Raw genomic sequence first — 111,755 nt, 5'->3', positions numbered from 1 at the left:
AAGAGTGAGATTCTCAAGGAACCAGACAACTGCAATGCTGACCCAAACCAAACTGGTGCTGGTGCCCAACAATCGAACATACTGATTCTGACGTCCTGAGTACCCATCTTGACATATGGGGCCCAAGTCATAGCCTTTTGTGAATATCTGAAGGAGTAGAGGAAGCTCATGGAATGGAAAAGTAATTATCTATCATTTAAAGGACAGGGGATAGCAGTTAATGAGAATGTATAAATCTGTATGTTGGGTATAAAGATGGTTTAAGTCTGTAGTTTCAGTTGTAAGTGTTGGTAAGAAGGAATGTCAGTAATGAGAATGAAATACAGTGGAATGGTTAGAAGATATATATATGTATATATGTATTAAATTATGTGGGACCTGAGCATGACGCAAATGGTATGGAATAAGGGGTGGAGATTGTATTGGGTCTGGCTGGGTTGGAATTAATTTTTCCCATAGCAGCCCTCATAGTGCTGTGCTTTGTATTGATAGCTAGAAAGGCGGTGATAACACACCAGTGTTTTGACTACTGCTAAGCAGTGCTCTCACAGCATCAAGGCTGCCTCTCCAATATACTCCCCCTCACCAGTAGGCTGGGGGTGGGCAAGATCTTGGGAGGGGACATAGCCAGGACAGCTGACCCAAAGTGACCAACAGGATATTCCGTACCATATAACATCTGCTCAGCAATAAAGCTAAGAGAAAGGAAGAGGAAGGGCGAGGCATATGTTATTTATGTCATTTGTCTTCCAGAGCAACTGCTACACATACTGAAGTCCTGCTTCCCAGGAAGTGGCTGAACATCGCCTGCTGATGGGAAGTAAGGAATAACATATTTTGTTTTCCTTTGCTTCCCACACGCAACCTTTACAATTAGTTTATTAAACTTCCTTTATCTTGAGCCACAATTTTTTTTTCCATCTTATTTTCTCCCCCTGCATCCTGCTGAGGAGGGGAGTGATAGAGCAGCTTGGTATTCTTTCTTAAAAAATAAAAAGAGAATGTACAGTTCAACAATGTTGCTGTCAAAAGAGCTACCACAAGCACTTTTCATCAGATTTTGGTATTGACACTCCAAGTTTTGGGTACAAAATAGTAGTAGGAAGCTGTGGAGAAATCATCTTGATGGGGAATTAGAGAAAAATTGGGTCCTAATAGAAGCATAGTGTTACAGAAAGTTTTTTACTGTAAAATACAGCTATCACTTTCAGGATGGTTGGCATGCATGAAATCTACATCACCACAGTTCCCTAAGCCACACAACCTGCTATCCTAGAGGAGCAGTGGAGGGTGGACTGGAGTGGAGACACCATGGCCAGGCTCTGCTGTACTCCCTGCAGGATTGGGAACGCGATAGTACCATACAGCTGATAAGCTGCATGGCAGCTGTAAAATATATGAGATGTCCGTTGCTGGGCCAAAAACTCTGGCGAAGACCAAGCAAGAGCCTCATTATCTGTGAGAGAAGGTTGGGAACTAGACCTGCTCAGCACTTCAAAGCCTTCTGATGAGGACATGCTAACTTCTAAAAGAAAACAAACTGCTTAAGAGATAAAACTCAAGGATGCTAGGGTAAAATAATTGTGGTAGTGGGAGATAGTGATGTCCTACTCAAATAGCCCCCCCCCTTGAAGAGAGTGAATCCCCTGCTCTGGGAGCATGCACAGTGCATTTAAAATTAACTGTATCTTTAAATGAAAGCGAGAGAACTTTAGACCAATCATAATAAAGGAATGTATGACTACAGTCACTCAAGCTCCACCTGAGAGTAAAGAGAAGTATAAGAGGTGAATGAATGAGGGGACAAGTGGCAAAGACACCACCGAGAACAAGTTAAGGGAAGGCGCCACCGAGACTGACTCCTGAGATCGACCGATGGGCTGAGCCTTTCTTCTCTCCGCCTTGGGACGCCTTGGGTGAGACTTAAACTAAGTGCTTCTTTGCGAGACTTAGAAATATCTCTAGAGAGTTACTCTTTAATATTTGTAGCCAGGCTGTGTTGTTTGTAACCTTTTCGCACATTTCATACTTTATAACATTTTATTTGCATGTGCCTTTTGCAGACAGTCACTATCACCGGCAATCCGAAGAACCTGTATATCTGTTGCACAAATAAAACCGCACTGTTAAAGTAGCTGGTCGTCGCATTTTCTCATTGAATATGACCATACCCTAGAGTGTGGCCGTGCTAGTTCATGAGTACGACTGGACTGGTGGTGCAGACTGCTATTAGTGTATCCAGACCTGTGGTAGTTTAATATACATATTAAACGTGACTGGACTGAGAGTGGGAAATTGGACATCAGCTAGAATTTAAACCTAGCTGCACCTAACCTCCCACGTTGGTGAGGAGAGTTGGAAGGCAAGGCAGTGTGTGTGTGTGTGTATTTCCTGCTAAATTACTCCATCCCCTTTAATGCAACAGAAGCAGATGGCTATTCAGATTTCCAGATGTTAAGACTTTTCAAGTCTTGAGAAAAAAAAGACAATCTTCTGACCTGGGTACTCTTGCAGAACACCAGAATTTCTGGGCACTGGCATGACCTTACTGCTGTTATATATTTACATTTCTTTGAGACTGATTTGTCTTCGTGCCCTCAAATTGCTTCTGTGGGGATTTTTAAATTTTTTGTTTGTTTGTTTTTAACCAATATCCTTACTACTCTTTTGTAACCCATTCCCTGTTATTGGCATACTTTAGACTTTTTTTCTGCTTGTCTTCGCCTTTGTCTTCATTGGTTATAGCACCATGAGGGAATGGTTCATGACCATTAATGTAAGCTTTCTGTAATCCTGTAAATTTTTAACTTCTTTGACTGGAATGAGGAGTGAGGTGTTGAGTAGCAAAAACATTATTTTGGATCAGTTGATGGGAAATGGTATTCATGTAGACTTTTATGTGTTTGACACTACTTAAAGAAAATATTAATGACAAGTGCATGCAAGTCTGAAAGAAAGTAGGTCATCAACTGTGAAGCAGGAGCTCTTTTCGGTGTAAGGCTTGCAAGTAGCATCCCTGTTTAAAAAAAATTTCTTAGAACTTTACATGGAATTATTTCTTCAATCCACAGCACTAATCTCTTGCCAGTAATTCAAGGAACAGTCAAATAATGCAAATCTGAAAGAAGGAAGGCAGAAGTATAACATGTTAATTCATCCCATGTACTTCATGTAGAGTCTAGTATAGTCACAATCAGTGAGGTTGCATAAATATTTCAGCAGGAAATTTTCATGTACTTTTTAAAAATGGCTGGTTAGGCCCAAATAGTTGCATGTTGCAAATTGCCTCTGAAATGTTTGCACCTCTTGTAAATGAAAGCACTTACAGCATTTTACATTTCATTAACTTCTTGCAAGTGAAAAGTGAATTGCAATAACTGATTTTTTTAGCTTTTTCCCTTCATTTACAGTATAACCTTGTATTTTTCCAGTACCTGTGTTTGCATGAGTGTCTACTGCAAAAATTCATATATTGTGCCCACAGTGCACTGGGAGATAAGAGAGATATTGTTCCCATTTGAATTGAGGGGGAACTGAGATTTTAAAAGTAATTTTTTATAGTATTTTTAAAGCCAGGGTCCCAAAAGAGTTTGGGTGGGTTTTTCATACCTCCTCCCAAGGCAGTCAAGCTGTCTAATGGAATCCTCAGACCTGGATTTGGTACCCAAAGCCTCTCCTAAATAACAGGGAGAAATAACTCATTCAACAAATATTTTTGTATTGAATCAGCTTGTTCTGGTGAGGAGGTAGGAAGTATAGTGTTAGAAGGAAAATGCCTAAATATACAAACTTGAGTAGGTAAATTGGGGGAGGGGGGAAGGATGTAGGCATTTGGCAATGAGTACTCTCTGGGCTCATCACCCCACTCCTTCTCTTGGAGTTAAGCTCTTTCTTGTTTCATTTGACTGTCCCTTAAATCACAGTAAAATACTCCTTGTCTCCTAGTTCATCACTAATAAGACAACAGCTGCTCAAAACCTTTTATGAGACATTAGCATTAAAATGGTACTTAATGCTCTTAAACTCTGATCATTTAGTTGTTATAACTGTTGTCATTTTAATTTCTAAGCATTTTTAACCTTTATCATATTAAGCTTTCCTATAACCATCACTCAAATTGCATTCAGTCTAGCTTTTATCAGCTTGCTAGTTTTTGTACGTGGCAGTCAAGCCACAACCAACTTTATTATTGTCTTCGTTTGCTTATTGCAATGTTAAACATAACATGCAATAAAAATATAAACACATTCTTTACTATTAAAGGCAGCATTTATTAGTAGAGTGTTAAGTATCCTCTCTGTGACCTTTTAAGATAACTTGTTTTCCTAAAGCAACAAAATGTACAGTAAGGCATAGAGGAGCCCATGCTGGAGCAGGTTTTGGCAGGACTGTGACCACATGAGGGACCCATGGTGGAGCAGTCCATTCATGAAGGACTGCACCTCGTGGAAGGGATCCATGCTGGAGCATTTCATGAAGAACTGCAGCCTGTGGGAAGGACTCCCGTTGGAGAAGTTCATGGAGGACTGTATCCAGCAGGTGGGACCTCACGCTGGAGCAGGGGAAGAGAGTCAGGAGTCCTCCCCCTGAGGAGGAAGGAGCAGCAGAGACGTGTGATGAACTGACTGTAACCCCCATTCCCTGTTCCCCTGCGCTGCTCGGGGTGAGAAGTTAGAGAAAATTGGGAGTGATGTTGAGCCCAAGAATAAGGGAGGGATGGGGGGAAGGTGTTTTAAGATTTGTTTATATTTCTCATTATCATACTCTGACCTTTGATTGGCAATAAATTAATTTCCCTGAGTTGAGTCTGTTTTACCTATGAAAGTAATTGCTAAGTGATCTCCCTGTCCTTATCTTGACTCACAAGCCTTTCATCATATTTTTCTCCCTCTGTCCACTTGAGGAGGGGGAGTGATAGAGTGGCTTGGTGGGCACCTGGCAGCTAGCCAGGGTCAACTCACCACAGCATTGCTGGCACTTGTATCATTGAACTACTCTGTGTCCAGTTCACTTCCAAATCCCACCAGAAACTACTTTATTCTTTTCAATATTACACTTGCAGAGTGTTGCCCAATGTAAAAGTTTAGACAATCTTTGACTCCTTAAAGAGGAAGTAGTAAAGTACCAACTTGCCAGGGCTTCCTCCTATCCAGTAAAGCAAGAGAGACACTGTTGGGAAATATATACCTGATACTTATTATCTGTGGTGATTTTAGCCCAGCCTTCCTGCTCTCTAGGGAAGAGCTTCATGCCACAGGTAGAATGAAGTTGACTGATGTGCAGCCATTATAGCATGCTCCTGGAAAGGAGCTGAAGAAATCTGCATGTCGGTTCTTGCTATAGTAAGTATCTTAATATTCTGGTCTTCTGAACACGTATAGAAAATGAGACAGCTAAACCAAAACCTCTTGCTGAAATGAAAAATCTTCTTTTCCTATGAGTGCCCTTATTACCCAGCTTTTGGGTTATTTCAGCTGTTTTTTCCTCAAACAATCATAGGAAACTTCAGGGGGGTTGGATCTAGATGATCTTTAAAGCCCCTTCCAACCCAAACCATTCTATGATTCTATGGTTCTATGGTTCTATGTTTCTTGGGCAGAACAACTGAACTCCAAGTATATTAGCAAGTATGGGTTATGTACATCCACCCCTGAGGGGATAGAAATCTAATATGAGGGAAAAGAGTAGTGTTTCCTATAGAGTAGTTTGGATAGATGAACCTATTGTTCTCTTTGACTCTCCTTTCTTGGGTGAGTTATCTACCATAAATGGTAGATTGCCAAGGCATGCAACTGAAATATGAATTTACTTGCCATCAAGATTTTTGACGACCATCTTGCAAGTTGGAACAGTAATACATGTGCAGCTTCATGGAAACTTCTGTCTCTGCTTAAATGATTTAGTGAGCAGTGGGAAATTGCTTCCTGATTCTTTAAAAAGCCAAAATAACTACCTCCCCTGCTAGACTCCTTTATGCAGTTGCCTTGTACCTAGCCTTGGTGTTCTTTTCCAGAAGTCTATTTTCTAAATATATCATCAACCCACTTTTCACTTCCCCACATGCTTCTGACATGGCTGCCACTATATTCCTAGAGTATGATGGTATTTAATTCTATCATTCTATGAAATAATTGAGATATCTTGCACAAGCAACGCATCCTCTTTTGGCAGTAAAAGGAATAAAGGTCAGGCATCAGATAACTTTCCTTAATCTTTGAGGTGAGTTTTATTATTTACTGCGCAAAGCCAAGCTGTGGAGCAAGTATAAACTGAGGTAGCCCTGTGTAGCATTTTGTCCTAGAAATGATTTTTAGAGCTTTTCTGCTTGCTGTTCCCTTCTTGCTCTGGGATGGAAGCAGAGGGGGGAAAAAACCAAACCAGTTGCAATGGTCAAATCTCTTAGAACCAACTATTAGCCTTGCTCAGCTCATGTATCATGTACTCAGTCAAACTGCACCATAAATGTTCAAAAAAGTATCAAACAATGTGTGAAGCAATGCAAGGTTCTTTAGCTTCTTGCAGGGTAAATAGCGCAAGTCAATAAAGCTAGAACTTCATAACCTGAATCATGCATTCATATGCCACCATTTCATACACAAATAACAGGTGTTTTTTCTACTAACCTAGAAGGTTACAAAAGGCCTTTGCATCTGACAATGTCTTTCTTGCATCCACTGAGCAAAAATCAAGGGGGCTGGACATCTGCCTGAGTGGGAAGTAGTGAATGTATTCCTCTTTTGGCTTTGCTTGTGCATGTAGATTTTGCTTTCCCTCTCACACTATTATTATCTCAATCCATGTGTCTTTTTGCCTTCCTTCTACTTTTTTCCCAATCCCCCAGAAGAGGAGAGTGAGCAAGAGACAGGGTGGTGGTTTGGCTGCTGGCCTGGGTCAGCCCACCACACCCTGTATGCCACAAGTGTTTGAAACTGCAGGTTAAATTTAGGGGTGATACTTAAGATTTCTTTTTCTTATACACACATGTGAAGTTCATGTCCTGACCATGTTTCCATAGACCTTTCTAACTTCTCATAAAGGAATCTGGATTCTCACTCTGTAGTGTTAGAGTACTGCCACACTTCATTTTGGGCAGATTTTGCTACTCAGAACATCATAAAGGTTTTTTAAAAGACATTTTCAAGAGTCCAAAACTGCTACTGAGGTAGGGGTTTTTTAAATTTTTTGGTTTTAGAGCGCTTGAAACCTCATCTCTTGCAATTTTTCCACAGGCTAGATGCCTGGCAAGATTGGCCTTTGAGATGTTAATCTACCACAAGCTCTTTCATATTTTCTTCTTCTTTTTATTATAGATTTTGAGCTCTTTTTTAAAAAAATAATTCATTTTGGTGTGATGAGCAGCCCTCACACTTTCATAATAGTTTGGAAACTTTCTCTGTATGAGGTGATGGATACTATTAAACACAAACAGTGCATCCCTATTGCCTTAAGCCCTGATTGACCAATGTAGGTTAATTTTATTATTATGCATACATAGAGTTCAACATACATAAATGGTTAGCTCTGAATGTGTATAAGCTCCACCTCAGGACTATACTAATATGGCAGTGCTTTCCCTGGTCTACATCTAGCATGTATCTAGGTAGTCAGGACTGTTGGTGGAAGAAATTTGTTACCGTTTCTACCTGAGCATGTAGATATGCTCCTAGGGACTAGGTTTTAAAAAGTGAGACACTGCAGTATTAGCTTTTTCCTCCATTTCCCTCTTTAAGTGGTGAGAAATATCGAAATAATAATGATTTTGAGAAGGGTGGAGTAGAAAGGCCAAAGGAGGTGCTTGTGCTTTTTTTATTATTGTGACTTTAAAAAAAAAAAGAACAATAAGAGCAACAACAACTTTAATAAATGGAGACAAAAAACTTACTAACTAGAAAATATTATTTCTGAAGATAAAACTTATTGAGAATTTTTCATAACTCAATGAGGGGAAAAGAGCTTTCAGGCAATTGCATTTGTAGAACTGATATGGGTAATAGGTTTTATTCTAGATATTAGACACTCATATTTAAACCATTTATTCTTTTCTGTTTAAGTATTGTTTTAGTATCTAATGCATCCCTTTGAATGTCCATGTATGATCTGACATGGAAAGAGTCTTAAAAACTGAACAACAGTAAAACAATATGCCTATCCCCTATCTTTGACCTTTAATGATGACAGTGATTCAGAGCACCCAGTCTAGGTAGCCAAAAGAACTAAAATAGCTCATGAGAAAATGTATGGGCTTCCAGAAGATGTTCAGAGCTCCTAAGCTGGATCTTTAACTTTTATCTAATGAAGCTCCTTCTGCATCAATGCCAACTTTATGGAGCTGTGGGGGGTAAAGAAAAGCCTAGTTGCCCAGGTCTATCTGGGAAGATCTACAGACTTACAATAGATACTGATTTGCAAAATAAAGATCTGCAGAGCATTTTGCAAGCATATTATGCTGTGAACATATTATTCTGATCCTGCAAAGACTTAAATATAACTTAAAAATACTATTTAATGTACTTAGTTTTAAGCATGGTGAATGGGCCTGTTTGTGATATTATGTTTAAGTCTTTACAGGCATGATACCTTTGCTAAGAGTCATTAAAAATACAGGGATAAGTAACAAGAGTCCAAAGTAACTGATAAAAGGAATCAGTATCTGGAATGCAGTGAAAAGGAGTTCACGAGCAAGTAAAAGCTGAATTTTCCAGTGAGACTAAACTGATATATGCATGAGGCTTTTCAATTTGTAATACAGTAAATATGCCATGTGCTTCTTGTGAGAGATACCTTGTTATTTGTAAACAATCATTCAAAGAAAAATCTATAATCAGTACAGAAGCAGTTTTGGAGATCTGCCATAATGCTACTTTCTCCTTTTGGTGACCTAATATACTGACACCGTGAAGAAGCTTATGTTTTGGAAATAAAAATTCAGTAAAGGATTTTGTGGTACAAGATACAAACAAGGAAAGATGAAAAGAAATTTTGTGTCAGGAATAAGAAAATTAAACCCGTAGTACTTTGTGCTTTCCTCAATAGAAGTTTATATCCATCTTTACTTGGACTGGATTCACATGTAGAAGTACTTTTCAAAACTAGGTATTAGAAGGAAAGAATTATCACAATTATGCAGATAAAATATCTGTAGTGAACTTTAGAGTAAATTAAGAAATTGAACCAGAGTATTCAATGGTGTCATCAGTTGTTGTTTGCATTAGAAAAAAAAAGGAATACAAATATGGCAGACCATTATAAAATCCTGTTGATGTGAATAGTCCCATTACATCTAACACCCCTGCTTGCATAAAGCTATGGAAAAAAATTTATTATGTTCAGGCTCCTGGGTCCTACTGTGTAACAGAGAACTGAGAGGTGAAAGATGCTCTTTCACAGCAGGATAAGCCAGCTCAGTACTTGTAGTCAGATCTTAACTCAGAGTTAATTGTCACAGACTGGCAAGAATTTTCAATATGTTACCATAGTTCTTTAAAAAAAGCTATACAATCTAGAGGAGGAAAAATAAAAAAAACCCAAAATTTACAAATCTAAAAAAGATTATGCTTTCATAAGTGAGAAAAGAGCTATTTCATGCTGGCAAGACAAAAATCAATGCATTTAAGGTAAAGAAAGGGTATTTCACATTCAGTAACAGGAAAAATATTTGAAATTATACATGAAAATTGGGATAATGTAAAAATTAAGATCTTCAAGAAAAAAATCCTGATACTTAACTATTAAATCCCATATTATTAATCAATGCATCTAATCCTGTCCTGCCAATAGTGTAAATGAGATGGTTTCATGGCCTTTCAAAAATCTCATCTGGCTGAGGACTTGTTGCAGAATGGCTGTGTGATCACGGCCATGACTCCCTTAAAGATCTTTGTGAAACAAAGTTAGTGTAAGTTAGCTGAAGCAGGCCTTGCAGCTATGCTGAGGCATGCTGAGAAGGAAGCTGAGAAAAACACACTGACCTTGTGCCTAATGTTGTAAATAACTTTGAGGAATTCGCGTAGACAAGAGAGAAAAAAAAATATGTAGCTAGCTAACCGAAACCGCAAGTAGGAGGACGTATGAAAATGTAACCCTTTAGAGCTTAACCAATCAGCAGATGACTAGTAGGCATAATTAACTGGAACTGTATATAAGACATAATTGCCCCGTAATAAATCAAAGCTTGCTCTATCACTCATATTGAGTTTGCCCGCTTGACTTCCCTCGCCGTCAACAAGTGGCGCCTGAACAGGGACTGACGCCTTCATTATGTTCCCATGAAGAGAGGACCCCCACTCCTCCTTTGGTGGACAGCGTGCTCGTTGAGGCCCCGGTTGCAGCGTCCGGGAAGCGGGGGACTGGCTCCGAAGATATTGTTCGCCGTCTCCCCACTTGGACCTTCGGCAATAAGGCGGGGTCTGCCAGCCGAGAAGGAGGATACCTAGCGAAATCGCTGCTCCAGACCAGACAACAGGGAGGTCGCGGAAATCCAACCTCGCCTGACAAGAAGGGGGGCGAGACTACAGAGTGCGCGCATCATGGAAAGAGAGGTAGCCGGTAGCCTTTGAATTATTAAGATGCTTTTTAGAAAAGCGGGGAGTAGGCCCTTTAAAAGATCTGGACAGGTTAATTACTATGGGAAAAGTGAAAGGGTTTTTTACAGACCCCGAAAAAATGTTTGAAGTAGAGGAGTGGCGTGCGTTTGGAGACTGCTTGTGGGACTTAGTTATAGATGACGATAAGGCAGAAAAAAAAAAATTAAAAAAAAATTAATAAAATCATGGCATGAAGTAACTAATTGTATAAAAAGATATCAAGCAGAAAAACGCCTTGCTGCGGCAGCAACAAGCTGACTTGCAAGTGCAGATCCTAATGCAAAAAAATTATGCCATGTGAAAATCACATTCCAATACCCCCTTTATCACAAACAGTGCCCTCTGTACCACCTATAGAGCCCACTGCACCACCTCCAGACCCTTCGTGTCCTCCGCCCCCCCCCCCTCCGGCGCAGTAGCCTCGGGGGGGCCCCCCTCCCCCGGCGCAGTAGCCTTGAGGGGGCCAGAGGGCAGAGACACATCAGACGAAAGTGCTGCTGAGGAAGAAAATAGCAGTGGGCAGTCAATACAAAATTCTAATAAATAAATTAATTAATTAATTAATTAATTAATTAATTAATTAATTAAAAAAATACAGTAAACAAACTGTTGTGTTCTACGCGCATTAATTGGCAAAAAATAGCACAAGAAGCGGCTGCTCAGGGAATATTTGATATTGCTGAGCAAGTCAACCCCCCACAAGCTTTCCCTGTAACGTATCGGATGAATGCCGCTAACCAAAGACAAGGAACCTGGGAGGCCTTTGATTGGAAAATATTAAGTCAGTTACGTAGTACAGTGAATGAGTCAGGCCTCCACAGTGAGCCCACCAGCTATACCTAACTTTATGAAAGGGCCGTTATTGCGCCAATGTATTCTGGAGAATAGTAACAGTTACACCAAAGGAATTTTAGTAACCCTGCCCTTAGATTCTTCTGTAGAAACAATGCTAGAGCGAATGAGTTGGGTGCCAGTAGGTCAGCAAGCCTTGCTAGTGGAAGCAATCCAAGCAGTAGGGAGAGATTTAGTGCAAGCCCAAAGTCAGGCTTTTGCAGCGCTTGCGCCTCTGCGCCCCCCTGGGGCTACCGCGCCCCGGAAGCCAGCGACCACCAAGCGCCGAGACTTCCTCTGCTATCGATGCGGGAAGCCAGGACATACCCGTGACCGATGTCGATAACGTCAAGTGTGGTGCCAAAATAGTCAGCGAGGGACCCACAGCACCAACGTCTGTCGGCAGACGGGAAACGAGAAACCGAGCGCGAGGAGCCGCAGCGCGTCGACCCCAATCGCGACACCTGTCACCTTCACGACACCCCCTCCAGGAGACATGACCAACTCTTATCGGCAGATACCATGTTACAACCCGCCACCCGAGGGAGCCTCGGCCTGGACCTGGCAACAGCAGTAGATACAACATTAATTGACAACCGACCACAAAACATCGCAACTCGTGTCCGAGGACCTCTGATAATTAATGGACAAAGTTATGGTGCTCTATTATTAGGGCGGTCTTCTGGTATTTTGAAAGGGCTGTTTGAAAGTGTGTTGCTTATAGTAATAATTGTTATCATTGCACTCGTATGTTTAAGCTGTGCTCTCTCTTGTATTCAAAAATTACTCGAGCGTGTAACTGCACAAGTTTTGCTTGCGCAAAGAGAAAAAGGGGGAAATGTTGCAGAATGGCTATGTGATCACGGCCATTACTCCCTTGAAGATCTTTGTGAAACAAAGTTAGCGTAAGTTAGCTGAAGCAGGCCTTGCAGCTATGCTGAGGCATGCTGATAAGGAAGCTGAGAAAAACACACTGACCTTGTGCCTAATGTTGTAAATAACTTTGAGGAATTTGCGTAGACAAGAGAGAAAAAAAAATATGTAGCTAGCTATCCGCAGAAACCGCAAGTAGGAGGACGTATGAAAATGTAACCCTTTAGAGCTTAACCAATCAGCAGATGACTAGTAGGCATAATTAACTGGAACTGTATATAAGACATAATTGCCCCGTAATAAATCAAAGCTTGCTCTATCACTCATATTGAGTTTGCCCGCTTGACTTCCCTCGCCGTCAACAAGGACTGACCTAGCACATCAGTAGTACTTTATCCATCTTTTCCTTTGGTAACTCAAAAAAGATGAACTTCATAAAAACAAAATCACAACTGCAAATACTGTGCATAGGGCTTATTATTTCCAGTCAGAAAATACCACCACCTATTAAAAACACTCCCAATGCATGCGACCATGTTGCTCATTTAGGGGAGGGAAATACTCTGGAGTCTTTATCTTTCCCAAGGACAGAAAAGGTATTGGAGAAACTCTCAAGCTTTTTATAACCAAGCAATGCCTATGGATATAACTTATGTTCATCAGTTAGCTTATGTTCATCAGTTATATACTTTATACCAAAAAGGCAAACCCTTTATTATAAATAGGCCTAAAATGTTTGCCAATTTTCAGATTATGAAAGGTAATGTATTTTATTTGTGGAATTTTTTGTGTTTGGAAGAACAGCTCTTCTGTCTTGCCTAGTACATCTCTGCTCTGACTTTCTACATTACTGTCTTTCTGATCTCTAGGGTAACTTATATTTTCAATTAATCATTTCAGAAATTGAAGCTGTCAGTGACCTTTTAAAATGATTATACATGCACAGCACAGTGTTAGATGAGCATTGATTTTTTTATTTTTGTTTTGATTTTTATTTTTTCCCCAGCCAGTGCAAAGTTTAGAGAATGAGCTTTCATACTGGGAGGATAATTACACTTGAATTTTGTTTCTTAAGGTTTTAGAACTAAGTCTTTTGATCATGGGCTTTTTTTTAACTGTTAAAGTCCAAGTAAGCAAGCAAATATGTGCAGAAATTCACCTTTTTATTACTATTATATACTGTAGTAATAAAGTTTGTTTGAAGTGCATGAATAAAGAGTTAGTGGAATTACAGGAGGAACAATCTAATGTAGCAATAATAAGTGCATTCACTGTGCATCTGAGGGGGGGAAACAATAGTTTTCACTCATTTTGGCCTTAAATGTTGTGCCCAGGTTTCCAGGATTCCAACACCAGAATCCAGATAACACTGGTTAGAACCATAGGCTTTACAATAAAAGCTAAAATATTAACCATATGATAGCAAAAAGTGGTATGTTTTTTTGTAATTAACTTATTCTCTTCTAGCTACTCTCTGACGAAGTTGGTGGTGCTGTGGAGGAGGATCTCCTTCTTCTTGACAAAGACCATGATCGTTCAGCACTGTAGGCAACATGTTTATAATTTTGTATCTGAGCCTCAAGGAGTTCCCTCTGTTGTTGGCAGATTGTCTGGCTAATCAGTCCAGGGAGAGCTTGAATGCTACCAATTAAATTTTCCAGTTTAGTTTCCAGAGTAACAATTCTCTTCTCAAAATCTTCAATTCTTTCATTTAAGTCAGAAATCATATCATACATCATGTTTTGAGTCTGAAAGTAGAAGGATGTAAAAAAGATTTAGAGAGATCTTACAGATATCATAACATGCAGTGCAATTTTAAAAGGATTATGAAATGCTTTTGCATTTCACAAATAGAAGATATGAGTATTCTAACAAGATCTAGTCTTGTGAAATAATTTTACTTGCAGATGCATGACAGACTCCTTACTGGTGCTAAATTTATTGAGCAGAAATGTAACATTGATATTTTGAGTACCATTTAAAATGTCAAGCTCTAATTGAATTTCACAAAATGCCAGACCTTTTTAGAAGTTTAGATGCTTAAAAATGCACCATCCTAAGATTTGTGAACAGAATTAGTTGTGTAAGTCACAAGGAGACCAAAGGTTCAAAAGCACAGTGATGCTCACTTCACTTTTCTCTATTTCCTCTGATTTTTAAACACTTTCATACTTTTAAAAAGAAAACAGCTTGCTTGTTTTCTACTTAAACTGTGCTTCAACCTGTTGTAATAAGAGTAGTTGGGTGGATTGTTTTTGAAATGCAGAGCAAGGAGTAAAAACTCAAATGTACACTCCTCTACTTCTACCTTCCCCTATCTATCTGTCCTCTACAAAATGGTGTTTGGTATCAGAAAGTCTATGGAGTAAACTTTAAAATGTCATAATGCTTAGTACAAATGGAATCTGAAGGATGTTAATTCATTAAATCTGTCACTTTCTATTTGACTTCCATTTGTTTCTTTTGCAATTAATGCAGGGAAATTACTAAAATTAATGACTAAATTTCTCCCTCTTGTAGACTGAGACTTCAGATTAGACATAACCTAAATTTAAAATAACTGGTCGTAATTCAGTACATAAACTGAACAAAGTTTATAACCCATTATAAAGGAATGAAAACTTAATTGAATGACTACCTGAAGTGCAAAGCACAGAAGTATCAGACAAGTGTCTATAATGTATTTTGTCTGCCCTGTTTCAAGATGCTAGCATAATTGCTGAAAAAAACCTAATCTACATTAAATAATATTTGAAAAGTCCTTATCGGTTGCTAGAAGCAGAGTGAAATTTATTTTCAGTAACTGAAGTCGTCAGGTGGTTCTCTACTGCAAAAGAGGAACAAACACTGAAAGTTTGCCTTGATGTTGCACTTGAAATTGATCTGAGTCTTGAGGTACATGAAGACATTTGTATGAGAAACCCTTGGGAAAAGTGTATAAACACCTCTAATGAAGCTTCAAATGAAGTTCATATAAAATAACTGTTAGATATTGCAGTCTAACGTGAAAAATTGAATGCTCTCAGCTCAACGCTATGTCTCATTATTGGTTTATGTTTTTTTTAAAAAGCAACACTTAACAACAGGCAAGTAGTGTGTGATAGGTTATGTGATAAAATCTAATCTGCACATGCACAAACAAGCATAAACAGAAAATGACAGGTGGGGGAACTGAATAATACCATGCCATGGCTACTCCCAGGCCCATAAAAGGAGCCAGCAGCCCATAACCAGTGCATCTCCACAAGCCCAGAGGAGAAAAGGGCCACAACTGAATCAAATCAAACTGAATAGTTAATTTGGAAAGATCCTATAAAAATCATCTAGTCCAACTGCCTGACCACATCAGGGCTGACTAAAAGTTACAGCATGTTATTAAGGGCATCGTCCAAATGCCAGTGACAGGCATGGGGCATCAACCACCTCTCTAGGAAGCCTGTTCCAGTGTTTGACCACCCTCTCGGTAAAGAAATGTTTCCTAATGTCAAGTCTGAACTTCCCCTGATGCAGTTTTGAACCATTCCCAAACATCCTGTCACTGGATACCAGGGAGAAGAGATGAGCTCCTCCCTCTCCACTTCCCCTCCCCAGGAAGCTGTAGAGAGCAATGAGGTCACCCCTCAGCCTCCTTTTTTCCAAACTAGACAAACCCAGAGCTCTTAGCCACTCTGCACAGGACATGCCTTCCAGCCCTTTCACCAGCTTTGCTGCCTTCCTCTGGACACATTCAAGTACCCTAACATCCTTTTTAAATGGAGAGTCCCAGAACTGCACACAGTACTCAAGGTGAGGCTTCATCATTGCTAAATACAGTGGGATAATTGCCTCTTTTGACCGGCTGGTTATGCTGTGTTTAATGCATGCCATGATATGGTTTCCCCTCTTGGCTGCCAGGGCACACTGCTGAGTCATATTGAGCCTCCTGTCAACCAGCACCTCCGCATCCCTTTCTGCAGGGTCACTCTCCAGCCATTCCTCTCCCAACTTGTACTTGTGCCCAGCATTACTCTGTCCCAAGTGCAGAATCAGGCATTTGTTCTTGTTAAATTTCACTCCATTAATCATAGCCCAATGCTCCGATCTATCTACATCCCTCTGCAAGGCCTCTTGTCCCTCAAGAGAATCAACAGCATCCCCCAGTTCAGTATCATCAGCAAACTTGCTAATGCTGCATTCAACTCCTGCATCCAGATAGTTGATAAAGATATTAAACATAACTGGCCCTAGAATTAAGCCTTGAGGAACACCGCTGGTGACCAGTCACCAGCCAGATGTAGCCCCATTCACTACAACCCTTTGAGCCCTGCTGTTCAGCCAGTTCTTCACCCAGCACATGCTCATCCCACAGTTGGAAAACTCGTCCAGAAGGATGCTGTGAAGGGCAGTATCAAAAGCCTCACTGAAATCCAGAAGAACTACATCCACTGCCTTTCCTTCATCCACTAAGCAGGTGACCTTAAAGTACAAGGTGTCCTGGGTTTAGCTGGGATAGAGTTAATTTTCTTCTTAGTGGCTGGTTCAGTGCTGTATTTTGGATTTGATGTGAAAACAATGTTGATAGCACACTGATATTTTTAGTTGTTGCTGGGTAATGTTTACACTAAGTCAAGGACTTTTCGGTTTCTTGGGCCCTGCCAGCAAGAGGGCTGGAGGGGCACAGGAAATTGGGAGGGGACACAGACAGGACAGGTGACTCAAGCTAGCCAAAGAGGTATTCCATACCATATGACATCATGCTGAGTATATAAGCTGGGGGAAGAAGAAGGAAGGGTGGGAAATTTGGCATTATGGCGTTTGTCTTCCCAAGTAACCGTTATGCGTGATGGAGCTCTGCTTTTCTGGAGATGGCTGAACACCTGCCTGCCGATGGAAAGTAGTGAATGAATTCCTTGTTTTGCTTTGCTTGCATGCATGCCTTTAGCTTTACCTATTAAATTGTTCTTATCTCAACCCTTGAGTTTTACATTCCTTTCCGATCCTCCTCCCCATCCCTCTGGGTGAGGGGGAGTGAGCAAGCAGCTGCGTGGTGCTTGGTTCCTGGCTGGGGTTAAACCACAACAGAAGGCTATCAAAGTAGTTTAACAGGACTTTCCCTTTGTGAATCCATGTTGACTGTGCCTGATGATTGCATTGTTCTTTAAATGCCTTTCAATAGCACCCAGTATAATTTTCTGCATAATTTTTCCAGGAACTGAGGTTAGACCAACAGGCCTGCAGTTTCCTGGGTCTTCCCTCACACTTTTCTTGTAAACTGGAATAACATTTGCTAGCTTCCAGCCAGCAGGGACCTCTCCAGACTTCCAAGACCTTTGATAGATGATCAAGAGGAGTCCTTCTGTAACATCTGCTATCTCCTTCAGTACTCTAGGATCCATCCTATTAGGCCCCATGGACTTATGAACATTCAGCTGATACAACTTGTCCCTTACATTTTCACTGTCCACAAATGGAAAGTCACAAGTATTGTTATCTTGGGTTTGTCTGTTTCTTCCAAAGTGTCTCCCCATTACTAGGAGAATCAAGGAAAACGCTACTTGTGCTCCTGAATCTTTTAGCATTCTTCCCAGAACCCTGAAATCTCTTTTCATCGACCTTGGGCATTTTGTTGAAACATTATTGGTTCCTACGTGAAAAAGCCAGAGTGGGTAATAGTCTGAAGGCTGTACTAAGTTCTTCAGTTGTCTGGTGACATCCCTGATTCAGGTCCCAGGGAGGCAGCAAACTTCCCTGAAAAGAGGGTCCAGTCTGAAAATTGGTGCTTCCATTCGCTTGTTTCTTCTCAGCTCTGGTCTTAATGCAGGTCTTGTTGTGAGGAGTTGGTTGATCTGACCTTGGCAAGAGTGCTTGCATAGGTTCCTCCTCTCTCATTATGTGCTTTGTCTACCATACCCAGGGCCTCATACCTATTCTGTAAAGATAGCTGAGAGGGTAAGGAGGGGTTCCTCTTACAGCTCCGTGCAGTAACCTGCTTCCACCACACCCTATCCCTTAAAATTCTGCCTTCCTCCTGGTACAGAACAGATCCTGAATCTACCTCCATAGTGGCCATGCTGAGTTGGTTTCTGTGTACCAGAGATGGCAGAGCACAGCTCCATTGGTCAATCTCCTTCTCAGACTCCTCAGTCAGCCCACCTTCTCCTGAAACTGGGCCACCAGCAATTCATCTACCTGGTCACACCTCCCACAGGTGTGCTCACTATCACCCTCCATCTCCAGGAATATCCTCACACACATCCCACAGTCTGAAGCCTGTGTGGTTGCATGCTTTGACAGGAGCTCTGTCTGTGTGGCTGCATTGGTTGCACTTCTACCAGGTGCTAGAAGCTCAGGAGAAGCAGAGGACATGGCTTTTTGCCACGTGGTCACCATGCTGCTCAACACCTGCCCTCTGGGTAATATATATGTGCATCCTTTACAATCAGCTGGGCTGCTTGCAATGGCAGGCAGGAACCCAAATTAAGGACTCAGAGGAAGGGACACCCTGACAGGCCCCTCCAAGAGTTGTCAGAGGAAAACCTCAGCCCCAGTGTCCAGGTGTGAAACCCATCAACCTGAGTCAATGCTGGAACATGTTTTGGACCGAGGGGTGTTGCTGCCTTGTGGTATGGGACACATTATAGGATGCAGGGGAAGAATATTTTGGGGTTGCACAGGACTCATTATGGGATGTTTAGGGAAGGAACCAAAGGCTGGGAAAAGGAGGGATCTAGGTGATTTGGGGAGGAACAAGTGTGGGAAAATGGAGGGGTAAGGGGATAATAAGGGTTGGTTGTGTGCAAATAGTTTGCTGGTTAGTAAACTTATCTGGCTATGCCCTGCACCTGATCACCACAGTTTGTCCTATCTTATTAAATTCCTTTCTAACTCTTTTCCTGGGTGAGCAAATCTCTGTTTGATGTACATGTGTATGGGAGTGTGAGTGCCAGCAACTGGAGTCAAACCATGGCTCAGAGGGCTTCTTTGTGTGTGTGTGTTGCCAGCAACTGGAGAGACCAAGTCCCACTGGAGTGGGACCATGAGCCAGAGGTCATGGTGCCAGTAACTGGAACAACTGTGGTGTGGGAGTGAGTGTGTGAATATTAGCAAAGATCAAGCTGGACTAGCCTGTGAGTAGGTGAAGTGGCCTGAGAGTCAGGCAGGGGGGGTATGTCTAAAGGTAAGACCATGGGAGGAGCTGGCTATTAGAAGGACCAGGGGAGTTCCAGCCAGATGCTGGGGTGATGGGAGAGGGGGTGGGGTGGTGTTGTGTGTCTCTATGGATGAAACCTGCTGGGGGGATGTGTGTCTCTAAGGGTGAGACCATAAGGGAGGTTGACTACCAGGGAATCAGGGGAGCTCCAGCCAGGTCTGTGTGTGCATGCATGCATGCATATGTGCGCAAGATGGTCTGTACCAACAACTGGAGTAGGACTGTGGCCTCAGGGACTCATATATCCAGGTGGCAGTAACTGGGGACAATGGGTTCCAGGGGGAGCTACTGGGCATACTGAGTGTCTGAATCCAGCTGCTGGAAGGATCGTGTATTGGGTGTAAAGTGGCAAGGTTTTGGTAGCCAGGGCAGGCTACAGGGGTGGCTTCTGTGAGAAGCGATAAGAGGCTGCACTGTGCTGGACACAGATGGTTCCAGCCAGCTCTGCAACTTACCCGCTGCTGACCAAAGCTGAGCCACTTAGAGAGGCTGGTGGTGCCTCTGTGAAAGCATATTTAAGAAAGGGCAAGAATGCTGGACAGGCAGTGAGGCGTGAGGAAAAAAACAACTCTGTAAACACCAGGGTCATAGAAAAAGTAGCAGTAGTAAGTACCCCGGGCACTGAAGCAGATATTCCCTTGCAGACCATGGAAGATCATGCCAGAGCAGATATTCACACTGCAGTTCATGGATGACCCCACACTGGAGTAAATTATTATTTCCTGAAGGAACTGTGGCCCATGCAGAATGTACACTGGAGCAGATTTTTTCTTGAAGGACTGCAGCCTGTGGAGAGGACCTATGCTGGAGCAGGGGAAAAGTGTAAGGAGGAAGGAGCAGCAGAGAGGAACTGTTATGAACTGACACTAACCCCATTACTTTTGCACTGCTTGGGAGGCAGAGAGGGGAGATAGAAGAATCAGGAATGAAGGAGTGAAGTTGAGCCTACAAAAAAAGGTGGGGTCAGGTGAAGGTGTTTTAGTTTTTGTCTTTGTTACTCACCATCCTACTCTATTCTTAATTGGAAAAAAATTAATCTTCCTCAAGTTGAATCTGTTTTGCCTGTGACAGTAATTGGCAAGTGATCACTCTGACTTTATCTCGACTCACAAGCATTTTCATCATATTTTCTCCCCCTGTCTTGTTTGAGGAGGAAGAGTAAGAGAGTGACTGGGTGGGGGTCTGAGAGTCACCCAAGGTCAACACACCACAGTTCCACATTGTGCATATGTGTGTATATATATATAAATATTTTCTCACTAATAGAACTCCATCCTGAAGAAGTTACAGGAGGAAGTCAACAGGCTGCACAGCATCAGCGAGGATGACGGAGAGATAGACAGTATCTTCTCAGAGATGCAACAGCTTCAAGAGCCCCAGACCTCAGGTGTGATGGAGACACAAGCAATCTGTCCCTAGCAGAATGGTAAGTGCAACCTCTGGGGAAGGTGAAGAATGGAAGCTGGTGACTTCCAGTAGAAGGCTCCTGCTCCACCTAAGGTCTTAAAACTACAAAATAGGTTCACTGTCCTCAAAGCTGAGGAGGAGCTGGATGTGCTTTCAAGCAAAGTATCTAGACCAACTGACCCTAAACCATGCAAGACCACCAGGAGAAAATGGTGAGTGACAGTAATGAGCAACTCCCTGCTGTAGGAGATGGAGGCACTGATATGATGACCTGACCTATTGTCTAAGAGAAGTTTGTTGCTTGTTGGGGGTCTGGATTCAGGATGTTGTGGAGAGAATGCTGAAGCTTGTCCAACCCTCTGACTGTTACCCCCTGCTCTTCTTATGTGTGGGCACCAATGACAGTGCCAGGGGCAACTAGGACAGTATCAAAAGTGACTATTGAGCTTTGGGGGTGATAGTCAGGGGCATGGAATCCCAGGTGGTATTCTCCTCAATCCTGTCTGTAAGGGGAAAGGCTGTAAGGAGGAGGGCATTGATACAGAATGTCAACAATTGGTTGTGGAGCTTGTGTAAGCAACAGACTTTTGGTTTCTATGACCATGGGATCCTGTTTGAGGATGAACATGTGCTTGGGAGATATGGGCTCTACCTCATCAAGTGGGGAAAAGGTATCTTTTCCAGTAGGATGGCTGACCTGATAAGGAGAGCTTTAAACTAGGAACAACAGGTGAGGGAGTTACCAGCAGCCCTGTAAGGGAGTGATAGACAGGACTGATGAGCAAAATGCCTGGAGTGATATGACTGAAAAGGAATGGAAAATCAACAAAATAGAGCTTAAACAGGGTCACCTCCAACATTTGCATGTAAGCAAGGAAGTGCCTACAAGGCACCATTATGGCAAAAAAACCCCAGCAGATTCTTTCTGGGAAATTAGCATGCTGGGATGCCTCTCTGAAGTACATGTACACTAATGCACATAGCATAGGGAATAAACATGAGGAATTAGAGCTCTATATGCAGGTGCAGGGTATGATCTTGTTGGGATCACAGAGACGTGGTGGGATAGCTCCCATGACTGGAGTGTTGCAATGGATGGATACAGTATTTTTAGGAAAGACAGAACAGGAAGATGATGATGATGAGTTGCTCTTTATATGAGAAAGCAACTGGAATGCATGGATCTCTGCCTGGGGATGGATAAGAAGACAGCTGAGAGATTATGGGTAAGGATGAAAGACAAGATGGGTAAGGGTGGCATTGTAGCGGTTGCTGATCAGGAAGAACAAGCAAATGAGGCCCTCTACAGACAACTAGGAGCTTCTAGGAGCTGCCTCATGTTTGCAGGCCCTGGTCTTCATGGGAGACTCCAACCACTTCAGTATCTTCTGGAGGGACAACACAACAGGGCATAAGCAAGCCACAAGATACCTGAAGAACATTGATGACAACTTCCTGATCCAAGTGACAAAGGAACGATCAAGAAGAGGTGCTCTGCTGGACCTCATACTCAAACAAGGAAGGGCTTGTTGGAGATGTGAAGGTCAAAGGCAGCCTTGGCAGTGATCATGAGATGGTAGAGTTCAGGATCCTGAGGGGAGGGAGCTGGGCAAAAAGCCAGATCACAACCCTGGATGTCAGGAGAGCAGACTTTGGCCTCTTCAGGTACTGGCTTGGTAGAGTCCCATGCAATAAGGCCCCAGAGGGAATAGGGGCCCAAGAAAACTGATTAATGTTCAAGGATCACCTCCTCCAAGCTCAAGAGCAGTCCATCCCAACAAGCAAGAAGTCAGGCAAAAATTGACTGAAGGAGTTAGGTCTTTTCTCACTGGAGAAGGGTAGGCTCAGGGGGGACCTCATCACAGTATTTCAGTACTTAAAGGACAGCTACAAAGAGGTCGGAAGGTCTCTCTTGACAAGGAAACACATGGAGAAGACAAGGGGCAACAGGCACAAGTTATACCAGGAGAGGTTTCATCTCGATATAAGAAAGAAATTTTTACAGTGAGAACAATCAATTACTGGAAAAAGCTCCCCAGGGATGTGGTAAAGTCCCCATCACTGGAGGTTTTCAAGACACAATTGGATAGGATGCTAGATAATCTCATCTATGCTCCCTTTCCCACGATCTGTTGGACCAGATAATCTTTCAAGGCTACTTCCAACCTGAGCTATTCTATGATTCCATGATTGAAAAATGATGGGAGGCCTGTGTGGATGAACAAGGAGTTCCATGCAGAACTCACAAATAAAAAATAAAGTATACAGAGGGTAGAGGCATTGACAGGTAACCTGGAAGGGATACAGAGATATTTTCCAGGCATGCAGAGATACAGTGAGGAAAGCCAAAGCCTACCTGGAATTTAATCTGGCAAGGGATGTCAAAAACAACAAGAATAGCTTCTGTAAGTACATAGGTGACAAAAGAAAGGCTAGGTAAAATATGGGCCCATTGCTGAATGGGGCAGAAACCTTGGCAACACAGGACATGGAAAAGGCTGAGGTACTGAATGCTGCCTTTGCCTCAGTCTTTACTAGCAAGACCAGCCTTCAGGAAACCCAGGTTTCAGAGAGCAGGAGGAAAGTCTGGAGCAAGGAAGACTTACCCTTGGTGGAAGAGGATCAGGTCAGGGAATATTTAAGCATACATAAGTCCATGGGCCCTGATGAGATGCACCCTTGAGTACTCAAGGAGTTGGCTGATGTCATTGCAAGGCCACTGTCAGTAATCTTTGAACAATGACAGCAATTGGGAGAGGTGCCCGAGGACTGGAGGAAAGCAAATGTCCCTCCTGTCTTCAAGAAGGGCAAGAAGGACCAGGGAACTACAGGCTGATCGGCACCACCTCTGTCCCTGGGAAGGTGATGGATCAGCTAATCCTGGGAGCCATCTCTAGGCACATGAAGGACATCAGAATTTGTCAGCAAGGGTTCACCAAGGGGAGGTCAGTCATGCTTGACCAACTTGATAACCTTCTATGAATAAATGACTGGTCTGGTAGATGAGGGGAGAGCAGTGGCTATTGTCTACCTTGACTCCACTTCGACACTGTCTTCCAGAAGATCCTCTTAGAGAAGCTGTCAAAGTTTGGGCTGGATGTGCAGACAGCTGGCTGAACAGCTGGGCCCAGAGGGTGGTGATCAGTGGCATGAAGTCTAGTTGGAGGCCAGTAACTAGCAGTATACCCCAGGGATCAATATTGGGTCCGATCCTGTTCAACACCTTCATTAATGACCTGGATGATGGGGCAGTGTGTACCCTCAGAAAGTTCACAGATGATGGTGGCTAATGCACCAGAGGGTTGTGTTGCCATCCAGAGGGACCTTGACGGGCTGGAAAAGTGGGCTGACAAGAACCTCATGCAGTTCAACTAGAGGAAGTGTTAAGTCCTGCACCTGGGGAAGAACAATCAGTATATGCTGGGGGCTGCCCAGCTGGAAAGCAATTCTACACAAAAAGCCCTGGTGTTTCTGGTGGACACCAAGTTGAACATGAGCCAGCAGTGTGAGCTCATGGCAAAGGTGGCTAATGGTATCCTGGACTGCATCAGACAAAGTATTGCCGGTAGGTTGAGGGAGGTGATCCTTCCCCTCTACTCAGCACTGATGAGGCCACACCTGGAGTCCTGTGTCCAGTTCTGGGCTCAGGCCTGTGTTATGCTGTGCCATGCTGCACTATGGTGCACATACATCGTAGTCTTCTGGCCTGTTATGTTGCACAAATCTGTTGGCCGCAAGATAAACTCAGCCAGCTCATTGTAACATATGATCCTGCAAGCAGCTCCCAGTTGGTACCGGTGATTATGCCACTTGCGTGGCTTTGCCTGTATCTACAAGCACAGCAAGAAGTTCCTATGTGAACATCCTTTCTCTTTGACAGTAGAAATTATAAATAGAGTTGTTTCCTTGTAAGAAAATCCTATAATGGCTTGAAAGAACAAAAGGGGATAATCTCGGCTATGGACAGGGTCTGCATTGCATGCTGCATGTGGGTTGGAGTCCTGTTCAACGCTACACCACTCAGGATTCCCAGCATCTAAAGGAATGGTATTCTCTCCTTATAGTGTTAGATAAATAGCATTCTAAATGATACCTTACAGAGCCTAAGTGCCTTTCTTACTGGGATCATAACAAACCAGAACCTCTCAGTGCAAAACAGAGCCACAAAGATGATTAAGGGACTGGAGCATCTCTCCTATGAGGAAAGGCTGAGAGAGCTGGGACTGTTTAGCCCAGAGAAGAGAAGGCTCAGGGGGGTTCTCATCAATGCAGAGACTGTTTTGACTGTCTAGAGCTTGACAATGATGGTGAAAGGGTTCAGTGTTTATGGGTAAGAATCAGGGGAAAGACCAACAAGGAAGATATCATGGTCTTTTAAAGACCACCCAACCAGGATAAAGAGGCAGATGAAATATTCTATAAGCAGCTGGGAGAAGTCTCATGATTTCTAACCCTTGTTCTTGTGGGGGACTTCAACTTACCAGTTGTCTGCTGGAAATACAATACAGTGGAGAGGAAGCAGTCTAGGAGGTTCCTGGAGTGTGTGGAAGTATCTTCCGGACACAGCTGGTGAGTGAGCCAAATAGGGAAGGTGCCCTGCTAGACCTGTTGTTTGTGAACAGAGAAGGACTTGTGGGTGATGTGTTGGTTGGAGGCTGTCTTGGGCATAGCGATCACAAAATGACAGAGTTTTCGATTCTTGGAGAAGTAAGGAGGGGGGTCAGATGAACTTCCACCTTGGACTTCCGGAGGGCCAACTTTAGCCTGTTTAGAGGTCTGGTTGACAGAGTCCCTTGGGTCAAAGTCCTGAAGGACAAAGGAGTCCAGGAAGGCCCAGCATTCTTCAAGAAGGAAATCTTAAAGGTGCAGGAGCAGGCTGTGCCCATGTGCCAAAAGACGAGCTGGCAGGGAAGTAGACTGGCCTGGCTGAATAGAGAACTTTGGCTGGAACTCAGGAAAAAAAAAGAGAGTCTATGACCATTGGAAGAATGGGCAGGCAACGCAGGAGGACTACAAACATGTTGTGAGGTTATGCAGGGGAAAAAATTAGAAGGGTCAAAGTCCAACTAGAACTTCAACTGGCTACTAATGTAAAAGACATTTTAAAATGTTTAGAAATACAGTAGGAACAAAAGGAGGGCTAAGGAGAATCTCCATCCTTCATTGGATGCAGGGGCGAAACATAGTGACAAAGGATGAGGAAAAGGCTGAGGTACTTAATGCTTTCTTTGCCTCAGTCTTTAATACTAAGACCAGTTCTTCTTGGGGCACCCAGCCTCCTGAGCTGGAAAACAGAGATGAGGAGTAGAATGAAGACCCCATAACCAAAAGGGAAATGGTTAGCGACTTGCTACACCACTTCTTAGGCACAGGCAAGTCTGTTATGGGGCCAGATGGGATCCACCTGAGGGTACTGAGGGAGCTGGCAGAATTACTCACCAAGCCAATTTCAATCATTTATTAGCAGTCCTGGCTAACCGGGGAGGTCAAGAAGACTGAAGGTTACCCAGTGTGATGCCCATCTACAAGAAGGGCTGGAAGGAGGATTTGGGAAACTACAGGCTTATCACCTTGGTGCTGGGGAAAGTTATGAAACAGATCATCTTGAACGGCATCATGTGGCATGTGCAGGACAACCAGGGGATCAGGCCCAGCCAGCATGGGTTTATGAAAGGCCTGTTCTGCTTGACGACTTGATCTCCTTCTATGACAAGGTGACTTGCCTAGTGGATGAGGGAAAGGCTGTGGATGTTTTCTACCTAGACTTTAGTAAAGCCTTTGACACATTTTCCCACAGCATTCTTCTGGAGAAATTGGCTGCTCGTGGCTTGGAGGGGTGTACTCTTCACTGGGTAAAAAGCTGTCTGGATGGCCAGGCCCAAAGAGTGGTGGTGAATGGAGTTACGTCCAGCTGGTGGCTGGTCACAAGTGGTGTTCCACAGGGCTCAGTATTGGGGACAGTCCTTTTAAATATCTTTATCATTGATCTGGATGAGGGGATCAAGTGCACCCTCAGTAAGTTTGCAGATGACACCAAGTTGGGGGGGAGTGTTGATCTGCTTGAGGGTAGGGATCTGGACAGGCTGAATCGATGGGCTGAGGCCAATTGTATGAGGTTCAACAAGGAGAAGTGCCAGGTCCTGCACTTGGGTTACAACAACCCCATGCAACACTGCAGGCTTGGGAAAGAGTGGTTGAAAGCTGCCTGGAAGAAAAGAACCTGGGGGTGCTGGTTGACAGCTGGATAAATATGATCCAGCAGTGCACCCAGGTGGCCAATAGCATCCTGGCTTGTATCTGAAACAGTGTGGCCAGCAGGACTAGGGAAGTGATTGTCTGTCCCCCTGTATTCAGCACTGCTGAGGCTGCACCTTGAATACTGGGTTCAGTTTTGGGCCCCTCACTACAAGACAGACATTGAGGTGCTGGAGCGTATCCAGAGAAGGGCAATGAAACTGGTGAAGGGTCTAGAGAACAAGTCTTATGAGGAGTGGCTGAGGGAACTGGGGTTGTTTAGTCTGGAAAGGAGGACACTCAGGAGGGACCTTATCACTCTCTAGAACTACCTGAAAGGAGGTTGTAGGCAGGTGGGGGTAGGTCTTTTCTCCCAGATAACAAGCAATCAGACAAGCAGAAACAGTGTCAAGTAGCACCAGGGGAGGTTTAGATTGGATATTAGGAAAAATGTCTTCACTGAAAGGGTGGTCAAGCATTGGAACAGGCTGCCCAGGGAGGTGGTGGAATCACCATCCCTGGAGGTGTTTAAAAAACTTGTAGATGCAGTGGTTAGGGACATGGTTTAGTGGTGGACTTGGTAGTCCTGGGTTAATGGTTGGTCTTGATGCTCTCAGAGGTCTTTTCCAACCTAAATGGTTCTATGATTCTAATGTATATGAATACCTGAAGGGAGGGTGCAAAGAGGATGGAGTCAGGCGTTTTTCAGTTTTGCCCAGTAACAGGACAAGAGGCAATGGGCACAAACAGAAACACAGGAGGTGCCATCTGAACATCAGGAAACAGTTTTTTACTGTGAGGGTGACCGAGCACTGGAACAGGTTGCCCAGGGAAGTTGTAAAGTCTCCCTCCTTGGAGATATTAAAAAATCATCTGTACATGGTCCTGGACAACTGGCTCTATGTGGCCCTGCTTGAGCTGGGAGGTTGGACAAGATGACCACCAAAGGTCTCTTCCAACCTCAGCCATTCTGTGATCCTGTTCATCCAGAGAGGAGAGCAGCAGAAGGCCATTGGTGCTCTTTGTGTTCATGTGAGTGCTATGTGTGTGTTTGTCTGTGATCTGTGTTGCCAGCCATGTATATATGTTATTTATATGTCATCTGTGTGTGTGTGTGACTACCGGGAATATATCTTCAGCTTTGCTAATGGTTGGACCTAGGGGGCATGGAGCTGCAGTAGCCTCACCTCTGTCAGACTGCTGGACCTGGCTTGATATTTCTCCACTAACAGTTTGCAATTGAATAGTCTCTTTTAGTTGATCTCAAATGGCTTTAAAAAGAATAACAAATCCTTATAATATATCAGCAAAGTGTGAAGTTATTATTCATTACAAAAATTTGTAACAAATACAGATCTAAAGTTATTTGTCTAAAGTCACTGCTTCATAAGAGAACAGGAATGGAAAACCAAAACCCCGAAGTTCAGCCTATGTGAGGGCCTGTGAACTACAGTCCCTCACAGCATAGTCTGTCTCCATACAAGAAGCCTTTTTATTATACAAGACTACACAAACATTGCCTAGTCAAAGTTCATCCTAAGAATTTGCAATGATCACTGGAGTCTGTTTCAGCAGCTCTCAGGATCAGCCCTTTAGTTATGAAATCTTTTCCAAATGTTCAAAAAATTAAAGGTACATTCAGACCTTGGTCAGAGCCATAAACAAGATGTTTCACTTAATAAATGTTAACCCCCAAAAAGATGTTTTCATTTTCTAGAATTAACAAATTTGTTAATGATATTTGCATATATAGTTCATAACTTTTTCACTTATGACCTCTTCATTTGGAAAGGATGAATGTTGACACAAAACAACAATAATTGCCTACTAACCTTTGCCAGGTCCACCAAAGTGTTGGCTTGATCATTCAGTTTCCTTTGTTCCATTTTTACACTTCTTAATCTAAAAAGTGGAATTTTAAGTCAGATTTTTGTGTGTGCATGTGTGTACCTGTGCGGTCATCTTAAAACTTCTAAAAAAGCATGCATAAAACTTACAAGAACAGATAACTGCATGGACAATGCCTCAAGAGCTTTGTATAAAGTCAGAATTGGTCATGTGTCTGTCTGGTACAATAAGAAGCATGCCTCTTCAACATTGCAAAAGAAAAAGAGCAAGGAAATATCATGTCCTTAAGAGTACTGTTTGCCATGGGTAAAATTGCAGGAGATAACAGGGAGATAAAAATTTATCCAGACTATATGAAAGAAAGCCAAAACATTTCTCAAAAGCCTTAGTATCATTACAAGTAGATATAGGAAGAAACAGAACAAATGCTTTTTTGTCATTAATGTTGTAGCAATCAAGAATCTTCCCATGCCTACATGACTAGATACAGGTATTAGCCCTGTTCTGTCAGAAATGGATTGGATTAGCAGGTGTTTTAACTTGATGGAATTACAGTGATAAGTGAGTTTCTTATTACTTTAAACAGAACTTCCATCTGACCAGCAGCTAAATAACCAACATACTTGCCAATACATTTAATTTTCTTACTGCTCTGAATATTTGTGAATTTAGGCATACCTTTCCCAATGCACTTTTTAAACTAGACTGCTGTAAAAATTATGAAAGAATCAAGGGTATATTTTCTCTTTAATGCTTAGCTAACTGCATTATTATTAAGTAGTGATGCACATACTCTGAAAGATATGTAATTGAACTTTCCTATGTGTTCCCTGAATCAAACTCCATGTTTTTCAGATTAACTACTAAAGGAGTGGTTTTTAGATGTGATTTTAAAAAATAAGCAATTTATCTCTTAAGTATAAGTGGTTTTTAAAAATGCTTCCTAAGGTAGAATTATTTGGACTTTCAATGATTTTTCTGGTGGATATTCTAAGTAAGAAATAGCATTTTTCAAAACCAACAAATCAAATCATAAAAACATGTCATAGATGCCATGCAGTCTACTAGTAGCTCAACAGGCAATCAAGCCATCCGTTTGGTTAACTCTCAAATGAAAATAAGGTTGGTAGCATTTTGTGGCACATAGGTTGCTAACACATACTCTGCCTAGTTCTCATTTATCATCTTAGCTATATATATAACTTATAAAGAAAACATGACTGCACAAAAGCATATAAAATTGTTCTTGTAAAGCAAAAACTAAAACTCTTGCAATGGCACAAAAGAACTCCATGCCACTGCCAGCCTATATAGTACATTCACAGTAGTTGCAAAGGAGATATTCTTTTTCAGTTCAAGGCTTTGTATGCGTCAAAGTGCTCCAATCAAACCCTAATGTGAAAAATTGTTTTGCCTTCTCTAAATTTTTTGTCCTGGTTTCAGCTGGGATAGAGTTAATTTTCTTCTTAGTAGCTGGTGCAGTGATGTGTTTTGGATTTAGTATGAGAATGTTGATAACACACTGATGTTTTTAGTTGCTAAGTAATGTTTATACTAAGTCAAGGACTTTTCAGTTTCTTGGGCCCTACAAGCAAGAAGGCTGAAGGGGCACAAGAAACTGGGAGGGGACGCAGACAGGACAACAAAGCTAGGGCAATAAAGCCGGTCTGGAGCATGAGTCATATGAGGAGTGGCTGAAGGAATGGGGGTTATTTAGTTTGGAGAAAAGAAGTCTCATTAAGAACTTTGTTTCTCTCTACAAGTACCTGAAAGGAGGCTGTAAGGCAGATGGGGGTAGGTCTCTTCTCCCAGATAACAAGCAATCAGTCAAGTGGAAACAGTGTCAAGTAGCACCAGGGGAGGTTTAGATTGGATATTAGGCAAAATGTCTTCACTGAAAGGGTGGTCAAGCATTGGAACAGGCTGCCCAGGGAGGTGGTGGAATCACCATCCCTGGAGGTGTTTAAAAAACTTGTAGATGCAGTGGTTAGGGACATGGTTTAGTGGTGGACTTGTCAGTGTTAGGTTAACTGTTGGACTTGATCTTAAAGGTCTTTTCCAATCTAAATGATTCTACGATTCGATGACAGCTGACCTGAACTAACCAAAGGGATATTCCATATCATAGAATATCATGCTCAGTATATAAACTGGGGGGAGTTGGCCAGGGCCTGCTGATCACTTCTTGGGGACTGGCTGGGCATTGGTCAGCAGGTGGTGAGCAATTGTACTGTGCATCACTTGGGTTTTTTTCCCCTTCCCTTTGGATTTTATCCCTCTCCCCTTCCCTATTATTATTGTTGTTGTTATTATTGTTGTTGTTGTTGTTGTTATTATTATTATTATTATTATTATTATATTGTTCTTATCTGAACCCTTGAGTTTTACCTTTTTCCTGATTCTCCTCCCCATCCCTCGGGGGGGGGGGGGGGTGGCGGCGGGAGTGTGCGGGCAGCTGTGTGGTACTTAGTTGCTGGCTGGGGTTTAAACCACGACAGTCCTTTTTGTTGCCCAGTGTGGGGCCTGAAGGGTTGAGATAAAGACAGCTCTCACTAGAGTGTGTTAGAACAAAATTGATATAAATATTCATTATATTGGTTTAATAATCGCTGGCCACAATGTTGTTTTCTTTGCTGTCAAAGTTGCTGCCCATGATGTCAGGGTTGCGTTACGTACTTTACTTGCAGTATGTGTTCCCTGTGGTGCTGTTTATGGTCCGTGGGGCCAGGGTTAAAGTTATCATTGTGTTGTACTTTATAGTGCTTGCTTATGATATGACAGACTCGCTGGTTGTAAAACTAATCTGGTCTGTGTACTCAGCATTGCCATTGCCCCTGTTCTTCGAACGCCCTCTGGCAGGGATTACAGATAATTGTGCTTCTGGTTTTTCCTTTTTGGAGAGTCAGTCATGCAGTCTATCTCATTACACCTTCTCCTTCTCCTCTAGGCCAATTACAGAAGCATTTAAGGCTTTTGAAAAATTTTGAGTATCCTTGGGATGCTGAGACCAGCATATTAGTGGCCCTGGTTCTATTGCTGGGAATGCTGAATGTGGTTCAAACCTTGTTGAGGATTAAGCGACTAGCTGCAGCTATTCCAATGGCCATGACAAACACTGCAGCTACTCAAACCCCAGCAATAGGCATTGCGGCTATTCCAACCACTGTGACAAGCACTGTAGCTACTCAAACCCCAATGACAGGTACTGCAGCTACTCCAACCACTGCAACAAGCATCGTGGCTACTCAAACCATTGCAACAGGCACTGCCGCTACTCAGACTTTGGTGATAAGTACTGCGGGTACCCAAACTCCAGTGACAAGCGCTGTAGCTATTCAAATCTTGGTGACTGTGGCTACTCAAAATCTGACAAGTGGCACTACAACTACTCCAACCCCTGTGATGAGTGATGCAGAGGACTAACCCATGCCAGTATCAGTCACTCCTATACAGAAGAAGAAACGGACACGGAAAACAGCTCGTTTAGTAAAGAAGGTTGAAGCAGGGCCATAACAGGAACAGGAGGAAGAGGCTGAGTAAGAGGTAATGACTTGATCCCTATTCCTGAATGAGCTGTGGGATATGCAAAAAGATTTTAGCCGTCATCCTGGTGAGTACATTATCACCTGGTTGCTTTGATGTTGGGATAATGGGGGTGATAGCTTGGAATTAGAGGGTAGGGAAGCCAAGCAGCTGTGATTGATTTCTAGAGAAGGGGACATTGACAAGGCAATTGGAAGAGATGCAACATATAGATGGGTTCGTGATCGAGGGGTGGACTTGACCATGGAAACTATTGCACAGGTCATCCATTAATGTGAAACATGCACTGCAATTAAGCAAGCCAAATGGTTAAAGCCTCTGTGGTATGGAGGACAATGGCTGAAATATAAATATGGTGAGGCTTGGCAGATTGACTGTATCACACTCCCACAGACTTGCCAAGGCAAGTGCCATGTGCTTACAATGGTGGAAGCAACCACTGGATGGCTGGAAACATATCCTGTGCCACTGCCTGGTACACTCTCCTGGGCCTTGAAAAACAAGTTTTATGGTGATGTGGCACTGCAGAAAAAATTGAATCAGACAACAGGACTCATTTCTGAAACAATTTCATAGACACTTGGGCCAAAGACCATGGCATTGAGTGGGTATATCACATCCCCTGTCATGCACCAGCCTCTAGGAAAATCGAATGATACAATGGACTGTTAAAGACTACACTGAAAGCAATGGGTGGTGGGACCTTCAAATACTGGGATACACACTTAGCAAAAGCCATCTGGTTAGTCAACACTAGAGGATCTGACATCTGAGCTGGTCCTACCCAATCAAAGCTTTTATGTATTGTAGAAGGGGATAAAGTTCCTGTAATGCACATAAAAAATATGTTAGGGAAAATGGTCTGCGTCATTCCTGCCTCAGGCAAAGGCAAACCCATCCATGGGATTGCTTTTGCTGAAGGGCCTGGGTGCACTTGGTGGGTAATGAGGGAGGATGGGGAAGTTCAAATCCCTCAAGGGAATTTGATTCTGGGCAAAAATAGCCAATTAATTAAATTGTGTGATGTTAATTGCTATACAACACTGTATATTATCACTTCTGTATGCCCTTCATTGCACTGGGCACCTTGCAGCACCAGTCTGCCATTCTGGATTTGGAGTTCTGAACCTGACTTCCGATCACCACATTAATGAAGAATGAACTTTAATGAAACTGAATCAGTGCGGCAGTGATAGAATCAGAACTGGCTTCAACATGGACCAATCCAACACCTCGCACCATCTTTCCTGACTTGAAAGACTTATGATGGATGGAGCCCGACATCATGGACTAAATGAACTCAATGGATTTTTAGAGGGATGGTCCATAGACTAAGGGAATGATATCTGTGTGTTTATAGTAAAAGACAAGAAAGGTGACTGTGTATTGGAAAATGTGGCCTGATGTGAATGGTATGGAATAAGGGGTGAATACTGTCCTGGGTTCAGCTGGGATAGAGTTAATTTTCTTCTCTAGTAGCTGGTGCAGTGCTGTGGTTTTTATTTGGTGTGAGAACAACATTGATAACACACTGATGTTTTTAGGTGTTGCTAGGTAATGTTTATACTAAGTCAAGGACTTTTCAGTTTCTTGGGCCCTGCCAGCAAGAATGCTGGAGGGGCACAAGAAATTGGGAGGGGACACAGCTAGGATAGCTGGCCTGAACTAGCCAAAGGGATATTCCATATCATAGAATATCATGCTCAGTATGTAAACTGGGGGGAGTTGGCTGGGGCCTGTCAATTGTTGTTTGGGACTGGCTGGGCATCGTTCAGCGGGTGGTGAGCAATTGTATTGTGCATTTTTTGGGTGTTTTTCCCTTCCCTTTGGATTTTATTCCTCTCCCCTTCCCTATTATTATTATTATTATTGTTGTTGTTGTCGTTGTTATTGTAGTTATTAGTAGTAGTAGAAGTATTGATATAATTTTATTTTATTTGAATTATTAAATTTTTCTTATCTCAACCCTTGAGTTTTACCTTTTTCCTGATTCTCCTCTCCATCGCATCCGGGTGGGGCGGGGAGTGAGTGAGCAGCTGCATGGCACTTGGTTGCTAGCTGGGGTTTAAACCATGACAGTTTTGAATATGGGGGATGAAATTCTGACCCTATTTAAATTAATGACAAAACTTCCAATGCCTTTAGTTGGATTGTTACAGATTTGCTAATAAGTTAAGATTGATTGACTTTATTGGATTGATTATTTGATTTTATAAAATCATTTTATAAAATAGAAATATAGAAGGATAAGAAATATATTTTAATGAAACTTATAGTTATATAGTAAAAGCTGCTATGAGATCCTCTGTACATCCCGTACCAAGGCCAGAAGAATGGGCTAGAATCATTGTTAAAACTTAGGTAATAAATTTAGGGTTTGAAAGGTTTCTTTGTATTTGACTAGTCTTCTGTATGTAGAAAGTGTATTGAAATGTCAGAATATAAGATTAATGGAAACTGGGGAGAGTCGACTGGAACAGCTTGTGGTTACCTGCCAAGAAACCCTGAACTTTAGTAAAAGGCAATTCTGGCAGGGGGAGATCGCGACCACCGACTCATATACCACCTACCCAAATTGTACCCCAGACCCATTTCTAGACCTTTCTAAGCTCTACTGCGCAGAATCGGATATAGGAGGAGAATATGTTAATGATTTACGGGAAATATCATGGTTATGCATGAATACTTAATGAATATGTATGAATAAGTTCTATATATGGTGTCTGATTTTGAAACTTGGTGTGCGTTGATCGTGAGAAGACTCACTCGCACCCGGCCGTTAATAAAGAAGTGTCTGCTTATCTACATCACGTTGGTGTCAATAAGTTCTTCATTCCGAGATTTCGGTAACAGGATCAGGATTATTCCCTTAAACTCCTGGAAGCCAACCAATCTGTTCATCTCAAATATCTTGATGTTTTCAAAACTGGTATAAATTATTTTAACCTGGATGCAGAATTGCTGGGAAAGAGTCCTGTTCAGGGATATTTATTTTTCCAAACTAAACTGGGGGAAATGGATACAAATTACCACTTAAATTCTGAGCAGATGAAGACTGTTAAGTTCAACAATGTATCAATTTGGGGTTTTTTTTACAATTTTTTTAAATAAAAGCCTTTGGGGAGATACTCCAAAATCAGAAGTTTGTGTCAGATATTTAGTTACCATACATTTGCCTTTCACATCTAGGCTAACCTCCATGAAAAAGAATGCTGTGAAGTAATTTTCTTAATATGTGGGAATAACTCTGTTAAGGTAGAAATGAATTGTTCATATAAAATTGAAATTCCAGCAGCTTGTTACTGGAATGTCATACATTCTTCTTCCCCTGGAGGCTTACTTCAGAGCACAATGTAAATGCAGTTTATAGAAATAATGCTTTCAGAGGCTGCAAGCGGCAGGTATTCTAAAGCAAATATTATGGAGGAGCCTCCAAAGTAATGAGTTTTATCATTTCTGTCCCAGAACAAAATATTTACTCAGATATAAGCATGTAATGATTTGACTAGAGAATGATAATCCTAGTGTTTTGGTGAGTACTCTCTCAAACAATTTGTAGAATATGTAGAATTTTTCTGCTTTTCTTAATATTTTTTCTGAAACATCTATTTTCCAGTTAGTATGCCAAATTTTAAAATTTTGAGCAATCCATTTTTATTGTAGAAATAAAAAAAAGTACCAGCTGACATCAATGTGATAATACCTAATGGTAACCAATCCAAAACCTGGCACAGACTGGAAAACATATATCTCTAGGTAATGGTAAATTTTTAGCTGCAGCAGCCAGATTAAAATAAAAATGGCAGACTTTTGTTCTTAAATACATTACAAAGAAATATGAAACATTTGATTTTATGAACTTCACTTATCATGGCACAAGATCATGATTCTGGATTGTGTTTCCATGGCAGCAATCAGACCATTGAAGTTAACAACGACTATTTTTTGCATGCAGACAGAGGTAAATTTGGCAAATTTAGGAAGGAACAGCTCATACAACTTACTTCCGAGCTCTATTTTCATTTTGTTGAAAGAAAAAGACAAAACAGAAGAAGACAAACTGTAAAATATACTAAAACAACTGAATGAGCACAGTGGGCTCTGTTCAGCAGGTGAAAAGTTCTATGGAGTTGCTATTGCTTCCAGTCAGTAGCGACCACATTTAGAATCTAATTCTCTCATGTTCATGATGAGGGAAATCATGGTACCTTCAAACCTTCCCATTAATTTTCCCCTTCAGATTTTCTTCTTTATACAATATATAAAATGTCTTCTAATATTATTGTTTAGAGTACTGATTTCACCTTCGTCTTATTAAATATGCATGAAGAAGAAAGAAAAGACTGAGACCAGCTGAAGGTAGCAGTCACAGACTATTTTTTAGACCTTTTAGGGATGTGATTGTGTCTTTGAGACATTACTCTGATTTCTTGTATAAAATTGGCCTTGAAACTTCACACCTTTTATTCCTGTCTCCAGCCCAATGACTGGGAAGGTGAGGGAGGGGAACCAACAAAAAAACTTAAGAATTCAGAAAGATGGAAGAGAGCCATTTGCTACTATGAAGTCCCTTGTTCCCTTGAGAAAAGTTCAAAGATACAAGGGGAGAGAAAACAAATTGTACACAATACTCTTCTGAAGCTGGAAGAAAGAAGACTGTTAGAGCAATGTTTCTATCCATGGCCCATTCCTCAGCATACTGAGAAAATTATCCAATTTTCTTGATTAAATACAACAAGTTTTGGAATGGGAAGCAAAGTGCTAAAGGACAGAGGGAAATGTATTATTAACATAGATGTTTAAAGTTTGGCTGGTACAGCTAGGAAAATATGACTGGTGCCACCTTCTCCACCCCCACCCCCCCCACCCCCACCCCCCAATTAATAAATATTTAAGGTAGATGCAGACTATCACTTTACATCTTGTGAAGCTCTTTGGGGGTGAATATCTAAAGCTGCAGATCAAACCTCCTATACTTTTTAATTTAGATCCCTCTTTTCATGCACAAGTGTATGTACATGCACACACACACACACATAAAATAAATAGCAAGGTTAAAATGCTATGGAGTAACCTTTGCAATCAGGGATTCAAGTCCAGCAAAGGACATACAGAACATGCCATCTTCTACCCCACAACCCCTACCACTCTTCTCACCCTCCCAATCCTTTAAGCTAAGCAGGATGACAGAACTGATAAAAAAACCTTTTTATCTACCCAAAAATACCTCAGCTTTTGTGGACTCTACTGTATCAAGTTTTTCTAAAAGAGCACAATAACATTTAACCCTGAAAGTTTGCTAAATATGATAAAGAAATTAAGGTTTGTAGAATGTTTCATGTCTTCAAAGCTTAGCTACTGAGTCCTTACAACATTGCTATGAGACAGAGAACCAATGATATCTTCAATTTACTAACAGGAAATTTGATAACCTAGCCTTCCCTTCCTCTCTTTTATGCAAGATGACACATAGGAATCATTTTCAGGAATGTAGGTGGGTCAGCTGGATGCTGCCCCCAGCTCTCCTCACAGCCTGGGTCACACACATATCCATACTTCAAAATTATCAAAACACCAGTTCAAAATGAACCTTAATCAGTCTACATCTCCCCAGTATGTCACGGAAAACCCATTTCACAGGTCATAGAAAAGGTTGCCATAGGCTGGATAGGCATCTCATATAGAACAGACAAATATCAGCGTGGATCCTGGATATTCCTTATGACGAGTCTGTGGCTGCTAGAGACAAAAGTATTTTTATTTCTCCCAGTGTAGTCCAAGGAAGACTAACTGAATCACTGTACAATTTTATCTGGTTGTGACTTAGAAAACTCCTACAAACACTCTCAACAATTCTGCATTACCCTGTGCTGCACATAACCAGAGTATTTTCTTTTCTAAATAGATACTACAGTAAAACCTTATCTTTGTCTTACTCTGAAAGAAAAAGAAAACTCAAACTCAAGAGCACAATTCTAGGAAGGGAGGAGGTGCATGTGTGAGGGAAGGAGAGTGTGTGCAAGAGAGGAAGAGCATGCAAAGAGGAGGAAGAGCATGTGCAAGAGAAAGAAAAGAAGAGAGGGAAAATGTGTGTGTGTGTGAGAGAGAGAGAGAGAGAGAGCACAAGAGAGCAAGAAAGCAAAAGAGAAAAGACAGAGACAGCGAGACCAATAAAGAATGAGTGATGATGAGGGAAGGGGGAGAGAAGTGGGCAAGAGAGGAAGAAAAAGAGACAGAAAAGAGGGGAGAAGGAGGAACAAAGAGGAAGAGGGAGAGAGAGAACAAGAAATTGAGAGAAGCCAAGAAACAGAACACGAGACAATGTGAAGGAGAGAGCTGTGGGAGGGAAGAGCACGGGGTTTTGTCAGAAAGAAACATAGAGCCAGGGGGAGGGGGAGAGAGAGAGAGAGGGAATTAAACAGAGATAATTAAATGGAGAAAGGGGGGGAGAGAGAGCAAGATGGGGAAGGGGGAGAGAGAATGAAGGGGGGCACATGAGAGATGGAGACAGATAAAAAGGGAGAGAGGGGAAGAAAGAGAGAAAGAAAAAGGAGCAAAAATACAGAACAATAAAGAATGAGAGAGAATGAGAAAGAGAAAAAAAGAGATATTTAGACAGAAAAAACAGAGATGGATAGAGGGGGGGAGAGAGCAAGAGAGAACAAGAAAATAAAAAAGAGAATGAGAATGAGTGAAAGAGCAAAAGGGGAAATGAGAGAGAAATAGGAAGAGATACAGCAAGGGAATGAGAGAGAACAAGAGGCAGAATGAGAACAAGAAAGAGAGAATAAGAAAAGATAACGAGAGGGGAGGAGAGAGAGAGTGATTGGACAGGGAGAATGAAGTAAAATTGTACTTACTGATGAATAGCTTGCAAGAATTTTCGTTGATGCTTCCTTACTTTCGCATGGTCTATCTTTTTAACCAGCTTTGTACTTTTATAAATTAACCATGTTTCCCTGAGTACATTGGCTGCTGCATTTTTCACCTGTTTTGTAAAAGAAAAACACCAGGCTGACAAAAATAGTAATATGTTCTTTTTTATCTTTTCTAATTTAACGTCTTTCTAAAGCACTTAAGACTGCCTAACTGTGGTAAGTGGGTACATGAAGAAGCTGCAGCAGTGAGGTCAGAAAGCTGTTATCAGACCAAAGGGATTGCTGAGCAATTTCCATGTTGTTTATAAAAGTGATATTGGGACAAGCTCTCTTTGCATCTGGAAATTACTTCTCCCTTTTGAAAAGAGTTAGGACCACTTGTTGTTTATGACAATATAAATTACAGTGAAGGATTATTAATTTCTTATCTGTATGGCAATTATCTAGATGCATTTTATAGGACCGTAACATTTCTCTTTCCTGTTGTATCATTATTACCTTTGTTTCTCTTAGCTATTTAACAGTTTTATAAATTTTCAGAGCTCTTAGGTTTTTTGTTTGTTTTGGTTTTTATATTTTTCCTTATTCTGGTTTCTTTCTTATCATTCTTAGAGGAGATGAAAAACCAACTTGTCAATAAATGTACCCAGTATTCTATTTTATGAGTGCTTTGATTTTTTTTAAAATGAGGCTTTCTATAAAATGTTTAACATAAGAATACCTAAAGTTCCTTCCTAGGCCCTCCAATATTCCCAAGAATACTTGAAAGCAATAGACAAGGAATTTCAATGCAATGTTGATTAATGACAGAATTACTAGGCTACTTGCACAGGCAAACAGTTCTTGTTATTGATCTGTATTTTCTCTCCCATCTGGCTATCATGCCAGTCACTGCAGTGTCAGAGGTAACCCAATATATAGGTAAAGACATTTTAGGAATGCTATGCAGTGGCTCTTCCCAGCAGGAGCTCCCAGCCTTGAAACCATAAAAGCAGTGGAGAACTTTGGTCCTGACTTCAGTGGAAGCAGAATCAGTTTTTAGAGACTTCTTTAAGATCTCTAGTCCTTGCATTTCCACAAGATGTGGCTATCTTCAGGCTGTGAGGAAACTTCTCTACTGTGTGTGTAATGGATTTGTGATCTGAAATACATCTCAATATTTGGTTGCTTGTTTTGTTTGCTTTTCATTTCTGTTGAGTTTCATGAGTCTGAAATACCAAAACACCATTTGGATACACTATTGAACTGATATTTAGATTTATATGAAGGAAGGATAGCTGAATAGAATAAACCTTAAAATTATATATATTCTTCTCATATGCTGCATGAAAATTTGTCAGTTTAACATATTAGTCTAGTTTCACAGCTTTTAACTGTTGGTTACATCAATTATCTTCCAGCTGCAAGGGCTCTCTAAAGAATATTCAAATCCTCAAAATCTTCTCAGAACCTGCTGTTACCCTCAACTTCGAAGAGAAGCTCTGGGCATTCAGTTCCTCCACATAGTGCCTTGCAAAAACACACCCATGAAAAAGTTCAATAAGAGAATGAAGTATGACACCATTTAAAACAAATGCAGAAATAAATTTAACATACGTTTTCTTTTCAGTTGTGAATATAAAGTGTGACTTACTCTTTTAGTTAGCTGGGTGTCCATCATGAAATTATGCACATGTTTTTCAGCTTTGGTAAGTTCTAACTTCCTTGCAACCACAGCTACCACTAGTGCAGTGCACCCAGCACCCTGAAAACAATAAAACAAACCCCCAAGATGTTACTATTGCATTTTGTAGGGTTTTTAATAGAAGTTTCTCTTTTGCTGTAGAACTATGGCAGGCATCAGGTGATTGTTCCCTGATAAACATGCTACAGCTATTTCAATTCAGAATAAAATAAGTCAGCAATTGCAGGCTAGTAAACTGCCAAGGCATCAAAATAATTGGTGAGCTGCATTATTTAAAAGTTCAGCTTTTTTTCCTTTGGGGGTTGAAAATCCAAACACATTCCATTTCTAGTGCATAAACAAAGGGGGTGATCAGAACAATTTTAAAACCCAGAATATTAGTAAATAAATACAGAATACCCTGTTCTTAACAATTGTCTAGAGTGTACAGAAATTGCTAAAGAAGAAATAAGAGTACATTAGTGTTTATCACCGAAAAAAGAAAGAATTCTTAGAATGTTCTTTAAGGTCTAAAGATAAAGTTATCATAAATTTAGTATTTAATCACTTTAGTATATGTACAGTACACCAATGGATGGTTGTAGTACAGTTATTGGTTATTATCTATGAAGATAAGACTGCCAATCCCCTGAGAACAGAATGGGGAAGAGAGAGGTATGCTCTACATAATACTGAGTATGGTACATATATTGAATGTATTCCCTGAGCTAATATAGTATATGGGGTAAATAAATTAATGTAAAATTATGCATAGAATGTTGGGGGGTGGGGAATGTGCTTTATGGGTTCCTGTGGTTGAGACAACAGTTTTTCAGGCCATAGACCTTGAAGAAAAGCCAAGCAGGAACTACTATGACTTATTTTGTGCTTTTTTTAGCATTGTGTTTTGTTTTAGGAGGCCTGGCAGTAGCGTCTAATCTGTCTCTGTATTATGGAGTGGTGGGTTTGGTACCAGCGTCTGTTATGGAGTGTGAATGGTTGTTGAGTTTAGGGATTTCTTTTGTATCTTTCATGTTGTTTACGGTTTATTTAGGTGGGATGTTAGTGGTCTTTGTTTATTCTGTGTCTCTGGAAGTTTAGCCTTATCTTGAGGCTTGAGGGGATTGACATGTTATGGGATATGGTGTAGGGTTTGTCTTGGTGCTTTTTGTAGGGATGGCTGTTGGGTGTTTTCAAAGTTTGGGGTGGTTACTGTAGATAGCAGGGGAATGTTTTCTGTTCAGTTGGATTTTAGTAGAGTTCCATTTTTAATTTTTATGGGGCAGGAATATTTTTGATGGCAGGATGGGGGTTGTTACTTTTCTGTGTAAGAACTTATATGTGTGTTGTGTCGTGGAGCAATTCGGGCAGTTGTTTTCTGAGGTTTACAATGACCTTTTCCTATAGTATTTCTGTTTCTCATTAAAAACAGCACACATACACAGCACCATTTCTTCAAAACTTAGATGGAGAAAGTTGCAAGTTTCTGGTTTATGCTATGTATGTATGTGTGTATACTCATGTACATGCACAGACATGCATGTTCATAACAGGCCAAAGCAAGCAGGTGCTAGTTCCTTTGAAATGACAGCATCACATATTTAATTTTTTTTAAGGAAAAGGAGAAGAAGCTAAAATTAATCAGGTAACCAGAAACAGCATATATTGCACACAGCTCCAGCTATCATTTAGTATGACACCATTACTAAAATTCTGCTGCTTTAGTATTTTTTTTAAACCAAGTGTATTGGGTCTGGATGAGCCCCATAGCAGCCCTCATAGTGCTGTGCTTGTATTGGTAGCTAGAAAAGTGGTGATAACACATCAGTGCTTTGGCTACTGCTGAGCAGTGCTCACACAGCATCAAGGCTGTCTCTCCAACATTCCCCCGCCCTCTCACTAGTAAGCTTGGGTGTGGGCAAGAGGTCAGGAGGGGACATAAACAGAACAGCTGACCCAAACTGACCAACGGGATATACCATACCATATGATGCCTGCTCAGATATAAAAGCTAAGAGAAAGGAGGAGGAAGGGGGGACATTCATTATTTATGATATTTGTCTTCCAGAGCAACTGCTATGTGTACTGATGTCCTGCTTCCTGGGGAGTGGCTGAACATTGCCTGCTGATGAGAAGTAGGGAATAATATCTTTTGTTTTTCTTTGCTTCCGTGTGCACAATTTTTGCTATTGCTTCATTAAACTGCTTTTATCTTGACTGACAAGTTTTTTTCCATCTTATTTTCCCCCCTACCTGTTCTGCTGAGGAGTGATAGAGTGGCTTGGTGGGCACCTGGCATCCAGCCAAGATCAATCCACCACACCAAGTTTCACAGGTTCTTTAAAAAAATAAATAAATTAAAAGTACATTAAGTATATTGAGACTGTGTTTAACTCTCAGGTTCACCCACATTTAGCTGTTAGTGTGTAAAGCAGTCTTGTTCAAAGTTGAAGGTTACTAGATTTTTAGTCACACACCTTTCTTCCATTTCTCTCCATTCCTTCTCTATACCCAATTTACTATCTCCAGAAAATCCAGAACATCTATGAATCTAGCTTTCCAAATTCAAATTCCACTACTAAACAGAAAAATAAACTCACTAGAAATCCTTATTCACATATTGTCTGCAAAAAAAAAGTATCTGCACTTTCTACTTACTTATTGATGAACCAAATGAATTTTGCAAGTTTCCAATTAATTAGTCTCCAATTTCACTCCACTGATAGATTGTTTCAATAAATTAATGTTACCTCACTAAGACTCAGTCCAATTAGTTCTGAGCTATCAAAGTTTCTGTGCCCAACAGCCTTCAAGAATCTCTCAAAAAATTCCCTTGTAGTTTTGCTGCATTTCCACATCCCATTTCTCTCCTGTCCTCCATACCAAGATTTCTAGCTTTGTTGTTCCTTCTTCCCCACATTCTCCATCCCCACTTTGAGTGAAGTTCATGGAAAAAATAGTCAGTCTCACTCTCTAATGAGGTGAGCGAAAAAATGGGATAATAACAATTTCTTTGCTTCCTCACATGCCATGAAGAGCAAAAGAGGAGGAAGATGGCAAATGCAGCTTAAGGTTGAGCACTTCAGAAATGCACCCAGACTTTTGACAAGAGGACTAGGCAGGAGCTGCCCTATCCTATGTGATACAACAGAAAGAATCTCCCCAGAAAACAGACAACTCTTCTTTCATCTGCTTCTTGTGAAGGAGGGCAGGAAAGAACAAGTAATATGCAGGAGGTTTCTGTCAGAGGAAAATAAAATTACTCCATACAATAGTGTATTGGGTATATATGGCAAGAACAGGAAGAGAAAAAAAGTCCTTTGGCCCAGTAAGTCAGGATAACACTCTGGGACAAATGTGGATTTAATGGCATAACTGAATTGCACCTGCTCACAGCAAGGATGCCAACATGGTATGAGAATAATATAGAGTGCCTTCCTCACTATTTGCAAAGTGGCACAAAAGCCAAAGAAAAGAAATATTAGAAAAAAAACATCTTCCCCACCCCCCACCCCACTCCCCCCAAAAAAAAAGGCTAGAGGAAGAGCAACAGACAAAAGAAATTCAGTTTGATTTTAAATTGTTCCAGGCCTTTAGGATCAACTTTCATGCTTATTTAAAGTGTCACAGCAGTTATAATGACCAAAAGCTGTTAAAGACAGTAGCTTTATGTCTCATATGAAAGACATTGCCTGCAGCAGTAGAACATAGTCACTGATAGGCTATGGAAACCACCTCTATGGTTTATTATACCTATCTGCTATCTTCCTTATCACCAGAACACTTTACTGCAACTGCAAGGTATTCTAGATTCAGGCTACCCCTCTGGCTTTGTGAGATATGACAAGATCTCAGGATTTAAAAATGGGCTGTTTTAGCATTTCAACAAAATATACATTTACTATCTTAGTGCTTATTTTTTGCAGTGCATTGAAGGAAAACAAATTATGCTCATTCTTTAAATGACTAACAGCTTACAGAAATAACACATTGAAATCCTACTTAAAGGGCTGTGGTGGGTTGACCTTGGCTGGCCAACAGGTGCCCACCAAGCTGCTCTATTACTTCCCTCCTCAGCAGGACGGAGGGGAGAAAATAAGATCAATAAAAACTCATGGGTCAATTTAAAGGCAGTTTAATACAAAAAAAGTGAAGGCTGTGCACCAAAACAAAGGAAAAAAAACCCAACATTTATTCTCTACTTCCCATCAGCAGGCTATGTCCAGCCACCTAGCACTTGCTCTGGAAGACAAACACCTTAATAACCAGTTCCCCGCTTCCCTCCTCCTTTCTCTTAGCTTTCATTGCTGAGCATTTCATATCCTATGGAATATCTCTTTGGTCATTTTGGGTCAGTTGTTATGGCTATGTCTCCTCCCAACCTACTGACCTTGGGGGGGAGGGGTGGTGGTGGTTGGATAGACAGCCTTGATGCTGTGTGAGCACTGCTCAGCAGTAGGCAAAACACTGCTGTGTTATCACCACCTTTCTAGCTACTAATACAAAGCACAGCATTATGAGGGCTGCTATGGGAAAAATTAACTCCATCCCAGCCAGACCCAATACAAGTACATATTCAATTAATATTTTATGTTACAGTGCTCTGCACTTCTATATGGTTCCTCTGACGATCTCAGCATCCTTAAAAATACTTATAAAGTGTGAATTATCCCAAATCTTGGCACCCAAATACTGTTATTTTTAAATGGTATCATACTCACTATGTTTTTTAATATCCCTATTCATGTGAAAATCAGTCACATGATTTCAATTAATTCATGCTCATATACCCAGTTTTTTTCTTATATCACTACTACATACTGCAGAAGCCCTTTTTTCACCTAAATAACTTAGGCTAAATAAAATTACCATATTATTTCAACTGCAACAAAGTATCTTCTGAGAATAGAATTCTAAAAAAGTCTTTTTGTACATTACTAGATTTTATAATTTCCAATACCATTCCATTTATCCTGTTTTAAAGTAAATTTTTGTGCTGGTTTAAAGTAAATAATTGTGCTGGTTTGGGCTAGGATAGAGTTAATTTTCTTCATAGTAGCTAGTATGGAGTTGTTCTGGATTTATGCTGGAAACAGTATTGATAAGCAGGGATATTTTTGTTATTTTTTGTTATTTTTGTTATTGCTGAGCTTACACTGTGTTAAGGCCGTTTCTGCTTCTCTACACCATCCCACCAGCGAGTAGGCTGGGGGTACACAAGAAGTTGAGAGGGGACACAGTTGGGACAGCTGACCCCAATGACTGAAGAGATAGACCATACTGTATGACATCATGCTCAGCAATAAAAAGCTGTGGGAAGAAGGAGGAAGGGGGGGACATTTGGAATGATGGCATTTGTCCTCCTGAGTAACCATTACATATGATGGAGCCCTGCTTTCCTGGAGATGGCTGAATATATGTCAATGGGAAGTAGTGAATGAATTCCTTATTTTGCTTTGCTTTTGCATGCGGCTTTTGCTTTACCTATTAAACTGTTATCTCAACCCATGAGTTTTCTCACTTTTACTCTTCCACTTCTCTCCCCCATCCCCATGTAGGGGGAGTGAGTGAGCAGCTGTGTGGGGCTTAGTTGCCAACTGGGGTTAAACCATGACAAAGGTTCAGACTCAAACTTCAATAGTCAAGCATTTGGGACTAGCATTTCATTAAGGGCCCACTTTTAGTGATAAGCAAAGAGAAGTGCTTGCAAATCTTTAACTAAAAGGTTAAGTTTGGGGAGTGGTTTTGTTGTCTTTTAAAATCTAAGACAAAGAATCATTAGCACTGCCAGAGAAGCCACACTGAAAACAGCATTTGATCATCACTAAAAATGTGGGACTCAGAGAAAACCTGTACTCCTCAAAGTAAATGCCTCTTGCATTTCCACTTGGTTTTTTGGTAAAGTTCCAAACACAGTAGCTGCTGTGTGCTGAGAGGAGCTCGAGGTTTTGTAATGTCCCCCGGGGTTATCTGAGGGAGTTTTCGGGGGCTCCGGCACCCTTGGGCTGTGTGTGTGTGTATAGGGACTGGCTGGCAGGCAACAGGTCTTGCAAGAGGGGCGGGCGGGAGTTGGGCTCCCAGTGACTGGTTCAAACCATGGGATGTGGGATATCACATATAACCGTCCCCTACAGAGCGCCTGTGACTAGGGTGTGCAAACAGGGAGTGGTGTTAGCAGTTTGTGTGGGAAGGGCTGCACACTTTGCCTGTTAGTGGGCTGCTGCATGCTCTACTCACCATCAGGCTTAGGCTGCAACCTCAACAGTCATCCCAACTAACTGGTGGCTGTGCAAGCCTATACAGAAGTTTGAGTTCTCCAGAGAATTAGAAGGATTGCATCTTTCAAAAGAACTAACATTTTATGGGGCTATTTTTCTGAGAACTATAAAAAGACTGTGACCTGCTGAAAGAAAATGGTGTCCATACGCCACAACTGCAAGGCTGAGGCTGAAACCCAAAAAAAACGCACTAGAGCTTACCTATGCTTATGTCTCTACTCAAACAGACCTCCTGAGGACTGAAATAGCTGTCTGGACCTTAGGTTGCATGGAGTGTCAGCACCTGGAAATCCCCCTGACACCTGAAGGCAGTGGTGGATATCATAGCTGCAAGTGTGCTCAGCTGAAAGAACTCCTTTCTGGTGAAGGGAAAAAGGGAAACATTGCATCTGTTTTTAAAAAGGGTAGAAAAGAGGACCCTGGGAACCACTGACCTGTAAGCCTCACCTCTGTGCTTGGGAAGACTGTGGAATACATCCTCCTAAAAGCTGTGCTAAGGCACATGGAGGACAGGGAGGTGAGTTAAGACAGCCGGCATGGCTTCACCAAGGGCAAGTCTTGCCTGACCTTCTGACATAGTGGCCTTCTATGATGGAGTGACTATATAAGCGGACAAGGGAAGAGCTATGGATGTCATCTATATGGACTTCTGTAAGGCCTTTGACACGGTCCCCCACAACATCCTTCTCTTTAAATTGGAGAGAGATGGATTTGATGAATGGACTATTTGATGGATAAGGAATTTGGCTGGATGGTCACATCCAAAGGGTAATGGTGAACAGCTCAATGTCTGGATGGAGATCAGTGATGAGTGATGTCCCTCAGGGGTTTCTACTGGGACCAGTACTGTTTAATATCTTCACCAATGACATAGTGGAATCGAGTGCACCCTCAGAAAATCTGCAGATGACACCAAGCTGAGTGGTGTGGTTGACACACCTGAGGGATGGAACGCCATCCAGAGGGACCTAACAAGCTCAAGAAGTTAGCCCACATGAACATCATGAAGTTCAACAAGGCAAAGTCCTGCAACTAGGTTGGGGCAATCCCCATTATCAATGCAGGCTGGGGTGTAGAGGAATGAAGGCAGTGGGTTGATTAGCATTGATAACATGCAGCTGTGGCCTTGCCTCAGCGGCAGTGGGTTGATTGACATGGATGATGTGCAGGTGTAGTTTGTTCTGCTAAGTGGTTAAATAGCCCTGAGGCTTGTGGGAGTGGGTGTCGTGTCGTGTCGTGTCGTGTCGTGTCGTGTCGTGTCGTGTCGTGTCGTGTCGTGTCGTGTCGTGTCGTGTCGTGTCGTGTCGTGTCGTGTCGTGTCGTGTCGTGTCGTGTCTGGAGAAAGGTGATACGGCACAGACAGTAGAATCTGACCAGTGGTAAAGCCTTGTTGCAGTCTACTAGTTTGTGCTGCAACGATTGGTACCCTGTGTGAGGCTGACTGAGTTGGATTCCAACTACAACACTGGGGGATGAAGGGATTAAGAGTAGCCCTGCAGAGAAGGACTTGGGGGTGCTGGTGGGTGAAAAAGTAGACAGGAGCTGGTAACGTGCACTTGCAGCCCAGAAGGCCAGCCATATCCTAGGCTGCATCAAAAGAGGTGTGGCCAGCAGGTCAAAGGAGGTGATTCTCCCCTTCTACTTCACTCTGGTGAGGCCCCACCTGGAGTACTGTGTCCAGCTCTGGAGTCTTCATTACAAGAAAGATATGAATATGTTGGAGTGTGTCCAGAGGAGGGCCACAAAAATGATCAGAGGGATCCAATGCATCTTCTATGAAGAAAGGCTGAGAGAGTTGGGGTCATTCATCCTGGGGAAGAGAAGACTCCAGAGAGATCTTATTGCAGCCCTTCATTACTTAAAGGGGACTTATAAGGAAAGTTGAGGACACATGTTTACCAAGACCTATAGTGACAGGACAAGGGGTAATGGTTTTAAACTGAGAGAGAGTAGCTTCAGTCTAGATATAAGGAAGAATTATTTTTTTTTTTTTATGATGAGGGTGGTAAGACACTGGAAGAGGTTGCCCAGAGAAGTTGTAGATGCTCCATCATTGGAATTGTTCAAGGTCAGGTTGGATGGGGCTCTGAGCCACCTGATCTAATTGAAGATGTTCCTGCCCATTGCAGAGGGGTTGGACTAGATGACCTTTTAAGGTCCCCTCCAACCCAAATCATTCTATGATTCTCTAAAAAGGTGAAAAGGTCAATAGCACAGCTGAAGTGCCTCTATGCTAATGCACGCAGCATGGGTAACAAACAGGAGTTGGAAGCCTCTGTGCAGGATCGAAAGCTATGATCTAATCACTATCAATGAAATGTGGTGGGATGAATCATATGACTGGAGTGCTGCAATTGATGGCTATAACCTGGATGGACAGGCAAGGAAGGAGGGGCAGGGTGGGTCCCTCTATGTAAGAGAAAAAAAATATTGATTTCACAGAGCTGTCTTTAAAAAACAGTGATGAACAGTTTGAGAGCTTGTTGGCTTAGTCTTTAATTTTCACCTATAAAGGAAACCTTGTGGTTGGCATTTACTACAGGCCACCCAATCAAGGGGAGGATGTTGATGAAGTGTTCTTATTTAAACTACAGGAAGCATCACAGTTGCAGGCCCTGATCCCCCTGGGGGACTTCAACCAACCTGACATCTGCTGTAAAAGCAGCACAGCAAGCTGTAAGCAGTCCAGGAGACTCTTGGAATGCATTGAGGATAAATTCTTAATCCAGGTAATAGACAGCTGTCCTGGTTTCAGCTGGGACAGAGTTAATTTTCTTCCTAGTAGCTGGTACAGGGCTGTTTTGGATTTAGTATGAGAATAATGTTGATAACACACTGATGTTTTAGTTGTTGCTAAGTAGTGCTTTAAATCACGGACTGTTCAAGTTTCCTATGCTCTTCCAGTGAGTAGGTGCACAAGGAGCTGGGAGGGAGCATAGCCAGGACAGCTCACCCGAACTAGCCAAAGGGATATTCCATACCACAGAATGTCATGCTGAGTATATAAACTGGGGGGAGTTGTCCAGGGGCTGCAAATTGCTGTTTGGGGACTGGCTGGACATCAGTTAGTGGATGGTGAGCAATTGTATTGTGTATCACTTGTTGGGGTTTTTTTCCCTCTTAGGTTTTATTCCCCTCTCTTTCTCTCTCCTTTTTATTACAGTTGTTGTTATTATTAAACTTTATTTCAGTTATTTAATTGTTCTTATTTCAACCCATGAGTTTTACATTTTTCCAGTTCTCCTCTTCATCCCACCGGGAGTGGGGGTGGGGGGGAGTGAGCAAGCAGCTGTGTGGTACTTAGTTGTCAGCTGGGGTTTAAGCCACAATAACAGCCCAATCAGAGGAGAAGTATTACTGGACCTGTTGTTTACAAACACAGATGAACTAATTAGAGAGGTCAAGACTGGTGGCAGCCTGGACTGCAGTGATCATGCCCTAATGGAATTCACAGTCTTGAGGGATGTGGGCCAGGCAATAAGTAAAATCAAAATCCTGAATTTTAGGAGAGTGAACTTTCAGTTGTTTAAGGAATTAGTGAATGGGGACCCCCTGGGAAGCTGCCCTCAGGGATAAAGGAACTGAACAGACTTGGCAGCTCTTTAAGGACATTTTTCTTAGAATCTAAGAGCTCTCAACTCCCACATAAATGAAATTGGGCAAGGAAGGCAGGATACCAGCAAGGCTAAGGACCTCCTGGTCAAACTGCAGTGTAAGAAGGAAATGCACAGGCAGTGGACACAGGGACATGTATCCTGGGAAGAATATAGGGACGCTGCCCGGATGTGTAGGGATGGGATTAGGAAAGATAAGGCATAGTTGGAGCTGAATTTGGCAAGGGATGTGAAGATCAAGAAGGGCTTCTACTGGTATGTTGGTCAGAAAGGAAGATTAAAGAAAACTTACCCCCCCTTGCTAAATATGACAGAACTGTTGACAATCAGCATGGAGAAGGATGAAGTACTTAACAATCTTTTTACATCAGTTTTCAGTGGTAATCTCTCTTCCCCCATCTCTCAAATCCCTGAACCTCAAGGCAGGGACTGGGGGAATGAAGTCCCTCCCATCACAGAATATCAAGTTTAAGACCACCTGAGGAACCTGAACATACACAAGTCCATGGGACCAATGAGATACATCCCAGGGTCCTGAGGGAATTCACTGATGTAGTTGCAAGCCACTCTCCTTATCTGTCAATAGAGACTGAAGGATGAATGGATTTAGAGCAGACTTGGAGAGAAGGGCTTGGGGGTACTGGTGGATGAAAAATTAGACGTGAGCTGGCAATGTGCACTTGCAGCCCAGAAAGCCAGCCATATCCTGGGCTGCATCAAAAGAAGCGTGGCCAGCAGGTGAAGGGAGGTGATTATTGTCCACTACTTTACTCTGGCAAGATCCCACGTGGAGTACTGTGTCCAGCTCTGGAGTCCCCAGTAAAAGACATGGACCTATTAGAGCAGGTCCAGAGGAGGGCAACGAAAATGACCGCAGGTCTGGAACACCTTTCCTATGGAGAAAGGCTGAGAGAGTTGGGGTTGTTCAGCTTGGGGAAAAGAAGGCTCCAGGGAGACCTTAGAGCAGCCTTCTAATACCTAAAGAGAGCTTGTAAGAAAGATGGGGACAGACTGTTTACAAGGGCTTGTAGTGACAGGAAAAGGAGTAATGGTTTTAAACTGAAAGAGGGTAGATTCAGTATAGATATAAGGAAGATTTTTTTTCTTTATGATGAAGGTGGTAAGACACTGGAACAGGTTGCTCACAGAAGTTGTGGATGCTCCATCATTGGATTTGTTCAAGGTCAGGTTGGATGGGGCCACCTGAACTAGTTGAAGATGTCCCTTCCCAGTGCAGGGGAGTTGGACTTGACGATCATTGAAGAAACTTTCCACCTCAAATTTAGTGGGTTTGCGTGGTAAGATTTTGGTGGCAGGAGGGCTACAGGGGTGGCTTCTGTGGGAAGATGCCAGAAGCTTCCCCCGTGTCCAATGGAGCTAAAGCCAGCTGGCTCCAAGAAAGACCCACCGCTGGCCAAGGCTGAACTAATCATCAAAGGTGGTAGCACCTCTGTGATAGCATATTAAGCATGGGGGAAAAAACAAAGAAAAATCTGTGCCAGCAGAAGAGAGGAGTGAGACTATGTGAGTGCAACAACTTGGCAGACACCAAAGTTGCTGAAGGAGGGGGAGGAGGTGCTCCAGGTGCCAGAGCAGAGATTCCCCTGCAGCCCATGGTGAAGACCTTGGTGAAGCAGGCTGTCCCCCTGCAGCCCATGGAAGTCCATGGTGGAGCATATATCCACCTGCGCCCATGGAGGACTCCACACTCCCAAAGGAGGCTGTGACCCATGGGAAGCTCGCACTGAAGCAGGTTTGCTGGCAGGACCTGTGACCCTGTGGGGGACCCACGCTGGAGCAGTCTGTTCCTGAAGGACTGTACCCCATGGAAGGGACCCATGCTGGAGCAGTGTGTGAAGAACTGCAGCCCGTGGGAAAGATTCATGTTGGAGGTGTTCATGGAGGACTGTCTCCCGTGGGAGGGACCCCATGCTGGAACAGGGAAAGAGTTTGAGGAGGAAGGAGCAGCAGAAACAGTGTGTGATGAACTGACTGTAACCCCCAGTCCCCATTTCCCCTGTGCCACTCAGGGGGAGGAGGTAGAAAAGTAGGGAATTAAGTTAAGCCCAGGAAGAAGGGAGGGTTGGGGGGAAGGTGGGTTTTTTTCTGATTTGAATGGTAATAAATTAAACTATTTTTCCCCAAGTCGAGTCTGTTTTGCCTGTGTTGGTAATTGCTGAATAATCTCCCTGTCCTTATCTCAACCCACGAGCCTTTCATTATATTTTCTCTCCCCTGTCTGGTTGAGGAGGGGAGTGATAGAGCAGCTTTGGTGGGTACCTGGCATTCAGCCAGGGCCAAACCATTCTATGAAAGTCGTTCAATTCATTTTTGCATTTTCTGCAACCACATTGTCTGCCTAAAACTGATATATATGCCTAGAGGGTGCTATCGGTAAGAAAGGAATATGGTGTATCAGTGGCTAGCTGAAAGTTTTCTGGCAGCTTTGGTTTAGCTGGACTGGAAGTGAATCTCAGTGTTTAGTGTTGTAGTTGTCACAAAAAATGTACTGCTATACGTGTCTGTAGCTGAAAGGATGCAGCTGTCACATTTCTTTCTCATTTCCCTTGGGATCCATGTGTCTGCTTTGCAGACATATGACTGGTGGGAAACTGTCCTGGTTTCAGCTGGGATAGAGTTAATTTTCTTCTTAGTAGTTAGTACAGTGCTGTGTTTTGGCTATAATGTGAACTGTACATTCTCTTTTTATTTTTTAAGAAAGAATAATGTGGTGGTTTGACCTTGGTTGGATGCCATGTGTCCATCAAGATGCTCTATCACTCCCCTCCTCAGCAGGATGCAGGGGGAGAAAATAAGATGGAAAAAAAAATTGTGGCTCAAGATAAAGGAAGTTTAATAAACTAATTGTAAAGGTTGCGTGTGGGAAGCAAAGGAAAACAAAATATGTTATTCCTTACTTCCCATCAGCAGGCGATGTTCAGCCACTTCCTGGGAAGCAGGACTTCAGTATGTGTAGCAGTTGCTCTGGAAGACAAATGACATAAATAACATATGCCTCGCCCTTCCTCTTCCTTTCTCTTAGCTTTATTGCTGAGCAGATGTTATATGGTACGGAATATCCTGTTGGTCACTTTGGGTCAGCTGTCCTGGCTATGTCCCCTCCCAAGATCTTGCCCACCCCCAGCCTACTGGTGAGGGGGAGTATATTGGAGAGGCAGCCTTGATGCTGTGAGAGCACTGCTTAGCAGTAGTCAAAACACTGGTGTGTTATCACCGCCTTTCTAGCTATCAATACAAAGCACAGCACTATGAGGGCTGCTATGGGAAAAATTAATTCCAACCCAGCCAGACCCAATACAATCTCCACCCCTTATTCCATACCATTTGCGTCATGCTCAGGTCCCACATAATTTAATACATATATACATATATATATCTTCTAACCATTCCACTGTATTTCATTCTCATTACTGACATTCCTTCTTACCAACACTTACAACTGAAACTACAGACTTAAACCATCTTTATACCCAACATACAGATTTATACATTCTCATTAACTGCTATCCCCTGTCCTTTAAATGATAGATAATTACTTTTCCATTCCATGAGCTTCCTCTACTCCTTCAGATATTCACAAAAGGCTATGACTTGGGCCCCATATGTCAAGATGGGTACTCAGGACATCAGAATCAGTATGTTCGATTGTTGGGCACCAGCACCAGTTTGGTTTGGGTCAGCATTGCAGTTGTCTGGTTCCTTGAGAATCTCACTCTTAATCGGTTCAGGTCACTCCTGCTACATTACTTCCTACAATGTACAGCTCGCATCACAGCTTATTTTTCCCCCCAAGGTTAAATTTCCTTGAGGCACGCACCGGGTATCCCCATCCTTCTGCATTACCCACTAAGTACACCCAGGTCCTTGAGTGAAGACAATCCCACAAATTGGTTTTCCTTTTCCCATGGGAGGAGCAATTCACACCACCTTCCTCAGCCACTTCCCTATGTGCACTACAGGGACCTGTATGTGCACATACAGGGTATGTTTCTAGCCACCCAGTAGTTGTTTCCACCATGGTGAGTATATAGTGCTTGCCTTGGCATGTTCGTGGCGATGGTCCAATACAGTCAATTTGCCAGGTGTCGCCATATCAAAAACCCAGCCACCTGGCATGCAAAAACTTTTTTTCTGAGCAAGGAGGTGAAATTTGATTTCCCTCAATCAGCAGGCAGAACAGCCTATAATGCTGATGATAAACATTAGTTTAATATTTCAGGATGTCTACCAAGGATGCTCTTGTCCAACATCTGTCATGAAAAATCATGCAACCCAGAGTATAAATACAAAAGTTTCATGAAAATACATGTAAAGGTATATGAAAACTTGTTGCATTAAAATTCAAACTTATTGCAGATGGAACCAAACCAAGCTACATGTTTTCAAAACAAAAGTTTTTCTGTACCTCAGTCATCCCCAGTAATATTTATGTAGAAAAAAGATATCTTGGGAGAATTGCCGTTTATTCCAGTCAGTAATTGACTGCCTTTGAACTTGATGAAATGCAGCTGTAATTTCTAATTAGATCTAAATTGGAAACAGCTTTTTCCTGTCCTCTCACATTTAAAAATCTTCCTTATTCTATTGGGATGAAATGAAGAGCTTCTGAGGGTGTTTGTGTTTTTCTAAAATATAGTTACATCTTCTAGAAGACTTTGTTTACTCAAATAGCAGAGGCTTTCTTTTACCTCTGTTCTCTCGCATTCCAGATCACTGCACTAACCACTACTGCCTCAGGGACCGATTGCTCAATCTTTCTGTAGCTACTCAACTTCATTTTAATCGTTATATGTTCTCATTTCTTTACACCAATTAGAAATTTTATCCCAGGAAGCCACAGCCATAAAATAATACAGAAGTAAGTGTTCCTGAGAAAAGTTTTCACTTTGGCAAATTGATATGCTGTAACAACAATAATAAAGGAGCTGAAGAAATTCTGACCAGTCCAACTTTTAATAGTTTCAACCCTAATAATTCAAGCATCCTTAACTGTCTTCTCCATTTTATGTTTCTGCTTGACAGATTTTCCAGTTAGATTGTATTGTGTTAGAAGGATTAAATACAAACTGTTCTGAATCCTGAGGTCACTGATATTTATTATTGAATTCACAGAGTCAAATTAATTATAGTCAACCATATATCTGAGAGGTGGACCTGAAATGCTACCAATCTGCATGAAAAGCTTTTCATATTTTCCTATATTCTCAGGAAGTAAAAACTGAACTGTGTTCTAGATTTTTGAGATTCTTATCGACAAAACTATTTACCACATTGCTTTGACCTTTTGCCACCAGACGCTAGAAATGCTAAAAATATTATAGGTTCTTGATAAATGTGCAAAATGTTCTAAGTAAACTTTTAAATGGCAATACAATCTATTATTCTCTTACTGTTATCACAGAAAATTGTTGCTTCTATCAGTTTAGTCATACATATCTACCCACAAGGCAGTATATTAATCATACCTTTTCAGCACTTTGAGCATAATTCCAAACACATTTTTGTGTTTAATAAACAATTCTGTGTTTCTGCAAATAATTACAATATTAAACAGTGTAAAAACATTTTTCCTAAAAATCACACAATGTTCTAGGCATTACAATGCAAAATAATTTATGACCTTTATGTACATTATCTATATGTTCTATAAAATAATTTTCACATTTCACTGTTCTATTCTGATGTTTACCTTCTTTTTCTTTTGTTTAGGAATCTTCCCATAAGATCTTCAGCCAATGTTAGCTCTGAAGTTAGAATCTACTTTTTTCTGTTTTTCTTAAAATCTAGTAACTATTAAATTTCAAAGATGTTACAGATCAGATTTTGCTACCAACATAAATCAGATGTTTCAAAATTATGCTATCCTAGTTACCATGTTCCTCATGCAGATGGCATGTTTCTTTATATTTGTTGATAAGACCAGGGTGGTCTGAGATGAAACCCCATGAGCAAATACAATTTAACCTTATATGAAGAGTTCCCCTTGTCATACAGCATAAACACCTCATTCTGGTGGCTTTTTTAGCATGTGTAGGAAAGGATCTGCAATCCTTTTAAATCAAATGCAGACTTCCACATGGACTTTAAAAATTGCTATAAGAGAAGTTTTACAATTGTATCTGAGTAAATTTTAATTCAGTACTTGGAATTAAAAAGCTAGTATTCTGGAGGCTAGATTATACACACTGCGTTGTTACTGCTCTGATAAGAATTATTCACCTACATGGGTGGGGTTCAGATCCAATAGTTAAAAGATGCTACTTTAAAATTTTCCAAAAGAAACATCTAATCTCCTTGCCTACCTGTATGATTCACCTTTAAGAAAATCCTTATAATTTTTTTGCTTCTTTGATAGGCTTAATGATCTCTTTGGAATTAATTTAAATAAGAAGCATTTAAATTGCAATTTCAGCAACAGCAAGGCCAACATGAAAATCCTACAGCAGGGGTCCTCAAACTTTTTAAACAGGGGGCCGGCGTGCGGATGAAGTGGCAGGAGGTCATCTGTGGCTGCTTGGTTTCCCCCCCCCCCAACCCCCGGCGGGGGGGGGGGGGGGCGGGGGGGTTCTGTAAATACAGGGGGACGGATTGAGGACCCTGGGGGGTCGTATCTGGCCTGTGGGCCATAGTTTGAGGACCCCTGTCCTACAGGATATCTATTTCATTGAAAGCAATCTTCATTCAAGCTATGGCCACCTACTCTGTGCATCCTGTGATAAAACAGTTAATTGTAACTCATCCATGTTATCTTACTTCTACTTATTTGTTCCAAATGTAATGAATTTTAATATAGACAAATAAACTCCCTATTCTCATACTAGACCAGGAGCTATTCAATATCCTCCATATTCTTCATATATTTTTAATACTTCATTCATTCATTCCAATTCTTCCCATCCCACACTCAATAATTATGCATATTTCTATAGCTTCTCATGATTGCCTCTCCTTTTATGTCTACCAATTTCTACTTCCTTTCTTTACAATTTTGTTATCTTCATTATATACTCCTCATAAAACAAGGAAAATTAGAAAAACACTCCAAGGCCCCAACTCTATAAAATAGTTAATCAGATGAAAATACTATCCATGTATAAACAGTGCCACTGAAGTTAACGGCACAAATAAAGTGCTCCACCTGTAGCTGAGCTCAGGCTGTTGACCAGGAACTGTGAGATCTGGCAGGTATGCATTGATAACCACCGCATATTCAGTGGGTAGCCAAAACTCAGACAAGTTGCATGGCCTGGTAAAAATGGTGCAGGTCTCCCCATCTATTCTATATCCTGTTCTGATACAGAAGATGGCACTCATATTTCTATTCATCAATCACTCTCTGCAGGCCTAATTAATGTATAGAGAAGGTAGAGAACATATTTACTATCCAATTTCTCATCTACCTGGTCCATAGTCTGCTAGTCTGCATGGACTGCATGGTCTGAATAGACTGCTTCCTAGTGAAATCTCATTACAAAACCAGATAGGTGATTTAGAGAGGTACCCAGTTCAGTTTCTCTTGCCAGTATATAAACAGCCTCTGCATTTACCAATGCCACCAACTCTGTACTGCAGTTTCAATATTTTCATTAGATTCACACATTTAAGTGTTTTTCAAGATCCAAAATAAATTGTTCAATATGACAGAACACATTCTTTAAATATTTACCTTATTTTTTCAAGAATACAAATGATTCACAGGGGTTTTTTTGCTTATTTTACTTTTTCTAATACATAAATTAGACTACTGTCTCACTTAATGATTCTCAACTGCTTATTTTCCTTTAGTATCATCAGAATAATATGTAAAGATTTTCCTGTTTTCCAGGAGAATTTAAAACATATCACTTGAACCAGTACCTCTAGGTAGCAATAACTTCAGTTTTAATAGCCAGCACAACTTGGTGCCATCAGCAGACTGCATAAAGTCTATTTCCCTGGTAGAAGCACAATGCAGGTTTTAGCCTGAGTAGTCCAATTTCCATCCCACAGAAACCAATTCCTGAGGCAAAAGCTGGAGGACAGCCAGGGCATACATGGGCTCTCTCTGGTCTGTAGGATCAAGACACAAAAGGAGTCCTCCTTGGGCCATCAATTCTGCAAAGTCAACATTAACTCTTCAGTGGTCTCTGTAACCACTCTTGTAACCAGTCATTTACAGATGTTTCCCTGAATTAAACATGTATTCATAAGTATTTCTATTTATTTTCCCTTCTATACATTTTAACAGGGGCCTTATCCAAAAGCAAAAATTCAGTGGTATTGGGTATTGATCATAGTAATCTACTTGCTACTTTAGATGCTAGGGAATCAAATTTTTCTTCTTGAAATCACATCTTTTCCACAATAAACATTAATTAGTTACTATACAAGTTTTGGAAGAGTAGCTGTTTTTAAAGAATTATATTTAAGAGCTATGAACTTTTTGATCTTGGAGTTTAGTCCGGAGGATATGTTCATTAATATGTTCACTGTTTCACACTTCATATCTTTCAGATCCTTTAGCAAAAAAAACCCCAGTAATTTCAACAGCAATATTTCTCACATTGCTTCATAATTTTCTTCTCAAAGATGACAGCTTGCCAAAGCCATATTGCTGATAGCCTTTAAAATTTAATTAAGGGTCAGATTTTCATTACTGTTTTAACTACCATCACACACTACCTGCCTGACCTCTTTTTTGTTAAGAATGCTTTCTGTCTCTGGAGGTATTTATCTCAAACTCACCACGTGATCCTGACTATGTAAGTACTACTGAGTCCTTGGAGCCTTACTGCTTCATATGTAGCTGCAGAGTTTTTAATCATTGTATAAGTTTTTCACACTGGCTGAATGCCAGGTACCCACCAAAGCTGCTCTATCACTCCCCTCCTCAACCAGACAGGGGGGAGAAAATATAATGAAAGGCTCGTGGGTTGAGATAAGGACAGGGAGATTATTCAGCAATTACCAACACAGGCAAAACAGACTCGACTTGGGGAAAAATAGTTTAATTTATTACCATTCAAATCAGAAAAAAACCCACCTTCCCCCCAACCCTCCCTTCTTCCTGGGCTTAACTTAATTCCCTACTTTTCTACCTCCTCCCCCTGAGTGGCACAGGGGAAATGGGGACTGGGGGTTACAGTCAGTTCATCACACACTGTTTCTGCTGCTCCTTCCTCCTCAAACTCTTTCCCTGTTCCAGCATGGGGTCCCTCCCACGGGAGACAGTCCTCCATGAACACCTCCAACATGAATCTTTCCCACGGGCTGCAGTTCTTCACACACTGCTCCAGCATGGGTCCCTTCCATGGGGTACAGTCCTTCAGGAACAGACTGCTCCAGCGTGGGTCCCCCACAGGGTCACAGGTCCTGCCAGCAAACCTGCTTCAGTGCGAGCTTCCCATGGGTCACAGCCTCCTTTGGGAGTGTGGAGTCCTCCATGGGCGCAGGTGGATATATGCTCCACCATGGACTTCCATGGGCTGCAGGGGGACAGCCTGCTTCACCACGGTCTTCACCATGGGCTGCAGGGGAATCTCTGCTCTGGCACCTGGAGCACCTCCTCCCCCTCCTTCAGCAACCTTGGTGTCTGCCAAGTTGTTGCACTCACATAGTCTCACTCCTCTCTTCTGCTGGCACAGATTTTTCTTTGTTTTTTCCCCCATGCTTAATATGCTATCACAGAGGTGCTACCACCTTTGATGATTAGTTCAGCCTTGGCCAGCGGTGGGTCTTTCTTGGAGCCAGCTGGCTTTAGCTCCATTGGACATGGGGGAACAGAAGCCCCCCTGTAGCCCCTCCTCCCCCCCCCAAAAAAAAAACAACCTTGCCATGCAAATCTACTACAATCATAAAAAGCAACCAAAGACATGCAGGTGAATATCATCTGTACCTTTTACAACCCTAGTTTTCAAAGTGGTCTTGTTTCAGTTCTGAAAAATAAATGCTATGTGTGTAATCAGTATATATTAACCAGTACTGTAGCTTTTCACTAAAGCAATGGATACAGCTGCTGTAAATAATTCTATACCTGATTCCAAATAGTGCTTTCATAAGCAAAATGACAAATACAGCATATAATTTCAGCTTCTGGTGCGGTTCATTCATGAGCACATAGAATAAACTTGCAAGGACCTGGAGACTGTTTCTGTTATTTTATTTTTACCTTGTTTTCATCATAATAAAATCATACGGCCTACCCATAACCATTAAAATTTTCAGATCAGTCCAGATTCTGCTGTTATTTTCATCAATATAAACCCAATAACAGTGTGAAACACATGGATGATTAGTATCAATATGTCCTGGTTTCAGCTGGGATAGAGTTAATTTTCTTCTTAGTAGCTAGTACAGTGCTGTGTTTTGGCTATGATGTGAGAACAATGTTGATAACCCCACTGATATTTTTAGTTGTTGCTGGGTGATGTTTATACTAAATCAAGGACTTTTTGTTTCCTTGGGCCCTGCCAGCCAGAGGGCTGGAGGGGCACAGGAAATTGGGAGGGGACACAGCCAGGACAGGTGACCCAAATTAGCCAAAGAGGTATTCCATACCATATGATGTCATGCTGAGTATATAAACAGGGGGAAGAGGAAGGAAGGTGGGGATGTTTGGTATTATGGTGTTTGTCTTCCCAAGTAACTGTTATGTGTGATGGAACCCTGCTTTCCTGGGAATGGCTGAACATCTGCCTGCCCATGGGAAGTGGTGAATGAATTTTTTGCTTTGCTTTGCCTGTGTGTGTGGCTTTTGCTTTACCAATTAAATTGTTCATATCTCAACCTGTAGAGGAATGAATCTGGGTTAATTATCATTGATAATATACAGCTGTGGGCTGGCTTCAGGGGCAGTGAGTTGGCTGATGTAGATAAGGTGCAGCTGTGGCTGGTTAAGACGTTGGGCAGCTAGTGAAGAGAGAGCAGCTAAGGAGGAGAGAGGAGGAAGAAGCAGAGGAAAGATGAGAAGTGTTGCCTGGATGAGGTGAGGAGAAGGCAGCAGAGGGACTGTATGAAGAGTATATTGGTATAGAGATGGTAAAAGATCTTGTTGCAGCTTGATAGTTTGGAGAGTGCTGTGACGTTGATCCTTGAGTTTCACATTCCTTTCTGATCCTCCTTCCCATTCCTCTAGGTGGGGGGGAGTGAGTAAGCAGCACCATGGTGCTTAGTTGCAAGCTGGGGTTAAACCATGACACAATACTAACATTTTCATTACACTTCTGCAGGGCTTGGAAACCAGGAAAGATTTGTTACAGTAATTTTTTTTTCATTCTGAAAACGCTAAGAATGCTGGACAATTTGTTTTGAGTAAATGTTAAAGGCAAGTTAACCTAGAATTTAGCTGTTGTCAAGGATGTAGTCAGAGATGATAATGAGGAGGGCTAATGATCTAATAACTGCTTCTTGAAGCATTTGCTTCTTATTTCTAAACAGTGTCTGGGAAGAAGGAAAGCATTATAGCAGAGTTCTGCACATCCCTGTGGCGATATATGCTGCATATTCTCTTTTCCTAATGAATTTATGGCCGCTTTTTACTCTATCTGTCATAAAAATCCAGCTTGGAATGAAGAACAAAGGCAAATACCCCAGAAGACAGCAGATACAGGTCTAGTTGGTTGACAGACAGCTAAATGTGAGCCAGCAGTGTGCCCAGGCGGCCAATAGCATCCTGGCTTGTATCCAAAACAGTGTGGCCAGCAGGACAAAGGAAGTGACTGTCCCCCTGTACTCCACACTGGTGAGGCTGCACCTTGAATACTGTGTTCCATTTTGGGCCCCTCACTACAAGACAGACATTGAGGTATTGGAGTGTGTCCAGAGAAGGGCAATAAAGCTGGTGAAGGGTCTAGAGAACAAGTCTTATGAGAAGTGGCTGAGGGAACTGGGTTTGTTTAGTCTGGAGGAGAGGACATTCAGGGGGGGATCATATTGCTCTCTACCACTACCTGAAAGGAGGTTGTAGGCAGGTGGGGGTAGGTCTCTTCTCCTAGATAACAAGCAACAGAACAAGAGGTAAATGGCCTCAAGTTTTGCCAGGGGAGGTTTAGATTGGATATTAGGAAAAATGTCTTCACTGAAAGGGTGGTCAAGCATTGGAACAGGCTGCCCAGGGAGGTGGTGGAATCACCATCCCTGGAGGTGTTTAAAAAACATGTAGATGCAGTGGTTATGGACATGGTTTAGCGATGGACTTGGTAGTCCTGGGTTAACAGTTGGACTCGATGATCTCAAAGATCTTTTCCAGCCTAAATGATTCTGCGATTCATTCCTGTGCTTTCCACCTGTGTTTTCACTAGATTGCAAACTCTGTACTTAGAGATATGTATTTGACTACAAAAAATTTACTGGAAGTCTTTCTTAATAAATGTTAAGGACCTGATAACTGTCAGATGTTAAAAAATAAAAAAGAAGTATTTGGAAAAAAAGCTTTCAACACTACAAAAATGCATTGTTCTGTTTTATGCTCTGAACATAAAATACATACTTTTATAAAGAACAGATTTACTAAAACACATGGTCAGAAAGGGAAACTTTTTGCCACCCTTTGTTTTCATCTATAATCCCAATATACCTGTTTTAATAGAAGGTAGATATTGAAGCTGCATTACTTTTAATGATCAATGGATCTTACTGTCATATATATTATATATGATGCCCATCCTGAACTCACTCACAGGGACATGTACACAGGAGCTTGATACAAATAAAAGCGTCAGGGTCAGGAGTTTTTTTACTTCTAATTTACTGTAAATATGGAGAAATTTCTATTATAATTTATTGCCTTACTCTCTATCTAACTTGGCCAAAAGCTACAATAAAAAAAAAATTGAAATTAGATATTAAGTACAGCTAATAAATATGTACTGAATGTGTATGATCTAGCAATTAAATCAATGGTAACAAAACTCTTATAATGAAAACTGCACTACGTAAATCCACTTAAAGCAATGGAAAACTATGGACCATATAAATATTTGGTCCATAAATATGGCCCAAATATTTCTGTTATGACTACCATGATTTTGGGGTTTAATTCCAACAAACTTAATCTGATATCCAGTTAATAAATTCTGAAACACTCACCATGATTCCAGTGAGTAAGCAGACTCCTTTCCCACAGTATGTATTAGGTACCATGTCACCATATCCAATAGATAGAAATGTTATTGAAATCAACCACATTGCTCCAAGGAAGTTGCTTGTAACATCCTGTTGATCATGGTACCTGAAAAGAAAACAATTTCTTTATAATGAAAAAAGTTCTGTTAAATTTTTTGTGCTGTCAGAAAGAAATCTTTCTAACTGGTGTGTGGTGGATCAACCTTGGCTAACAGCCAAATGCCCACCTCTCTGCTCAGAAAGATGGGGGGGACAAAATAGGTTTGTGTAATGAGAAACAAAAATAAAAACTAGAAAACCACCTCCCCCCAACCCCTCATTTCCTAGGCTCAACTTCACTCCTGACTCTTCTGCCTTTTCTCCCAAGCATCGCAAAGGGGATGGGGGTTATGGTCAGTATATATATACTAGGCCTGGCTAGGTTAAGAGTTAGTTTTCTTCAAAGCACCTCATATAGTGCTGTGTTTGGGATTTTTTTACCAAAACGGTACTGATAACACACTAATATTCTAGCTATTGCTGAACAGTGTTTGCACAGCATCAAGCATTTTCTGTTTCTCACTCTGTCCTCCCAGTGAATAGGCTGGGAGGGGACGCAACTGGGCAGATGACCTGAATTAACCAAAGAGATATTCCATATCGTATAATGTCGTGCTCAGCAATAAAAGGGAAAAGAAGGGGCTTTAGGGGGTTAGCTATCTTTTGCTTGGGTACTGGCTGGGCATTGTTCTACCCACAGGAGGTGGTGAGTGATTGCTTTTGTATCACTTTTTTTTTTTTTCTTCCCTTTTCTTCCACTTATTCACTTAATTGTTTGTTTGTTTTATCTTGACCCTCAAGTTTGCTTGGGTTTAGTGTTCCTTTCCTCTTCCCCTGTCCCACTGGGGGGAGGAAGTGAGCAAGCGACTGTGTGGTGCTTATCTGCCTACCCGGGTTAACCCACAACATAACAGTTCCTCCCTGTCGCTTCTTCCTTCTCACACTTTTCCCTGGCTCCAGTGTGTGACCTCTCCATGGGCTGCAGGACAATACCTGATCTGTCATGGTTTCTTCCACAGGGTGCAGGGGAATCTCTGCTCTGGTGCCTGGAGCACCTTCTCTCTCTCCTTCTCTGACCTTGGTGTTTGCACTGCTGTTTCTCACTCTCTTTTTCTCTTCTCCTTTGTTTGTGCAGTGTTTTCTGCCCTTTCTTAAATATGCTTTCACACAGGCACCACTAACTTCACTGATTGGCTCAGCTTTGGCCTGCAGTGGGTACATTGCCAAGCCAGCTGGAACCAGCTGTGTCCAGCACAGATGCCACCCCTGCACTCCCCCCCATTCCCCAAACCTTGCCATATATACCCAATGCACTGGTGATAAAGATATTCTAGTAATTTACAATTATTTCTTTTTAAAAGCACTTATAAGTGATTATATAAAACTCAAATACAACATCAACAGTAAAGAAACAGAAGATACAACAATAGCACAAGTAGTACAGATATTTATGCCATTTAAATTTTAGCATTCTGTTATTACCATTAAAATAGCAGAAACCTCTTGTTTTTTAAGAGAGTCTTTTCATAGGGGTACAAGTCCTGTTGATCCTCTGCAGTTGTATAAGTCTACTATAGTTGCTCCAGTCTGAAGCATATACAAAAGTCAGAAATGGATGTGTGGACAGAGAGCAGATCTCTGTTTCCTTGGCCTGAATTTAAGTCTGTAATTAGTAATCTAATAATGAACTGTCGTGAATGCTGAATTAAACAACCTAGGTTCCTCCCTCTCCTTTAGCATGTTTAAGTTAAATAGAACTGTATGCCACTGTATTCCTTGTCATCACAAGTTCTTCACCTTAAAATAAGGAAACCTTCCTTTTGTGTTAAAGTTTACTATTAAATGTAATTTCCTGATGTGCTATTTGTTGTTTTACCATCCTAATAGAATGTGTTCATTTTTTCCTTTAAAGAAAATAAGCTTAAATTAATAGTCTAGTCTTCACATTACATGTATATCAACTCAACTGGGAAGCCATAAGAACATGTTTTAGGTATGAAAACTGCTGTTACTACTCACTCTGTGAGTAAAAAAGGCCTAACGTTAATGTAGATGTAATTTTGCTTCCCAGACACAGAATATCTCTGCGACAGAGACTACCTGGCTGCTACTGCAGCCTCAAGGTTGAAATAACCCCTGCAGCTGCTGTGAAGCCTCAGGTTAGTTACTTGTGCTGTTGGATCCTAAAGGGTATTATTTTAACCAGTCCCTAAATCACTGTCTCACAGTGGGTCACAGAGTTCCACTAGGTAATTAACTCATAAATCCACAGGCAACCCACTTTCCACCACTGAAATAATTACTTTGGTTTTCTTCCTTTCCAGACCTCAATGAATGATGGAGCAAAAATGCAGAGTGAGCACAAAGATGGTGTCAGGAAATTCCCTGTTCTCTCACTTGCAATATATTCCCTATAAGTATCTGCAAAATACCTTCATTCTGCTCTTCAAATTCTTGCCTATGCCCTAATGGTTACAAAAACCTAAAAACTCTTAGACTGAAAAGTCTGCAGTGATCATTCCAAACTAAATTGCTCCATTTTCTGTTTGCCTGTACTCTTCTCTCTGTTGGTGTCAGTGTTGTGTTTCTCACATACTTTATACAAGCTTTTGTAGGTTTTTCTGTTATTGTAGCATCTAGAACAATGCAGTAGCAGTCCACAGCTGGAGCTCCTAAGGATGACAGTGACACAAATAATGATAATCACAACAGCTTATACTAGGTCTGGCTGGGATGGAGTTAATTTTCTTCCCAGTAGCTCATATGGTGCTGTGGTTTTGATTTGTGACCAAAACAGTGTTAACACATGGATGCTTTAGCTATTGCTGAACAGTGCTTGCACAGCATCAAGGCCTTCTCTGTTTCCCATTCTGCCCCTGCAGTGAGTAGGCTAGAGGTGGGTAAGAGGCTGGGAAGGAACACAGCTGGGACAGCTCAGCTGAATTAACCAAACGGATATTCCATACCATATAAAGTCATGCTCAGCAATAAAACTTGGGGGGGAGTCTTTCCAAAGTAGTCATTGCTCAGGGACTGGCTGGGCATCTGCTGGTGAAAGGTGGTGAGTGACTGCCTTTGCATCGTTTGGTTGGGTTTTTTTTCTTTCACTTATTAAACTGGTTTTCTCTTGACTATGTTGTTGTTAGTCATGATGTTGACTTGTTTGTTCTCACTGCCAGTTTATTTTGTCCCTCATCTGCTCCTTGGAGTTTTCCTTCTCTTGCTGTACATCAAACTCTGGGGCTTGTTAATGGCTGGTTTTGGCTTTTGCCATTTGCTGTGCTGTTTATCACTATTGTGTTTTTCCTGGGAGAGCTATGATAAAAGCACTGGCTTGGAGCTTAATCTGGTATTTGGGCCCTGCACTGCTGCCATTCCAGTACTCTGGGAGCCATCTCATGGAGACAATCGGCAATTACACCTTTCTCCTCCTCCAGGAGACACGTGGTGGGGAAAATGAAGAATGGCATCTCCCCTTTCTTCACAGATGTTTCCTGCCTTGTTGCAATGGCCCTTCAGTTTCTTGAACATTGCTGCATAACCAGAATGCTCATATTAGTGTGTTCCATAAATCTGATTTCAGCTTTTCCTACAGTTAACCAACTGCTTGGAAATGCCACACAGGGTTGTGCTCTGAGATAGTTGAGTCATGGGTGGCAAGGTGAGTGGGAGAATTTGGGCAGATGCTTAGAGCGATTTTCACCTCTGATGGTCTGGGACTTCAAACCCAAACAGGCATGGAATCCTGTTGAAGTGGCAAACCACTGGAAGGAAGGATGCCTTGCCTATACCAGAGAGACACAACTTTTAGCACTCTGTTGGGGCTTTGCCTACATGTACTGAGCCTGTGTCCAGCAACTTCAAAGGAACAAGAAGGTCTCTGGAACTGAGGAAATACAAACAGACACTGTGGCTAAGCCAGAGACCCAACCCTCAACTATAACAGTCACTTCTGTAGTCAAGAAAAAACAATGGAAGCAGAGGTCAACTTGGTTAGTAAGGGAGGAAGCAGCTCTTCCTGAGAAGGAACAGGAGGAAGAATCAGAAGAGGCAGTCTGTTCTGCAGCAGAGCAGCTTCAATAACAGGAGAGGGAAGAGACAGACATCATAAGTCGGAAAATACCTGATCCCTATCCCTGAATGAGCTGTAAGATATGCAGAAAGATTACAGCCATCAGCCAGGCAAGCAAATTATCACCTCCTTGCTCCAGTGCTGGGATGCTGGAGTCAACAGTCAGAAATTAGAGGGTAGGAAAGTACAGCAGCTAGGATCCCTTGCTAGGGACTGGGGAACTGACAAAGGAAGTAGAAGAGGAGCAACAATCCGCAGCCTCTGGAAGCAGCTCCTGTCGAGCATGAAGGCAAGGTATCCACTCAAGGGAGATCTTGTAAACTACCAAGGCAAGTGGACCACTGTTGAGGAAGGTGTCCAGTATCTTAGGGACTTAGCAGTGGTGAAGGTGATCTACAGCAACCTGGAAAACAACCAGGCCTCCAAAGATCCAGATGATGTCCAGTGCATGTGGTCCATGTGTTGGAAGTTTGTACTGGAACATATTGACATTGTATGCCAGCACCCTGGCAATAATGGACTGGAAAGATATTGAGGCACCAACAGTGGATAAATTGGCCTGTCAGCTTCAGCAATTCAAAGAGAATCTATCTTCCTCCTTGACCCTATGGGCTTACATCTCAGCTGTGGACAAACTGTCTTAACAGTTTCAGCAATTCAAAGAGAATATATCTTCCTCCTTGTCCCTACAGTCCAGCATCTCAACTATCAAGCATAGCACATGGAGTCAGCCTTTCTCTGCTCAAGGGAAAGGGAACCATGTACATATGCTATGTGCCACCCTGTGGTTCTAGCTGCACGACCACAAGGACAACATGAGGAAGTAGGATGGTGCACCTACCTCAAACCTAGAAGCCCCCTGTGAGGAAAAACAGTACACAAAAAGGATTCACCCAGGAAGATGACTGCTCCGCTTGCTGTAGAGCAATTCCCCAGACACAGTGGAAGGGCTGATCCTGATAAAGGGACTTCTGGTTTGCAGTTCCAGGAGACAGGTAATGAATGCTCTGACCAGGAATAGAGGGGCCCTCACCCCAGTGAGGTGGAGGAAAGGGATGACTGGGTTTACTGGACTGTATGGATTCTATGGCCTGGCACATCAGACCCACAGAAGTATAAGGCTTTGGTAGATACTGGTGCACAGTGTACCCTAATGCCATCAGAATATAAGGGCACAGAACCCATCTGGATCTCTGGAGTGACAGGGGGTTCCCAACAGTTGTTTGTCTAGAGGCTGAGGTGAGCTTAACAGGGGACAAGTGGGAAAAGCACCCCATTGTGACTTGCCCAGATGCCCAGTGTATTCTTGGCATAGACTACCTCAGGAGAGGGTACTTCAAGGATACGAAAGGGTACCGGTGGGTCTTTATTGTAGCCACTGTGAACACAGGGATTAAACAGCTGTCTACCTTGCCTGGCCTCTCGGAGGATCCTTCTGTTGGGGGACTGTCTGCCTGTTGAAGAAGAGCAGGTGCTGACTGCTATCATGACATTGTACTGACAGCAATATCGCACCAGCTGAGACTCCCTGGTTCCCATCCGTGAGCTGATTCATCAACTGGAGAGCCAAGGAGTGATCATCAAGACTCACGTACCCTTTAATAGTCCCATATGGCCAGTGCAAAAGTCTGACAGGGTGGAAGGTAACAGTGGTTTATTGTAGCCTGAATAAGATCATGCCACCATTGAGTGTTGCCATATCGAACATGCTAGAACTCCAATATCAACTGGAGTTGAAGGCTGCCAAACGGTATGCTACAACTAATATGCCAGTGCATTTTTCTCAATTCCTTTGGCAGCAGAGTGCAGGCCACAGTTTGCTTTCATGTGGAGGGGTGTCCAACACACCTATAATCAACTGCCTCAAGCTTTTCTAGGTGTTGTGGGTTTCTGGAGAACACATATTCTGAGTTACAGTCAGCTTGTGAGCCCTCTGTATTGAATAACCTAAAAGAACTGTTTTGACTGCAGCCCTGAGCAGTGACAAGCTTTTGAACAGATTAACCAGGAGATAGTTCATGCGGTAGCCCTTAGGCCAGTCCAGACAGGAGCAGATGTGAAAAGTGTGCTCTATGCTACAGCCAGGGAGTATGGCTTCACCTGGAGCCTCTGGTAGAAAGCACCCAGAGAGACTTGAGGTTGACCTCTATGGTTTTAGAACTGGGGGTATAGAGGATTTGAGGCCTGCTACATGCTGACTAAAAAAAAAATATTAGCAGCATATGAAAGGTTTCAAATTGCTTCAGAAGTAGTCAGTACAGAAACACAGCTCCTCTTGGCAACATGATTGCCTGTGCTGAACTGGATGTTCAAAGGAAGGAGGCCTACACAATGAGTAGCAGAAACCATCAAAGGAAAAGGCAAATCAAGCCAGTTTGCAGAAGTGAAAGCCACTGAACTAGCCCTAGAGATTGCTGAAGAAGTGGCCAGTACTCTATCTCATGGATGATGGCTAATGCCCTGTGGGGATTGTCAATAGCAATGGAAACAGACCAATTTGCAGCACAGAGGCAAACCCATCTGGGCTGCTGCATTGTGGCAAGACATCACTGCATGGATAGAAAACACTGATGTAAGGTAAAGATACATCGTGTAGATGTTCACATGCCCAAGAGCTATGCCACTAAAGAACATCAAAACAATGAGCAGGTAGTCTAGGCTGCAAGAACTGAAGTATCTCAGGTAGACCTGGACTGGGAATGTAAGGATGAGCTACTCATAGCTCAGTGGGCCCATAAAACATTGGGACATCTAGGGAGAAATGAAACATACAGATGGGCTCGTGATTGAGAGGTGGACCTGATCATGGAGGCCATCACGCAGGTCACTCATGAATGTTAAACATGTGCCACAATCAAGCAAGCCACACAAGTCTCCCTGGAACAGAGGATGGTTGCCAGGATATCAATATGGGGAGGCCTGGCAGATCAATTATATTGGACCACTGGCACAAATATGCCAAGGAAAGTGCCACATGCTCATGGTGGAAGCAACTACTGGGTGTCTAAAAAATACCCTGTGAACCATGGCACCAATTGAAACACCAGCCTGGGCCTGGAAAGGCAAGTTCTGTGACAACACAGTACCCCAGAAAGAATCGAATCAGACAACAGAACTAATTTCTGAAATAAGATCACAGACTTCTGGGCCAAGAACACAGCACCGACAGGGTGCATCACACCCCCTTATCACCCACAAGTCTCTGGAAAGATTGAACAATATAATGGACTGTTAAAGACTATGCCGAGAGCATTGGGCATTGGGGCATGGAAGCACTGGGGTGTAAAACTAAGGAAAATAATCCTTTATTTGAGTTGTATGTTATAGGAAGTACTACATCAGGAACCACCTGAACTGACAAAGAATGAGCCTCACAAGGAACCAGGTGAGTGTTGCAGTGACCCAACCCAAGCCATTCTTTGTGCCCAACAATTCAACACACTGCTTCCCCTGTCCTTGACAGATGGGGACCAAGTCATTGACTGTTATACTGGGTCTGGCTGGGATGGAGTTCACTTTCCCCATAGTGCTGTGCTTGTATTGGTAGCTAGAAAGGTGATGATAACACACCAGTGTTTTGGCTACTGATGCTCACACAGCATCAAGGCTGTCTCTCAAACCCTCCACCCCCAAAGGCCAGTAGGCTGGGGGTGGGCAAGATCTTGGAAGGGGACATAGCCAGGAAAGCTGACCCAAACTGACCAAAGGGATATTTCATACCATACAACATCATGCTCAGCAATAAAACCTAACAGAAAGGAGGAGGAGGAACGGGGGGCATTCATTATTAAGGTATTTGTCTTCCAAAGCAACCGCTACATGTACTGAGGCCCTACTTCCCAGGAAGTGGCTGGACATTGCTTGCTGATGGGAAATAGAGAATAAATCTTTTTTGTTTCCTTTGCTTCCAAGAGCGACCCTTGCTTTCCTTCATTAAACTGCCTTTATCTTGACCCACGAGTTTTTAATCTTATTTTATCCCCCTGTCCTGCTGAGGAGGGGAGTAATAGAGTGGCTTGGTGGGTACCTGGCAGCCAGCCAAGGTCAACCTACCACAACTGTTCTTACAGACATTTGGTAAGGGGCCCATAAAATGGGAGATTAATATGTGTGTATATGTCAAGGGACAGCGGATGGTGGTTAATGAGGATGTATAAACCTGGCTTGGATGTAAAGATGGATTAAGTATGTAGTATAAGCTATAAGCATTGGTAAGAGGGAATTTTGGAAATAAGAAATACAAAGGGAAAGGTAATGTATGGGATAGAAGGATCAAATATTGCAATGCAGTGTGGGTTAAGTAAGTAAAAAGGTTTGAGTAGGGTATAGGAATGAAAAAATATACAAATGGTACAATCAGAGGATACTTAGATGTGTAAGTAATGTGGGACCTGAGCAAATGGTATGGAATAAAGGGTAGAGATTGTACTGGGTCTGACTGGGATGGAATTAACTTTCTTTCTAGCAGCCTGTATGGTGCTGTGCTTTAGATTTGTGACCAAAACAGTGTTGATAACACACTAATGTTTTTGCTGTTGCTGAACAGTGCTTGCACAGAATCAAGGTCTTCTCTGTTTCTCACTCTGCACTCACAGCAAGTAGGCTAGGGGTGGGAAAGAGGTTTGGAGGGGAGACAGCAAGGACAGCTTACCCAAAGTGACCAAAGGGATATTCCATGCCATATAACATCATGCTCAGCAATAAAACCTGGAGGGTAATCTTTCTAAACTAGCCATTTCTTGGAGACTTAGCTGGGCATTGTTCTACTGGTGAGAGATCGTGAGGGACTGCCTTTGTCCCACTTAATTTTTTTCTTTTTTTTCCCGCTTCACTTATAAAAACATCTTTATACCGACCCACAAGTTTTTCTCAATTTTCCCCTTCTCATTCTCACCCCCATCCTGTGATGGGGGACAGTGAGCGAGCAACTTTTGGGTGCTTAGTTGCTGGCTGGAGTCAACCCACCACACAGCTACAGTAGTAACAAAAACACCCCCAAATATAATTTAACTCATCAACACAGAGCTCTGCACAACACAAAGAGATCTGGCATTGTTTTTCCCCCCAATCTATATTAAATGTTATGGATTTCAGTCTTTACTTAACAAACCTTGCAAATTACAGCCATGAAATATATGGATACACAGAGAGATATGTATTTATGCCATTCAGGAGGGCAGAAGAAAGCCTATGTATCATACAAGTCCCTTCCGAATATCACATAAGTGACATGATGAGCTCAAAAAAATTACCTAAAGCCACAATGAATATTCTAAAGCTTGTAACTGACTTAAATACAAATAAATGCTTACACAAACATGTTTGAGTTTTGAACATGACCCTTTCTGTACTTCAGATGGAAAACTTTTCTTATGAAGATGAAAATAGGAAGCAATGTTTTCGGGTTTTTTCTACATTTTGTGCAAAATGTTACATCCTGACAAAATTTCAGCCCTGCATGATGATAATTATAGAAATGTACAGAAAAAAATAATAAATAATTACAAAAAAGAATACATAAAACCAACGTAAGTCTAAATTCAATAAATTTTAGTAGTCAGTTGGAAATACAAGGACTGAGGGCTTGCCTTACATGACTGTACTGGGTATGACTGGGATGGAATTAACTTCCTTCATAGCAGCCAGTATGGTGCTGTGCTTTGGATTTGTGGCTAAAACAGTGTTGATAATACACTAATGTTTGGGCTATAGCTGAACAGTGCTTGCACAGCGTCAAGGCTTTCTCTCCCCATCTCTATCCTCAAAGCAAGCAGGCTGGGGGCGGGCAAGATGTTGGGAGGGTACATAGCCAAGACAGCTGACCCAAACTGACCAAAGTGATGTTCCATACATGTGGTGGGTTAAATGTGGCTGACTGCCAGGCACCCACCAAGTTGCTCTCTCACTACTCCTCCTCAGCAGGACAAGGGGTGAAAATAAGATGAAAAAAAGCTTGTGGGTCAAGATAAGGACAGAGAGATCGCTCACCAATTACTGTCACAGGCAAAAAAGACTTGACTTGGAGAAGATTAATTTCATTTATTGGCAATTAAAAAAAAAGAGCAGAATAGTGAAAAAGACAGACAAAACTAAAAACACCTTACCCCCACACACCCCACCCTTCTTCCCAGGCTCAACTTCACTCCTTCATTCCCAACTCTTCTACCTCCTCCCAACCAAGTGGAGCAGGGGATGGGGAATGGGAGTTGAGGTCAGTTCATAACACTTCATCACTGCTGCTCCTTCCTCCTCACTCTCTTCCCCTGCTCCAGCATGGGGTCCCTCCCACAGGATACAGTACTTCACGAACTGCTCCAGTGTGGATCCTCTCCACAGGGTGCAGTCCCTCAGGAAAAGACTGCTCCAGAATGGGTCCTGCCAGAAAACCTGCTCCTGTGTGGACTCTTCTCCTCAGGCCACAGTTTCTGCCAGGAGACTTGCTCCAGCGTAGACTCCCCACAAACTGCAGCTTCCTTCAGGGCATATCCACATGCTGCAGTGTGGGGTCCTCCACAGGCTGCAGTATGGATATCTGCTCCACCATGGACCTCCATGGGCTGCATCTCCTCCATGGGGGGGAATCTCTGCTCTGCACTGGGAGCACCTCCTCCCCTCTTTCTTCACCAACTTTGGTGCCTGCAGGGCTTTCTCTCACATTTTTTCTCACTCCTCTCTCCCAGCTGCTGTGCAGTGGTTTTTACCCTTTCTTAAATATGTTATCACAGAGGCACCACCAGCTTTTCTGATTGGCTCAGCTTTGGCCAACGGTGGGTCCACTGCAAGCCTAGCTGGAACTGGCTCTGTCCAACATAGGGGCAGCCCCTAATTTCTTCTCACAGAGTCCACCCCTGCAGGCCCCCACCTCAAACCTTGCCACATAAACCAAATACTCCATATGATATCATGCTCAGCAAGAAAAGCTCAGGGAAATTTGTGGTTATGGCATTTGTCTTCCCAAAGAACCACTATGCGTGCCGAGACCCTGTTTTCCAGGAACTGGCTGGACCTGCCTGCCAATGGGAAGTAATGAATGAATTCCTCTTTTTGCTTTGTTTGTGTGTGCAGCCTTTGCTTTCCTTATTTAACTGATTTAACTGTCATTATCTCGATCCACAAGTCTTCTTGCCTGCCTTCTATTTTCTCCCCATCCTGTGGGAGAGGGAAGCAGGCATTTGGCTGTTGGCTGTTTGTCAGTCACCACAATGACACCAGTTCTGAGAGAGTTAAGCTCCTAATTGTGAGATATCCTGAAGGTATTGCCTTTCACTTGGGGTTCCAAATCCTAATGTCTCTACTGAACTAAACAGACTAGGCCAGTACTTTTACCCAATAGCAGAGGAAAAATCCATGTTCTAGTTCCTCAGAAAAGTGTACTAGCCAGCAGATTATAGAATGTTTTTCTTACTAAAATCTAGTTGCAGAATAACCAATATTTTCTTGGCTAAACATTTGCCTAGCATTAAGATTTGGCTTACCTCTAAGAGAGAATTTCATAAAAGTAATTTTTAGTAAGCAATGGAAGAAAATTAAAATGCCATTGCAAATATCATTGTGAAATATATTTTCTATAGCCTGAAATATTTGCCATACAGCAAAGCAACATGTCACAGTGCATTTAGTTAATAAAAAAAAGAGACAAAAACAAGTCAAGAAAAATAAATTTGTACTTAATCTCTTCTGCCTCAAATCACAAAGAAGGAAACACACCTAGAACACAATTCTGTTACAGTATATAGGTTGTATAATACTGCATGTTCAATTACTCAATCTTATAATTAGCAGTCCTAGAGGAAAGGAGAAGAAAGCATTATTTAAGGATAAACTACTTTGTTAACAATAAAATTGTTATACAGGAATAAGACTAGCATCAAGATTTCAAACAGTTCAGTACTTTTTTTCTTTAATCCAAGCTATTGAAAAGACATTTTCCATTAAAACTGTGGAAAACAGAATTCATACACATTGCATTTGATATGACTGATCCAATGAAAAAGAAAGAAACAAGTTAAATATGGATAAAAGGAAGCACCATTATTAACATGTAGTATTTCCTGACACTATCACAGGAGACCTAAATTTTAGGATTCAAAAGTGAATTGTTATATGCATAACAAGAACAACCAAGGTTGCAGTAGCAAGATTTAAATGTATAAAAGATATTAATCTTAAGGTTTCATAGCACAAGGTAAATACTAAATTTCAGATATTAGGAGGGCTTTTTGCCTGTCTTTAAAAGCAGAGGGAATTAGTTGCAAAGTGGCAGGACAGCAATATGCCAAGCATCGTCTTTAAAATCCAGCATTGCAGACAAAGCCTGAAAGGCGTGAATCTGTCAAAGTGGTAAAAGAGGAAGCTGGAATAAGCAAGCAGGAACAACCAATGTAGGCCCACGACTGGATACGACTCTGTCTAGACTCAGAAGACAGAATGCACTTCCAAGTTTCTGAATCTGAGCCTAAGCCCTGGTCACATCCCACTCCCACAACAGAGAAAGAGCCAGGCCTATGCCACCGACACACACACACACACACACACCTGTGCTAATGGAAACTCTCACAGGCAGCCAGATAGAAACCTCAAAGTCTTCACTCCGCACAGAGATTCTGGCACAGCCAGCACAACATAAATGGCTTTTGGGACCAGGTCACTGAGAACTTGATTCAAGAGGAGAAATATCCATTTTCATAACTTGGCAGGCACAAAAGAGAAAAATGAATTATATAACCTGTCCTTAAAGGGAACGTGTATACAAAAAAATGGTAGAAGAAGGTGTTTTTCCTAGTGAGATGGACAAATGAGTAAGAAGGAAGAAGCCAGTTTTTAAAGTACAAAAGGTTTTCTATTCCATGTCTCCAATCTCTCTCCAAACCTGAGAGATTCAGAAGAAACATGTTCTTTATGGAGCTTATTTACCCTACATTGCTTTTTCCTTAAAATAATTTCTTGGAATTTTGTATGAAATGCCTCAAAGAGGGAGAAAAATAACAAAAGCAGAACACTCAAACCCAGAAAAGAATCTCAAAATATTCTTCACAGCTGTTGTTCAAATTACCAAATGAACATTCTTTTACCCTGTAAATCAGCAGAAAATAAAAAGGATCAAGTTAATTATTGCTAAATATGGTTCATTTAAATCAAAAACACATAAGAAAAAAGAAAACAAAGTAAAGCTAATAAAAATATCTCTTTCTCTCTCAGAGACTATAGCTGGGACTAACAATAATAGTGTCATTAAGGTTACATGACTGATTTTTCCCATTTCAGAAAACATATTAATTATCCTTTGTGCAAAACTTTGACACATGTTAATTATTTGGACTAATATTTTTTTCTTTCTGTTCAGACAATGTTTTTTCCCCAGTAGATCTAGCTTCCTTATGCTATGGACCAGGCTCAGGGATGCAGCTTTTACCAGCTCTGTTGAAATTCATTTATAGTTGGTGTTATTATTTGTTTCCAATAAAACCAGAAACAGTTGTCATATGTTCCGTAGAGTTGCCCTAGATTTTAAAAACCCAACTGTCTAGCCTTTCCTAACTCCTATAAAGATGTCCAGACTGTACAGAGTAACTAAACATGCTTGTGCTGGGTTGATCTTGGCTAGCCACCAGGCGCCCACCAAGCCACTCACTCATTCCCCCTCCTCAACAAGACAAGGGAAGAAAATACGATGCAAAGCTTGTGAGTCGAGATAAGGACAGGGAGATTACTTACCAATTATCATCACGGACAAAACAGACCCAACTTGGGGAAGATTAATTTAATTTATTGGCGATTAAAAATACAGTAGAATAGTGAGAAAGAAAGACAAAACTAAAAACACCTTCCCTCCACCCCTTCCTTCTTCCCAGGCTCAACTTTACTCCTAACTCACTCCTCTACCTTCCTAACCCACAGAGCAGCGCAGGGGAGATGGGGAATAGGGATTGTGCTTAGTCCATAACACTTCATCTCTGTCACTCCTTCCTCCTCACACTCTTCCCCTGCTCCAGTGTGGGGTCCCTCCCACAGAAGACAGTCCTTCAGAAAAACACTGCTCTGATGTGGGTCCCCCACAGGGCCTGCCAAAAATCCTGCTCCTGCCTGGGCTCCTTTCCACAGGCCACTGTTCCTGCCAGCAGCCTGCTCCAGCGTAGGCTCTCCACAAGATAACAGCTTCCTTTAGGGTACGTACACCTGCTCTGGTGTGGGGTCCTCTGTGGCCTCCACTGTGGACCTCCATGGGCTGCAGAGGGACAACCTGCATCACCATGGTCTTCACCTCTGCTCCAGCACCTGGAGCACCTCCTCCCCTCTTTCTTCACTGACCTTGGTGCCTACAGGGCTGATCATCTCACATTTTTTCTTACTCCTCTCTCCTAGATGCTGCTGTGCACCTTTTTTTATCCCTTCTTAGATATGTCATCACAGAGGTGCTACCATCACTGATTGGCTCAGCTTTGGCCATTGGCAGCTCTGTCTTGGAGTGGGCATGGCATGGGGGCAGCTTCTGGTGTCTTCTCACAGAAGCTACCCCTGCAGTTCCCCACCCCTGCTACTAAAGCCTTGCCACATAAACCTATACCACTCTGCTCTGGCAAACTCAGATTCTAGTGATTGTTTTCAGTTGTTTGAGCAAAAGCATCAACATGCATCAAAACTAACAGTAAGGACTGAAGCAATCTTAATTCCTTCTCTTTGTGCACATGTATTATGATGCACTAACTCCATGGTCATATGCTACTTTTTACTATTCCAAAACCCACACCATTAAATTTTTCAGTGCAAGGTACGGTACAGCTCTGTACCAAGAATGGACAACAGTAGCACAAAATACTTTCTTTTCATAGTTTCCTGCCTCATTTTTTGGAAATGAAAAATCAGATGTTAATTTTTCATGGTGTTCTGACAGACTTGCTGCATGAAGTTAAACACGTGTTACAGCTCTTTTGTTTGTTGTTGTTGTCTTCACATTCTAAGCTTTCAGATCCATACTTCAGAGTTTGATTTGCCAAAAACCTGGATCCTCAAAGCTGCAACTAAAAGCCAGTTAACTCAAAGTTCTCTGTAATGACAAGTATGTTTAAAACTAAGAAGCTATTTATCTTAAATTAGACATCCAAAAGTTGCATAACAAAAAAAAAATCTTCACTTGGCCAAAAATACTGGCATTGCCCAAAGCACCAAAATAGCCATTCAAATGCCTCAGTATCCATAAACCAATCAACATGGATGGAAAAATTCATAGAGAACAACTGATCAAGCTTCCCACAATGCACAGGAAAATGAGCTGTTGATACCTTTTGTTTTCTTTTAGCAGCTCAACAATCAGATCATACACTTGTTTTAAGTCTCTTCTCAAGCACAAAGCTGATTCAGCTCAACATCTCCATCTTACTGTCCTAGCTGTTAGGATACAAGTTGTGAAATCATCTCAGGCTTTCTTTTTGAAGCTATTTCAACTTTGAATTAAAAATGGAGAGAGCGTGACTCTCCAATACAGTGGACAGAGATATTGCCTAAAAGAATAAGGGCCAGAGTTGGGGAAGGGGACATGTCAATTCTAATCTTTGACAAACCACTCTGAGTAAACAATAGTTCTGCTTTCAAAGCAAAGTTCAGCAAGTAATTGAGAAAGTACAGAGACCACACACACATTAACTAATACAAATAAAATCCAAAATTCCCATGAGCTGCTCTTTCTGTAGTTCTGCATATCATCTTTATCAAATGAGGTTCAGTAAGAGAAGCTAATGTAAATATATATCAGTTAAAAGAATGTTCTAATGCATGAATATGTGAACCAAACTGAAGTGACATAAGCAACCTTAAAGCAAAATCTTATTTTTCAGTGTTCTAATTTGTAATCTTATTTCAAAATATATAAATATATGCATTTATATTTCCTTTCTGCAGCCATAACTTTGTAACACAGTATAATGTTTGAAATTTGTTGATATGGTAAAAATTAATCTTATTTTTCAAAAGACTTGCTTTAATTTTTCAAAGTCTGTAACAGCATTAGTTAAAGCTACATTATTATTGGAATACCAATCATTCAAAATCAAAGGAAATTCCTTAATGAGCTCAACTGTGATTCATTTGTTATATTCGCTAGCAACTAATTCACTCCTAAAAATTTCCTTTATCTTCCATTTCACATTTGCTCTGGAGATACCATGCTCTTGCTTTATATAAAACCCTTCACCTCAGAAAGAGGAAGTGTTTGTGGTTTGTTCTGTTTTTTGTCTGTTTGTTTTAAAAGTTGATATCAACTGGAATCAATTGACATCTAAAGAATCTGAAGTAAATTGATGAAAAGAAAGTTCAGAAATAGAAGCTTTAGAAATTAGAAACAGAACTAATCATTATTGCATTGGGTTTGTGTGGTAAGGTTTTGGCAGCTGAGGGGGCTACAGAGGTGGCTTCTGTAAGAAGCTGCTAGAAGCTTCTCCCATGTCCGATAGGGCCAATGCCAGCTGGCTCCAAGACAGAGCTGCTGCTGGCCAAGGCCGAGCCAATCAGCAAAGATGGTAGTGCCTCTGTGATAACATATTTAAGAAGGGGGGGAAAAGTTGCTGTGCAAGAGCAATGGCAGACACCAAGATCAGTGAAGAAGGAGGAAGAGGAAGTGCTCTAGGCGCCAGAGTAGAGATTCCCCTGCAGCCCATGGTAAAGACTGTGGTAAGACAGGCTGCCCCCCTGCAGCCCATGGAGATTAACAGTGGAGCAGATATCTGTCGCGACGGAGGGAAGACGCAGTCACTCAATATGAGTGATCAGCAGACTTCGTTTATTGTACCTTACAGTCACCTTTTATGCCTTGTTATAATTAGCTCATACATATTACAGAAGTTAAGCTCATTATTGGTTAGTTGCCTAAATATCAAGCCCGCCCCTAGTTTCTCTTCTGTAGTTATCTGTTCCCACCTGCAACATTCTTTTCCCACCAAAATCTTCCTGATATTGTGTAACAAGAACAGCCAAGGATAGTGTATTTTTGCTTTACTTCAGATAAGCTGAGAGCGATGTGCATTTTTGTCCAGCCAGCTGGACTATGTCTATGTGAACTTTTTCAGCTAGCCAGTTATCCACAGATATCCCCCGTTTTTATTTTGGGCAACACAGGCTTGGTTGACCATTTTCAATAACAGCGTTTTAACACAGAAAAATACACAGCTAAGCACTACTAAAACTATTACAATAATGATCAAAAATAATAATCCCGTTTGCTATGAGATTGTATCTTTGCTGTCAAAAGTTCGAGTTTTTCACGCGTGGTCCTCTGTGTGTGGGATCGGAACAGATGTCGAATAGATTCCAGAACAGGGCCTATCGCAAGGTGCAGGCGAAGCAGCGTTCTCGCGTCGAGCTCCTCCAGCATGCTCTACAGCAGGTTTTACCCAACGGCTGGGAACCCAAATAGTGCCTGAATTGGTAGAAATACAGACATAACCACGCCCCACATAAATCACCTCCACAGGACCTACCCATTGTCCTGTTTTTGCATCCTTATACAGTACTTTCATGTGTGGTGGCCTGGGGGGTTCTGAGCCAGCGTGGTGCCTTATTATAGGCGGCTCATTACTGTCCCCAAATACACACAAATGATTAAGCACAAAAAGGGCCTTCTCTACCCTTTCTCTTACATCCTGAATCTCTTTGAACTTTTCTATATAACGTTTTAGCGTCCCGTTAGCCCGCTCTACAATTGCTTGTCCAGTTGGAGAATGAGGGATTGCAGTAACATGTTTAATATTCCACATTTGCATAAAGCGTTTAAGTAATCCGCTACCATATGCAGGACCGTTATCAGTTTTAATACTAATAGGCACCTCTAAAACAGCAAAGCAACTAGTTAAATGCCGGCGCACGTCCCGGACCTTTTCCCCGGGCTGTGGTGTGGCCCATAACATATGGCTATAGGTGTCTATAGTAACATGCACATATTTCAATCGACCGAATGCAGGAACATGAGTAACATCCATCTGCCAAACATCATTAGACTTTAGTCCTCACGGGTTGACCCCGCAACTGAGCCCTAAGCCTGAGTTATGGTGACTACATATAGGGCAAGCCTTCACAATGGCCCGAGCCTCCTCCACAGAGAGTTTGTAGGCTCGTGCCAGCCCCTTCGCGTTTTGATGGAAGATCAAATGGGCTTCTCGGGCTCGACAATGTGGTGCTAATGGGGGTTCAGTAGTGATTGCGACGAGATGATCAGCTCGAGCATTGCCCTCTCCGAGGCCTTCTTCCCACTGGTGGCTTCGGATATGGATCACCGCATACGATTCCGATCTCTGTGTGATTGCAAGCTGCAAGCTCACAAGCAGTTCTGTCAAGCGTTGATTCTTTAAATCACGCACGCTTGCATCTTCAATCCGGCTGACTATGCCGGCAACATAGAGAGAATCTGTGACTACATTCAGTGGGACATCTCTCCATCTAATAAATGTCCAGACCACTGCAAAGAGTTCTAGCGTCTGTAGAGAATCCTTTGGCTGTGCTTGTAGAATTTGGTGTTGCCACCCTTGCTCATCTTTCCACGTTATGGCAGCGGTCCTAGAGCGTCGACCCGCATCAGTAAAGGCCGTGAGAGCGTGCGGGATAGGCTGGCTGGATCGCTTCAGCTTAACAATCCAGCCCATGTTCTCCATCCACGACAGGTTGGGCGATGGGAGTGGTTTAACTATTATCGCTGCTCCATCGTGGAGTAATGCAGCCTGCAGTTCCTCGAAGTTCTGCAAGTACCACTCCAAGTCGATCTGTCTCATCGGCACCCATATCATGCCAGGAGGAGTGCCATCCACCTGTAAAATATGACAGCGACCTTTCTTGATCAGCTCCATCAGCGTCGAGATCTTGTCTTGTATTGTGTGTCGTGGTTGCAGCGGGGGAGCTATCCATTCCAATACGATGGTGGAGTACTCCCCTTTCTCCCCCGTTTTTATTTTTTGCTGTGTTAGAGCACCCATGAGGTACTGAGTGCCACATAAGATAGTCAAATCGATGGGTAACCCTACAACACGCCGATGCGTGGAGTGCGTAGTCACCATTGATGCTATTTGTTGTAACGTTTGTTCTTGCTGTTCAGTAAGCTGTACTGGGGTTGAAGGATCTGTCCCTCTCAACAGGGGGCGTAGTTGATTTAATAGTTCATTGGGGATGCCCACTACAGGCCGGAGCCATTGCAGATCACCGAGCAGTCGTTGGGCGTCGTGAAGGGTTCGGATATCCAAATGGAGTGACAACTTTTGAGGCTGAATTGTTGTATCAGTAATGCGCCACCCCAGATATTTCCAGGGGCTTGATTCTTGCACCTTTTCAGGTGCTACTACCAAGCCTCTATGCTTGAGTTGTTCTGTTAAAACCTGTTTTTGTTGTAAAGAGAAGGGTGTCGGCTGTGCTAACAAGATGTCATCCATATAATGGTAGATTAAAGTCTTAGCCCAGCGTTGTCGCAAAGGTTGTAGTGTGGCAGCAACATAGAGTTGACACAAGGTGGGCAAATTTCTCATTCCTTGTAGGAGGACCGTCCATTCAAAGCGTTGGTTTGGTCCCTCCCGGTTGATCGCGGGTAAGGTAAAGGCAAATCTGCGCTGATCATCTTCATGTAAAGCAATTGTGAAAAAGCAGTCTTTCAAATCTACAATGAGTAAATGCCACCCTTCCGGTATCATTGCTGGGTTGGGTAAGCCGGGTTGTAAGGCCCCCATATCATACATCTGTTTGCTTACCGCTCGCAGATCGTGAAGCAATCGATATTTTCCAGACTTTTTCTTGATAACAAAGATGGGGGTATTCCAGGGGCTCGTTGACAGACGCAAATGACCTTGTTGATACTGCTCTTTAACCAGTTCATGCGCCTGTTCTAGACTTTCCCTTTTTAACGGCCACTGCTCTATCCACACTGGTTCCTCTGTCTTCCATCGGAGTGGGATCGGGAAAGTCCAAGCAATGGCCGCTCCTAGAAAGGGAGGTCTGAAGTGAGGACCACCCCCATTTGGGCCAAGATATCACGGCCTATCAAAGCATGCACCCCCTCAGGCAGTGGAATAATCGAGACACAACAGTTTATAACTTTGTCAGCTATAGTCCATCGCAGAAGGGGGGATTTGCAAGCGAGGGTCAATCCTCCCACTCCTGCAACTGTGGCATTGGTCGTACAGGTTGGCCAATGCGCCGGCCATTTCTGTGCACTGATTATAGAGACATCAGCGCCAGTATCCAACAGCGCAGTAATCGAGAGTGTCTGGTCTCCATACTGCACTGTGACCAATCGCCGTGGTTGTTGACGCAAGCCAATAGTCAATAAAGCCATTTGCCCTGTAGACCCAAAGTTACCTTGTCCTCGAGGTTGTTCTTGCAGTGGTTGGAGCGTGCCTGCAAGATGCAGTAGTGGAATCAGCTGGGCTATCTTGGTCCCTTTAGGTATAAAGAGTGGGGGAAACAGCGTCTGAGCCATAATATGAATTTCTCCGTGAAAGTCCTTATCAATCAGTCCCACCAAAACATTGAGTCCCAACATGGTGGCTGATGAACGCCCTATGAGTAATGCTCCAACAGCTTGTCCGCCTGTCGCGATGGAGGGAAGACACAGTCACTCAATATGAGTGATCAGCAGACTTCGTTTATTGTCCCTTACAGTCACCTTTTATGCCTTGTTATAATTAGCTCATACATATTACAAAAGTTAAGCTCATTATTGGTTAGTTGCCTAAATACCAAGCCCACCCCTAGTTTCTCTTCTGTAGTTTTCTGTTCCCACCTGCAACATTCTTTTCCCACCAAAATCTTCCTGTTATTGTGTAACAAGGACAGCCAAAGACAGTGTATTTTGCTTTACTTCAGATAAGCTGAGAGCGATGTGCATTTTTGTCCAGCCAGCTGGACTATGTCTATGTGACCCTTTTCAGCTAGTCAGTTATCCACATCCGCCTATACAAACTGGGCCTTGTATGCCAGTAGCAAGTTTTGTAGGCTTTGAGTCCAAGAGGGTACAATCTACTGTTGTTGCCAGGTCCAAGCCGAGGCTTCCGCTGGTTGTGGGTCGGAGAGGAAAGGATTTTGTGCTGCTGGGCAAGCAGCCGCTTTTTGTGTCGGCGCAGGGCGGCTCTTCCCGCTGGGTCGCCCGTTTCCCGATCGATGACAAGCAGCTTCGTTGTGAGTGTCTGAGCGGCAGTTTCGACACCATACAGAGTTGACATTGCAGTCCCGTCTCACGTGTCCGGTGACACCGCAACGGAAGCACCGTAGACGAGATGGGCCGCGGTCATTTGATCACTCAGCAAAGGCTTGCAAAGGAGCAAGGGCTGCCAAGACCTGACTTTGGGTAGCCTGCGCCTGCTCTTTTAAAGCACTCCCTAGTTCTTTTATTGCCTCGACTAACATAGCCTGGGGCCCGACTGGCACTTGTGCCATTCTTTCCAAAGCTTCTTCTATGGTCCATGTCCCTGGTAGCGTAGCTAGGATGTTACGTGTGGCTGGGTTACAATTCTGTATGGCACGCTGCTTTAAAATGGAGCCTTTGAGATAGTCTTGCACCCCAGCCGCCTGTATGGCGTTTGCTACCCGATCGATAAATAACCCAAATGGCTCCTCTGTTCCCTGCTTGATTCCCATATATGAAGGGATTCCCCCGGGCTCCTTTATATGGTCAAGCGCTAGTCTAGCTAGCCTCATCGCTTTCTTTGCCTTATCTGGTCCCATCAGTGCCTGAGCTTCGGTTCGAAAATAGGGTCCTAAACCCATCAGCTCCTGTAGAGTAACCCCATGCAGTGGGTCCCCTGGCTTTCTAACCACTGCTACCAATTCCTGACAAGCAGCCTGCCAATGAGCGTTAAACAGAAGCTGCTGATGTTGGCTCAAGATTAACTTCATTATACTGCGTATGTCACTCGGGAGTAAGATATTAGTTCCCCAAATATAATCTAACATTTGCCTGGTGGGTTCCCCTTTTAAACCTGACTCACTCACCGTAGCCCGTAGCTGAGTTAATAATTTCCAATCTAAGTTAGTGAGAGAAACCGTGATATTCCCCTGCGCATCTGGCTGTGAACACGTGACTGGGAAAGCCTCATGCACGATTCCCGCGGCAAAATCGCGTTCACCCTCAAGCATAGCGCTGTCTGCTATCTGCTTCCAGACCTTTTGCCTATTTTGGGCAACCTGAAGACATTCTGCAAAAGGATTCGTACATTCCCTACTCTCTACCGGTTTTTTACGGTCTATCTCCTCGCTTACGTCATCATTCCCCGACGGAGGGGCTGAGGGATTCGAAGAGGGCGGCGGCGGGAAGGGCGACTGGTCCCAGCTTTCCGCAGCCCCCTGCTGAACCGTCAGCGTACGCACCGAGGGAGGCAACGGGCAATCGCGGGGGGAAGCCGATTCCCCCTGCCGTGTGGCTATTGCAGTCCCGCATGCAACTCCCAGCCGCTCAGAGGCAGCAGCAGCCGCTCTCTGTTCGGCTCGATGTTGCAAAAGGGCATTAGTGACAGCTTGCCACGGTTTCATCAGGTTTTTGGCAGTTTTATTGTCGGTTATTACTTCGGCAAACTGTGTGTCCCCATAATTACGCCACTCTGCATGCTCGAAAACCGTATCTGGATTCCCAAAATGACCCCTCGCTACCCCATACGCTAATAACCCTGGTAATTCCTTTATACAATCTATGCCCCGAATGCTCCGCTTTTCTAAAAAGCATATGAGCAAATCATACGTCGCTTGTCTCTCCATACCGTCGTCAGCGCTGTTGCAGCCTTTGCGAGACTTCGGCGACGCGTGGCCGGCGGGACCCTCTGTAGGTGCTCCCGGGCGCGGGGACTGTGCCCTTCCGCCTCCTGCGCTGCTTTCAGCACCGGTACCCGAATCTCCGTCGAGCCGTGGCTCGCAGGTTCAGCCCTCTCTAGGGTCCCTGTTCGGGCGCCATTTGTCGCGACGGAGGGAAGACGCAGTCACTCAATATGAGTGATCAGCAGACTTCGTTTATTGTCTCTTACAGTCACCTTTTATGCCTTGTTATAATTAGCTCATACATATTACAAAAGTTAAGCTCATTATTGGTTAGTTGCCTAAATACCAAGCCCGCCCCTAGTTTCTCTTCTGTAGCTATCTGTTCCCACCTGCAACATTCTTTTCCCACCGCAATCTTCCTGATATTGTGTAACAAGAACAGCCAAGTATAGTGTATTTTTGCTTTACTTCAGATAAGCTGAGAGCGATGTGCATTTTTGTCCAGCCAGCTGGACTATGTCTATGTGAACTTTTTCAGCTAGCCAGTTATCCACAGATATCCACCTGCAGCCCATAGAGGACCCCATGCCAGAGGAGGTGGAAATGCCCAAAGGAGGTTGTGACCCCATGGGAAGCCTGCGCTGGAGCAGGCTCCTGGCAGGACCTGAGAATGCATGGAAAGAGGAGCCCACGCTGGAGCAGGTTTGCTAGCAGGACTTGTGACCCCATGGGGGAACCACGCTGGAGCAGTCTGTTCCTGAAGGACTGCACCCTGTGGAAGGGACCCATGCTGGAGCAGTTCATGAAGAACTGCAGCCCAGGAGAAGGACTCTCATGGGAAGAACTCCCGTTGGAGTTTGTGGAGGACTGTCTCCCGTGGGAGGGATCCCACACTGGAGGAGGGGAGAAGTGTGAGGAGTCCTCCCTCCGAGGAGGAAGGAGCGGCAGAGACAATGTGTGATGAACTGACCACAACCCCCATTCCCTGTTCCCCTGCACCATTTGCTTGGAGTGGAGGAGGTAGAGAAAATTGGGAGTAAAGTTAATCCCAGGAAGAAGGGAGGGGTGGGGGGCACTTAAGACTAAGCTGACTACCATTTTTTCTGACATAATATAGCAGAACTAGACAAAGGGTTTCTTTTTTTTTTTTCTCCTGTATGTGTATATGAGCAAAGGGGAGGGAAGAGGAGAAGGGGAAATTACACAGCAAAGATAATGCTGAATTTTCAGAGAAGACTGTGACAAAATGAGCAGTCTGAAGGTATTTTTCTTTCACAGATCTAATTTCATTTATCATTATGCAAATTACTATTTTTACTTCTTTTTTCCTTCTACAGCAGAACCTGATGTATTGCCTTCCATAAAAAGCAGTGAAGTACAAGCTCACAGTCATAAAATTTGTTCTTTATGCCCAAACTTCTCAGAAACATAAACAGATTTGTTAAGAGAGGTTATAAGCAGCTGCTGTCTCCAGCACCTCCAGTCCCATCTCACCACTGGAGCCCAGACCAGAGGGTCTCTGTCCCAGGCCAATGGACATGGTTTGCAGGTTCAACCAGTAGTAAAGTTGAGCATGTAGCCCAGAGACACCCACAGAGGATACACATAGGACATTGACACAGCCAGCAACACAGACTGCCATAAAGGCGCTGCCTTCAGCAGCGCCGACGTATAGGACTCACATAAAACATAGACAGCCAAGTCCCCTTCTTCTTTGGCTGGTAGAGATAGAAGGTCACTAATTAGTGAAGACACACACATGACACTCTCCAGATTCGCAGCCACTGGCATGAGCACCTCACTTGTGCCGGTCCCTCCCAGTAGCTGGCACTTTGGACACACACTGGTCCTGTCCCGGGTGCTGGAGATCCTTACTCCCTCCAGCCACTTGCACTGAGACCCCCACTTGCTCAAGCTGCTGACACCATGGGCTGGGGTGCCCACACCCCCGGTTCGACTGCAGTTGCTAGCACCAAATCTACTCATGCCAGTCTCACCATTAGCTGGCATCTCATCCTTACAGCACTCACGCATGCAGGATAGAGACTGAGATTACACAGAAAGATAGTTAAGAAAAGATTTAATGAGAAGATAGGACAGGCTGCAGTGATCAAGCACATGGCTCAGTCAGACAAGCATACTGACCCACCACAGTTTACATATGACCTACCCCTTTCTGTCTATTCCTCCGCTGTTCCTCAATTCCCTTTCCCTGCATATTCCTTCATCAGTTCACAGTTCCACTGACACCTGCTGCGCCCCCCCAATACCTGGGACCTGGATGTTTGCTTCCTTATCAGTTGCAAAGTCCAGGTTGGCCTTCTTTGAAGTGATGCCTGCAGTTTCTCGATAGCCCATCAATTAGTGTGTGACTGAAAAGGTTGGTTTCTTGGTTTTGTCCCCATTATGTTTGTCTGTCAGGTCTCTGCCTCCCCCTTTTCCTTACCATCCAATTTGACAAAGACCTCAATCAGATAATTGTACTGAAATAAATATTCTCACACTTCACATGCCCTTATCAATTAGTGTCACTGACCAGGTTTGGTTCTTGTTATTGTCTCTGTTAAAGTTTGTCATTCAGCTTTGTGCCTCTATATGTATTGCTTCCCCATTTTCCTTGTTGTCCCATTTGACAAGTTCCTTGGTCAGATCACCTTAAGGGAGCAGATGCTCTCTCACACACGTGCCCTTATTAATTTTACCAACATGAACATGTTTTCTAATGAAAAGCACACTGGAAACAGATGACAATACAAAGGCCAAGCCAATATAATTTTCGTTTGAGTTAAAAAACAAAATAATCTACAGATTCATCAAAATGTATGTTCTAGAAACACAGGAAAATAAAACTATACCTTATATAGTACAGCACTGTGGAAGAAACCATTTTACAAAATCTAGGCAGAATTATTTTTAGCTAACTTTGGGTCTGAGCCAAAGCCTGTGGTGAGTGGAAACAATTTCATTGACTGCCTCAGATTTTGGACTAGGCTCATGCCCCATATCATGGGCAATGCTAGAGTCATGTATTTATCTTAAATCAATGCAGACTATACTTGCTCCTTGAATATATTTTAATGTATTTTATGAAAAGATGAAAGGTTATATTGTTTAATGCTTCCATACGTCATGCTGCTTGAAGCTATACATATTTTACTAAATATCTATAAAGACAATTCCAAACATGAAGCATGTACTTGAGAGTCATCCAAAAGTTATGCCAGATTTCATTAACAATCTGTTACTAATGTATTGGGAACAACTGGTACATTTAATTTTATGAAATATAAGGATGTATAAAACCATAACTATATATTGCTATTTAAAAAATGAAGCAAAGAAAGCTTTTTTTATGCATGAAATGTTAGTGTGAGGCTGTCAATATTTAAAAAGGAAAAAAAAGTGTTCTCCCTTTTCCGATTCTGTTCTTTTTATCACATTGATGAGAAGGGTAGAAAAATACTTCAAGGTGAGTTTCTGTGATGGTATGAACCTAAAAAACAAACAAAAAAACTCCAAACCTAGTAGTATTAGTCATTTTACAGCCACATTAACATACAGAATATTTTCAAAGTACTGTATATGGTACAATCACCTGACCTATACCAGAGAAGAATTTAGTTCAGTATACAGCTGAAATAGGCAAACTATTAATTTATCCTGCTGATCAGTATATCTTGCTAAGAAACAAAGATAAAATGGCCAGGTTTGCTTTCCTATTAGCACCTACATGCCTGCCAATACACCTTAGAGTTACACTTGAAAGACAGCATATGATAATAAAATTTGACCCATTCAGATTGGAGATTTCAGTGTTCCAAACTCCCAGATTTCAGAAATTAAATTTGTCACAAAGAAGCTTAACTAAATGAATAATGAATAACCTGGAGACATTTATTTGCTAGATAACAAAAAAGGTTATCTGTGCATAAGACAAATTTTTGTTTCTCTCTGCTACAGTCAACATATTGCTGTATGCCTTATACTGGAGTGAATGGGTATACTGATAAACTATGGTAACAGACTTCTTTCCCAAGTCTCTCATGGCAAATCCAAGTTGAGAGAATACCATAATTTCAGTCAGGCTATCAGAAACATAATATGGCTGTAGTACTTAACTGTGGTCATGGTAATTAAAGAATATTGTTCTCATTTGCTTATATGGACCTCTGCAGTATCATATTTGAAGACAGAAGTATTGCCCAGCAGCCAAATACACCTGGAAAAAAATAATTAAGACACTTTCACCATTTTATGTTAAAAGTGCCAGATGCTCTGGTTTAGGTCTTGACATGTTACCATCAAGCTCTGTTGCACTTTCAAGTTTATTTGCTATTTGCTTTTGGGACAGCATAACTCCTAAGGATCATTCTCATTTTAATGACAACTATCATGAGAATTATTTAGAGAGAATAATGCTGCCCTTAGGGGCCTATTAATTCTCCTCCTTTCACTTGCTTGACAGAACTGGCCTTCTGCAAGACTTTACATATACTGAATCCAAAGACACATGTAAAGCTCTGCATACAAATGTGATCGCAGAGCTACAGCTTCTTCTGGTATCTTGACTGTTTCATCTGTCCTGCTTCATAAAAGTCCCTGAGATTATCATTTGAAAGCACCAGAAAAAATAGTAAAAAGATCCCATTTTTCATTCTTTGTCTCTCATTTTAAATGAGTAATGACCACCAGCTTATAGGTCAAAGACACCTTATTCCATTAGCAAAAAACTGTAACATTAAAGAAAAAAAACAAGTCATACATACACTGCAGAATAAGCTTTGTTTGGGAGAGGAAGAAGAGGATTAGACACAGAACTGGAGATGTGTGTTCCTCTAGTAGAGTTGGGACCACTGTATACATATCTAGTATTTCTGGAGCTACAAAATAATCATGACAATAATGGATAGACAAGACAAATTTAAAGACAGAAGAAAAACTTTCTTCTGATAGTAGGACTACGTTTGAATGTTGCCTTTTAAAGAACTCAAGAAAAGATGTGAGTAAAGGTCAAATTATTGGAAAAAATAGTCTTAGGCTTCTCTAGATTGCAACTTTTGAGTTCAAGAAACTGAGTCATGTTTCCCTCAAAGGAGACCACCACAAACACTTCCAACTACATTGATCAGAAATCCCTTAAAAATGTATTAGGATCCAAAGTCTTACTTTTCCACTCCACTCAGCTCCAGTTAATTTCTTCTTTAGGTTCAGGAGCTGTGATCAAACAGAAGTAGTAACAGAGCTGTAGTACAGTCACAAAGCCTTCTGCAAAAGACGTCTTACATTTCCTGAATATCTTCCTCAAACAATAAGAAAGCATAATGTAAGTGTACAGAATAACCACATTTCCTGCACTTTCACACCTCCTCTGGACCCCCTCTGTTGGTGCGACTGGCACCCTCTGCGCTGTGACCACATGGGCAAGCCTGCACTAGAGCAGATTTTCTGGTAGGACTTGTGACTCCATGGGGGACTCACGCTGGAGCAGTCTGTTCCTGAAGGACTGCACCCCGTGGAAAGAATTCATGATGGAACAGTTTGTGAAGAGCTGCATCTCATTGGAAGGAGCCCCATTGGAGAATTTCATGGAGGACTGTCTCCCATGAGTGGGACCCCATGCTGAAGCAGGGGAAAAGTGTGAGAAGTCCTCCCCCTGAGGAGGAAAGAGCGGCAGAGACAACGTGTGATGAACTGACTGAAACCCCCATTCCCCATTTCCCTTGCGCCACTCAGGGGGAAGAGGTAGAGAAATCCGGAGTGGAGTTGAGCCTGGGAAGAAGGGGGGGGGGGGGGGAAGGTGTTGTAAGATTTGTTTTTATTTCTCATCATCCTACTCTGAGAGGGGGAATGATAGAGCAGCTTGGTGGGCACCTGGTGTCCAGCCAGGGTCAACCCACCACAGTGCTATAGTTACAGTAGTTATTAAGCGGCAAGTTTTTGTGTGGTCATGGAGTATTCTGGCTGCACTGCTTTCCTCTTTATTTTGCCAAACTTGGGAACATGTTAATACAAATAATGGCTATGTGCTTTGCCCTGGCATTGATGCCCTTACTGTGCTGGGGGAGTTGTTTTGTGGAGAGGATGAGGGAATGCATCTCTCTCTTCCCATCTAGGATTGATGTAGGTGTTTTTGTTGTGCAGGCTCCTGAGGTACAGGTTCACCCTTACATGAGCTGTTTAATACTACTAATTAACACTGTTGACTTATTGTTGGGATTGCGCAATCTGGTGTGGTCCTACTGTAAGAGGAGACAACTTTTGGGTGAGGCAATACTGAAACATACCCTGAGGCATCCAGTCCCTGGGTGGCAAGGTGTGTGGAAGGATTTGGGCAGGTGCCTAGGGCCATTATCACCTCCCATGGCCTGGGATTTCACAGCTGAACAGGGAAGTAACCCTGGTAAACTGGCACACTGCCTGATAGCAGGGTGCCTTGCCTACCCCAATGAAAACCTACAGCTTCTACCACTGTACTGGGGCTTGACCTGTGCCTATTGAGCCACAATTCAGTACTATCAGAGGACTGTGATTGAGGCAGGGACCCAAACTACCTCTGAGAATGCCATGATTGAGACCAGGATACAAACTACATCTAAGAACATGATAGTTGAGACAGGGGCACAAACTGCATCTGAGAACACCATGGTTGAGATAGGGACCCAAACAACAGCTACAGTAGTTGCCCCAGTAGTGAAAAAAAAACAATGGACAAGGAGGTCAACAGGTCCATAGCGCTGATTAGAAAGGGAGGAGGAAGAAGAGGAAGGGTTTCATCAAGAAGCCGATCCTTTGGCAAAAGTGAGAGAATTCAGACTGGAAGCAGAAACTACCAGGTCCCTGACCTCATCAAAACTTATCTGAATATATGCAAGGCTTACCTTTACTCTAGGAGCGTCTGCTATTTAGTGTTTCTGGGAAAAAATTTTGTTTAGTTTATACTAGAACATCATCCATGAAAGAACTTACAGATATATGTAAGTTATTTCGCTGACTTACACTTCTCAAGGTACAACTGCAGACGTGATTTGGTTTTCCCTTTTTCGTCTTCCCTCCTCCTTCACAAAGACAATTTCCTTGAAAGTATTTGGCTACCATTTCCTTTGTTATCTCATAGAGGAAGCACACAGGAAAAGAAAGACACACACAAAGCTTTTGATCCATGTTCTGTTCTGAAGCAGGCTGTTTAGGAAATGTTTTTATTTTTTACACTGCTTTTTGCTATAAATGGGACTTCCTTACATGTAAAGGAAGTTCTTGTTTAAATATACAAAATTTTGAAAGAAAAATGGCTGGTTTACCATAATCCATAGTGACATCAGATGCTATAAAGCACAAGACAAGCATCCTTGCATTTATGTGATGCTGACTGAGTGCATTTGACGCTGACGTATTAGAGGACCAGGGGCTACAAGAGAAACAATAGCATTGGTTCCCTGTTCTGCTTGTCACCAGCAGGTCTTCACATTAATTCTCAGTCACAGTTGGTGTTGTATCTTGTTCTCCAGCTACCAAGGTAATGTTTCACATGCAAATAGGTAGAGGGATGCTGTCTGATATTTGTAGTTAAGTTTTATTTTGAAATAGATGATTTTAAATGAACTTCTGTGGTGGGTTGACCCTGGTTGGATGCCAGGTGCCCACCAAGCTGCTCTATCACTCCTCTCCTCAGCAGGGGTGTGTGTGAGAAAATAAGATGGAAGAAAAAATTGTGGGTCAAGATAAAGGCAGTTTAATAAAGGAAAAGTAAAGGCCGCGCATGGAAGCAAAGGAAAACAAAAGATGTTATTCTCTACTTCCCATCAGCAGGCAATGTTCAGCCACTTCCCGGGAAGCAGGGCTTCAGTATGCATAGCAGTTTCTCCGGAAGACAAATGCTGTAATAACAAATGTTCCCCCTCCTTCTCCATTCTCTTAGCTTTTATATCTGAGCAGACATCATATGGTATGGAATATCCCTTTGGTCAGTTTGGGTCAGCTGTCCTGGCTATGTCTCCTCCCATCCTCTTGCCCACCCCTCAGCCTACTGGTGGTGGTGGGTGGGGAATGTTGGGGAGACAGCCTTGATGCTGTGTGAGCACTGCTCAGCAGTAGTCAAAACACTGGTGTGTTATCACCACGTTTCTAGCTACCAATACAAGCACAGCACTATGAGGGCTGCTATAGGGAAAGTTAATGACGAGCGAGGGGAAGCAAGCAGCCGACTCAATATGAGTGATAAAGCAAGCTTCGATTTATTACGGCGCGATTATGTCTTATATACAGTTCCAGTTAATTATGCCTACTAGTCATCTGCTGATTGGCTAAGCTCTAAAGGGTTACATTTTCATACGTCCTCCTACTTGCGGTTTCTGCGGATAGCTAGCTACATTTTTTTTTTCCTCTCTTGTCTACGCGAATTCCTCAAAGTTATTTACAACATTAGGCACAAGGTCAGTGTTTTTCTCAGCTTCCTTCTCAGCATGCCTCAGCATAGCTGCAAGGCCTGCTTCAGCTAACTTACGCTAACTTTGTTTCACAAAGATCTTTAAGGGAGTCATGGCCATGATCACACAGCCATTCTGCAACATTTCCCCCTTTTTCTCTTTGCGCAAGCAAAACTTGTGCAGTTACACGCTCGAGTAATTTTTGAATACAAGAGAGAGCACAGCTTAAACATACGAGTGCAATGATAACAATTATTACTATAAGCAACACACTTTCAAACAGCCCTTTTAAACTACCAGAAGACCGCCCTAATAATAGAGCACCATAACTTTGTCCATTAATTATCAGAGGTCCTCGGACACGAGTTGCGATGTTTTGTGGTCGGTTGTCAATTAATGTTGTATCTACTGCTGTTGCCAGGTCCAGGCCGAGGCTCCTTCGGGTGGCGGGTTGTAACACGGTGTCTGCCGATAAGAGTTGGTCATGTCTCCTGGAGGGGGTGTCGTGAAGGTGACAGGAGTCGCAATTGGGGTCGACGCGCTGCGGCTCCTCGCGCTCGGTTTCTCGTTTCCCGTCTGCCGACAGACGTTGGTGCTGTGGGTCCCTCGCTGACAATTTTGGCACCACACTTGACGTTGTCAACATCGGTCACGGGTATGTCCTGGCTTCCCGCATCGATAACAGAGGAAGTCTCGGCGCGTGGTGGTCGCTGGCTTCCGGGGCGCGGTAGCCCCAGGGGGGCGCAGAGGCGCAAGCGCTGCAAAAGCCTGACTTTGGGCTTGCACTAAATCTCTCCCTACTGCTTGGATTGCTTCCACTAGCAAGGCTTGCTGACCTACTGGCACCCAACTCATTCGCTCTAGCATTGTTTCTACAGAAGAATCTAAGGGCAGGGTTACTAAAATGCCTTTGGTGTAACTGTTACTATTCTCCAGAATACACTGGCACAATAACGGCCCTTTCATAAAGTTAGGTATATCTGGTGGGCTCACTGTGGAGGCCTGACTCATTCACTGTACTACGTAACTGACTTAATATTTTCCAATCGAAGCCTCCCAGGTTCCCTGTCTTTGGTTAGCGGCATTCATCTGATACGTTACAGGGAAAGCTTGTGGGGGGTTGACTTGCTCAGCAATATCAAATATTCCCTGAGCAGCTGCTTCTTGTGCTATTTTTTGCCAATTAATGCACGTAGAACGCACCAGTTTGTTTACTGTATTTTTTGTTCCTTTTTTTTTTTTTTTTTTTTTTTTTAATTTTGTATTGACTGCCCACTGCTATTTTCTTCCTCAGCAGCACTTTCGTCAGATGTGTCCCCACCCTCTGGCCCCCCCGAGGCTACTGCGCCGGAGGGGGGGGCGGAGGACACGAAGGGTCTGGAGGTGGTACAGTGGGCTCTATAGGTGGTACAGAGGGCACTGTTTGTGATAAAGGGGGTATTGGAATGTAATTTTCACATGGCATAATTTTTCCTGCATTAGGATCTGCGCTTGCAAGTCGGCTTGTTACTGCTGCAGCAAGGCGCTTTTCTGCTTGATATCTTTTTATACAATTAGTTACTTCATGCCATGATTTCATCAATTTTTTTGCTGCCTTATCATCATCTATTACTAAATCCCATAAACAATCCCCATAATTACGCCATTCTTCTACTTCAAACATATGCTCAGGATCTGCAAAATATCCTTTTGCTTTACCCATAGTAATTAATCCGGCCAGATCTTTTAAAGGGCCTACTCCCCGCTTTTCTAAAAAGCATTGTAAAAGTGCTAGCGCTACCTCTTTTTCCATTGTGCACTCATTAAAGTCCTCTTTGTTGCAGCCTTTTCCCTTGGGTAGCAGCTCACGGACGGCGAACCCCTTCTTGAATTATCCTGGGCTCAAGCACGGATCGGGTACGATGCCAGCATCAGCCGATCTTCTGCTCTCTGGTCGCTGCTACCAGTGCTTCTCCGTCCTCGCTGTCCGGTGAAGAACAAGGTTAGGGGTCCCTTGTTCGGGCGCCACTTTGACGAGCGAGGGGAAGCAAGCAGCCGACTCAATATGAGTGATAAAGCAAGCTTCGATTTATTACGGCGCGATTATGTCTTATATACAGTTCCAGTTAATTATGCCTACAAGTCATCTGCTGATTGGCTAAGCTCTAAAGGGTTACATTTTCATACGTCCTCCTACTTGCGGTTTCTGCGGATAGCTAGCTACATATTTTCTTTTCCTCTCTTGTCTACGCGAATTCCTCAAAGTTATTTACAACATTAGGCACAAGGTCAGTGTTTTTCTCAGCTTCCTTCTCAGCATGCCTCAGCATAGCTGCAAGGCCTGCTTCAGCTAACTTACGCTAACTTTGTTTCACAAAGATCTTTAAGGGAGTCATGGCCATGATCACACAGACATTCTGCAACAAGTTCACCCCACCCCAGCCAGACCAAATACAAGGGTGCTGCCAAAGCTTTTATGGTCAGCCAATCAAAACAGACAATCATCTTCAGTTTACATGTGTGATGGGTTGACCTTGGCTGGCTGCCAGAAGGCCACTCAGCCATTTTCTTAGTCCCCATACTCATCAGCACAGGGGGAGAAAATAAGATGGAAAAGCTCATGGGCTTTTATAAAGACAGGGAAATCACCAATTATTGTCATGGGCAAAACAGGCTTTACTTGGGGAAAAATAATTTATTGCTAATTAAAATAGGATAAATGGTGAGAAACAAAGACAAAAACTAAAACAACTTCTTCCCACCTTTCTTTAGACAGAACTTCACTCCTTCATTCCCAACTCTTCTACCTTCTTCCCCCCCCCCCCCCCCCCAAACAGTGCAGAGGGGATGGGGAATGGGGGTTTGCAGTCAGCCAGTTCATAATAGTTCCCCTCTGCTGCTTTTTCTTCCTCACACTTTTCCCCTGCTTCTGCGAGGAGTCCTTCCCATGGGCTGCAGGTCTTGAAGAACTGCTCTGGCATGATCCTCTCCACAGGCTGCAGGGAATACCTGCTTCACCATGGTCTCTTCCATGGGATGCAGGAGAATCTCTGCACCAGCACCTGGAGCACCTCCTCTGCCCCCTTCTTCACTGACCTTGGTGTCTGCAGGGTTGTTTCTCTCACATTTTTTCCCCCTCGCTCCTCTCTCTCTCACACACTGCTGCACAGCGATTTTACCCTTTCTTAAATATGTTATTCACAGAGGCACCACCAGCATCACTGATTGGCTTAGCTTTGGCTAGTGGTGGGTCCGTTATGGAGCTGGCTGGAAGTGACTGTCACAGGGGCAGCCCCTGGTCTCTTCTCACAGAAGCCACCCCTGCAAGCCCCCCCCTCCACTACCAAAAGCTTGTCATGTAAACCCAGTCCAACATGACAGGCTTCAATTCCATTTATTCACAGAAGACATAAATAAATAATCTTAATTGCCAAGATGTAAAAAATTTAGAATGGCACACTTTTGTTTATGGATGCAAAGTCCTGTCCAAGTAATATAATATGTGAAGGATCAGGAAATTTGATAGAAGCCGTTAGGTTATGTAATAAAAGCTCACATGCACACTCGCAAAGGAGCTCAGAGAGACAGTGGCAGGAAGGGGAGCCCAAATAATACCCTGCTTGGCTACTCCTAGGCCTATCACAGGGACCAGCAACACATGAAAGGTCCATGTCTACAAGCCCAGAGGAGCACAGGAGCACAAAATACCATACAGGGACCCAAATTAAGGAAAGAACACCTTCTCCAGGCCCCTCCTAGGGATGTCCCAGGAGACTCATCAGCCCCCTTAATGTAGGTATGAAATCCATCAAGATGAGCAGCTCTCCAGATCACCTTTCAGTTGCTGCATAGGGGTATTGGGCATAGTATTTGATGCAGGGGAAAAACATTTTGGGATTGCAGAGGACTCATTATGGGATGTTTAGGGAAGGAAGCAAAGGTGGGGAAAGGGAGGGATCTAAGTGATTTGTGGAGGAACAAGTGTGGGGAAATAGAGGCACAATGGGATGAAAAGGGCCAGTCGTATGTAAATAGTTTGCTGATTAGTACAGTTGTCTGGCTTTGCCCTGTGCCTAATCAGTGCAGTCTGTCCTCCCTTATTAAATTCCTTTCTAATTCCTTTCCTGGATGAGGGGCTCTTTGTTCTGTGTGTATATGCATGTATGGGGGGGTGAATGCCAGCAAGTGAAGTCAGATCACGAGTCAGAGGGCACATGTGTCCACGGTGCCAGCAACTGGAGTGGGTATGGTTGTGCGTGTGATCACTAGCAAAAATCAAGCTGGACTAGCAGGTGAATATATGAAATGGCCTGTGAGCAATGGGGTGAGTGGGTCTCCAGGGGCCAGCTCTGGGTGTGAGAGCAATTGTGTATCTCTAAGGGCAAAAGCACAGCAGAGATGGCTATGGAACCAAGGGAATCCAAGACAGCCCTGTGTGTTAGAGCACCTATGTATCTCTAAGGGCAAGGGCATAGGGGAGAATGGGAGAACTGTGGAAGTGAGACAGCCTATGTATCTCTAAGGGCAACAGCACAGTGGGGTCAGCTATTGGGACTGGGGGAGTCCCAGCTAACTCTTGTAGTGAGACCTCCCTAATTATCTCTAAGGGCAAGAGCAAGGAGTTCAGTTATTGGACCAGAGGAGTCTGGGTCAATGTTTGGTGTGAGAGTGCCTGTATATCTCTAAGGGTGAGAGCACAGGGGGGTCAGCTATGACACCAGGGGAGTCCCTACAAAACTGTTTGTGGGAGCTCTAAAGGCAAGACCACAGGGGGTTGGCTGTGGGATGAGGGGTGTCCCAGCCAACTCTGAGTGTAAGAATGCCTGTGTATCTCTGAAGGCAAGAGCACAGGGCAGTCAGATATAGGATCAGGGGAGTTCCATCTAATTATGGGTGTGAAAGTGCCTGTGCATCTCTAAAGGCGAGAGCACATAGGAGTACATGCAAAATAAGGAATTAATTTACTATTTCCCATCAGCAAACAGATGGGAAGTCCTTTTGGTCTAAGGGAGGTTGCTGCCAAAGGGTATGGGACCAAAGGGGTGTCAGGTATTGGGACCTGGAAAATCCCAGTCATCTGTATGTGTGTGTGTGTGCGCATGTGACAATCTATACCAGCAACTGTAGTGGGGCTGCAGCCTTGGGGGCTTGTATGTCCATGTACCAGCAAGTGGGGGGACTGGGATTCAGAGGCCAGCTACTAGACAAACTGACTGTCTAGGCCCAGCTGCTGGAGGGATTCACCTTGTACATATGCGTATATATATTCTCACTAGTTGAACTCCATCCTGCTCAGCTAGAGAGAGGAGCAGGATGAGGACATTGGTGCTGCCTACATTCTTGTGAGTGCCATGTATATATGTGGTATATACATGTGCTTTGTGTGCATGTGCCTCCTGGGAATACATCTTCAGTCTCACTACTGGTTGGACTGGAAGCCATTGAGCAGCAGCAGCCTCATCTCTCTCAGGCTGTTGGTTCTAGCATGATATATTTTCCTCTAACAGAAGGTAATGAATTCTCCAAGCTCAGAAATTTAGCTAGTTATTTATGTATTGCAATATGGGGTTTGGAACCATATGTGGACACATAAATAAGCCAGTATTTCTCCACAAACTTGTTCACCCAGGCACTTGTGACCATGTAGCTTGTATGAAGGCTAATAATCAGTCTTTGTAACAGCATTAAAACTTTGAAGTTTTTTTATTATGTTTAAGGAAAATCAAGGTATACCTTGTACTGTACCAAACATTTGTTTTATTTATTGACTTCTGTTTTCTTTAGAGTTATATTTCACATAATATTATTCTGTCAAAGATTTATTTTTCTCCGTGTGGCAATTAGAAGCTAGACTTATGTTCAGATTTAATGAACTGGTCCCTTTTGTAAAATCTCTTAAGTTAAAAGTGTCCTACAAAGGTGTATTGGGTCTGGCTGTGACCCCATAGCAGCCCTCATAGTGCTGTGCTTTGTATTAGTAGCTAGAAAGGTGGTGATAACACAGCAGTGTTTTGACTACTGCTAAGCAGTGCTCCCACAGCATCAAGGCTGTCTCTTCAACATCCCCCCACTCTCTCACCAGTAGGCCTGGGCATGGGCAAGAGGTTGGGAGGGGACATAGGCAGGACAGCTGACCCAAACTGACCAAAGGTTTCAGCTGGGATAGAGTTAATTTTCTTCTTAGTAGCTGGTGCAGTGATATGTTTTGGATTTGGTGTGAGAACAACACTGATAACACACTAATGTTTTTGGTTGTTGCTAGGTAATGTTTATACTAAGTCAAGGACTTTTCAGTTTCTTGGGCCCTGCCAGCCAGAGGGCTGGAGGGGTATGGGAAATTAGGAGGAGACACAGCCAGGACAGCTGTCCCGAACTAGCCAAAGGGATATTCCATACCACATGACATCATGCTGAGTATATATAAGCTGGGGGAAAAAGGTGGTGGTGGGGACGTTTGGCATTGTGGTGTTTGTCTTCCCAAGTAACCATTATGCGTGATGTAGCCCTGCTTTCCTGGAGATGGCTGTCTGTAGAAGAATTATAGAGGACTGTATGAAAAATTTATTTGTTAAAAGGTTGTAATGATTGTTAAAAACATAAGGTATGAAATGTTAAAAAAAAAAAAAGGGGAATTGTAGAGGAAGAAGCAGAGAGAAGAGAGAGAGAATGTGCGCCTGGGATGAGGAGAGACTAGGAGAAGGCAGCAGAGGGCCTGGCATGAAGAGTATGTTGGTATGAGATGGTAAAAGACCTTGTTGCAGCTTCATAGTTTGGAGAGTGCTGCGACACCTGCCTGCCGATGTGCAATAGTGAATGAATTCCTTGCTTTGCTTTGCTTGCGTGTGCAGCTTTTGCTTTACCTATCAAACCAGGGGTCCTCAAACTTTTTAAACAGGGGGCCGGCGTGTGGATGAAGTGGCAGGCAGTCATCTGTGGCTGCTTGGTTCCCCCCCCCAACCCCCGGCGGGGGGGGGGGGCGGGGGGGTTCTGTAAATACCGGGGGCCGGATTGAGGACCCTGGGGGGCTGTATCCGGCCCACGGGCCATAGTTTGAGGACCTCTGTATTAAACTGTCTTTATCTTAACCCATGAGTGTTCTCACCTTTACTCTTATGATCCTCTCCCCCATCCCACTGTGGGGGGAGTGAGTGACCGGCTGCGTGGTGCTTGGTTGCCAGCCGGGATTAAACCATGACATACTGTTAATTAATACTGTTGGCATATTATAGGCTTTTTGGAATTTCGTCTCGTCCTGGTGTAAGAGAAGACAACTTTTGGGTGAGGCAATACTGAAATGTGCCCTAAAGGTGGCCGGTCCCGGGGTGGCAGGGTGTGTGGAAGGATTTGGGCAGATTCCTGGGACGGTTATTACCTCCCATAACCTGGCACTTTACACCTGGACAGGCAAGCAACCCTGGCACACTGACACGCCACCTTATAGAAGGGTGCCTTGCCTACCCCAATGAAAACCAACAGCTTCTAGCACTGTGCTGGGGCCTGGCCTGTGCATATTGAGCCACAGTTCAGTACTCTCAAAGGACTGTGATTGAGGCAGGGACCCAAACTGCATCTGAGGACACCATGGTTGAGATAGGGACACAAACAACAGCAACTACAGTAATTGACCCAGTAGTGAAAAAGAAACAGTGGACAAGAAGAACAATGGGGCCATATCAATTAGAAAGGGAGGAGGAAGAAGAGGAAAGTTTTGATCAAGACACCAGTCCTTTGACAAAGAAATTGGAGGAAGGAGTGAGAGAATATGGACAAGAAGCAGAAACTACCCAGTCCCTGACCTCATCAGAACTTTGAGATATGTGGAAAAATTACAGTCACCAGCCAGGTGAGTGGATTGCTGCCTGGCTGCTCTGATGCTGGGATAACAGGGCTGACAGTCAGCAACTGGAAGGCAAGGAAGCCCAACATCTGGGATCCCTTGCTAGCAACCGGGGATTTGAGAGAAGAATTGGAAAAGAGGCAGGAATCTGCGGTCTCTGGAGATGGCTCCTCTCAAATGTGAGGGCGAGACATCCATTCAAGGAAGATCTTGTGAACTCCTCAGGAAAGTGGACTACCGCAGACAAAAGCATCCAGTACCTGAGAGAACTAGCGGTACTGGAAGTCATCTACAGTGATCTGGATGATGGTGTGGTCTCCAAAGATCCAGAGGATGTCCTGTGCACACAGGCCGTGTGGAGGAAGGTGATTCAAAGTGCCCCAACATCATATTCTAACATCTTGGCAGCAATGTATTGCCCGGATATGGATACACCAACTGTGGAGAAAGTGTCTTCTTGGCTCCAAAACTTTGAAGAAAATCTCTGTACTCCCTTATCCCTATGGGCCAGCACCTTGGCTGTCAAGGGCGCCCCAAGAAAACAGTCCTCTCCTGCTCCAGTCTGAGGGAAAGGGAGCCCCAGGCACATGCCGCATGGTGCACTGTGGTTCTTCCTGCATGACCAGGGGGAGGACATGAGGGAGTGGGATGGTGAACCCACCTTTAAGCTGGAAGCCCGTGTACGTGAACTGAGAGTTAAGAACTGTTAAGAAGGGGTCACCCAAGAAGGCTGTCAGCGTAGTGGCTGTAGAGACACAAGAAGGCAATCAATGCTCTCCCAGACACAGAAGAACTGAAATCGCCTCCCTTGATCCTGGTGAGGGGACTTCTGGTCTGGCACTGCAAGGGTCAGACAGTGAATATTCTGACCAGGAACAGGAATAGAGGCTCCCTGCCTTCAGCCAAGAGGAGGAAAGGGATGACTGGACCATGTGGATCCGATGGCCTGGCACATCATACCCACAGAAGTATAAGGCTTTGGTAGACACTGGTGCACAGTGTACGCTGGTGCCATCAGGGTATAGGGGCACAGAACCCATCTGCATCTCTGGAGTGACAGGGGGATGCCAAGAATTGTCTGTATTGGAGGCTGAGGTGAGCTTAACGGGACAAGTGGGAAAAGCACCCCATTGTGACCGGCCCAGAGGCCCCTCGTATCCTTGGCATAGCCTACTTCAGGAGAGGACACTTCAAGGACACAAAGGGGTACCAATGGGCTTTTGGTGTAGCCACTGTGAATACAGAGAAGATCAAGCAGCTATCTACCCTGCCTGGCCTCTCAGAAGATCCCTTCGTTGTGAGGCTGCTGCAAGTTGAAAACCAGCAGGGGCCAATTGCTACCAGGATGGTGCACTGGTGGCAAAATCACACGAGCTGAGACTCCCTGGCTCTCATCTGTGAGCTGATGCATCAACTGGAGAGCCAAGGAGTGATCAGCAAGACTCACTCACATTTTAATAGTCCCATATGGCCAGCACAAAAGTCTGATGGAGGGTGGAGGTTAACAGTAGACTATCGTGGCCTGAATGAAGTGGCGCCACCACTGAGTGCTGCTGTACTCAGACATGTTAGAGCTCCAATATGAACTGGAGTCAAAGGCAGCCAAGTGGTATGCTACAATTGACATAGCCAATGCCTTTTTCTCAATCCCTTTGGCAGCAGAGTGCCAGCCACAGTTTGCTTTCACGCAGAAGGATGTCCAATACACCTGGATTCGACTGCCCCAGGGGTGGAAGCACAGCCCTACCATTTGTCATGGACTAATCCAAACTACACTGGGAAAGGGTGATGCCCCTGAACATTTACAATACATCAACGATATCATTGTGTGGAGCAGCAAGGCAGAAGAAGCATTTGAGAAAGGAAAAAGAGTAATTCAGATTCTTCTGAAAGCAGGTTTCGCCATAAAGAAAAGCAAGGTCAAGGGACCTGCACAGGAGATTCAGTTCTTGGGAATAAAATGGCAGGATGGATGCCGTCATGTGCCTATGGATGTGGTCAACAAGATAGCAACTATGTCTCCAGCAGATAGCAAGAAGGAAACACAAACTTTCCTAGGCTTTGTGGGGTTCTGGAGAATGCGGTTATAGTCAGCTTGTGAGCCCTCTCCATCAAGTAACCCGAAAGAAGAACTATTTTGAGTGGGGCCCTGAGCAACAACAAGCCTTTGAGCACATCAAACAGGAAATAGCTTGTGGGGTAGCTCTTGGGCCTGTCTGGACAGGACCATCTGTGCAAAACGTACTCTACGCTGCAGCTGGGGAGCATGGTCTCACCTGGAGCCTCTGGCAGAAAACATCAGGAGAAACTCGAGGTCGACCATTAGGGTTTTGGAGTATCGAGGGTATCGAGAATCAGAAGCCCACTATGCCCCACCTGAAAAAGAGATACTTTCAGCATATGAGGGGCTTTGAGCCACTTCAGAAGTTGTTGGTACAGAAGCACATCTCCTTTTGGCACCATGATTGCCTGGGCTACACTGGATGTTCAAAGGAAACCTCCCCTCTACACAACACGCAACCAGCGCTAGATGGGGTAAGTGGGTAGCGTTGATCACGCAACAAGCTCGACTGGGGAATCCCAGCCACCCAGAAATTTTGGAAGAGATCATGGACTGGATCGAAGGCAGAGATTTTGGAGCACTGCCTGAGGAGGTGACTCGTGCCCAAGAGGCACCACCATGAGTTATCAGAAGATGAAAGGCGTTATGCTTTGTTTACTGATGGATCCTGTTGTGTGGTAGGAAACCATCAGAAGTGGAAAGCTGCTGTATGGAGTCCCACACAACAAGTTGTTGAGGCCACTGAAGGAGAAGGGGAGTCAAGTCAGTTTGCAGAAGTGAAAGCCATCCAAGTAGCCCTAGACATTGCTGAATGAGAAAAGTGGCCAGCACTCTATCTCTATACTGACTCCTGGATGGCGGCTAATGCCCTATGGGGGTGGCTACAACAGTGGAAGAAGACCAATTGACAGTGCAGGGGCAAACCCATCTGGGCTGCTGCATTGTGGCAGGGCATCACTGCCCAGGTAAAAACCATGGCTCTAAAGGTACATCACGTAGATGCTCACATGCCCAAAAGCCACGCCACTGAAGAACTTTGAGAGAATGAACAGGTAGACAAAGCTGCCAAAATTGAAGTAGCTCAGGTGGACCTGGACTGGGAGCATAAGGGTGAGCTATTTGTAGCTCGATGGGCCCACGAAACATCAGGACATCTAGGGAGAGATGCAACATGCAGATGGGCTCATGATCGAGGGGTGGACTTGGCCATGGATGCCATCACACAGGTCACCCATGAATGTGAAACGTGCTGCAATCAAGCGAGCCACTTGAGTAAAATCTCCCTGGAATAGAGGGTGGTGGATGGGTTTTTGATATGGCGACACCTGGCAAATTGACTGTATTGGACCATCGCCACGAACATGCCAAGGCAAGCACTATATACTCACCATGGTGGAAGCAACTACTGGGTGGCTAGAAACATACCCTGTAAGCCATGCCGCTGCTCGAAACACCATCTTAGGCCTTGAAAGAAAAATTTTGTGGCAGCATGGTACCCCAGAGAGAATTGAATCAGACAATGGGACTCATTTCCAAAATAACCTTATAAACTCCTGGGCAAAGAAACATGGCATGGAACGGGTGTATCACATCCCCTATTACTCACAAGCCTCTGGAAAGATTGAGAGCTATAATGGACTGTTAAAGACTATGCTGAGTGTTGGGCAATGGAGCATGGAAGAATTGGGATACAAATGCAGCAGATGCCACTTGGCTGGTTAACACCAGAGGATCTGCTAACTGCCCTGGTCCTGCCCAAACAAAGCCCCTACATACTGTGGGAGGAGATAGGGTCCCCGTAACACACATAGGGAAATGGCCAGGGAAGGCAGTGTGGATTGCTCCTCCCATGGGAAAAGGAAAACTCATTCATGAGATTGTCCTCACTCAAGAACCTGGGTGTACTTGGTGGGTAATGCAGAAGGATGGGGAGACCTGGTGCGAGCCTCAAGGAAATTTAACCTTGGGGGAAAAATAAGCTGTGATGTGAGTTCTACGTTGTAGGAAGTAATGCAGCAGGAGTGACCTGAACCGACGAGGAGTGAGATTTGCAAGGAACCAGACGAGTGCAATGATGACCCAAACCAAACTGGTGCTGGTGCCCAACAATCGAACATACTGCTTCTCCTGTCCTGAGTACCTATCTTGACAGATGGGGCCCAAGTCATAGCCTATTATGAACATCTGAAGGAGTAGAGGAAGCTCATGGAATGGAAAAGTAATTATCTATCATTTAAAGGACAGGGGATAGCAGTTAATGAGAATGTATAAATCTGTATGTTGGGTATAAAGATGGTTTAAGTCTGTAGTTTCAGTTGTAAGTGTTGGTAAGAAGGAATGTCAGTAATGAGAATGAAATACAATGGAATGGTTAGAAAATATATATATATATATATGTATTAAGTTATGTGGGACCTAAGCATGACACAAATGGTATGGAATAAGGGGTGGAGATTGTATTGGGTCTGGCTGAGCCCCATAGTAGCTCTCATAGTGCTTTGCTTTGTATTGGTAGCTCGAAAGGTGGTGATAACACACCAGTGTTTGGGCTACTGCTGAGCAGCAGTGCTCACACAGCATCAAGGCTGTCTCTAACATTCTCACACACACCCCAGTAGGCTAGGGTTGGGCAAGATCTTGGGAGGAGACATAGCCAGGACAGCTGACCCAAAGTGATCAATGGGATTTTCCATACCATATGACATATGCTCAGATACAAAAGCTAAGAGAAAGGGGAGGCATTCGTTATTTATGACATTTTTTCTTCCTGAGCAACCACTACGTGTACTGAAGCTTTGCTTCCTGGGAAGTGGCCAAACATCTTGTGACCTTTGCTATTGCTTCATTAAACTGCCTTTGTCTTGACCCACAAGTTTTTTTCATCTTATCTGTCCCCACCCCATTCTGCTGAGGGGCGGAGTGATAGAACAGCTTGGTAGGCACCTGGTGTCCAGCCAAGGTCAACCCACCGAAGAGGGTCCCCCATGGAGAGTCGGCAAAGTCACAACAATCACACCAATATGGCTACATGCCATGCTCACTTTATTAAACAAACAGGTCATATTTATAACTTAAACCGACCACTCACCCGACTTTACACACAGGTGAGTGGATAAAAGTCTCTGGCCATGCGGGCGACCATATCACTGATTGGTGAGCATGCTGCAGGCACCTGATCAGAGTGTGCTGATGAGAGTGTGTTGATTCCGTGGTTCCCAGGACCTGCTCTGCACCTGGCTTCTTGTTTGTGCATAGCTTGTTTTCTTTCTCCCACTGCTTGTTCCAAGGACAATTTAAAGTTGCTCTGCAGCTTCAACTAACAGGCCTGAGTTGTCCAACCCGGACAATGGTAACATATTTCCTCGGTCCTTTAAAAATCCCTCTACATATCCCCCTTTTTCTTTTTGGACAGCCCATGTCTGTTTCACAATAGATGTTAAACCTTTCTTCAATCAAGAAAATAAACAGCTAAAACCTAAAACCACTACAACAATGATTATACCAAGTGTATTCCTTTCATCAACAACGTCTTTAAACAACCTGTTATCCCCAAACCTCTCAACCATTCATCGAAGGGATTAACATCAGCAAGAATATGCTTCATGTTTCCCTGCAGTTGTGACAACTTCTTGTGCATCGATATGGAATGATTGGAACAGTTCACACAACACATCCCTTCAAAATCCTCACAACCGTGTCCATGTGCTAATAACAAAACATCTACTGCAGCTCTATTTTGTAACGTAGCATGCCTAACACTATCTACATCAAGCAATAACGAACTTAAAATCTGCGATGTAAGATTAAATTGTTTCTCTCCTCAGCACGCTAACCTTCATATATCCTTAGCATTTAATGCAGCCATTGCCCCTGGCATAAATATGGAGGCTAGGACATTAGCTATTACTGAATGTAGATCGACTCGGTCATTACATTTTTCATCAAAGGTGCGCAGTGCCCTCCGTGATCTATGAGATTGTGGAGTCATTTTCAATAAGTCTTTCATATGTGGAGCAAACAAACACCCTAAATAACATGTTCCAACGACGGGATCCAAAGGAATCCCTGGCCATGCTCTGTCCCCACATATCAAAAAGACTCCCAGTGGCAGCTGATAACCCCCTGATACATCTACATGGAAACCCCCATTTTTCAATTCACCCCAAATAGGTGAACCGGTTAGATTTTGAAACCCTGTATAAAACCCCCATTCACCTTGATGTGTTAGCCATAACTGCCACGGGTCACCAAACCAAATTACTCCAGTGCCATTCACGGGTTGAAGTGGTAATGACATGTGGGTACAGACTGCCATATCAGTTGCAGTAACATTAACATATTCAACAAGTACAACGCTAGCTAATAGGTCTAACTCCTGCAAAGGAAAATGATGTACCTGGTTTAAATTCTCAATAACCGTTTTCTGCCACACTGCATTACGCATAGAAGGCCAAACAAATTGCCCATTTGGACTCATACATGTACCATTCTGATTGGAAGTCAGATCCACTGTTTTAACATTCCAAAAACCATCAAAATTTGTTTCATTCTCTTGCAGGGGAATACCAATTAAACAAGTTCTAAAGGGGTTGTCTGCCTGTTGCAGACTTAAACAAAAGTCTGTTACTCCCATGATATTTATTTGCCCATGTCACCCATATGTTTGTCCTAGGCAAGATGTCAAAAATACTTTGGCCAATGGGTAAAAAAATTCATCAAGACCGTAAACCAAGTCCACCACTCAAATATGTTTACTCTTGCAATTTCAACTTTTTTTTTTTTTTTTTTTTTTTTACATTCCATCCCACAAATCTGTGCTTTCACAGATTCTGATGATGTATACTGTCTCCGATCAGCATGGTATTACACTAGTCGTATGCTTTCTCTTGCTTCATGCCCGGTTACTAATCAAACACATACACTCTTTTCACCATTTACATTAAAGCTTTGGCTTACAGAACCGTTTCACCCCACATAGCATACATTGGCACAATACCTGTGGGTTACATCCCTTACAACATAGGCAGTTTATTCCATCTGCTCGCTCTGAGTCTTCTGATCTTGACATACAGGTCGCACAAACTTGCTAGGGACCCATCTAGGTCCTTTATCTGTGGAGATACAAAAATAACCTCTACCGATAAATAACACCGGATTAGGTCCTTCCCATACACCTGAAGCCATATTTTTATACAGAACATTCAAACCAGGAACTGTAGTTGTTTGGTTCCCTCGCGCTGTTTGGTGATGTATAACAACAGGTGGTCCCTCTCTATCCTCCATAAGGGAGAGATAGTTTAAGGTAAACAACACCTTAGTCAACCATTTAATTACATCTATGTCCTGTGATACTTTCTGTCTCTGAAGATAATCCTTCAGGGTACGGTTTGCCCTTTCAACAACTGCTTGCCCTGCTGGGGAGTGACGAATCCCTTTGACGTGTTTAATTCCCCAAGCTGTCATAAACCTAGCGACTTGTTGACTACTATATGCTGGACCATTGTCTGTCTTTATTTCTACAGATACTCCCATGACAGCAAAACAAGACATTAAGTGTCTCTCCACATGTAATGCCTTTTCTCCGGTTTGTGCAGTGGTCCATATAAAATGAGAATAGGTGTCAATTGTGACATGCACATACTTAAGCTTCCCAAAGTCAGGTACATGTGTTACATCCATTTGCCAAACCTGAAGTGCCTTCAGACCTTTTGGGTTAGTGCCCACCCCTAAACCAGGTCCATGATGACTACATGGAGGACAGGAGCGGACAATACCCTTTGCAACTGCTATGGGTATTTGATACTGTAGATGTAAAGACTTTGCATTCTGATGAAACATCTCGTGGCTGTTACGAGCTTCTTCAAACTTATTTGTTGGAGGAGTTATTGCCAGACAGCTGACTGCTTCATCAGCTCTAGCATTACCTTTGCCCAACCCAATGGTCCACTGATGACTTCTAATATGCATAATACAAAATTCATGTTTTCTCTGTCGAAGAGTACTACGCAGTTGTATAAACATTTCACCAAGATGTTGGTTCTTTGCCTCTCTCAAGAAGGCATCTTCAATGCACTGTACTACAACTACGTACAATGAGTCTGATACTATGTTTACAGGTGTGTTGTTCCAGCTTCCTAATGCCTAAAACACTGCTTTCAGTTCTAAGGCTTGAAGGTTGTCCCATGGTTCACCAGTGATCACTTGTTTCTGCCACTGATTATCGGATTGCCAAACACACGCAGCCTTCTTCATCTTTCGTCCTGCATCTGTAAACACCCTTGGCCCTTCAACTGGTCTTTTTGAGCATAACTGTCTCGCAATCCACTGGTAATGTTCTAACATCTTCCAGAGAGGGCATTTGGCTGGTTGTTGTGTACAACACCTGTATAACCCATCAGGGCTTCCTGTATGGCTGTTGAATGTCACAGGAGCCACTCATAATCATCACCACGGACTGGAATACTGATATCTGCCGGTTCAGTCCCATCAATTTCAACAATCCTGTCCCTTCCTTTTCTCACCAAGGCCGCTACTGCTTCAGGGCGACTTAAAATACGATGACTGGGTTG

General features: G+C 43.0%; 2 protein-coding genes across 2 annotated transcripts; both read right to left on the bottom strand.

Annotated features, from left to right (window-relative positions):
- Nucleotides 1-12,802: 12,802 nt before the first annotated feature.
- Nucleotides 12,803-64,165, bottom strand: LOC130141987 (small conductance calcium-activated potassium channel protein 2-like). Its single transcript, XM_056323388.1, has 5 exons — nt 64,028-64,165; nt 41,020-41,130; nt 39,369-39,496; nt 28,950-29,019; nt 12,803-14,035 (listed from the first exon to the last, which is right to left on the bottom strand). The coding sequence occupies exons 1-5, from the start codon at nt 64,124-64,126 to the stop codon at nt 13,751-13,753; spliced, it is 693 nt and encodes a 230-aa protein (XP_056179363.1). The 5' UTR covers nt 64,127-64,165; the 3' UTR covers nt 12,803-13,750.
- A 21,636-nt stretch (nt 64,166-85,801) lies between these two features.
- On the bottom strand, nt 85,802-92,275 carry LOC130141920 (uncharacterized). Its single transcript, XM_056323217.1, has 3 exons — nt 92,052-92,275; nt 85,848-91,104; nt 85,802-85,816 (listed from the first exon to the last, which is right to left on the bottom strand). The coding sequence occupies exons 2-3, from the start codon at nt 86,886-86,888 to the stop codon at nt 85,802-85,804; spliced, it is 1,056 nt and encodes a 351-aa protein (XP_056179192.1). The 5' UTR covers nt 86,889-91,104; nt 92,052-92,275.
- Between the last annotated feature and the right edge of the window lie 19,480 nt (nt 92,276-111,755).

The sequence above is a fragment of the Falco biarmicus genome, chromosome W, assembly GCF_023638135.1.
Source record: "Falco biarmicus isolate bFalBia1 chromosome W, bFalBia1.pri, whole genome shotgun sequence".
Lineage (NCBI taxonomy): Eukaryota > Metazoa > Chordata > Aves > Falconiformes > Falconidae > Falco > Falco biarmicus.
Note: the sequence above shows the minus strand (reverse complement) of the source record. Positions and strands in the feature narration are given on the sequence as shown.

Excerpts from the sequence above, each read along its gene's own strand:
- LOC130141987 (XM_056323388.1), bottom strand. The coding sequence starts at position 64,126 with ATGTGGTTGATTTCAATAACATTTCTATCTATTGGATATGGTGACATG. Across the intron at positions 29,020-39,368 it reads TTCTTGCAAGCTATTCATCA|ATTAAGAAGTGTAAAAATGG; the intron begins GTAAGTACAATT and ends TCCACTTTTTAG. Across the intron at positions 14,036-28,949 it reads CTTTGGTGGACCTGGCAAAG|ACTCAAAACATGATGTATGA; the intron begins GTTAGTAGGCAA and ends TTCTACTTTCAG.
- LOC130141920 (XM_056323217.1), bottom strand. The coding sequence starts at position 86,888 with ATGGAGAGACAAGCGACGTATGATTTGCTCATATGCTTTTTAGAAAAG.